This window comes from Centruroides vittatus, unplaced genomic scaffold, assembly GCF_030686945.1.
Source record: "Centruroides vittatus isolate TY-2023 unplaced genomic scaffold, ASM3068694v2 scaffold_861, whole genome shotgun sequence".
Taxonomy (NCBI): domain Eukaryota; kingdom Metazoa; phylum Arthropoda; class Arachnida; order Scorpiones; family Buthidae; genus Centruroides; species Centruroides vittatus.
Window position 1 is genome coordinate 8,329,175 of NW_027122718.1, and position 109,697 is coordinate 8,438,871.

At 33.4% G+C, this 109,697-nt stretch overlaps 2 protein-coding genes across 3 annotated transcripts; one reads left to right on the top strand and one right to left on the bottom strand.

Annotated features, from left to right (window-relative positions):
* Nucleotides 1–3,263: 3,263 nt before the first annotated feature.
* On the bottom strand, nucleotides 3,264–14,300 carry LOC136989999 (protein argonaute-2-like). The gene is given in 4 exon segments (XM_067288316.1): nucleotides 3,264–4,362; nucleotides 4,364–5,985; nucleotides 6,070–6,169; nucleotides 14,199–14,300. Coding segments are annotated over 3 exon segments (2,763 nt in total). The 5' UTR covers nucleotides 6,146–6,169; nucleotides 14,199–14,300; the 3' UTR covers nucleotides 3,264–3,297.
* A 1,917-nt stretch (nucleotides 14,301–16,217) lies between these two features.
* On the top strand, nucleotides 16,218–101,842 carry LOC136990009 (dynein axonemal intermediate chain 1). 2 transcript variants are annotated; one of them, XM_067288328.1, is made up of 19 exons: nucleotides 16,218–16,506; nucleotides 19,356–19,400; nucleotides 24,771–24,812; nucleotides 33,343–33,390; nucleotides 33,776–33,856; nucleotides 36,035–36,134; nucleotides 41,541–41,686; nucleotides 50,132–50,233; nucleotides 53,637–53,699; nucleotides 58,540–58,624; nucleotides 65,267–65,431; nucleotides 65,553–65,800; nucleotides 67,370–67,459; nucleotides 71,230–71,317; nucleotides 76,741–76,969; nucleotides 79,681–79,777; nucleotides 83,146–83,279; nucleotides 85,665–85,716; nucleotides 101,635–101,842. In XM_067288328.1, exons 1-19 carry the CDS (start codon nucleotides 16,489–16,491, stop codon nucleotides 101,707–101,709), a joined length of 1,908 nt encoding a protein of 635 aa, XP_067144429.1. In that variant the 5' UTR covers nucleotides 16,218–16,488; the 3' UTR covers nucleotides 101,710–101,842. The 2 variants fall into 2 exon arrangements, with proteins under 2 accessions (XP_067144429.1, XP_067144430.1); XM_067288329.1 differs by lacking the exons at nucleotides 16,218–16,506; nucleotides 19,356–19,400 and adding an exon at nucleotides 22,466–22,494.
* The last annotated feature ends 7,855 nt before the right edge of the window (nucleotides 101,843–109,697 follow it).

The window sequence follows — 109,697 nt, forward strand, 5'->3', positions numbered from 1 at the left end:
CCATAATGACTTGCAAAAAGGGCGGACCCTCTTAGTGCCCACAGGGCGGAAAGTTAAAAATAAAAAAAATAAAAAAAACCCAAAATCATATTAATAACGCTGTGTAAGATATATATTAAAAATTTCCTTTGAACTACTAGAAATTTTCACAAATAGAAAAAATTTATTAAAGCTTGCTGGAAACTGCATACAACAACAAAATTCTTTGAATTGAGTTTAAAAAAAATGAACTTAGATCAAACTTCTAACTTAGAAGGCAATTTTCGTTTTTTAAATAAAATACAAAATATTGTAAATTTTTATATCATTTTAAAAAGCAAAGATGGCCGATATTCCGATCACTCAATCTAATTCTTATTTTTGTCAATAGAACAATGTCTTGCTACAGAGAATTAGGGTTACCAACCGTGTCATTTTCACCTGGAGACTCCAGTTTTGTTGACATTTATCCAGTCTCCAGTTTTACTAGTAATTTCACCAGGAATATCAATGTTTTACTTATTATTCTTTAATATTAAAATTTAAAATCGGTTTGTTAATTATTCTGTAACATTCACATTATTCCTCATATTTCCAGATCGAAAACTTTTGTTGAAAATTTGCATACAAAATCATCATTACGATAAGCGCCATCTACATTTCATTACTAAACACTCATGTCATCGAGATTACTGGAAGGGTCGCCATATTTCGCTACCATAGGCAGCGTTGCCAGATTTGGCTACTTTGTGCAAAATTTGGCTATCCTTTTATCAGTTTGGCATAAAAAATATCATTTGGCACATTGGCTACTTTTTGGGCTACAGAAATTTGACTTGGCTGCGTTTTTGGCTACATATTATTTACAAGTATATTATTTGAATAAAAATGCACTTTAAAATGGTGTTTTGTCGTTTTTTATTAATTAGAGACCCAAATAAAACAAATATTTGTGTTTTTCAAATAAATTTTTGTTTGTCTCCTTTATAATAAATGAATTTATTTATTTCTAAGTAAAAATTGAAATTGTCTGTAGAAGTAATTTTTTAAAATATCCTTTTTTGTGATAAAGTTTTAATACTTATTACTATAATGAAGATATTCTATATGACAAAATAATTTTAATTCAAAATAACAATTTAGAAAAACTTTGAAATGAGGAGTTATCAACAGAAAAAATATGGGTGTCTATTTTTAAAACCCTTGATGTGACTGAAATCAAACAAATTGTTGGCAAAGTTCTAAGCGTACCTGTAAGCAATGCATTTGTGGAAAGAATTTTTTCTATAATGGCGAATCTGCTTGGAGAAATGATAGAAGTAGAATGCGAGTGGAGCTCGTTAAAGCAGAGTTAGGCATTCGAATTAATTTTGACATGAGCTGCGAAGCTTTTCATTCTTATTTATTTCAACATGACCAAAAAAAATTATTGCAAGTAGCAAAATCAGAAAAAAAATATATAATTTTAAGAAATAAGAAGCATTACAATTATACTTACTATATAAAATAATGTTGGATTGTTAACTGTGTAATACTATATATAAATATATATACTGTACTCGTATATGATAATATAATTGTTGAATAAATAAAATATTGTGACTGTTTATTTTGGGGGGGCAATCCTCCAGGCCAGTAGTTGGCAAATGTTGGCAACCCTACCGAGAATGCCTTTTCCGATTCAATTGATGTGATTGGAATCGTATTTAATGCGTTTAAGAGAAGACATATATTGTTTTTTTCACCTGTATCCTGAAAGATTTCGAGATTGTAGTACTTCTTTTGTTCTCTAGTATCCTTGATTTGTCTACCTTCGACTGCTTTAATTGAAACATTATAGCCCAATAATTCGGCAGTTCGTTTATCTTTAATAATCAGGTTATGAAGAAAAATTTCATACTTGCAGACTTTGTTCGTATCCTGGCCCAATTTGCACAACTTGGCATTAGGCAGTTATTGAAGCTACTGGGCATGGTTAAAAATTAAGACAACATAAGCACAATTATTACAGATATTACAGGTAAAGAATTTTGAGAGTCCTGCCACAAATAAGCTACGTATCGATTATTGACCATTTGTGATGTGCCATAACGAGTAAAAATTTAAAAAACTAATAAGTAGGTTTAAAATTAATAAATACAAATGTATTCTGACAGTTTATGAGTTAACCCTCTCCCCCCGCGGGGAGAATTTTGAAAAATCCCTTCTTAGTGTATGTTATACATTCTCTTGACGTACGGTACCAAGTACCAATTTCAACTTTCAACTCCTAACCGTTTGGGCTCTGCCCTTATCATCATCAACGCGATTATAAGATTTATTTAAATTTTATTGTTCTAACACCAACAGTTTTATTTTAAAAAATCATTTCCAACTTTTGCTTTCTTATATTTAACTGATAGAAATGGATATCATTTTCCTCTTTAGAGTATTTTCTCCCTTTCGATTTCTATGTCATCAATATAGATTCCGACAATGCAAACGGACTCCTGGAATTTTGGTGTTCATGAAAAACGCCAATAGGGAAAGACAGTGGTGTGATAAACTTATATTTTTAAAGCCGTGCCTAAATAATATATATACGAGGGTACTTGTAGTTGTGTAGGATGTTGTTATTATTTTATACAATCAACTTAAGTTATATTGAACATTAAAATATCTTTAAAAGAAAACTGAAATTAAAAAATAATCTACTTATCAGTTTACAATATAACTCAATACTTCCATAAACGTTTAAATGAAAATTTTCTTGTAAATTAATTGTATCGATTATTAATGAATCAACATTATTTTGTAAGAATTTAGGATATATTTTTAATGAATTTCTTGAGAAAATATATTTTGCAGAGGCTTCTGAATTTTTATTTAGAAAATCATTAACCAATATTTTTTTTAATACAAAAAAAAATTGAGTGAAATTTTTGAAGAAAATATTAGGAAAAAGCAATCTGAGTCCGAATAAAATAAAGTAATTTTAATGATTAGTGATTCACTTCGAGGCATGTATTACAATAAATCAAGATTTTAAGATTAACAAAATATTATTCAAAAAGACTAACAAAAGATTATTCAAAATTTTAAGACTAACAAAATATTCAAAATAGTTCAAAAGCTTCAAAATTCTTTTAAGAATAAATAATAATAAAGTAATGTAACTGAATTCATCTTTAAATATAAATAACAAAATATGCCAACAGCATAATGGAAACTTTAAAAAAAAAAAATGTATTCAAATTAACTGATGTACAGATATTCATTACTAAATAGCAACAGAAAGATATTTTTTGTTCATTTCTAAATAAATGAGCTGTAGTTTGTCTACACAAAATACATGGAATTTACAAAAGTTTTTACCACTTTAAGCAACTCCAAATCTATATTAGAGTCTGTTGCATCACCATAGGAACAACTGCTTGAACTGTTGATATCTATCTTGCTGATCAGGTGTTGTTTGGCACGAGCAGCTGCTAGATGTGCATACTGAACGGGGCTGGGTATGGAGATGCTGCGAGTGCATCGAACATAGATGTGGCACAGGTAGTATGACAGTTTCTGCAATTCATCTGAAGAGAAATCATTGTCATCCCAGAGTACTGTGTAGTGAGCAGGACGACTAGTGCCTTGAATGCCATAATGACTGCACAAGAAAAAGTCAAAATCAGTCGGATGGGTTATGCCGTTGTCTACGATGGTGCCGGGAGGAACATTACCCGCTTTTCCAACTCTGTCATTGTATTTCTTCGGCATCATTCTTGTGTGATGCCTTTTTCCTACCACAATGTAAGTTATTCCTGGCTGATAACCTTCTTCCAATTCCATACATGACTGTCTTATCTGTGATATTTCTTTGTTTTGGACTTTACTAAATTCACCCTCACTTACTCCATCACGATAAAAAATGATCTTGTTAGGTTTTAGTTTTGTGTTTCTGTAAAACTGTCTTAATATTTCTTTTACCATTTCTTTCAGTTGTACTATTATCTCTATGTGTCTTTTGTCTTTGGTGGGCTGCTGAATTCTCACTGCTGCAGCATAACGAGAAGGATGAGAGTCAAGACTTCCCACTACAGCCGCTATAGAGTAAGAAGTCCTATCTCCAGGTGATGGATGCGTGACATCAGCACCAAAAAAAATTACTGGCGTTTCGAATATTTTAGGTTTTTTGTATGAACAGAGTCCACAATTTATGCCACCCATTTTTGCATTTATTTTTTGTAAAATATTAGAAATTGTTGTATCTCTGCATTTTTTTACAGTAGTTTCTTTAACACACTGAGTCTTTAATCCTATTTCTGTTTCTGCAACACTTTTGATGTCAGAATATATAGCTGAGTTCTTATTAGGCAAAACAATAATTGCTAAATCTAATTTCCAGACATTTGCATACTTTTCTTAACTTATCGATGATAGTGTCAACTGACACAATATCTGTGATCTTTGGATCTTCTATTTCTATGCCCATACTTACTCCTATTTTGCACAACATTTTTTTAAAATTTTGTAAGTCTCTCTCATTACAGGAGTTGCGGTAAATGGTACTCAACAAGATCCAATTTTGTATTTTTATGCTTGTGTAAAATTGCACATTCTTCATGTCCCAAACACCATCTTTGGGAGTTTTGGTTTCATTGTTTTTGTATGTCACTTGGGGAGGATCCAAGACTCGAGCTTGTAAATCAACACATGTTGTATTCATTTGTAAACCAAATTCCTGCATAAATTTTTTGTTATATTTAATGGTATTTTCTGCTGCCTGTTCTATTTCTTTGAATCTTTGAGCTGGAGGCTGGCACGTTTGGAATATCATGTTTCTGGTCTGTTGTTCATCAAGTTGCTTTTTACATGGTTGCCCTTCCACAATTTCGCAAACTTCTAGAGGTAAATATACTGCTCTCTCTTTGGATCCCACATTAAGTGCAGGAAGATATTTATACTGTAATTCTAATCCATACTGCTTCCTAAAATAATCTACTACTTTCATGTCATAAGTTTGGTCATGTCTGTTTATTTCAAACACTAATGTTGATAACGGTTTTTTTGTCAGTCCAATCACATTATATTTTCTTGGAATATTTTGATGTGTTACTCTTACTTTCAAACCTTTCAATTCTTTTTCCACAGACTTGATAGTATACTGGTCAAATGTGTTTGTGATATTCTTCTTTAATGTTTGGCTAATAAAATCTAAAACTTTCTGTCTTTCATGAAAGACACAAACGGCTTTGTCAATGTTAACCATCATCTTCCATGCGGTAGGTCTTACACTCTGGTAGTAACCAAACCATATCTCTCTCCCTCCTCCCAATGGATGCAGGTCATCTGGACTTGGCTGGTAGAATAATGATCTTCCAACTGGCATTAATTTTAAATTTAATCCTGTTCTCATTATGATGTCTAATGCCATAATTGTTCTAAAAGAAACTTCTACAGGTTCACCTTTAAAAAATCTATGCAAAGTATCCAAATTTATGACATGTTCTTCTTTTGTTGGTGTTATAACAACTTTAAATTGTTTAGAATTATACTGGTCATCTTCATCAAGCACAACTGTAAAGTCTTTTGTGTCAGAAAATAATTGGCTCCTTGTTATGATATTTGCTTTTCCGTCATAAGCAGGAATACAAGCAGAAAAATCCTTAGAACTTTCTGATAATTTATTGATTATTTTACGACAGGTTTGTTTGTTAGGTGCTTTCTTTGTTTTTTCGTTTTTATCATTTAAAACAATAATTTTCACATCATAATGATAAACATTACCACTTGGAAGACTTAGCGGAAAGTAGTTCACTTTCACTTGTATGGGTCGACCCTCTTTACCAAAGCCTGGTCTTCTAGGAAAGATACTTTTGTTGATTCCAGTAGTTCCGATAGCTTGACAGGGAACGGCTGTGAAAGAAGTTGTTGCGCTGCAAGATTCCCGTGAAGTATTGACAGAATCTTTGCCAAAAGTCCTGGAATGTACATTTCGTGGGATGGAAGTTTGGTCTGTATTATTGTTTGAATTTTCTACAACAAAAATTTATTTTACATGTTTAGAGAAAAATCATTAAAGAAAAAATTAATATTCAAACTGGAATAAAAAACCCTTACCATTTTTTGTTCTAGAATCACCACACAATTTGTGCAATGAATTATTTTTACGAGAAACTCCAAACTTTTTTGACATTCTGTTCAATTTCACTTGAAATACCTGGAACAAAAAACATTTTAAATTAATACTAAATAATGAAATAAATTAATAATAAAATTATAAATGAAAACAGTTTCACAATTGAATTTAATTATGAAACTGTTTTCATTTTATAAACAGGTAAATTCTAACAAAAAAAAAAAGTACTCTATTACTAGAAATGTATTAATATGTAATCACAGAACCTCTTCAGCATCCAGTAAAACATGGAAGATGAAACAAATGTTCTTGGAATCCACATGATTCCAGCTTCAGATTAAAACAGTTTGTTTCTAATTGGAATGAACCAAATACAACAGTTGTGTAGTATTTGAATTTGAAAAGACCAATAAGAGACATGCACTGATCTATCCAGGCTATAATGATGTTTTGTACCATGCTCTTCATGCTTTAGATAGTTGTATCTCATCCTTAGAGTTTATGCAATTGGAGTTAAGGCTAGCTTTAAATATTTCAATGGACTCTTAAGACACATGGAACTTCCAAACACAAACTAAACACTCAATTTTCAGAGGCCTGTTTTTTGGAAATGCTTGAGAAGTGGATCTTATTATTTGGACAAGGTACTGTTTGTGTTTTGGGCTATATGATCAAGTTTCGTTTAAATCAGAGACCAAATGAAAGGGAATGTTTCCACTCACATGAAGTTTGTTTTGGTTATGATGAGAAGTGATGAACTCACATCTCCTCTCCAGTCACAATTTAATCCAAAAATTCCTGTCCTTCCCTGCAATAATGATCCAAAAATGTAAGAACTGCTTAAAAACGTTGCTCCTTGAGGTACAATAATCTTTTGGTAGTCACCATCTTATCAAGGTGAGAGAGTTTAGAAATTCAAATCAACCATAGAACATTGCAAATGAAATGCCAACCTTTCTTTACAGCCACACATGTCAATAAGATCTAGGAATAATGAAATAAAAAGTGACCCACAAGTAGCATCTGATTCAAGAGTGAAGGCTGCTAAACAGCATCTGTTCTTTGTTTCAGGGGTGGCCAATTTATAAGCACCCAACTTCAAATATATAAATTTGCCTATTTAAATCTATGGAGAAAACAAGAATGTTTATGACACATTCTCAGCATAATACTGGCTTGAACATGAATGGATTAATGTGATCTGTTCTTGGATAAGGCATATGCTAAGCCACGTTCCAAAAAATTGTCAATCTCCTTTAACAATATAGCACTAGTCCAAGTATGGCTACTGCATCAAAAACACATCCATTACTCACAATGGACAACACACAACAATGAAGCCAAAAGTGCTTTGGTGGCAATTCAGCCAGTGATCATCAAGACTGGAAAATCATTCCAATGGATGAAGTGGAAGTGAAGATCTTTACTATAATCCGTCTCGAGTTGGTTCTTACGACTTGAGAATGTTCTTACGTTGGTTCGTAGAAAGGTACACCTCCACTCTCAATCCAGTGAATATTTACAGTTTATTTACAAAACAAGATATTTCAGAATATACAAGTTTAACAACATTACACACACAGTACAACAAGGTATGGTGTCTCACGTAACAGCTTGTCCTTCAGGGACAATTGTACTCTGGTTTGTGGAGTTGGCTCAACCGTACGGCCTGTCCAGTCTCTGCACTTACCCGTCCCCGAGATCGTTGTCTGAGGAGAACACACTCTCTCTATGCTCAGTGGGCTGTCCAAGTGCCTGAGACTACTGTACTATCCATCTCTTGCCCTTCTCCCCATTCCTCTCGCCACTCTTACTATTTAGAGTTCTTCGACGACAACTTACGACCAATCAGGGTTCTTCCTTTCCTCGGAAGCTTTCAAAAACGTCTACTCTTCTCCCGACGAAACAGCTTATCGTCACATCCGTCCCTTGTTTACATTTTTCTAGCTGAAAAACACTAGCTGACAAACACATTGACGCCTACACACAAGTCCCATAAACAGAGACGCTACACCCTTTGTCTTCTCGACTGTTTATAGATACAACGCCAGGTAGGACTAATTACCAAGGTCGTGTTGCTTTTAGACCTGCTTTGCCAAAAGCAGTCCTTTACAGTGGACTGGACATGAACAAATTCACCACCTGTAGCTATTACACCATCACAAAATTTGAAACAGATGTAATTGTATACACATATAGCGTGACAAATTTCCAGAAAAATACTCACATCTCACTGTTATAAAAGCAAAGAGTTGTTAATAGAAAATACCAATTACACACAATAACCTTATTCCAAAATCAATGCTTGAACATATCAAACAAGAAGTTTTACAACAGGGCCACTAGACAGATTAAGAAGTTGGGAGATGGTGTGTGGCTGTACGCCATGTGTTTGTATATAGTGTATATTTTATTATTATTTTTAATTTCACTTTCTCACGCTTTCATCCCCTTTTCTTTTCTTTACCTATTGTTCTTCCTCTTTGGAATGTCTCTCCAAAATTCCTTTTCTTATATGGTCATAGTGTATCCCCTAAAACAAAGAAAGGGTGCGCGACCCCTGAGGGGTCGAGGACGAAACTAGAGGGCAGGAGGGTCGTAAAGGATAGAACAAAAAGGATTCGGACTCAAGAAAGTGGAAGAGAGAGGAGCTTCTGGTGCGTTCTGGCAGCGTGCAGAAGAGAAAGAGTAGCGTTTGATTGACGGACTAAAGAATTTGTTGTGATCGATCCATTTTGTTTGAGATCGATTCATGAGAATTAACTGTGAATTTTGGCAAGCAAATGAACTGAAAGGAAAAAGAGAATCCTCTCTACATATTTTGTGCAAGACCCTCGACCGATTTTTCGAAGACCTCAGAGACCAACGCTGGGTACCCCTTTCCTAACTTCTTACATTTTTCTTACCTGTCCTTTATTCTCCTCCTTTAGTTTAATATTAGTTTTAATTTTCAGTTTTTTTATTCGTGTTTATAATAGTATAACATTAGCGTAAGATTAGTTTAATTATTTTTCTTTTGTCACGAGCTATATATAAGTCGGGCAATTTTTGTATAACGTTTATTTCCATCTGTCGGGACAGAAAATATACTGGCATCTTAAAAGTACCTGTAGCTAATAACTTTTACCTAAATTAAAATTTATTTTTTTCATTTTTATTTTGGTTCCACGTGTATTTCTTTTAACAAAGAAATTAACTTATTTTCACAGGTGTTTTTTTCAATGGTATCATTTAATAAATTTGCTTGCACTTCCTGTCATTATAAAGTAACAGAAAATGACTTGTTAAAGTGTTCATTATGTGACACTGATTGCTTTAGTGTTTCTAGAAGCAGCTTTAATAAATTAAGCAAAGTTAACTGAGGCAATTGAAAATGCTTAGACTATAAATTGAACAAGTCAAAAATTGAAAATTTGGAATTTCCACTGGATGCTTTAACAGAGAAAGATTAGGGCAAGTTTAAAAAAATCTCTTATTTTAAACAAAAATAAGAATTCAGTTAGTACAGTACTAACAACACAGATCACTTATTATCCACTCCAATGGCTCTGCTCCCTATGATAACAATATTGTTAAGAAATAACATTTGAACTAAAATTAATCAGAAAAGAATACAGTGAAACTAATACAGTAAATAGAGAAAATCAGTTTCTTTCTGACTAACCTGACAGTTTTGAGGAGAGATTAACATTTATCTATATAAATAAAAATGTAAATGTTCGTTTGTTCAAAATCTTAAATCTCCATAAGTTCTTCACTGATTGCTTTGAAATTTTGACACAACATTGCATTCGGATATGCGCATGTTTTTATATACCTACAATTATATAGATGTCACATGAAATTCCCCCACAGGGGAGAGGGACAGGATTAAGGTTTACCGTGAATAACTCAGCTTCTATTATACTATTTTAGATGCGGTATTTTGCGTTTTTGATTGTGTTTTAATAGGGTACATCACAAAAAATGTACACTAAGAAGGGATTTTTCGAAATCCCCCCGCTGGGGAGAAGGAAAGATTAAGGCTTATCCTAAAGAACTCAGCTTCTACTGTACTATTTTAGATGCAATTTTTTATTTTTAACTGCATTTTAGTAGGGTACCATGTGGGGATGAAAGAAGTATATCCTTAACAATGGAAGTGTTAAGAGAAAGCGAAGTGCAAGATTTACAGGTGCAGATGTGGTTTTTTGCATTTTTGTGGGAAATGAACATATTTTTAGGCCCATCTAAAAATTCTTTAATTAGTCTGGAAACAGGGGACCTTATTCTTGCATTCTGTAAAAACAGGTAAGATTGGCTATAATATAATAATCTTAATCTTTGCTATCATTACTTTTTGCCTGAGCAACGCTGGGCTTATCTGCTAGCAAACAATAATAATGAAACTTTACATAAAATAAATTATTTAAAGAAAGAAAAAGTTGAATGTATATTATTGTGACATTGTCCCAATGCTAGGCTGCAACTTTTAATCATTTTTTAGTTTAAAAAATATCACATGACCTCTGATCTAGACTGGAAGTTTATATATAGTTAATCAGGGCTTTTGGCACAAAGCTTTCTATATTTGATATCTATTTTTCATTTCTCTAACTCTGTTCTAGAGATTAACAAAGGACAAACGAACAGATGACAGTGGGAATGTATAGGTCTGCAATCTGAAAATTGCAGCCTAACTAAAAAGGAAAACAAAACTGAAGCCAAATGCTAATAAGCTGAAAGGAATAAAAGTTGAAAAAAATAAGAAGGTAATTATCTTGCTAACAGAAAATGAAAAAACCTTTCAAGAAAGTCAGAGAGCAAACAATGGCAATTTCAGGTAAAATTACATGAAGCAAGGTTTACACAGTTTAGGCACAATTAGCTTTTCATGACAAACCAATTAGCTTTTTATTCAACACATTTTGCTTGTAATTTGTACAGGAGATCTACTGATGGAAAAATAAATTAAAATTTAAGCACATTTTCAGTATATTTTAAATATTTATGAGTAAATTTTGAGCATCATTGGATCAGATTCACAAATATTTATAGTAAAAACCAGGGCTGTGGAGTTGGAGTCATGGAGTTTTGGTGTTTTAGTCAGAGTTATCAAAAACCCACTGACTCTGACCCCTTTTTACTTTTCCAACTTGTTATATATATAGAACAGAAAAGTATTGGAATTGTGTCAAATTTGACCTTTCAGTTTTTTGCAAATCTACATGTTTGGAAACCTCTTGAACCCAAAAAATGTCAAATAAATGGGGTAAATTCGCATGCGTGTGAGTGTGTGTTGATGTTTAATTTCTTTATTTTCTGTTCCGAGATAATAGAGCAGCGACATCATATTTCCTAACACATAGTTTACCTCTTTTTGGACTCCAAAGAGTTTGTGGACCACAGTTTAATAAACATTGCATTTAATTACATTTTCTGTAATACTAACATTCTACAACAAAACCCACCCACAGTAAGATTTGACAAGGTCAATTTTTCCACATTAACACTACAAAAAACAGAACAAATAAAGGGTGTACTATAGATTACCACCTATGGAATTTCGGGACTGAGTATATATTTGAACTCAGAGGACCGAGACGAGTTCAACGGTACCCTACTTTTGGGCCGGAGGCAAAAAGTAAGAAAGTTATCATACTTTTTTCAGCGATCGCATGATGATCGGGAGTCGCATCGCTCTCTCCGCTAAGCCTATCGTGTGTTTAACAGGCAGTCCGGCAAGTCGGCCATATATATTGTGGTGATACACCAATATAATTTTGTATATTTGTAGATAGTTATAAGCCTAATATTTAATCCTTCAATTCTTTGTTCTGTCTCTCCCTTGTTTCTCGATCTTTCTATTTTCACTTTCCTTGCGGGTGGGGCAGTCCTTTCCCAGGAAGTAAGGTGGAGGACAAAAGAAGAAAAAGACCCTGAGGCAAAAGAACGGGAGTAACGGTCATTCTTGGTTTGGAGCTGGAACGGAACAGACGTGGAGAAAGAATAGGATTGGCTCTTTCAGCGAAATAGAGATCTCGAGGACACATCGTTATTCTGGGTACCCCCTATCCCTTCTTATATATAATTCTATATATCTATCTAACTCTTCTTCACCCTTTATATAGCATGTAAGTTAGTTTTAACCCTAGTTTGTAATATTCCGGTGAATATCCTATTTGTAACTCGTTATAAATTTGTTGCGCTTATTGTGTGTGAACCACGTGTTTCCCTTTGTTATTTTTGTCTACTCCTTCGCCTACACGTGTGAGGTTTCAAGTCGGAATTGTAAAAGAATCCTGCGTATCATCACGCGTGGTGGAAGAGTGTTTTGTTGATTGTTGTTTTTTTTTTCCACATTAAACTTAAAGTTTTGTTTTATTGTAAATTTGTTCTTTCGTTGGCCATACACTCGCGTGACTTAACAATATCTTCAACACAGGCAGATGTTGATCCACGAGCACACTGATCGTCTACAGTTCGAGTTAAGTCCTTTTCGCACATCCTCGCGCTCGTCGACCTCGGGGGCTACGGCTCCTCAGTCTCGCTATCGCTCGCGGTCGGCTAGAACTACGAGCCGATCGCAATCGGGAGTCGCGATGCTTGAACAAAAGAAAAAAAAGGAACTGGCGTTCAACTGTTCGTGCTCCCGATGGACTCCCCCGGGAGGGGAGCTGCCAATTGTTTAACGTCACTAGTTATTGATTCACAGTAGTTCTTGAACAGAAGGAAAAAAAAGGAAGTGGCATTCGACTATTCGTGCAATTTCTTGTCTTTCAGAGTGCTTTTTTAAAATTTGTTTGCAGACTTTATCGCGAGATGGCAGCACTAGCAACTATGATGCCGTCTGCATGAATGCATTAAAAAAGTATGATAACCTTCTTATTTTTCGTCTCCGGTCCAAAAGTATGGTATTGTTGAACTCGTCTCTATCCCCTTAGTTCAGATATACACTCAGTCCTGAAATTCCATAGGTGGTAATTTATAGTATCCCCAAATAAAATAATTATAAATTTGTTATCTAAGTTTATTAATATATAACTTATGTTTTATATAACCAATCATTTTATTTTAAAATTTGAACTAATGTTATGTAAAAATAATACATAAAGACTTTTCTATTTGGAAATAAAACATTTTATTTAAGAATTCACACTCAACAACCTTTTAAAAAACCAGTAATAGCGATTGAAAAGAAACGTTTTCGACCGTTAACTCGGTCTTCCTCAGGTTCTAAATATTGAGATTCGTTACAAGTTCAAAAGTTCAATATTGAGATTCGTTACAAGTTCAAAATGTAACGAATCTCAATATTTAGAACCTGAGGAAGACCGAGTTAACAGTCGAAAACGTTTGTTTTCAACTGCTATTACTGGTTTTTTAAAAAGGTTGTTGAGTGTGAATTCTTCGATTATACCAGTACACAAGTCAAACCTTCATTTTATTTAAAATAAAAAATTATTTATTATGACGTCGTCACAATGCCTGTCTGTAATTTTTAATCACATTCTTAATTTATTTAATTTAAAATATATGTTCATCTCAAATTAATAAAGTCTTGCCCCTGTATGTACATTATACTTTTCTTGATAACAACAGTGTCATGCTGGTCATCTATGTAACTTCATTCAAGGAAAATTTTTGAATTGAATTCACATGATTTCCTGTCTAGACCAGAAGTTTGTGTGTGTGTATATATATATATATACGGTTAATTGGACCTCCATCTGGTTTTGATTTTCATCTAACACCATTCTTCAGATTAAGGAAGGAAGGACAGAGGCAGTAGGAATTTATGGGTCTAATTTTTTCAAATTTCAGCCCAAAAATAGATGTAACATGTGTTAGAGCAGTGCTTCTCACAGTTTTGTGATAGGTAAATTAATAATATAAAACATAAAAACATACAGTATGTAAGAAATTACGGCAGCTTAAAAAAACAACACACACACAAACACACACCGACAGTACACGGCTGTTAATTGACAACCCAAAATGACTTCCATAATAGTACATAAAACATACAAAAATTTGAAATTTGATACGTCGAATAACATTCACAAAATAATAATTTAACCATTATTTGATACTATGATAGAACTTATATTTATCATTAACTAAGCCATACCTTTTCTTCTGCAGATAAAGGTCGTATTACTATTCTTCACGATATAATTACAGAAATAAACGTCACCTCCGCACTCATACAAACTTCGACGAGAAATTTGAATGAACTCAACACCCGCGCTATCAACTTTGGCGGACGAAATGACGTCAATGCTTAATCTTCCCGCCAATGGTCACGTATAGCCTGTAAGAACGTGGAATAATCCTCACGTGATAATCTCGTGTTCACGCGCGAAAATAAATAACTCCAATAATTGCCGTTTACCACAATTACGAAGCACAAGGATGCGTGTCAAGCTGTTGGTTGATATTACGTGTTTCTTAGGTTAGTACTGTATTTATTAGCTCAGATAAGCAAACAGTCCCGTGACATGTTATACGTAGTTTCGGTTTTGCTGTCATACGTAGTTCCGGTTCCGGTTTCGGTATTGCTGTCATACGTGGTTTCGGTTTCGGTATTACTACAAAACTCGTGAGTAATTCCACCGCGTAGGAATTTTTAACACGAAAAGAGATCGAAGGATTTTTATACAAAAAAGAAGGAAATGCAGAAATTTTTGGTAACATTCTAATCTGAATGAGTAGTTTGCGACTTCCTAGAAGACGAATACAGTAGAGAGTCGAAAATCGGCACCCTGGTAATCGGAATCGCCCGATAATCGGCACGATTTTCAGTCGGACTGTGTCGTGCTGAATCGAACGTTTTTGATACTAAATTTACTTCTAAAGTATAATTTTCATGTTTTTATATTCTTCAATATATTTATTTTGTTTGTACAAAATAAAGAAATAATTTTTAACGATACGATAGCCTCGATTATTATTATAAAAGTTTTCGTTAGGCTTAAAATCGACGAAAAATTCAACGCGAAGCGACACGCAACGGAGAAAAATTCAACAGGAAGCGACACGCAACGAAGAAAAATTTGAACATCGGACATGTTAATATATTTTTTCATACATAGACCGTAATCGGAACAAATCCCTAATCTGAACAACCCTAGTCCCCAATTGATGCCGATTTTCGACTCTCTACTGTAATGTCCTACAAGGAACCTTTCGCGAGATATTCGGTATTAAAGTTTGTACTGTGACGTCACTTCCGACTATAATTAGAAGTGAGAGATGCTAGTTCCGCTGCCGGAACCGGAACTATTGAAACTGATCCGAGTTCGGAACGTTTAAGCTAGGCTGTTCCTCGGAAAAATTAGGCTAGACGGATTCTTTAAATCATTATGTAACGTCGGAATTGCTTAGTCTGTTTTTTAACATTGAACCTGTAATTAAATTTCTCGGAAAAAATCACGTGATTTAAAGTTGCGTTTGTAAACAATCCACCGCCACATTACTTGCCACTTAACCTAATTCTTTTTGTCGATATATTTTTGCGAGTTAAAGAAAACAGTATTGTTGTTTCTTAAAATAGCAGCAGGTTACAACAACAGTTATTTAAATTAATAATTTTCATTTACTTAAGAAAAGCAACTAACATTAATCTTAATTTGTATTTAAAAGTGGCATGATAATTGCCTTTATAAACCTGCCCAATGTCCCGCTGTTTCTAAATTAAAATAATTTGAACTAAGTATGGACAATTATAGGTAATTTTTAAAAGAAAATTTCACTTTAAATGAAATAATCCGTGGAAAACCGTAATCGTAAAAGTACAGAATGAAGTACGTCACCGACAGATGACGTCGACGCAGTCACGAGATGTACTGTACAATACGTGTTTGTGTCCAATAGACGATTCCGCGACGAAATCAAGCTTAGCCAATGGCAACTCGAATGGTGCTGAGTCTGTAAATAGTTCTATGAGTTTTTGTTTATAGCTCTCTTTGAATGAGTCACCCCAAAAAATTCCATCTGTTTAGCAGATGTCTACTAATGATTTATCTTAAAAAAGTAAAACCAAAGAAAAACTGCACGATTTACTAAATCAGTAAGCACGAGGTGATCTGAGTGATGATCTTAATAATCACGTGATTTCATTGACACTAGTTTCGGTTTTTATAAAGATGACAGAAGTGCGTCAGACAAAATTACAAATTAATTTTAAAAATTTTCCGTTTCATTATTATTATTTTTATTTTTCAAACGAAATATTTTTAAAATTTTCTATTTTTCTTTATTCGTTTCTATGGCAACGAGTTTTTAATATGTCAATATTTATTAAAGAACGTTGTTATTGACAATTCTAATGGTCACAACATCTTACTTTTTAAAATTAGTATATTTTATTTCTTATTTTATAAGCGCTAATAGATTGATCTTTGTGTCTAAACCAGAAAATGCCATTAAAAAAACGAGTGAGTAGTCTTTTCTTTTTATAAAATAATTTGAAATTATATGACCAAGGAATTAAAAGGGCATGATTCGAGTCCGAATGAGAGGGTCGGCGATCCCCCAAATTGTAGACCCCTTGTACAAACAAAAAAGTCAAAGGAACCACACCCACATTCTGCGGAGATATTTATCATGGTAGTAGGCTAACCAGTAGCATGCGGTGGTATTTGATGATAGGGAAGCTGTGCTGGCCCTGGATAGAATCGTTGGAAGAGTTATATGATATTTTGGAGTGTAGCATCCACCAGCTAAACCATGTGAGGTTGGGTATCTGTAAAGTGCATGCACGAATGCATTTAATCTGGCTGCTTTAAACAATTCAAATATTTTCACTGTAAAATCTGACCTGTATTCAACAATGCAGCAAGTGCTTCCGTGGGAATATGCATATTCGAATATACAATAGCAATCTTATCATTGTTTTTCACGTGTATAGAAATTTGTAATAAGATACATAATGCGGTTATAATAAAATATTAATTTTAAATAATTCAAAGTATGTTAAAATATGAAAATAATCGCACAATATGTATTTATATTTTAGAAAATACAAGAGAAACAGTGCTTCTGCAGCTTCCATGGACGGCACGCCACTGGTAGTAACCAGAACTAAGTGTGATACTGGCTCGGATATCACCTGGGTTAACAAGGTCTGTGTTCATGAGTTAGGCAGAGGCTCACGTTCGAAAAATAGGCCACAGTCTCCCTTGGATACTGGTGGGTGAAAGCAGCACTGGCCCAAGCATGGTTAATGCAATGCCCTCGACAGTTGTGAGGAACCAACCTAGCCTTGGTATTTCTGTGGCAATCAGTGGCATGCCATCCATGGAAGCTGCGGAAGCACCTCTTCCCTTGTATTTTCTAAAATATAAATGTATATTGCGTGATTATTTTCATATTTTAACATAGTTTGAATTAATTAAAATTAATATTTCATTATAATCACATTATGTATCTTATTAAAATTTCTATATTACATGTGAAAAAAATGACAAGATTACTATTGTATATTCGAATATAAATCTGTATATGCATACTCCCAATGGAAGTGCTGTATTGTCAAGTACAGGACAGCTTCCATGGCAAAAATATTTGAATTGTATAAAGCAGCCAGATTATATGCATTCGTGCATTAGCTTTACAGAACACCAACCTCACATGGATGCTACACACCAAAATATTGTATAATGCTTCCAATGATTAGGTTTGTTTATAATTTTTATGGAAACACAGCTTCCCTATCATCAAATGTCACTACATGCCACTGATGGCAATGCATCCACAGACTGCAAAGGCTGGAAAACCATGCCAATGGATGAAATGGACAATGGAAATGAATAAGTTTATCATCCATACTTACACCATCACAAAACTCATAACAAACATGACAGCATACAGACAACAATTACACTATAGATTCACACTATATCTTCACCTCACTGACACCAAACAGAGTTGTTGATCAAACAACCCTTTGTTTGATCAACAATTATACACAACAACCTTATCCCACAAACAGCACATGAACTTATCAAACAACAGATTGCTGTTCAAATACATCAACAGACAGAAACATTTAACATTAATGAAGATATATTTGAAGTTTAGACTATTAGACTCAAAAATATTTTATTTTTTGTGATCTTTAAATCCTTTAATCCAACCACAGAAGTAACAGCCATAATGGTTTTGAAGAATAAACTTAAACAAAGGTAAAAATAGGTAAAAATTCACAAAGTTAAAAATGATCCTATTTTTACCTTTTTTACCTTTGTTTAAGAAGTTTATTCTTCAAAACCATTATGGATGTTACTTCTGTGGTTGGATTAAAGGATTTAAAGATAGACTCAAAAATATTTTATTTTTTTGTGAATAGTCTAAACTTCAGATATATGAAGAAAATATCCTGAGACATGAGAATTGTAATTAATGAAAATCATGTAACCTGCCAGGATAATAGCACACAAACTACTACTAATGATACTACAGACACTTCCTCATCCACTATTGATAACGTAGATATAGATTTAGGTAATATGGTCTCATTTTCATTTCAGGAAACATTCACCAAATATACAAGTACAGATCACACACAAAGACCACGAATACCAAAAATCAACATGTCAAAGGTAGTAGGAAAAACACTAAATTATGTAAACACTCACTTACTACCACACTACATCCATTTAATTTCTACACTCTCAGACATTCATACATTAGTTTATGCTGGGGCAGTCACAGTAGTGACACACCATGGACTGAAAATACAATCGCAGACAGATACACACAAAATACAGTTCTATCACAAGCCTGCCTGGCAGAGAAGAATAGAAACACAAATAAATGACATTAGACAGCAATTAGGCAGGCTGACACAATACACTAAAAATAACATAACACCCAAATTAAATAAACAACTCAAAAACATTTTCAAGAAAATCAAAACAAAAACATCACAACACACACATTACAGAATACATCGACACACTAAAACAAAAACTTGCAGCCAAACTAAAATAAACACTTTTATCTTTACCAACAATCATGCCAGTTTCTGCTTTATTGGTGTACAAAAAAAACAAAAACAAAGATTTTAATGATTCCTAGAATCTTCAAGCTCTTCACCTCATTTTCAGAGTTCATATGCTTCAATAAAGCAGAATCTGTTGTGATTGTTGCTTATCAAAGATTGGAGAACAATATTGCATTTCTATCATTTTTATAGAAGAAAATACCAGTTTTATTCATATCTTAATAAAAATTTAAATTCTTCTGGTATGAATTATTTAGATATTGTAATTTATAATTTCAGAGAGGGAAAAAATATGAAACTGATTTACCTTGGATTGCATCAAAGGTAAAATTTTCAATTTTTTTTGTATTATATAATACTTTATGTATACAGTGGAACCTCACTTAATGAGCATAATTTGTTCCAGAACCTTACTCATAATGCGAAACAATTTTTCCCTAGAGATTAATGTAAAATATGATAATGTGTTCCATGCCAAAAAAAATACTCAAATACCATATTATCTTGCATATAAGATGAGGTTGTTATTCATTTTTCACTGCTTTGAAAACCTAGGTCAAAGCAGTGAAAAATGCGCAAATGAAGGATCCTTTGTGTTTTTGCCATAATTTTTGTGAACTGTGTATAGTTAATGCTTCCATAGCAGAGTTCTATTGAGGTCAAGGTGAATGTTGCTTTTAAAGAGATGATCCGAAAATAGCTGATCTGATCATTTAGCAATGATTATAAATGTAGTTATTTCATATTTCTTAAATTGGTATTTTTAAAGAATATTTGTATATTCTGAATCATTAGAAATAAAATTTTTCCTGTCATGTGCATTATAGTCTTTTGGTTTTGCTACGTGGGCATCAGGTTCGTGGAAAAGCAATCTTCAAAATATGATAGCAGTCATTCAGGAAATACTGCATTTTAAATTCACTCGACGGATCAGAGGACAATGCTTTGTGGAGTGAGAGTGAAAAAGAGGAGAATTATAACAAAGCTTTGGAGGGCGTTCAGGTAGACAAAAGGTGATAGCATCAAGAAAACATGGTTGTTTGCCTTAATGCATGCATTTGATGATTTATTTGTGATTAAACGAAATAAAATTAGAATTGTATTAATAAATCTAATTTTCTTTATTTTGGTCTTTATAGTCACACTCGTCCTATATGCGAGATTGTCTTATACGCGAGTAAATATGGTATTTTACATATAACGTTTATTCAAAGAAAATTATACAATATATCTTGTTAAGGAGCGTGAATCATCATCATCTTTTCTTCTAGCACGGAATGAACCAACTTGGCATGCAAATTTGATTTGCAGAAAACAAAAAAATCAGAGATAATAGCATTATGGAGCATGCACACAATCCGGGACTTCCTCTTGTGGTCTTACGCCATACATTTTTTTTTGTAAATTTTATATGTGTATATATATATATATATATATATATTTCATTTTTCCTTCTTCCTTTGTCCTTTGTTCTTGGCTTTCTACTTCTGGAAACTTCTCTCTGTGGGTGACAATGACCTGATTTGTAAGACAAAGAAAAAGGGTAGCCTAGAGGGGCTAAAAGGTGATAGACTGGTCACTTTTGGCAGAGACGTTGAGCGGTACGAACGGATTTTGAGAGTCTTCAGGTCGATTTAGCACCAACTGGAAGTTTGGAAGAGGCAGTGAGCCAAAGATAGTAGAGTGAGGATAGTGAGGATATCGAACATTTTATACGACAACTTCTCTGGAAGCTTGTCGAGTAACAAGTAGACAGAAAAGAAAATCCAAATCTCTACAACACCGAGATTCGTACCACCAGAAAACAAAGGTTTGAGCTATAGCCACCAACACAAGGTCATCAACTAAAATCTGGGTACCCATTCTTGTCTCAATCTTTATACTCTTGTATTCTATCGTCTATCTTTTTTTCTCTTTCCTTATTATATAAGTAGTTTTTTAAGTAGTTAATTTTAGGTTAATCACATTTTTTGTGTCGCGCTGTGTATCCTCGGTCGACCCATTGTCGCAAGATTTATGGTTAATGATTCTGTGCGGGTGTCTTATATTTAAACTGTACCAGGAGTGTCAGAATCCAAACGAGAACCTGTATATTATATCAAACGCGAGTGAAAATTAAAGAGTTAAATTTTTTTTTGTCTATCCCATTGTTGGACTCTTTTCTTCACCATGTGCATCAACAACACCCTCTCCTTGTCACGCATTATGCGAAACTTTGCTCGTTAAGCAAGTCATTTTTTTAAAATTTGATTTGCTCATTATGCGAAACACTCATTATGTGAGGTATTCGTTAAGTGAGGTTTCACTGTATATAAATTTGCTTAAAAATATAATAAATTTTCAACTTAAACAAAGTAAAATAATACTTTACTCACAAGAAGACAGGCCATCTCTTATTGTTTAATAGATTTCATTATTTAATATTAATAAATTTTTTAATAACAATTTCTTTTTGTATCAAAATACAAAATTTTTGTAATATCAAATAACACTATTAATTTAGTATTGGGGTGGAACTAGTCATTATAGTTAATCAACTGAATTCAGCAATGCATCTTTAACAGTGGATTAAGTTGGAGAAATGCTTGTGATAACCAACAGCGAATGAGAATGTTATTTGTTTCGGTTTTTGCGAACAAAACGAGGATTAACAAACACTTTCTTGTTAATTTACAAACTATTCTTCAATTCGCTATTTTTATCAGGTTCTTTATACATTGGATCCCAACATGTAGGCAGTGAGGATATAAAAGTCAGTATACATAAAACAACTCTATTATTATTATAAGTGCCTATATCTATACTTAATCTACTTACAAACCATAAGAATGAAGAAAGAGAGAATATAAGGACAGAATAAGGGGAAGGTGGAAATACCCGGGTTTTTGCTCTAGATGCTCTGTGATAGTCCAGTAGGAAGTTCTTGGCCTCCTTTAATGGACCAGATGGCTTCTTCCCCTCGACCTTTCTCATCGAGTTTCACTTCCTAACTTCCATCGTTTCGATTCAGAGCCCGTTCTTCTTGACCTTCCTCATCGAGAGCCAAGATCCCTTTTGACTTCTCTCTCTTCTTCTTTTCCTCTCCTTTCTTTTTTTTGATTATCCTGATTTTTACAACGTTGTTTTTCTTATCGGAGGCATCACTCCTCACCAGATAGTAAAGCAATTAAGAAGGAAGTCTTTTTCTTAGTCAACAGGAAAGGGAGAGAAACAAAAGAAACCTTAAGCCTAACTTAAATTTATAGAATTATTAATTACAAAATACAGTAATATGGTTAATGGCCACATACTAACATTTTTGACACAGTTAATGGGCCATGATGGGGCTGGATAAAAATGAAACCTGTCCATGTTTTATGATGGCTCATTAACTGGGCTGAAAGCATTAACATTTCTCCAACTTCACCCACTGTTAAAAGTACATTTCTTAATTCAAATTAATATCAGTATATAAATGGAAAATGTTCTTTATATTGTTTTTAAATATAGTAGCTTATTCATTTACTTATAATTTCTTCCAGTTTTATTCCAAACAATTTAGTTCTCTAATTTTGCTTACTGCATCTGATTTCATACTTCTATACAACAGTTATTGCTGATGATTGTAAAGTCAGTTTTCTATTAAATATAATTTATTATATTTTAGTTTGTTTCACAATGATTATCATTAGCTGCTATTCCATAGAGGAAAAATTCATTTTTGTCTTAATTTTCATTGAAAAAAACAATCATAGTCATACCCATTATCTAAGAAAGCAGATTTAGAATAAGAAATCTTTTGAAACTTTTATTTCTGTTATTAAAATCTTTTAAGAATATAAATTAAGAACTAATTCCATCCATAAACTAATTATATACTCTTTGACAAAAAATTCAATACACTCCAAAAAATAATCCAATTGTAATGAAATGTCATATTCAAATACTTTTCAACTGAATATGCAAATGATATAAAAATAATAAAAAAATAAAAGAATGAATGGTTTGAGCTACAGTACATTGGAAGTGCCTGTCATTATGATGTATATAAAAAATGATTCTTTCTTTGACAGATGAACTTTCAGTGAAGTTTGACTGTGCTGATTGTTGATGATGGTGAACAATACCTCACCAGCAAATTTGTGCCCACCACAACCATATGAGTTTGAAAGAGGACTAAATTTGTCGTTGGACTAAAAGAGAGTGGATGGATGTATCACCCAACATTTGGGTTAGAGTTAGAGTGATGCAGTAATTAAATGATGCTTGCATGAATGGGTCTTGAATAGCAAAATCCAGAGAAAAACAGGCAATGGAATGCCAGAGTGATGACAGAACGGGAAGACAGCAATTGTAGCTGTAACAGTGCAAGGGTCATCGTAATCGACCATTCAAATTCAATATGCGACCAATGCCAAAATATCCATCAGGACCATTGCTATATGACTACATGAGCAGAATCTATGCTCACAATGTCCATTATGCTTGCTGCCACTGACTCATAGGTATTGTCAAGATTGATTTCAGTGGTGCTGGGCTTGATTAATGTGGAACTGCTCTGATTGGGGACAAATCATCTTCAGTGATGAGTCCTGCTTTGAACTGAGTTCTGACAACCAGTGCAGATGTGTATAGACACTCTGGCCATTGCCAGAATTTCACTGTTACTGTTGCATGACACATGGCCCAACAACAGGGAGTTATGGTTGGAGGTGCCATGTTTTTTGATAGCCAAACTTCCTTAGTAGTAGTCCATGTTTCAGTCACAGCACAGCAACATGTTGATGACATTATGAGACCTATTGTGATACATTCATTTTGCAGCACCCAGGACAATCTTTCCAACAAGACAGTCCCAGGCCACAATTGGCCTGGGACTGTCTTGTTGTCATCATGTGAATTCTCATGCGAATGTCTTTGTGGATGCGATGATCTTTCTTGGCCAGCCAGATTGCTAGAGCTCTCTTCAATTGTGCATTTGGAGACTGATGGAGCATTGCCTACAACCATCTGGGAATGTCGATGACTTAGCCATCCAATTGAACCCTGTTTGGCAAGAAATCCCTCAGGACACCATCTACTAACTTTAGGAATCAATGCCATGTCAGATAATAGCTTATATTCAGGTAAGAGGTGACCAATATCTTATTGATTTCCTCATTCTGTGTAGCTCTTCTCTGGAATAAATCATCCAACTGTTCCAAAATTGTAATAATTTGTTTTTCTGTGCATGTATAATAAACATACCAATTTTGTTTCATTTGGATAATTTTTTCTAGGTGCATCAAGCTTTTTGTCAAAGAGAGTATATGGAGGCAAAATCATTTTTGTTAATTTTTAAATTTTAGAAATAACCAAGTAGGAATGCACCACAAAGAAATCATATTTTTATTTTATATTATCTTACTTGTAATCAATCAATCTTTATTATGTATATCAATTTGTTACAAAAGAGGCTTACAGTTATTTAAAACATAATTATTTTGTTAAAGGAATGTAAAACCATGGATGAAAAGTTAGTCTAGGATAAAACATGACTTTTGTTAAGAATATTTGGTTTCTATTGAATTTTTTAAAAATATTGTTATATTTTAATAATACTATATATTATATAAATGGGACATCTTTTATTATATTTTCAAAAATATTTTAATATTTCATTTATTATTTATGTGCAAAATTATAATTTTATAAATTAAAATTTGTATTTTACAGTATAATACTAGTAATATTGAAGAGCAGGAAGATTATAGAATAGTATGTATTTTTATTTTTTTAATTTGATAAAAATTAATTTTATATATTAAATTTTTATAAAAATATCTTATGTAGCATTTTTGTTTTGATAAACAAAATTAAAAGAAATTTACTAAAAGTGTTATTTGATTTTGTGTAAATTATGAGGCGTTAGGTATTAAATTTTAAAAATGTTATCAAAGATGCTAAGAAAATGCTAATTTGATGGCTTATTGAAACCAGATTTGTAAAATTTTCTGACTGTTTTGTTGGAGTACAATAGTCGAAGTTATTCCTGAATGTAAATTTAATGACTACATGTATGATCTATTATGATAATATTGTCATAATAGTTTTGTATGTATGAAAGGTTGATATAGTGTTAGTGACAATCCCATAGGGAATCGTTAGTCATTATGACTTCTGTGGTGTTATTACTATATTTGTTTTCTCTCTCCTTTCCTACGTATACAGATACGTATATGTGTATGTATGTATGTATGCATGTAATTAACACAGTGGTGTGCCGTGACATTTTGATGATAGGGAAGCTGTGTTTCTGTAAGAAGCCGACTTACAGGGGCAATCAATTAATTGCGCATCAGGACCCATTCGTATTCATGTGTTCGATAAGCCAATAAAAACTGTATACTTCTTTAAATGTATTTTTAATAGATTATCTGACATACTTAATAAATAACAGAGGTAATTATATTGAACTTTCTTATTAGATTCAATAAATTCCCTATGCCTTCTAAATGCCAATTCTTGCTTTGAGAAAAAACATATAACATCTATTAATCGTAATTATCTTGTTATAATTTTCAATATTTATTTTATATTGTCTACCAATGTTAAATTCTATTCTGCTTTGATTTCCAAATTGCTTCAATTTTACGAAAGAATCGTCATTCGTCTAAATTTTATCGTCAAAATGTTGAAATTTTTTTGTTGACGTATTTATATTTAATTTAGGCATTGGTCTTTCTCTTTTAATAATGTTTTCTTTTTCATTATATGGTCTTGAGCCAAAACTTTTTTAAAATAAATTTTTGAATCACTAGCCACGATATAAGGGCTAAAATTAAAATTATAAAAAAAACTTACTTGGTAAAACAAAATGTGTGATGAATATACATACCTAGTACAAAAAATTCTTCGATTTGTATGAATATACTTTTAAAGAAACTTATAATTAAATATAACTTTGTGAAGAAACGTACATAAAAATAACAAAATATTCTTTACTTTTAAATCTTAAAACAATCCACTTAGTGAAATAGCTCCCTACTAGTGGCTAATGAATGGAATCAGAGACGTCCTGGTGTTAGATCGCGCGAGTGCATGGCCAACGAAAGGACAAGAAATACGACTAAAACAAAACTTTATTTTTATTTTTATAGAAGAAAAAACAATTTTAACAAAACACTTTTCTCCTTCTCGCGTTATGATATGCAGGATTCTTTTAGGACTCCAACTCGGGACCTCGCACACGTGTAGGCGAAGGAGGGGGTAGACAATGGGAAAACACGTGGTATCACACAAAAGAAACACGGCTCAATGATAATGAGTTACAATGAAATATTATCCGAAATATTATAAACTAAGACTAAAAACTAACTTACAAACTATAGAGAGGAAAAAGAAAAGATAAATAGATATATAGAAGTATAAGAAGGAAGGTATAGGGGGTACCCAGGATATGATATGTCTTTGAGATCTTCAAGTCGGGGAATTATGTTCAAGTTGCTGGCTAGTATATTTCTTCTTTTCCAGTCAATAATCTGAGGATATTCAAAGAGTTCCTTGCACTCGGTCTTGGCACATGGAGTTCTTTCTTTTCTTTCGCAGACGATCCCAGTCCTATCTCTGTTCCACTGAACGAACCGTTCGGATTCTACCTTGCAGTCTGCTCCATCTCGGCTCCTCACCAAGAATGACCATTACTCCCTTCTACGTGCCTCGGGGTCTTTTCACTCTATTCGTCTTTCCCCTTAATTCCTGGAACAGGACTGTCCCACCCGCAAGGAAAGTGAAAAATCGAAAGATCAAGAAATAGGGGAAATAAAGAACAAAGAATTCAGGAATTAATGTTAGGCTTATAACTATCGCATATATACAAAATTATGGCGTACCACCACACTGGTAGGTGTGCAGCGCATGCATGCACGCAGGCTGCCAAATTCCGAGGGTGCCGATACCGGTCAATGTCAAATGCCTCTTTTGTCGCATCACTAGTATATCTCAAAGGACGCCACAGGGCTGTTGTAAATATTAAACGTTTCTCACCATACATGTAAATATGTTAAACTTAATAGTCATTTGTTTTCTAACTACTATAATTCATTTTAGTACCAGGTGTACACGGAAATCAGTTCCCCACTGTACTGAGCTAGTAATTGGTTCGGTTAAGCTTTTGTTTAAGTAAAATTCTGGCTCTTTCAGCAGGGTTTTATTTATGTCCCCATTCCCTAATCTCTTAATTATTTAACTACTTCTTAGTAGAAATAAGTCGAAACCAGTTACTTTGTACTTGAATATCTGTAGTCTTGGGAAAACATTGGAAAGACAAATTTTTATGACAATGGATATATAAATTGTAAATTTAAGGAAAATAAATTCTAGAGCTTTTTTATGTACCATTGTATGTCTCATTCATTAAATTTGTTTGTAAATGATGCTGCCAAAGTAACAGTTAATTTTTTAACACTGTACTAGAATTGCACACGTTTTTTCTGCATCCCCTTACAGATGGGACATACTAAATCGTAATATCACTGGTTTAACATTGAAATCCGTAAGTAATATAAGATGGGAGAGCAGAATAAATGCAGAATAAATATATCAAATATTTTAATGGAGTTTTTTTTTTAACTCCTGTCAACTATACAGAACTATCATAAAAACATGCCAGTAAACTCCTATTGGTTGGGTTAAGTTATAAATCTAGTCTACAGTGGGCAGCCTTTTTTATAACATGGGCCAGAATAAATTTTACGTTTTTTCTGCGGGCCATAGTAATTGACGCCTTCTTGTGACTTGTAATTTTTTTAGTCTGCAAATATGAAATAAATAAATAAAAAGTTAATTACTACATTTATTTCTCTTATCATTTTTGAAAATTACAAAGAATTGGAAAAATAACTATTAGTTATTTATTTTTCCAATTTAATAATCTATTAAAGATCTCACGGGCCAGATAGAAACTTTTCGCAAGCCATAGCTGGTCCGCGTGCCGGGGGTTGCCCGCAGTTGATCTAGTCTGCTCATGATTCACATAATCGGGCGAGGGTGGTCGAATATCTAGCAGGCGGCTAACAGCCCAGAACCGGTCCGGGATATAAAATTGGATGCTTTACGCATGTGTCACTTCTACCAGCTAAACCGAGTGAGGTTGGTGCTCTGTAAACTGCATGTGCCAATGCCTATATAATCTGGCTGATTGGAAACTGACCTGGTTTCGACATTCCTTCTGCCACCGAATTATTTGAATATACAATAGCAATCTTATCGTTTTTTTCACATGTAGTATAGAAATTTGTAAAAGATACATAATGCAGTTATAATAAAATATTAATTTTAATTAATTAAAAGTACATTAAAATATGAAAATTTATATTTTATAAAATACAAGGGAAGGTCATTGGAAGGTGGAAGCAGCGCTTCTATCGCTTTCAATGACGGCACACCACTGGTATGTATGTATGTATATATTTTGTTTATTCCATGGTTTGTTCTATATACTAGTTTACTTCCATATTACTGAACAGTGCACCCTGCATGTGCAGTTGGTCACTATAACAATGTCATGGCAGGGGGCAAGATCTAGATTGGTCAGGTGATGTTTCTGTGGAACAAGAAGGACATGATAAGGAGAGAAATCTTATCTTTTCTGTGGAGTTTGTTCTAGTGAGGTTTGTATGTGTGTTTGTGGGAGAAGAAGACAGATGATGAGCCTAGACAGTCATGGAGATCAGCAATGAGTTAGGAGCTGGACTATATATGCAATCTACTTGCATTGGAAGTTGTCAAGTATGTGTGGTTGTTCGTTGAGAAGGGCTTGTAAACCCGTGAATGCACGTTACAAGTATGAACACAGAGACTGATACACAATTAAAAGTCTTTTTATTTCCCTTCCGGAACACGGTTCTTTCCTTTTCTAATTTACAAATGATCCCAACTGGAATAACTTCACTGAGGAAGGGGTCGCCACGTACAAAGAATCACACCCGCGCTCATAACACAAACTTTTTACACCCGACTTAAAACTAAACTTATATCTACCTTAAAACTAAAAAGGAAAGGGGAAACAGATAGATTTAGGAAAGAACGAAAGTAGATAGAATTAGATGGAAGGTACTCGGGTCTACGATGATCGGTGTTTTCGCTGGAGTGTATTTTCGCAATGGCAGTTGTTTTTCTCTCCTTTTCCTTGTTCGGCTGTCTGCCCTCAACGTCTTTTGATTCCCTCGGTTTTGTGTCTATTTTCCCTTGGCCTCGACGGTCCTGTAGCCATCTTTCGACTTTTCCCGTTCCTGGTCGATCGCTGGCTCACACTTCCGTCCTTCTCGAGGTCCAGTAGAAAAGTGTCCCTTGTTCACCACTTAGCCTTCAGGGCATCCTCGCCTTCTTTTGTTCTTACTTAGGAGGGGTAATCCTGCCCTCCAGCAATAATGGTCAGGTTGTTTAGACAAAGGAGAAAGGAACGGAAATAAGAGAATGGAATGAAGGAAGAAGGAAGATAGAAAATATATATATATATATATATATATATGTATTTACAACTTATGAATTAAACAAAAATATACAAGAAAACAATATGGCTGACGGTCACATATGAATGGAAAATATTAATTGGAACTTCGAATGTGGTGATAAAACTGAAGATTTGAAAGATTAGTTTACTGATCGAAGGTAATTATTTCAATCAACAATGATCAATTTGCATATAAATGTCATTGTATTTTGTGTGGTGCTGCATGTGTAAGACTCCTGTTACATTTATACATCTATGTGCAGTTTGTATATGTATATATGTGATAGAAATTTTGTTATATATCTAGCTACATTTAAGTACAATAGAATTGTATATCACCTGATTATTCATGTCTCCCCCATTTCATTCAATTGGGGAACTACATCTCCCTTTTACTCTGCTTTTTCTAGCATTGATGTTCTGTTAAGCAGGTTGTATGATCTTTTGTTCTTTGTTTACATAACCAGTTCTATGAGTTTAACTAGCTATATCATAATTTTCTACAAACTTAACTAGTCTAACATGTTTAATTATATTACATAAGCAGTGGTGATATTCGAAATATTTAACAAAGGGTTCGCTAGCAGAAAATTTTTCCCTGACAATCACCGACAAACAAAATGGAAGTTTTGGCTAGAAATAAATACAATACCTTTTCTTGCGATATATCTAACAATCAGTGGCGTATTTGGAACGTAAGGGGCCCTGGGCGAAGACCAAGTAACAATAGTATATTAACTCTGTCGACCATTTTTTTTAGGCAGAGAAATTTTTCACCCCGAATGGCACTGCTCATAATAGACAGATGTTATCGTCTCTTGAAATACAATATCCTTTTTATTTCGCTGTCCATAGCCCGACACGTGTTCCACAGCCATCTTGTATTATCTCGCGTGTGTGAGATTGTGGGATCTCTCTTATGACTGGATCTAGTTTTGAGAACTCTCTCGAATCAATCGCGATTAAACCTCGTTTCGGTCGAGAGAGATCGCGCCAAGACATAGTCCCCGACCTCGCTCACAATCTAGATTGAAATGCTCGGTTGCGAACGGAGTATAAGGCTCTAGTTTAGTAGTATTACAGAGTATAATACGTATATTTTAATATGTTTTTTTTAAAAAAAACAAAACCACTGAGAAATGTTCCGTGTGTTTAACAAGGTTCGGAAAAACTGAAAATTTTAACAACGGGTTCAGGCGAACCTGTGCAAACCCGCTGAATATCACCACTGTACACAAGTATAGTAAAACCTTGATTTAACAGAAAAATTTCCAGTCAGTATATCATATGTGAAAATTACCACTCTGTTAATTTCAAAATGCATTTTATGTTATTAAATTAACAGGTTATTACTTTGCCAACTGTTATATATAATAGAAGGAAAGTATCTGACTTTTAATGAAAATTTCTGAAAATTGTGTGTTTGGAGGATTGATGCTATTAAATTTTGGTGATTGAAGATCAAGGGAGTGGGGAGCTAGAGGGGATCATGTGTCATATCTTGAGTAGAGTTGGATTTAATAAAGATTTTACTTGTTATTTGCATTTACAATTTTTTATATAAATCATCTCTACCCTCAAAATTGAGCTTATTGTCATTTTATAATAATTAATAATATAAACAGTTTTTGTTTTTTTTAATAAAATATAACAGATTGCAACATCACAATTTTTTAAATATTTTACCAGGAAAGTTACACAGCTTGTTGCTGGATTTTTTTTATTTAGAATGTTTGTGACAATTAGGGTTTCTCAAATGGGATCCCAGTTGTTTTTTAACCTGGGAAATATCCTGGGAAATTCTTCTCGTCCTGGGAAATCCTGCAAATTTCTTAAGTTCACTTTTTTCTTATTTTGTGTTAAGGTCAAGGAAATTTTGCAAATAGAAAGTATAATTAACTCATAAACTGTCAAAATACATTTGTTTTTATTAATTTTAAACCTACTTATTAGTTTTTTTAATTTTTCCTCGTATGACATGTCACAAACGGACAATAATAAATACGTAGCATATTTGTGGCAGGACTCTGAAAATTCTTTACTTGTCAGAACCTGTAATATCTGGAATTGTGCTTATGCTGTCTTAATTTTTAACCATCCCCAGTAGCTTCAATAACCTCATAACACCAGGTTGTGCAAATTGGGCAAGGATACAAACGAGTATGAAGTCTGCAAGTATGAAGTTTTTCTTCATAAACCTGATTATTAAAGCCAATTGAATTGCCGAATTATCGGGCTATAAGCTTGATGTTTATATTAAAGCATTTGAGTTAGACAAATCAAGAATAGAGAGCAAAAGAAGTACTACAATCTCAAAAATGAACTAGAAATCTTCCAGGCTACAGGTGAAAAAACACATAATCTCTGTCTTCTCTTAAATGCATTAAAGACAATTCCACTCAAATCTATTGAATTGTCTTTAATACATTTAAGAGAAGACAGAGGTTATGTGTTTTTACACATGTAGCCTGGAAGATTTTTAGTTTGTTTTCGAGATTCCACTCACATCTATCGAATTGGAAAGGGCATTCTCGGTAGCAGGACTTTTCATTACTAAAATAAGAATCAGATTGAGTGATCGGAGTATTGACCATCTTTGCTTCTTAAATATTAAACAATAATATTTTGTATTATGTTTTATTTGAAAAACGAAAATTATCTTTTAAGTTAGAAGTTTGATCTAAGACAATTTTTTTAAAATTTTCAACTCAATTCAAAGCATTTATTTGTTGTTATTGTTGTTGTATGCAGTTCCTAGCAAACTTTAATAGATTTTTTTCTATTTGTAAAAATTTCTATGTAATTCAAATGTAAATTACCTTTGGAGAGTGCAGAACATATTAAATTACTTATAATTATTTTTCATTTTTTAATCATTTGATTTCAAGATATTTTGTATATCTTAAAAATAATTAATTTTATCCCTGGATTTCCCGGAATCCCAGAAAACAGTTAACTTTTATCCTGGAATCCCAGGACAAGCAAAAGACTGGGAAATGAGAAACCTAGTGTAAATAAAATAGGAATTGTATGTATTATAAATAATACTATTTTTCTTTGAAAACATTTTATTAGAAAGTTAAAATTTTATGTGTCTTTCTATTCCATTTTTAATATACATTATTATTATTTTTTTTTAAATTAAAAGTTTTAAGAAATGACACTACTTGAAATGCTGCTGAATTCTGAATTTTGTTGATGTATCTGACTTCTTAACAACATGAATTAATTTAGCAATATACCTGAAATTGTTTTTAAAAAATAAGTCTTTTAAAGTATTTCTTTATCTAATTTTTTTGTTTTAAATTTGCATTCCTAAATGATTAGTTAAAATCTTTCAGTGAAATTCCATTGTAACTATTAAATAATTATTGATATAATAATACAGTGTAAAAGAAATATAATCTGCTGATACAAGTATTTTATAAATTAGTTTAGCACTAATATTGTTAGAAATGAAAAATTAAAAAATATGTTTTTATTTGAAAACTTCATTTATTTTCTTTTTTAATTATATAAATTTGTTATATATATAAATTAATATTTGTCTGAAATATTTATTATTTTTTTAATAATATTTTAAAGAAAAATAATAATGATTTCCTTTAAATTTACATTTTACTTTTCTTATACAACAAATACTGTATAAATAGTCGGTTAATTTTAACTTATATAATTTTATAATAATATATTATAAAGAATTTGTTTTAAAAATTTTGACTTTTTCATTAATAATTTTAATTACAAATAAATGCTCTTTACAATACCTAATAATAATATATTGTTAATTTTTAGGGAAAAGAATTTTTAAAACCTCATGATCAGTTGGAATTAAATGAAAAAGTAAATATATAAAATAAATTTAAATATGTAACATTTTTAAATTGCTTTTACTGAGAACAATTTAATCAATCTTTATAAATAAATTTACATTTTATAAAATTATTATTTAAATAATCTAAATGATATTATTGAGTAATGATAAAGATAATATAACATGAAACAAAAACTGTAAAGTTTTTATATCTTAATAGTAGTTCAAAAAATAAATAAATATATTTATGAAGAATATTTGTATAAAAAATTGTCTTTATTTAAAATTTTCTTTGCTAAAAATGAATAAAACTGCTAAACTTTGAATTGTATATACCATGCATAATGTTATAATATTAAATAATGCTTCTAGCCCACAACTTCTTATTTACAAAATCATTTGATTATTATTCAGGAGCTTGAAGAGAAAATAACAAGAATTCTTAAAATAGATAATCCAAATACTGCTGTCAATACTGTTGTTTACAGCTTCAAGGTAATTTTGATCAATAAAATTAATATTCATATTAATTTTATTGATCAAATGAACATTTTTATTTTTATGAACATTTATTAGCTTTAGTCTGGGAAAAGAAAACAATAATAAAGTACTGTAAAGGCTGTTGTAGTCATATCTAACAATTTAATTACTGTTTTTCTTGCTTGACATTTAATGACACACCTTTTGATTTTTTTTAAAATTGTGTTTATGTGTATTTCTTCTCTCTCTCTGATTTGTTAAATTAGTTTAATTAGACCTCTCATATGTGTTTTATGGTCATTAAAGATCAAATAAAGATACACAGAACAGTATAAAAACAGGAAAATTTAAAAAACAAAATATATTTACAGTATATATATATATATATGTGTGTGTGTGTGTGTGTGTACAAATACTTTGTACAAAAAAGTACAGTGGATCCACGCTTAATGAGCATAATTTATTCCAGAATCTTACTCGTAATACGAAACACTCATTTAGCGAAACAATTTTTTTCATAGAAATTAATGTAAAATACGATAATGCATTCCATGTCGAAAAAATACTCAAATATTTAAACGTTTATTCAAAGAAAATTATGCAGTATACATTGTTAAGGAGCATGAATCATCCTCATCTTTTCTTCTAACATGGAATGAACCAACCTGTAATGTGAATTTATTTGCAGAAAACAAAAAAATTGAAAAATATGTCTTAAACCAAACAATATGCCAAATTTTTGGGCTATGAAAAAGGTTATAATTAAATATTACAAATTAATTAATTTGACTAGAGGTAGGCAGTTATGCTTCCATCTCGTATTAAATTTAATAATTATAAATAATTAATTTTTAATTTAGACATTTCTAAAATTTAATTGCAATTTAATTGGTCATTAAATTTAATATGAGATGGAAGCATAACTGACTACCTCTAGGCAAATTAATTAATTTGTAATATTTAACTATAGCCTTTACATAGCCCAAGAATTTGGCTTATCTTTTGACGTGTTTATTACATAATGGGTTATGGTTTTGATGTTTATAAGTAATATGTGTGAACACAAATTTGGAAAAATATCTGATCACAAGTGACAGTAAGATGCTAGCGGAACGAGTGCTAAACACTGACTGATGGAACATGCACACAATCGGGACTTTCCCTCTCCTCGTCACTTGTTAAGCAAGTCATTTTTGTTACACTTTGTTTTGCTCATTATGCGAAATACTCGTTATGTGAGGTGCTCATTAAGTGAGGTTCCACTACATTCAAAAACATTAAGAAAACTTACTTCAGAAATTTCCATTTATGGAATTTGATGTTCTTAATGACTAAAGTGTGAAATGAAGTAGTTGTAAAAATGATTTTATCTTAGATGTAAATATTGCTCATGATAACAATTCTGAATTCTTAATGTTTAGATCATAAAATCTAATGAAAATCTTCTAGAGTTTTTCATTTATATTTTTATGTTTTATTGTATATTTTCATTGTAAATTTGATTAAACAGACGTTGATCATTATTTTTTTATTTGATTTTATATTTTTTAATTATTCCAACTGCTTTTGTGGTCCTATAACCTATCTTCAGGAATATTATCCTAACAATAAATATCAAAAGATCATACAAGCATAAAAAGTCATACTTCAAAAATAAATTATGTTAAACTCAAAGATGTTTAACACACTTTTTAACATATGTTTTGCTCTCCTTCTTCTTTTTAAAGTATTCCTTCCTTCTGGCTATAAACCAAATAGTTATTTTTACATTGCCCCATCAGTCCTTATTATTAAAATGATGCTTCTAAAGATGAACTATAGTTACTTGAAACTGCTTGGAGTAATGAGAAGTGTGAGCTTAAAGTAAGCAGTAATTAATATGATTGTTACTGAAATTGGTGTTAAGTTAAATTTGATTAAACTCTGATAAAGCAATTGACATAAAAAGATAATCTAGATATTTTATAAATAATCTTTTTTCTTCATATTTTATTTTGGATTTGATCTTAGTATAATTTGTTTTCCAGAAAGATCTCAAACCAGTGTTGATGCTTTGGGTACTAATTTTAAATTTTATCACGTATTAAGTTACTCTAGTTTGAAACTAATAAGATAGCTTTTTTATATAATATATTACAGAAATATAAAGAAATTATTATTATATATTAATGGTCATTAATCTTTTTTAATTAGGAATGCTCTTTTATACCAGTTAACAATATTCCACAAACAGAAATTTTATATTCATTAAAAGGAAGCCTTAAATCTAAAATTACCGAAGAAAATATCAGAGGTAATTATTAAATATAGTTATTTTAAGTGAAATTAATATATTTTTATTCTAAGAATTTATGCAGGAGATAATTATGTTCATTGATTAGTTCGGAATAAAACTGATGGAAAATTAGTAGAACTGGAACCACTCTAGGCTGAGCAAGCAGAAAAATTAGATTTAATAAAATTAGACACATTGTAAAAATTTAATGTTATTTTTGAAATAAAGTATAGAAATTCATTAATTCAGCACCTGATAATGCATAATATCCAGTAACTTGGCACCTTCTGAAAAATAGCCAATAATCTAGAATAGTCTGATGATAATCTGGCATGCTAGTACAGTAGAACGTCAATGGATAGGTTTAACAATGATGTCAAGATTTAAGATATCCAGATGTAAGAATGAAAACAAAGTCAACTCATGAATAGAAGTATGTGTAAAGTGGTATATGCTAGTTGGGCTGCAATTTGAAAAAATTGTAGACCTATAAATTCCCACTGTTGTCCATCCATATGTTTGTCTGTTCGTCCTCTGTCTTTCCTTAATCTTGAGAATGGAGTTAGATAGATGAAATCCGAGACTAGATATAGAAACCTTAGGAGCAGGAGGCCCCTATTAACTATATAAGAACTTCTAATGCAATAATGCTCCTTCAACTGCCGTATATCATTGGGCTATAATTTAGTGATAATAATTATAAATTACTAATAAATTTGACCCTAGAGGGAGGCATTAGGTGCCATCTCATATTACATAATACAAGATGGCACCTAATGTTTCCCTCTAGAGTCAAATTTATTAATAATTTATAATTATTATTGCCAAATTATAGCCCAATGATATATAGCAGTTGAAGGAATGTTATTGCAATGTATTAGGTTTAGTGGGATGTTTATACTTCCAATGGAAACTGGAAATCACATTATTTCAATTCAAAAATTTCCCCTGAAAGGTGTTAGATAGATGATTAGCATGACTATAGTGTTAAAGGAAAAGTATGATGTACAGGGGCAAGACACTAATTTGAGGAGGAGAGCATATATTTTAAGTGAAATAAATTAAAAATATGGTTAAAAATTACATCCCGGCATTGTGACAATATCACAATAAATAATTGCTCATTGCTATTACTTTTTCATGATTTTTCATGATAAAACCAACTGTTTCTGCATATAGATTCCCACATTTCTTTGATGCTGTCCTGAATAGTCTCTGAAGAGATGGTATGAATGGATGACATATATTTGTTTGGTTTGCCAACAGTGTAAAAGATCCTGTTTCTTAAATGTTTTCATGTTTTAGTTTATATTTTTCCTTGCTCCATATTATTTTAAATAGCATTTTCTTATTGTCTTACAATCAGTTATACTCTATTTAAATACATAAATTTTTATATATATAGAAAACATTAAGGGGAAATTTAGTTTATATTTATTAAAGTAAAGCAGAATCACAGTTATGTTTCATACATAATTTTGAAACTTATTTAGATAATAATAACATTTTGAAACTTATTTAGATAATAAAATAAATGCAAGATGAATCATCTTGCATTTATTTTATTGTTTAATTTGATTTAAAGTAATCCAAAGCAAAAGGTGCCCAATTTTGCTCTTTTCATAGTTGTGTTCCTCCCTGCCATTCCAGCTACTAAACATAGCAAGATAAAAATTATTCTGAAAATAACTTCTTGAGTTGACATTCTTTCATTATTTCCCAATTATTTTTTAATTTTCGTAATTTCTGATTATTTTTTAAATTTTACATTATTAATGGTAAAACCATTGTAAATTTTGGTTGGGAGGATGACATCATTTGAAGAGCTGAATATAATAATGGCATATCTCACAAAAAGCTAGAATTTTAGAAATTAGAAATTTTTTGCATCATGGATTTAATCTGTGCAACAGTGAAATCTGAATGAACTGATGGATATTATTTACAGTTACAACTGATGACTGAACAGTGAGATAAATAGTAAAAATATTAATGTAAGGACTTTCCATTATCTGCAGTTATAAAGAAGAAAGTAAGGTTTTTTATTGCAGTTACATTTTGTATTTCAGAATGAATTCACCATTAAATTATTGAATTTTTCTTATTATTGTGATTTGTATACCATTATTTTCTTACTGCATTGCAATTAGAATTTTTTTCCAAGACTCAAGGATTAATAGAAAGTAAGAAAAGCCTAACACCATATTATAATTGATTTTTATTATATTACAAAATGATTGCATTTCCTTTTTTTCTTAAATATCTCATTTTATCTAATAATTGGGATAAGCTGTTATTGCTTTCAATCTGTCTTTCTTTTCAATTACACCTAAGCAAAAAATGCTTATGGATACATAAAGAAGAAATAAAAAACTGCATTTTATTAAATGTTATCAACTTAGGTATTAATTTCTGAATGCAAATCAACTACAAAAATATTTACTTGGTTATTCAAACCTTTTCAGAGAAATGAAGATCATGTGAGGATGGGACATATGGTCTCATGTTAATATTAATCTTTGTTAGATTTATGTTCCTTGTTAACCCTTAGCCTGCCGTTTGCCACGCCCCCTTATTTTGTAAAACAGCCAAGGTCAAAATAGGTGAATCAGGCAATATTATTTTAAAAATTCACTAAAAATTAAATTATTATTTTATTCATATGAAAAAAATCACATATATTTATCAATATAGTTAGTTTTAAATACGACATATTTCGATAAAGTTTGTTTGAAAAATTTATGAGAAAAAAAAAATATATATATGATAACTGACATTCAGACTTGAAAATTTGTTACTATTTGTCAAAATTAACATTGCCTGGTTACTTCATTCTTATTGTCACTGAGCCAATACGACGTACAATATTGTTCTGTACAATTTGATATAACATTTATGCATGTACGTTTATTCGTTGTGAAATTATCGCACATTATATCAAACATTTGTTTAAAATCTGAACTTTATTCTGCTTTCAACTAATATAATGAACTAATATACTTTATTCATTTTATATCAAACAAGATTATTTATTTTCGTAATAAACATATGATTACCAGTAGCAATAGATGTAACATTTTCGGATATTTTAGATTTAAAAATATAAATTAAAAATTAAAAAATATATAAAATATCAGAACTGAAGGTCATAACTTGAATATTTATGATGCATTAACATATTATAGCTGAATAAACTTATTATAGCATTAATGAACTTATTATAGTAATATTATTGCATAAATATGCTAAAAATAAAATAAAAAATAATCAGAAAATGAAAAATTAAGGAAAAACCATCGATAATTAAAATTTTTTAAGTCGACAAAACACCACCTGGACAAAAATATGTGAAACAGACGATAAACAAGACGATACCGTCAAGTGCTGACATCTGTTGTCGATAAATTTTATAAAAATCGATTTTTAACAGGGTAACGATGAATCGGTACCCTGGCCGTTTTGCGAAACAATTAGGGTAACGATAGATCGGTACCCTGGCTGGGAAAGGGTTAATTTTATCTATACAGAATATGCTAATGTGAAATATGTTTTCATTCGTTAAAGCATTAAATTAATGCTATATTCTGAGAAAATTTATGTAAATATATTTATTTGCTCTTATTTTTCCTGTTTATTTGTAACTTACCAACAATTTTTTACAGCAAATATTTTGCTGGGTACAACTAATATATTGTGGCTACACACCATATTTCCAATGTATATTTTGTATAAATTTATATTACTTTAAAATTGTATATTCCCTGTTTCCCTTTTATCTTCCCTATTGTCTATTCTTTCTGGAATGTTCTTGTTTAACCCTCCTTCGTTGGTATGTGGATGACTAATCCTTAAGAACAAGAGAGTGGAATGCAACCTTGCGGGCAAGAAGAGTAGCATGTGGGCCATTCTGGAGCAAGAATCCGAGGAGGTCGGACAAAGAAATTGGACTCTCCAGTGCATTTTGGCCTTGCATGGTAGAGATAAGAACTTTGAGAAAAGAGAGAATAATTCATTTTGAGAAATAAGAAAACACCTTTGGCCCTTCGAACTGATTATAAAAGTAGTGAGAGAAGTGAAATCCTTCATCATCCCAGGAAAGAATCTTGTCCCATCATACCAATGCGACTAGAATATCGCAACATATTTTGGGTACCCCCTTTCTATGTCCTATTCTCATTCTTCCTTTTTTAATTAATCATCATCTTAAACTAGTCATACATAGTCGTAAGCACCTAGCTGTAAGTTTTGTATAATTTTAGACGATTAGACTATTGATTCAGGTAAAGATCATCACACGAAGTTAATGTCGGGAATCAATCTTGTATCATCTTTTGTCTGGTTACTAGAGTGTATCATTTGTGGGAGAGGTATTAGTTGGCATTCTCAAAGAATCCTGTATTGTGTCAAGCGAATAATAAATTTCATTTTTATGTTATTCCTTTGTCTATGTAGTTTGCTCTTTCATCTCACAATATATATAACTGATGTTTTTATAAAGAGTTGTTATAAATTGAATACAGACATAGAGAGCAAAGCATTATTGTTGAATCATTGAAGACAGTCAGAAGCAAGGTTCTAATATTTGTATAATTTTATATTGTTTGAAACTGTTTCTGTATAATCCTCATGATAACTTTTTATATGGTAATATTCAAATGAATATTTTTGATAAATTGATATTTTCCATTTAAATAAAATTTATTTTCTTAAACTGCATTTAACTTGCTACTTCATCACATTTAACTTAAAAATATTTGAAATTTATTATTTTATTTTTATTGTATGTTCATGATATATCATGATTCATTCAGGACTGAATTCATTATGTGGAATATCTCCATATAAAATGAAAAGATGAGCATGAAATATGAACAGAAGAATTTTTTATTTCGTGTTGAAACAGTTGACATACATTATTTGTAAAAATATGCCACTCCACCAGCTGGGTAGTGGCACAAATATGATGCGTGATTGTCACATTTGCCAGTAATGGAGCATTGGGTGAATAAATGTCTGAATGCAAACAGGGGCACTTCCAGCATCTTCTATGAGACATTACTATTTATCATGGGCCAAGTTATGTTTTACATTACATGTTATTCAAATTGAGCAGTCATGAGTTGAGGCTTGAATCCACAACTGGCAAGCACACCACATGGCAAGCGGAGATTGCGGGTTCAAGCCCTGCCCTGGGTCAGTTCTTTTCTTCCAAATGGCTCTAAATTATTTAATAAATTATTAAAAATTATAATTATTAATTTAGTTAAGAGATGGTGTCTAACATCTACCTTTAGTAGCAAATTACTTAATATTAATTATTAAATTAGTAAAGTTATAGCCTGATTTATTTAGGCAATCATTTGGTGATATAATAATATCTATCATTGATTAATATTGATTTTTTTTTTTTTTTTTTTTTTTTAGATCAACAGTTAAGCAGAAAAAGTTTTGAAATTGATGATGATGAAGCAGATGAAGGAGATTCTTTTGATAATGTACAAACTACAAAATTAAGAAATATGTTTAATTTTCATGATAGAGCAAGTCTTACGAATATTAAACTTTGCAAAGTGAGAAAAATGACTTTGTTCTATTAAGTTAAACTAATATTACTTTTAATATAATTAATACTTTAAAAATTCTGTATTTTTTATAACATGATAGATTAATTTGATATGAAAATAAAAAATTTTAATTAATTTTTAGTGAAAGTAGCTTATGTAATAATCCCTTGATTTATATATTTCTTGAATTAGTGTAGTTTATTAATTGATAACAAGCATGGGTACCAATATGGAAACCCCCTAATAAGTCCCTTGTTAAGTAATAATTTCAAGGTTATGATTTTTTTTTCTTTTATCAGTTAAAACGCAAATAGTGTTGTAGAACGCATGTGGTGAAAAAATAGTCCGACGAGAGGATAAAGGAAATTTTAACAACTTTATTTTAATTTTCACCCGCGTTTGTTAAATTATACAGGATTCTTGATACACGTTTGTATTCCGACACTCCTTTTACAAAATCACTTAAAACTCGGCAGAGTCGTAGTCGAAAAACTCGCGACAAAAGAATTGATGTACGCGACGCGTTACAGAAGGGGTGCGAAAAAGGAACTTATAACTAATTACTTAAAACTACTTATGCTAGAGAGGGAAAGAGAAGATGTAGAAAATAGGACAGAACAAGACAAGAACGGGTACCCAAACTTAGCTAGTGAACTCGTGATGGTGGCTATAACTCAGGCCTTCTTGGACGATACGAGATTCGACGACCGTAGATGTTCGAATTTTCTACTTCGTGTTCTTCCGATAGACTTCCAGAAGAGCTTTTTTATCAGATTTCTAGAGTTCTTCTCTAGATTCCGTAACGTTCGGTCTGCTGCCTCCTTCGTGCTCCCGTCGGCGCGAAATTCCTGGAGACCTCACTAAACACGTCCTCACAGCTCGTCGTCTCGGCCCAAAATGTGGCCAGTCTATCACTCTTTTAGCCCCTGCAGGCTATCCCTTTTTCTTTGTCTTATAACCAGTTCGTTGCCACCCACTGAGAGAAGTTTCCAGAAGAAAGAGAGCAGGGAACAAAGGGTAGAGAAATAAAGGGAAAGAGGAATATATACATATATATAAAAAATATACAAAAAAAATATGGCGTAAGACCACATACGCCCCCCACACAAGGTTAATTACCGTAATGCAACTTACGGTAATCTAATCTGCGACCCCTGAGGTCGTACCGTCGTTGCGGTGAAGTATTTAGTTTTATTCCAGGATCACTGCAGGTGTTTCTTTTCTCATACCCGTCTTGGTTATCCTGCGGCTCGTCTGGAGCGTCGTTTGTTCGATGAGTCCAATTCCTGATGTATTCATCAACATCTTCATCGATTGGATCGTTACTAGGGTTTTCTTCTCCTGGTTTTGTTGGACATTTGTATGATTCACGTCTTTTTGTGTGTTTGTACATTGGAAAATGACACAGTTTTAGGTGATCGATATGTACAGTGAACTTATCATTCCTATTGTTATTGCCGATTTCCACTGTGACGGGGCCAAGCTTACGTAAGATCCGATAGGGTCCCTCATACTTAGCAGAAAATTTTCCCGAGTTCTTATTTCTACCTTTGCGAAGAAGCCATACACGCTGTCCCTCGCTCCAATCGTTTAATTCCCTGTTTTTGTTAATACGTTTTCGATTAGCGCGATTCCGCCGTCTCCTCCTATTATATGCAGTCTTTCTTATGGCGTTTAGTCGATCTCTTAATTCCATCCCGTAAGGTCTTTCAGTCTCAACGCCCTGCGCTTCCTCGGGTAATGCAACGGGTATGCGGTACTGCCGAGTGTTAATCGGGCGGGTAGATCTAATTATAGGTTTATGGGATGGCCCTTTCATTCCTGTTATTTCTTCAATTGAATCTGAGAAGCGTGGAGGGTATTTTTCGAGGATACCAAAAATTTTCTCCCTTTCAGCTGGTTCTAGGCCATCAAGCCCTTGAACTTTAATGGGGGTGTTAGCGAGGCAATTCATTAGTGAAACGACACTCCCAGATATGTTATGCGGCTTAGCATTCATCGACTTTCTTAGGTTTTCAACAATTTCCGGGATGTTCTTAATGACATCCATGCCTAAGATAGCCTCATATTCCACGTGTTCGGGGAAGGACATACACGCTATGGTCGTAGGGTGTTCCGCTTCGCTATAAACTACGGTGACTCGAATAAGTTGTTCGCACTCCGTTACTATCCCATCTATGCCCTGTATCCCCAATTTTTCCTCTCTAACGTTAGCTCCCCTGACGCAATCTGGTGGAATCCGTTTTAAAATTACTGAACTTAGCAAGGACTTTTCTGCTCCAGTATCTATGAGCGCGGTTACATCCTGATTATTCATCTTACCCTTAAGGAGCGGGAGACCTTTATCTGATTGAAAAACGTGTGTAGCCAGATTTAATTTTACACCAGGAGTGCGATACTGGCAATTATGACACTCCTTTATAAGTTTAAATTTTGATCTGTTCCGGGTTGGGCAGCCCCGGGCGAAGTGTCCGGTATTTCCGCAAATGAAACATTTCTTGTTCGAAGCTCTACATTCCCTATTCTGATTACGCACGAGTTTATTCACTGCTTCTGTTAGATTCTCGATTTGCCTCTCTAAGTAGTCGATCCTATTTCTCTCGTCAATTCTGGGGATCGGGACAGTATTATGGTCGCATTACTAAGCCTGGGATCCTCTTCTGCCGCAGTGTAAACCCCCTTTCGCTCAATCTGGTCGCTACACTCTCTTTCGATTCTTTCCTCTATTTCCGCAAACTCGAACGCCTCCTCTAAGGATTTTGGGGACCGTCTCACTACATTGGCTCTTATCTTTCCATTTAAGCCTTTTATAAACCTCTCTGTGATTACATCGTCACGCAGCGCTTCGATTTTGCTATGGTCCTTAACCGCTCTGGACAACAAAGTCCTCGTACGTATAGAAAAATCAGTTACAGATTCATTGGCCGCTTGTCTCAAGTTTAACAACTGGTCAATAATATTTTTTTCCCCGGCCTTTCTCTTATCAAAGCACTTTATCAAGTCGCGCTTTATATCATCATAGGAGGAAGGATACTGTTCTAAAAGACAAAAAAAAATATTTAGCGGCTCCCCTTTCAATCTAGCCTGGAGGACTGCAATTTTCACGACATCACTCCAACCCGCTAAGTGTGCGATATTTTCCACAGTCTGAAAGAACTGCTTTACATTTACTGAATCGCTCTGCGAATTCGAAAACATGGGTATCATCCCTAGGAACCCGGTGACTACTAACGGGGGATTACAGTTGGCCCCGTCACCATGTACAGTACTTCCTACTGGATTACTCATCGCCATAATAATATAACACTTCGCAATCAATAAATGAATATATACAAACTATAATAAACGTTCCCAATGAAATTCTGCCGAATAGTCCCGACAAGGAGTTTTTTATAGTCGGAATCCTGTCGCGGACGCCATTATTGTCAAACGCACGTGGTGAAAAATAAGTCCGACGAGAGGATAAAGGAAATTTTAACAACTTTATTTTAATTTTCACCCGCGTTTGTTAAATTATACAGGATTCTCGATACACGTTTGTATTCCGACACTCCTTTTACAAAATCACTTAAAACTCGGCAGAATCGTAGTCGAAAAACTCGCGACAAAAGAATTGATGTACGCGACGCGTTACAGAAGGGGTGCGAAAAAGAAACTTATAACTAATTACTTAAAACTACTTATGCTAGAGAGGGAAAGAGAAGATGTAGAAAATAGGACAGAACAAGACAAGAACGGGTACCCAAACTTAGCTAGTGAACTCGTGATGGTGGCTATAACTCAGGCCTTCTTGGACGATACGAGATTCGACGACCGTAGATGTTCGAATTTTCTACTTCGTGTTCTTCCGATAGACTTCCAGAAGAGCTTTTTTATCAGATTTCTAGAGTTCTTCTCTAGATTCCGTAACGTTCGGTCTGCTGCCTCCTTCGTGCTCCCGTCGGCGCGAAATTCCTGGAGACCTCACTAAACACGTCCTCACAGCTCGTCGTCTCGGCCCAAAACTGTGTGGCCAGTCTATCACTCTTTTAGCCCCTGCAGGCTATCCCTTTTTCTTTGTCTTATAACCAGTTCGTTGCCACCCACTGAGAGAAGTTTCCAGAAGAAAGAGAGCAGGGAACAAAGGGTAGAAAAATAAAGGGAAAGAGGAATATATACATATATATAAAAAATATACAAAAAAAATATGGCGTAAGACCACAATAGAAAGCAAGTTTAAAGCAAGTCCTTTGTAATAATTTCTTTTATATTTAAAAAAAATTGAATTTTACAACTTGTTAAAATTTACACAAAGGAATGGTATTTAGAACTCATGTTTTACAAATAATTTATAAAATCAAATTCATTTGAAGTTGCTGAGTCTTTCACATCATTTTGGTGCTGCCATTTTTGTCCCCAGGAATTTTGCTGCAGACTGTTTTGCCATAGGACAGTTTGTTGCCCCCAAGTGGCTACTGAAAGTCGTTGGCTTAAAGGATTAATACAGAAAAAAGTCATCTACATTATTTTTGAAAAAGTACATAACACAAATCTCAGAACACATTTGATAATTCTTGTAACTGATATCCTTATTAAGATGAAGAAGGTTAAGATTTTTTTTTTAATCAGTTAAAATGCAAATAGAAAGCAAGTTTAAATTATATTCTTATGGTTTTAGTGTTTAAATTTGGTTTGTGTTTTGGTGGGAGTCTGTAAACCTTTCACTCTGTCATTTGAGCAGCACATAATCTTGGTTTTTTCATTTCATATTAAAGTATAACTATGAATTTTTAGCTACTTTTGGGCTAGATTTTGTGATCGTCTATTTAAAAATCTTAGATATCAGGTTACACTGATGTAGGTTTAGAATGCATGAATGGGTTATATATCCATTACATGATATTGTTAGGCTTGTTAGACCATTACATGATTTCACATATATCAGAGTTGAGTGGTTAAATTGTCACCACAAAGTTAATCATAAGGTATGCAGGAACTATAAACCTCTAACAAAATTTTCTGTGTTTAAACATTTTTTTTTTTTTTTTGCTTTGTCTTATTATTCACAGATTAAGTTTTCCTTCTTCAACTTAAACAGTGATGCCACAAACTTACATTAAAAGTCAGAAAGGAGGTAACCTGCTACCATTTGAGGGTTGAGAAAAAAGATGTATTTTCTAATGACAGCTGTATAATTTGATGAACTAGTATAAGTCTCTTTAATCCAAAATAATCTTTAATGGTAGATTTATATCCCACAGCCTTTATAAAAAGGCTGTGGGATAAATCTACAATTAAAGATTATTTCGGATTAAAGAGACTTATACTAGTTCATCAAAAAAGATGTATACAAAGTTAGATGGAAGTCAATGAATATCATACTAATAGATGCCCAGTTGTGGCGATAGAATAAATAGCAAGTAAATGCATGTAATCACCTGTTTTCAATGGCTAATATCTTAGTTAAAGTACTTATTGAGCACATTAAGGTCAAGTTACAGATAGTACTGAAACTCCATGCCAGATTATAGCACAGTCTAGCCATCAGATTTCAGGTCCTGTAGCAGCTAAATCACTATTAATACAACAAATTAAGTACCAGTAACTAAAATAAATATGCTTTTAGCCTCAAATACAAATTAAAACAAATAGCATATCAAAACGTAGCTAAATTAGAAGAGCTTGTTACATTAGGATGAGATGGAAAAAAAGATTCAAATTATTCAAATATAACTTTTATTAATATGGGAATGCATTTTGGGTGCTTAGACTCCTCATCAGACTATTCAAAGAGTAAACACAATGGTAAACATGACAGTAAACACAATGAATCTTTAAATTATTGTAGCAAAACAAAGTTTACAGAATATTATATAACTCAGTGCACTGTGTATACAAATACGTAAATTACCAAATTAACACTAATTAAATTGTACTATACAATAATAAAAACTCGTCAATGGTTGTAGTTAGTTTTGAACCAACAAATTAAGCTGTTGTCTTCATAAACATTGGTTTTTACTGAATTTAATTTTTCTATTAGTAATCTTTATGTTGAAGTAAGTTAGTTTTAATTCATATTGGCCTTTTTTACATTATGTTGGTTAGACCATCACTATTTTACGAAAAAATCAAGTGTATTAACAAATTAAGTGTATGATTCAACACACTATGAACAGAAGCAATGTCCCACCTCCAAAATCATTATCCTTAGTAGATCTTGAGACACCCACTAGTTATCAAAACACTTTTAAAGGCAACATTTTTTTTGCAGTATGATAGCAATCTTAGTAATGATCGAATCTTGATATTTTTAACTTCACAGTCACTAGAATTATTGAAGAGCAGAGACCAATGGTTTTTAGATGGAACCTTCAACCTTTTCTATTACATCAATTATACACCATTCATATGATTAAGCTCAATGCTATTATCCTAATAGTTTACATGCTTCTCCCAAACAAATCCACAGAAACATGCACCAAAGCATTAAGTGAACTTAAAAATATGAAGTCAAGCTTACTACCTGCTACCATTATGATGGATTTTGAGTGAGCTCAAATCAAGACCTGTGAGTTTAACTTAGCTGAATATTGTGCACCATACACAATTTGATTTATTTTGCTTAATAATATAATTTTTTTTAATAAAAAACTCACAACAGCCAGGAAAGTTACACAACTCTTGTTGCTCAATTTTTTTTTTGTTTTTTCCTTTTTAAAATATGTCAAATGTAGATCAATTTAAGTCCTCTACTGATAAAATCAGCTTTATGAGGTTTGTTCTATAGAATAATAAATACATTAGAGCAATTAAAATGTAGAAAAATGTCAAGTTATCCAAGCATTCAGATACTAGAGTTTTACTGTATTTTGAATGGTTTTAACTAACAGTAGGATTCCTTATTTTTATATTATTTCTGAGAATATATTCAATTAATTTTCTTTATTAAAAAGCAAAAGACATGAGAAAAATCATTAATTTTACTAAAATGTGAGTAATAAATTACTTTGTTTAACTCAGTTTTACTTTCCTGGCTGTTATGTATACATAACAAGGGAAAGATTTGGAATCATGTCAAATCATGCCCTTTGACTTTTTGCAAATCTCCACATTTTGAGGTCTCCTGAATCCAAAAAAGTAAAAAAATGACAAAAAATTTGTCATTTTTCAATGTGTGTGTGTGTGTGTGTGCACATCTATTATCTATTTCACTTAATATCTCAGGATGGGGTAAAGATTATGAAAAGAAATAAATTTGGCATGGTGGCTTGTATATGAGGGGCATTGATACTGTTAAATTTTGTTGGTTAAAGGTCAAGGGAGTGAGGAGATAGAGGGGGTCGTGTAGCATATCTCATGAGGGGTAGGACTTAATGAAGATTTTATTCATTATTAATATTTATACTTTTTTTATAAAACTCATTCCTACCCTCAAAATTAAGCTTTTTGCCATTTTATAGTAATTAAAAATATAAAAAAATTTTTATAACAAAATCTCATAACAGGTGATGCCACACACAATTTAATTTATTTTATAAATAATATGAAAGTTATTTTTTAAATAAAAACTCATAACAACCAGGAAAGTTATGCAACTCATTACTGGATTTTTTTATTTGCTAAAATGTTTAACAGTTTATTTTAAACTAGCAGATAAGCCCAGCATTGCTCAGGCAAAAAGTAACGATAGCGAAGACTAAGATTATTACATTATAGCCAATCTTACCTGTTTTTACAGAATGCAAGAATTGGGTCCTCCCTGTTTTCAGACTAATTAGAGGAAATTTTTAGATGGTCTAAAAATATGTTCATTCCCCACAAAAACGCAATAAACCGCATCTGCACCTGTAAATCTTGCATGTCGCTTTCTCTTAACACTTCTATTGTTAAGGAAAACACTTCTTTCATCCCCATGTGGTACCCTACTAAAACACAGTTAAAAATAAAAAATTGCATCTAAAATAGTACAGTAGAAGCTGAGTTCTTTAGGATAAGCCTTAATCCTTTCCCTCTCCCCCGTGGGGGAGGGGAATTTTGAAAAATTCCTTCTTAGTGTACATTTTCATGACGTACCCTATTAAAACGCAATCAAAAATGCAAAAAGCCACATCTAAAATAGTATAATAGAAGCCAAGTTATTCACGGTAAGCCTTAATCCTGTCCCTCTCCCCCATGGGGGGAATTTCGTGTGACATCTATATAATTGTAGGTATATAAAAACATGCGCATATTTGAATGCAATGTTGTGTAAAAATTTCAAAGCAATCGGTAAAGAACGATCAGAGATTTAAGATTTTGAAAAAACTAACATTTACATTTTTATTTATATAGATTATTATCTCAAGTAATTTATTCTTCTAAATTAAAAATATTTGGTCAGGTTATCTCCATTTTTGTGAGAAGCTCAAGAATGAAAATAATCTATTCAAGAATTTTTAATTAAAAAGTTTAATTTTTATTCTTTTATAGAATGTTTCACTGCAGACAGAACCTCCACCTTGTTCCATTTTTGTTGGAAATGCTACTCAATGGGAAATGTTTGATACATACATAACAGATGAAAAAATAAAGGTGAGTGTATATGTGTAAGTTAAATTTGAAGAAGATATTTTATAATTAGACTACTTTGAATGTGATATAGCTATGTTTTTATGTATAAAATCATATATTTATTTTCTATAAGTAGTAGATATGTAATATCAATGGTGCGGCTTCTTTATATTGTTTAAAAATCAATTTCTTTAAAAAAAGGTTTTTTTTTTTTTTTTTTAAAAGAATAATTGATGAAACTTCATATATTTATTGTTTATACTGTATGGTTATAGGTATAAAATATATTTTATGTTTTATTATAACATTTCTAATAATTATATGATGATAATTTACATCACAGATATTTTGTAGATTGTGATTGTCCTCATAACCTAATATCTTATTCAATTATCACAGATATTTAAATAACTGCACTAAATTCAATTTTTTAAATTGGCAAAGTTTAATATAATATACAGGTATCCCTTGATTAACACAGTTAATTAATCCCTTGATGCTACTGTGTATATCAACATCACATTAATCAAATACAGTATCTGTGTTAAGTAAAAACAGCTGGTAAAGTGCATTAATCAAAACTTTTGCCACATATATAAAGGGATTGCCACAATTAATTTCGTGCATTAAGCAAAACTGTGTTAAGTAAGGGATACCTATAATATTAATATTCATACCAGGAGGCATCTTGATAATATATGTGTAGTATGAATGAAGTTATTAAATATGAAATTAAAAAACACATAAATACAATTATACTGGCAGAAGCTGTACTCTTCAGTTAAAATGTATATTATCATTTTTTCTGTGAATATTTTCAATCATTTTTACAGAAAAAAAATCAGTTTTTGAAAACCTAAATTGTTAAGAATTTATTGCATGTAAAAATAATTAATGGTTAAAAGTATTATATAGAATCAGTTAGAAACAGTTGTAGAAACAGTTGAAAACATTTATTCTCATAATAAATTGTGTTCATTTTAACTGGGTTACAGGTATTAGTTGCTGCTTTTATCTGAATTGTTTAAAGTCTAAATAAATTTTTCCCGCTAGAAATAATGAATTAATTTGTTTCCAGATGCTCAATTAACAATACTCATTTTGATAAACTTAAACACACAATTTTCAGGTAAAAGTAACACAGTTAAATGCCCTAAATAATAAAAATTTAAGTGAAAAAACTGATAGCGATTTTGGTATAGTTTTTGATGGTAAATTAACTTTTCATGAACATGTTCAAAAGTTAGTCAAATCCTTGTCAATCAGAGGTGGAATATTGTGGCATTTCTGTAAAACTATTTCATCCTAACCTATCTTAAGATCCATTTTTGACTATTTCTTGCTTGTCTAGTCAATGACAGCCCCATCACCTCTAAATAAGGCCAGTAAAGAAATTCAAAAGATATACTTTCTTTTAAATAAACTCAGCAACCTTCCATATACCAATAATCCTGAAGTTGCAAGAACATGACTTGGATTACCTGATCTTATAAAATGAATAAAATATTTTGACCACATATGTTTCAAATTTCATAATGGTATAATAAATAACTATTGGCTAAGAGTTCCCAATATAAAAAAAACCCGTAATAATTTATGTCTATATACTTCACATTACAATAAAAGTATATAATTTCTTATTACATTTTTTACTGTTTTCTTTACATGTAATTATTAAGTATAGATTTAAAATTTTTAATTTACACATGTTAAATTTTAAATGTACTGAAAGATATTGAATTAAAATAACCTGTAGGAAGTATGTTTGGCTATAGAAGACATTAAGCAAGAAATAATTACAATCAAAGCTTTCTGGAGAAAATACTAATATAGTTTTGTGTGGAAACCCATGGGTTATATGTTTTAAAAGTCAGTTTGAAATTGGTGCAGATTATTCTGTGGTATATAGTGTGGATTATCACTTTTCAGTAAATTTATCTTGCAATTACAAACTCATCAAACAGTTTTTCCTTTGTCTAAAGTAGCCAATATTATTTTTACAAAATGTGAAAAATCCTTCTTGTGCCATAGACATTCATCCACCATTGTAATTTTTTCCAAAACCATTAAAAATACTTGCGTAAATACTATGTCTGTAGTCCTCTCCAGTTCATTTTTTGTTTCACTCCACACATTAATTGATATTATTAGATACTCTTACTTGAATTTATATTATGAATGCTGATAAATTATCATTACTTACTCCTCTATATATAATGACATAATTTCAGAGAACTGTTTAGAAATCAGCTGTTAATTTTATCATATGTTAGCCTGTTTATCTAATCAAAGATAAACTTTTTATGGTAATTATGAATGAACAATTAGTAATTCTTTTTGACAGTTAAGATAAATGATGTAATAGCTGTTATTTTAATAGCCTATGAACTCGTTGCTCATTTCATTGCTATAAAGTTTACTTTGACAACTAAAAAAATACATTTGAACCTGCCTGTCTCAATCATGTTTATGTTGAAAAATCTGTTTATCTCAAAATTTATTTTTTTTCCTTGCATTTTCAGTTTAAATTCAATATATTTCCCACATTTATCTCAGATAATTTTCTCCCAAAATCTTTATATTTTAAATTTTGGACAGAAGTGTCAATTACAATTTCAAGCTTAGTAGATTACATTTTCATAGTATAAATTGTATTTGAGAAACATCTCTTGCAATACAGTACATAGTTGCAATTAATCCTGCTTTTGTCTGATTGGCTATGAGTTTAGCTTGGGTCTTATTAATTAAAGTCAGTCATAAGAAACTATTGACAAACTATTTCTGTTAAGGTATGTCAAAAATATTTTATTTATACCTAATACAGGTATGTACAGTATTTGCTATTGTATTAATAAAATGCCATATCTACAACCAATCTCCAACTATTACTGTTTACTGTATAGGAACCTCTTTATCTTGAAATCTGTCTATCTCAGATTTTTTCTCATTCCCATAAGATTCAAGACAAACAGGTTCATCTGTAATTTTTTACGTTTAAAATAATATACAATGATTTGCCTTGTTTATGATATAACAGCATTAATTTTTGTCATTTTGCTAATGGAATTTGAACTAAAGACGGTCTCATAACCACTTTGTTTTATTTATTTTATTTTTTAACTCTATAGTTGTATAATGTTGTTTTATATAACATCATATAAAATTTAAGATTCAGACAAAAGAAAAACAGATGAGCTGATAATTGCAAGTTAAAGTCAACGGATAATCTGTATTCAATCGCAAATTGATTTCAGATAACCCATGAGTTAATCAAATAAAATTATGGAAGTCATCAATTAATATTATTAATTTATATTAATTATTTAATGAAAAAACTAACAATCGTTTTTACTTTTAATTGTGATTTTAATATAAAAATATTATATATTGTATCTAAATTAAAACATTTGTTTCGATTTTCAAGGAAAAAGAAAAATTGAGGAGCAGCATTAAAATACAGAAAAAATCTGAAAATCTTCAAGACACTGTAAATATTATTGAATATAAGTTTATTTATTTATAATTGTAAATAACAAAATTTATCAGATTTTTAAAATTTTATTTTATAATTAAAATGAATAACTGAGTAAATAACACAAAAACAATTATACTACTATTAACAAACATATAGAGTCAAGAATAGCCTATATTAAATAGATAATGTTTTGCTATATAGTATGCTTCTAATTAGTATTGACAAACAGAATTCATATATTTTATTTATTGAAATTGAAAATAGCATTCAGTTTGATATAAGTAGATTTTAGAGCCAAAAGAAATTTAATAGCATATGCAAATTTCTTTTTAACAACTTCAATATTTATTAGTCTGTAAAAATCCAGCAATGAGTTGCTTAATTTTCCCAGCAACATTTAAAATTTTGGTGGCACCATCTGTTATGATATTTTATTTTAAAAATTTTTATATTTTTAATTATTATAAAATGACAAAAAAACTTAATTTTGAGGGTAGGTGTGGGTTTTATAAAAAAAATTGTAAATACTAATAACAAGTAAAATCATCATTAAGTCTGATACTACTCAAGATATGACACAACTTCCCTCTATCTTCTCATCCCTCGACCTTTGACAACCAATATTTAACAGTATCAATCCCTCAATAGACAAACTTCCCTGCAAAATTTCAGAAATTTTCAACAGAAAGCACAGGATCATTAAGCTTCAAACAGGATGAACAAAATTGTGCCCTCACGCACAATAACATCCACACACACAAAAAAACCCCAAAATTTTTTGCATTTTTGATGCTTCAAGGTCTCCTTAGTCCAAAAATGTAAAAACCTTGGAAGAACGTTTTTTTGACCTATTGCCATACGTTTTTTCTCTTATATATAACAGAGCCGAGAAAGTAAAGATTGATTAAGGAGAATTGTAAAAATGATATAAGATATATTGACAGTAGAGTTTACAATAACAATACTCAATTTATATTGATAGTATTATTTTCATTTGGATGGCTATTCTGAAAGAATTTTTAGATGAAATGAATAAAACAATACAATGACAATTTGACAAATCTACTAGTATGTTTACTACTAGTGGTAAGTCATTAATATTTTAAAGGTAAATTTTCTAATTAAGATATATATGGACAATATTACATGAATTTCTGGCATTATGCACCTATTTTATGTTTAATGATAAATTTGCATACAAATGTTTTTATTCATAATTGTAATGAATATATTCACCATTTGTTTTCCAAACAAATATCTGAATTATAAGGGATTTCATAGTGACCTCAAACTATAAGAAATCATTCCAATGTCCTTTTTATTTATAGATTTGGCTCTCCATGTTTATTTATAGATGTCTAATGCTTCCAGCTCTTTTAAGTCAAAATTGTTATACACCAGTCTTGCGATCCTGTTCTTTGAAGGTGAACTTGTGACCAGCATGACATGGCATAGGCAGTTAAGGCAGTGACAGATCAGGGCTCATGCTAGGGCCCTGGTGGCTGTTACTGGCCATGACCATGCATGCTCCTTATACATTATCCCCTCAAACCCAAACTATGTAGCGTTTTGCTGAAGTTTGCTGACTGCTGTATTATGCCAACTTTATTCGGCACTACATGCAAATAGCAGTAATACCCAGTATATTGTTTTTCATGTTTTATTGTTTTTTATGTGCTTTATTAAACTAGTAATGAATTGGTTTGTTAAGTTTGTTATTTTTGTATTATTAATATATTAGTAATAGCAATTTCATGCCAAAAATTGATTTTTAAACCTTCAGTGATGCAAAATCTTTGATAAGATGTCCATAATCCAAAGAGCAAGTGATTTCATTTTCAATTGATAATAGTGCTAGATGGTTCCATCTCTTTTGAGTCATTGACATTCTCAAGTAATTTTTAATCAATTTTAATTTTGAGAAGCTTCTTTCTCCAGAGGCCACTGTAATGGGAAACTCATAAAGCTGTTGGAAGATTTGGAACTGCAATGTTCAATTTGTTTCCATAAATGATAATGCAACAGCTTTGAACTACAGCATAGTGTGGTATTTGTACAATCTAGGGAAATTAATTATTGTTTCAAAAACTTGCCTTTTTTTCTTCAGGTATATGAAATAAAATGAGAGTAAAATACAAAAAAAATCTTTATTTCAATAATAACATAAATATGAATACAAAGTATAACTACATTATGGATATTTTTAAAAATTCATTTATTCAGAATCATATATTCATCATCTGATATATTTTAGTCATGTGAAGATTCTTCCAATAATTGCAAAATCTCTCTGGTGATCTGACCCTTTTTAATTTTTGGGACAGAACATAAAATAGCAATGAGAAGAGCCATTCTGAAAATTATTGAAAATAATAATTGTGCAAACTTGTGCAGAATCCTTTCATATAGTTTCTAAAGCATTTGAAATAAGTTTTAATTTAGACCTATTAACAGTTAAGTATAATGTAGTAATAGTTACGTATAAGACAAAAACTTATACAAGGAGTATTAATAGCAGGCAAAAATTAGATGACGACAACCCTAAAGTGAATGTACAGTATTCCAATAAGTATATAGAAGAATAAACATGCACAAAGAAATTTCAGGTTCAGTGAACTGATTAAAAAACTTATCCACTGAAGATGGCTTTATCTTTTTTTTATAAATACAGAGTGAAACTAATAAAAATTATATCTTTTTTAATTAAAACAAACTAATCTAAAAAAAATTCAAAATGTTCTTTCAATAAATTAGTGATTTAATAAACAAGTCATGTAATTCTTCTAGATTGCAAAATTATCACATTGTGGGGAAGTACTCGATCTTTAGAGTATTCCCCGTGCAGGAACAAAACAAAAAGAAACTTCAAAGAAATAAATCACACACTCTATGACTCTAATGCAAGGAACTTAAAGTTTATTTTAGTCCTTCCAATCATTACTCTGTCCCTTCACTATAACAGACACTAAAACAAAGGAAACAACACATAAAAAATGACAAACTTGCAACTCTCTCATCTACACATCTTCTCACCTCTTTCTTTCTTCTGAAAAGTCCCATCTCTTCTGTTGAGCATGCATGATCTCCCTCTCTCCCTCCTTGATCTGGGTTTTTTTGGTTGTCATCGAGAATGCCCATCCCTCCTTTACTGTGGCCCACCCAAGGGGCTGGTTATGAGTCGGTTACACAACAGAACATGTGGTCTTCAGACCACAACATAGTATAAAGATGAGAACATTTTCAACTCAGTATGTAAATCACTAGGATCAATACCAAAGCTGTGAGCATCAGTTAATAAAATATTCAAATCTGTACAACTCTTCATCAGTGATGTCAAATGAATCAAAATGGTGCTTCATTTGACTGAACCTTTCAGAAGTTGAGTCATTGTGGCTCTCGTATTCAAACTGTTTTCTAACTTTTTCTCCACAAACTTGTAGGTTCTGATAAAAATGTTACTACATCTGGACTGAACTCCAATTCTTCAACCATTTCTTTAGCTGTAATTTGTGCAGATTCAAAACCATTGTTATTGAATGTTTAGAAAAAAATCAATGGTTTTTTAAGACATTTTAATGCCTTATCAAATTGCATGTCTTTAATTTGCATTATCTTGTTAACAAGATTAATTTGCACCAAAAGACCATATTAGATCATTAAAAGTGCATAATTTTTTTAATGTTTTGCAAGTCTTGTTGCCTTGTTTTTGGCTTTTGGATCTTTTGCCTCCTCTGATACTTCAACCAGTGCATCATATACAGAAGCCAAATGGAATCTATTTGTTATGATGCTGTCAATGCAACATTCCCATTGAGTTTCCAATATCAGTTTTACAGTCAGACTTTGAACATGCTTTTTAAATATTTGTCATCTGTGATGAGGAAGAAAATAAAATGTAAATTTGATACAACATTCTAAAAAATGTCATGACAGAAGTAGATGATTTGGTCATATTAGCAATCACTAAATTATGGCAACCACATGGAACATAGAATGCTTTGAGATTCACATCAAATAAATGTTTTTGAATGCCATCCTTACAGCCTTTTATGATTGCACTGTTGTCATATCCTTTTCCTCTGCAGTTTTGAAATGATAATTGCAATTCCTCCAGTTTTTTCAAGCAGGCTTCTGCAAGACCAACACCTGTACTACTTTCAAAAGGCAAAAACAAAGTATTCATAATTTACAGTGGACATATTTCCACATTAACAGTTCAAAGAATCACAGTCGTATGTTCCTGATGTCTAGCATCTGGTGTGCAATCCAAAATGAGAGAAAAATATTTAGCTTTGTGTATTTCTGCAATAATGTTGTTCAAAACTGATTTTCTCTTAAGCTTTATTATTTCATTTTAAATGCCCTCTCCAAGGTAATGATGATGGATTTCAGCATATTTGATTCTATATATTTTCTCCTGCATTACAGATCATATTTACTTAGAAACTCAACAAGAAATTGCCATTGTTGTGCATGAACAGAGAATCAGTGGTACCATGAAAAGCCAAACCTCTTCCTGACAAAAACTGCACAATAGAAATGATCTGTCCCAACAAGCATATTTCCCTTGCAGTAATTTCTGATGTTGCTTGTTTGTTGTTTCATTTTGTTTTAGCTCTTCTTTTAATTCAAGCCATGCCCTCACAGAACACAAAAGATTTACAGAAGATTCATGCTCTGATAGAAAACTGTACTTATGTTTCAAGTTGTTATTTCAATAAACAGTCAACTTGATCTAAGAATCAGAAAATCATATGCTATTATAAATTATTATTATTTTATTGTGTTATTTTAATATTGTAACAGTAATAAATAAATATATCAATAATGTATATAAATTTCTTTTACATAGTCTGAAGATTTAAGTAAATTATTGCCAAATGCTAAAATTATGGAAAGAATGCTGAATTTAACAATATTTGATGAAATTGCACAAGGTAAAAGTAAAATTAAGCATACAAAAAAAAATTGTTGAATTTTTAGTCAATATGTAAGATCTGAATGAAATACAAGGGTTGTTCAAAAAGTTCCCGAACTTTATTTATTACAAAGAAAATACTTCACTTACAATTTATTTGTCAGGGTCCCCTTCAAAGTAGTCTCCTCTCCAATGTATGCACTTATCCCAAAGGTGTTTTCACTTTTTGAAACAGTCCTGGAATGCTTTTTCTGAAATGCTCATAAATCCTCCGTCATTTTTTTTTCTATCTGGAATGGTAGCAAATCTTTTTCTTTGAGTGAGATTTTTAGTTTGGGGAACAGGAAATAGTTGCCTGGGGCCAGGTCAGGTGAGTAGGGTGGGTGGAGAAGCACAGTGGTCTTGTTTTTGGCCAAAAACTCACGAGTTCTGAGGGATGAATGAGCCGGCACATTGTCGTGGTGAAAAAAACCACTCGCCACTCGTCCAAAGTTCAGGCCATTTTCACTCGATTCTGTTTCTTAGGCGTTTCACAACTCCCAGGTAGTACTCTGTGTTGACTGTCTGGCCTGTAGGTAGGTATTCATGATGCACAACCACCTTTGTATCGAAAAAAACAGTCAATGTTACCTTAAAATTCGATGAACTTGTCGAACTTTTTTGGGGCAGGGGATGTTTCACTCACCCTCACCATAAGCCTTGGTAATCAACTCAAAAGTTTTTGTGAAGGACTTTCCGAATTTCACACAAAATTTCACAGAACAACGCTACTCCTTCAAAGAGCTCATTTCTGCAGATCCGATTTTTTGCCGAACCCCACAAATGCCCTTTCACATAAACAGCTGTAACTAATCACCAAAACAAGATATCAACAAATGGATTGAAGGAGGTTACTTGGGAGGTTTCTGTGGACACAATGCCTCCAAGCATATTAAAAAATAACCAACTGGAGGCACGCTATTCAAAAAGTTTGGGAACTTTTTGAACAACCCACGTATTTTAATTATGCAATAGTTTAAAATTTTAGTTTTTTGGAATTAAGTTTCAATTTTATTAGAAGAGAAGTATAATTTAGTATAAAATATTTTTATAGTAAAAGATCATCTTTATTATTAATTTAAGATTAGTATTTTTAACATTCGTATTTTTCAAATATTAAGAAATTAAAAATAGTTTCTTAAAACTTTTTATTAAGGCAACTGAAACTTAAATGTTTTTATTCAGAAACATTTTCAATTCTTGAGCTTGCATCAGAGCATTACAAACTATTAGAATGTTGAATTGAACATAGAACTGGGCAGAAAGGAAAACTCTTCTCTGTAAATAATACAGAAATATTACACTTTCAAACTAGAGCTATTTAATGTATTATGTGATTGAATATTAAATATTTATAATCAACAGATTTAATACTATGATATGCTTCTTGTCTAGTCTTCTTAATAGCTTGTGAGCACTAAAATTGGAAGAAGACAACCTAGATTATGAAAAACACATCACATCAAGAGAGGAAACCCTACAAATTGAAAGGTACCGGTTGAATGTAGACATTTGGTATTTAAAAACTTATCTTAGAGAGAGTCTATCCCTACCGACTTTAAAATTAAAAGCTAGCATTGTAAAGGATATGCAAAAACATGACATAGTGATTGTAGAAAAAATAATAATGAAATCTGTTATTTGCCATAAAAAAGTACAAGGTTAAAAAACTCACTAGAGAAATCAAGAAACTAAGAAATGATTCAAACACTAACAGAAGGGAACCCCTAACAAAAATAATCAGGATTATTTTAACAAAAAGTATCAAAAACTAGTAAAAAAAAAAAATAAATTTCTCAGCTATTCAAGAAAGCGAGACCTGGCTGAATAGCACAATTGTCAACTTAATTAATGTCCAAATACTGATTGATATAAGAAAAATGCTTAGCAAAGGCTTGGGTTTTAATGATCCCAATACTGTTAATAGGAAAAATTGGGCTGTTGGTTTAGAAAACATCATTTGTTTATCCCAGACAACACAGGAAGAAAAAATTAACTTAAGGGATGAATTACAGTACAAATTGTCTAAATATAAAGTTAATAGAAATAGAAAAAATAAAATAATCCAGTATGGGCACAAAATAGAGAATCTTAAAAGATTTTTAACTGATAATAAATTAATAATAGCCAAAGCAGATAAAACAAAACAAGTAATAATTGTGGATAATGAGCAAGATGCAAGCATCTACAAACAATTGTTGGATCAAAATACATATATTGAACTGCATAATAATACGACTGACCTTCTTGACAAAAAATTAAAAAAGGCAATTATAAAACTTGAAAAGCAAAATCTTATTAACCAACATTTCATTCTAAATAGTGATAACAGAATACCAAAGTTTTCTTACAGAGTTAAAACACATAAAGTTCCAGTCTAGTAGACCCGTGTTTTGATCTCTAATATATCGGAATATATTGAGTCTGGGTGTAAATGAAATAAAGGACTGTACAATACTAATTGAAACAAGACGACGACAACTTTAATAAAATCAAGGATCAGGGACAACAACAGTATGGTTGACGGGTATACCACGTTTACAATAATAAACAATTATAACCAATACAATAACTGACAAACAATAATACTACAAACAAATAAATTATTGTAAACGAATATACCATGTTTACAATAATAATCTTACTTCGTTCCGTAAACTATATACTGACCATAGATACACACCACGAGGTCGAGGATGTCCTGTTCTTACGGATGGAAACGGATTAACTTTCCATGAAGAAAAACCAGAAAAAGTTCTTCAGCACGTGCGACGGTCCCTTTTATATTACCTGTCATGCATGAATGCTCCCTTCCTCATGTGACTTGTCTTTGGCCAATTAGGCCACTCCAACTGGTGTAGACAGGAACGGTGATACAGTATACTATTCCGCAAACAATCCTACAAAAAGTAGATCCCGACATGTAACGAACGATGTTTTATATACACAATATAATATATAACTATACAAACAAAACAATAAAGTAGCGCAGCACTACACCTGTGGTAGATATAAAAGGATATATCTTTTATAATTTAGAACTTATTTTAAAAGAAAAACTAAACACCCTTGAGAAATCTCCTTACTGCATACAAAGCACCAACTGCTTTACGAGGGGTGTTCAAAAGGTATCGGACCTTTATTTTTTCTGCATAAACCAATGACACGTGGGAGGCCTCCTTCAGTGGAGATGTGGAGGGGACAGTCATGCACAGTCCTGAATTTTTCCCTGCCTGCAGGAAGCGTCAGTTGCTGGCAATCGGCCTATGAGTGAGGACGTGTAGTGAGCGCTCGTCGGATTCCAGTAAGTTGGAAAATGACTGAACAACGTGAGCAACGATATTGCATCAAATTTTGCCAAAAGCTTGGCAATACCCAAGTGGAAACCATTCGCAAGATTCAATAGGCTTTCAGGTACAATGCCACGAGCAACATACGGATAAAGGAATGGTACAACCGCTTCAAAGATGGCCGCACATCAGTGGACAGCAAACTGCGTTCAGGCAGACCCTCAACAAGCCGAAATGAGACTGTCATTGAGCAAGTGTGGACTTTGGTCATGGTGGACCGTCGTATCACAGTCAGAGAACTTGCGAATGAGACAGGAGTAAGGGTGCGACTATGCAGACGCGAGTGAGCGAGAATATGTGGTGAGAAGAGGCAAGACGCGATAAATATCAAAACATGTCAGATATGTGCAAGAACCAGAAATTTGCTCTCGCCAGCGTTATTTTTCGCTTCTCGCTTATGCATGGTTTTCCTTTGCAAAAACTAAATCGCTCGCAACCTCTCACTCGCTCTAAATTCGCATCTGCATAGTTGCACCCTAACCCTGAACATGGTTCGCTGTTCACTGATGTGTGGCCATCTTTGTAGCGGTTGTACCATTCCTTTATCCGTGTGTTGCTCGTGGCATAGTACCCGAAAGTCTATTGAATCTTGCGAATGGTTTCCGCTTGGGTATCGCCAAGCTTTTGGCAAAATTTGATGCAATATCGTTGCTCATGTTGTTCAGTCATTTTCCAACTTACTGGAATCCGACAAGCGCTCACTACACATCCTCACTCATAGGCCAATTGCCAGTGACTGACGCTTCCTGTGGGTGGGAAAAAAATTCAGAACTGCACATGACTGTCCCCTCCACATCTCCACTGAAGGTGGTCTCCTGCACGTCATTGGTTTACGTGGGAAAAATAAAGGTCTGATACTTTATGAACACCCCTGTATACAAAAGCTAAAAACAGTACAGTTTGAGCCCACCTACAGGATTGCTTCCTTGGACTTATGCAGTATGTATCCATCCATTAAACAAAACAGGACTTTAGAAACATTGAAAACCCAAAATTGTCAGCAATGGATTATAGATATGGTATCTCTTGTATTGGAAAATAATTATTTTGTTAGCCAAAAAAGATTCTTTAGACAATGTGATGGTATCCCCATGGGCTCAATAACAGGCCCAATTCTTGCTGAATTAAGTATGGCCAATATTGATCATGACGTTGTTAATATCGGGAATAATAGAACTGTACCATGACGTTGACGATTACTTTCTTGCATATGATGACAGCATTATACAGACTGACCAAATTCTGGAACATGTAAATCAAATAGATACTGATATTAAATTTGATTTAGAACCTGAAAGCAACTGTCAGTTTCCATTCTTAGACATTCTTGTTACGAGACTCAAAGACAAAACAGTTTTTAAAAAAGATAGAAAACCCCGTACTGTTGACAGCATCATACACTTTACATCTGAAGTATCCACTTATATAAAAAAAGAATACCTTTTACATGTACAGTACCACACCCAAATCGTACATTGGTGAAACTAGCAGGAATTAAAAGGTCTGTTTTAAAGAACATATCTCTGCCATAGCATACAATAATGATAACTCGGCTGTAGCTGCCCACTGTAATGACAAAGGCTGTCAGATTGTAAAGGATACTGTTAAAATACTTAAAAAAGAAAAAAATACTTATAAAAGAAGATGGTATGAACACTTGGAAATAACTAAAACAAAGAGAAAATCATGAACAACAATTCCGGACAAAAATTATACGAATCATGCATATATGCATATTTGACCAGAGGGGGCATAGGGGAGGGGAGAAGTGTGAAAATGCATAGGGGAGAGGGTGACAGCTATTCTGGAATGTACTTCGAATCATCATGTTACTCTATTCGTGTTGCTGTGAATCTGCTTTTTATTTTGTCTTAACAATGTATATTTTTACTACTTTACTGTTTTACCAGTACCTCAGTTTATTATTGTGTTATTGTATCAGCACTACCTTTTTATGTAAAAACTTTGTTTTATCTCATGTTTAATCTTTTAATGTTTAAGGTTCAAAACATCAAATCTTTATGTTAAATGTAAGTCTACAGCCTTTTTTCATTCCTGTCAATTACGGTCCTTTTTAAAAATTGTTAACCTCCCATTAGTTAATTTTGTAGCAAAAAGCTGATGAGGGACTCCATGTTCAAAATGCATTCTGAAAATAAAATAGTTTTTCTAAGTCTAATTTGATGTTCTATGGTGGTGTAATAAGTCTAGTGGTAAAGTTAAGCCAATCTTAGTGCTCACAAGCTATCAACAGATTTAAATTATCTAATTGCTTTTTTTGATAGTCTTTTTCATATCACTTAAAAATATATGTAAAATAATATTGTGGTGGTTCCCCCAATATATATATATATTTTTTTTTTTCTTATTTAGTAAGTTATTGATTTATATATCTATCTAAATAACCCTATCGTTTCCCACTGTTTAATCTTGTCAACTGAAAAATATTTATTTTCTGGTGAGTTTTGGGCTAGAAGGGGCATTGACCTACATCACGGTGTAGGAGGACAGTTTTTGGGGTCATTCTTGGTGAAACGAGTGAAGGGAGAGGCACATGGCGAGGAAGGGGAAGGAACTCCGAGAAGAAGATCTACTCAGCGAAAACGCAGGAGAGTAGTACTCAAAATGAGGGGCATCAAGAAATAGAGAAGATTTTGTGAATGGATTTTTCATCTCATTGAAGGATATTCACGTGATAAGTTTGGATTTTCTCTGTTACCTGTGGTAGACATCTTAAGTGCTCAACTCACAGAACAAAGGAAAGGGGATCCCCTAGTAACATAATTTTTTTCTTCTCCTTCTCTAATTTAAGTAATATTAGTGTTAGTTTAACGTAAACCAGTTTTAAATAGTAATATAGGACGATTGAAATGGATTGTACATGTGCCGGCTTCGGGATCCACGATTGTCGGGGGATCGATGGACATTGTTAAGGAAAGGATAATAGACTGTTAGAATTTGTAAATTAACGTAAAAGTAAATAAATAGATTTTTGTTATCGTATACCTAAATGAGAGGTAGTTCAATATATATCATCTATAATACATGGTCTTCAATAACCCGTCACACCACAACATCGCTGTTAGTGGAAACATTAAATTTTCATGTTTTACATTAATGTGAAAAAACAGGATAATGTAATATGTCATTTCAAATGAACATTTATACACATTGATGTTCCTGCTACAAATGATATTGAGTACAGTAATATTAAATAATTATTAGATTCATTTAATTTGCAAAATGATGATTAATCATCCATGTATCTGTAGATTTTAAATATTGGGAAGATCCTTCAGATGCTTTTCGGAATAGTGGTAGTCTTTTACCACTTTGGAAATTTAATAAACCAGCTGCAATACAAATACAATATGAAGTAACTTGCTTATGTTGGAATCCATATTATTCTGATTTGTTTGCTGTTGGATTAGGATCATGTAAGTTAATAATTTAACATTTCTTTAAAAAATTTAATAATGTTTTGTGCTAAATTAATTTTTAAATATTTTAGCAATAAGTTTTAATATAAAAATAAAAATTAAAAATTGTTCTTTGTAGATGATTTTATGAAGCAGTATCAGGGTGAAATCGTTCTATATTCATTAAAATGTCCTACACATCCTGAAATTATCATAAATGTAGATACTACTGTTTGCAGTTTAGATTTTCATTATGAAAAAGGACATTTATTAGCTGTAGGACTTTATGATGGCACAGTTTCTATTTATAACTTAAAGAAAGAACACAATAAACTTTTTCTTACCAGTAAAGACCCAAATAATAAACATTTTGATCCAGTCTGGCAGGTATGTTTTCATATATGTAGGCCTAATAAAACTAATTTAAAAATTTGTAAATAATAATTATAATAATGTGCATGTTTTCTCACATGAAATGCTTAAATCCAGAAACTATTGTAGTGAGTATGGTACTGAAAAAAAAAACGGTCTCACAATTGGTGAGGGAAAGTAAGGGCCGTACAAGAAATAACACTCGAATACTAAGAAGGAAATACTAAATTTTATAAATATAAACAAAAATCATATAACAGTCAAAATCACTAATATACTAATTACATAAATAAACAAAAACCCGCTTATTCTAACAGTATATATACAATATGTAACAATGATGCATACATGCTGGACGGACTAAATACGTTTAATATCGTTCGATCAGAACAAGGACCTCACAACGGGTACGGCGTACTACACACTCTTATAGGTTGTCCTCCTTATTGTGATTGTCACAGCAACCTTGATTACACTATGGGTAGGCTCACCTTGTGGATGCACACGGATTTTCTCACGACCTCAGTCCAGCCACTATCCGTCCTTCCCCGCTTACTTCCTTTGTCCGAGCTTACTCACTCCTGTATCTGTCCGCTGGTGTGTTTTCACTCTTACCTTGGCGAAGTTCCAAGAAGCAAAAAGGTACTCCTGCATGTTCGACACACCTTTTTATAACACTTCGCCATCCGGGGCTTTTGGCCAGTCACGTGAGGTTGCCAAAAACGGAGGTACGCGACAACGGAAAGTTTTACACAAAAAAAAAAACGCGACAATGTATGGCTTCCCAAGTAGGGCCGATCTCGATACACGCAAGAAAAATAAAGGAAAAAAAAATTTACATATACAAAATAGTGACGGAGCACTACACTATAATATTAATATTAAATACATTCATATTAATATTAATATCATTTTTAAATTAAAAAATATTATTTTTAGAAATTATTAGAAAACAAAGAATCTTTGGTTTGAATTCAGCAGTATAATATGAGTTATCTTGTAACTAGACTAATATATAATTACAGAAAATAAAAAAAGAAATATTTTTTTACAAATTTAATTTTAAAAATTATATATACATTATTTTAATTTATTATTCTTTTTACAGTCATTCTATGCATGCATTAACAAAATTTCATGCATTTATTTTTAACTTTTTCTAATCAAAAATCTTAAACATAATATACAAATAAAAGATACTAAAACTAATTACTTAATCTAAAAGGCAGATAATAAATGAAAGAAAAAGAAGAGTTATAAAGAATAAAAGAATGGCTCTTACTCAGGCAAACAGGTTTTGAGTTCATTTCTTATGTGTACTCAGGACTGTTTTTCAGCTTGAACCGGCTGATATAGCATAAATTACATAAAAGTATTTTTAGCTGGTCCATGGTACTAGCAGTTGCTGAGTGAGAAAATTTCTGTACATTCCTACCATATTAAATATTTTATTACCTAAAATATTTAAGAAATAATTTTCTTAAATACCTATAATACATTTGAAATATATACAGTTTTCATTTTATTGGTTTATTTATAAATTATGTTTATAATCAGTTAACTGTAATTATATATTATTTTCAGATAAAATGGTTGAGTAATGATTTTGATGATAATTTAAATTTTATATCTCTAAGTGGAGATGGAAGAGTGATCAACTGGATTATTGTAAAGGTAATTTATATTTGATTTTATAGTTCTGTTAAGATATGTGTGAAATTTTCTAGACAAAGAAACTAAGTTAAGTAAAATTAGAATCTTTAATTCACGTAGCCGAATACAGGATCTTCTTATGTAGGATGTCAGCTTTACAATCTCTATCCCTGATACAAATACACATTAATACCGTAACCAACAATAATAGAAAGGCATAAATTGAAATATTGTGACAAATTGGATCTTAATTAATTAATATTTTTACAAAGGACAAATATGAATATATAGGTATATCTTACAACTATCTTATAACTAACTGCTATTAATTTAAGAGAATAGGTAGATTTAGAGCAAGGAAGAAAGTAGAAGACAAAAAAAAGAGGGGTACCCAAGATTATCGGCAGTGCTCTTGTTGCAATAGATCTAAAGGATGAACTTTTTCTAATTACAATGAATATTGGCTTTGTCCATCAAACCTCTTATTAAGTCAAATACACTGGGACGAAGTAGTACTCTTGAACTTTCACTATCAAGATTTCACTCTCTTCTATCTCTTTGTCTTCTCCACATGGCACCACAAAAGCTGGAAAGCTTCCTTCACTCATCTCCTCTCGTCCAGTTCCACCTTAAGAATGACCTTGTGGTCTGCCCTGAGGGTTGCATACCATCCCATTGTTCCTAAGGGACCACCTGTGGTTACACCATTAAGAACGAGTTGAAGGAAAATTCCAGTAGGAAAGATAATAGCAATAGAAAGAGGAAAGGGAAATATAATATTCTAAAATAAAATGAATTATAACTATACAATAATGGCATGCAGCCATAGTTTTAAGTATTGATAAAATAATTATAATATTAATGGTTTTAAATTCAAAAATTAAATAGAATATTTGTTTTGAATTTCAAACTATTGATTTACAGTTAATATTTTATTTTTATCTTGCTTTAAAATTATTAATGCTTTATCAATAGTAGGAAATATCAGCAGTACTGCATTCATTCATTTTATTCTAATTTATTTTAATTGGCAATATTTCCAATATATATTATTTTTAATGCTTAACTATAAATAACAATTATCATTTTAAAGTAAGATAATTGCAAATTTTAATTATCAATAAAATTTGATGATAGAAATTACATGAATTTCATTTTTGACATGTTACGTCATTTATAGAACTATACTTTATTGGTATAAATATTAGTCAATGATTTTTTCCACTTTTAGAGGAACAAACAATTGCTCTAAACATATACAGTAGAGACTCGTAAATCGGCACCCCGGTAATCAAAATCGCCAGTAATCGGCACGATTTTCAGTCGGACTGTGTCGTGCTGAATCAAACGTTTTTGATACTAAATTTACTTCTAAGGTATAATTTTCATGTTTTTATATTCTTCAATATATTTATTTTGTTTGTACAAAATGCAGAAATAATTTTTAACGATACGATAGCCTCGATTATTATTATAAAAATTTTCGTTAGGCTTAAAATCAACGAAAATTCAACAGGAAGCGACACGCAACGGAGAAAAATTTGAACATCGGACAGGTTAATATATTTTTTTGTACATAAACCGTAATCGGAACAAATCCCTAATCTGAACAACCCCAGTCCCCAATTGATTCCGATTTTCGGTTCACTACTGTATTTGAGTCTGATTAAAGTTTTCTTTGATTTCAATAATTATCTGTGGTCATCTGTATAAATTTTCTTTGAATAGTTGAATCTGTATAAAAATTGGAGGAATTGGCCAATGATAATGAATAAGAAAAATTTCTCATTGTTGGGTTTTGATTGGATATACGATGTAAGATATATTTGTTGTGTATGGTAGTTTTTCTGCTTTTTAATTTTTGTTGTATGATATAAAATAAAAATACATTGGGAGAGGGACAATTTTCTAGTACAAAAAGTCGGGGAATATGCCCCTCTGTCCCATATGATCAACTCCTACATTTATGTAGGATTTGATCATATGGGTACATCCGTCGTACATGTAGAATTACGCATGCTAAAATTCAGTGCATTGATGACAGGTCACAACTTGGCTGGGGGTGGTGTGCTGCAGCCTGCAAATTAGGCATTGGAATTAAGTGTTTAGTATGATTGCAAATGATCAATTAGTTGATTGTTCAAATACAATCAGCCAAACTGTGTTGATTATTTTTATTGTATTCAACAGAATTTAGTCAGTTTTGATAACTTCTACAGAAATTTTATTTTTGTAACTTTATTTTACTCCTAGGAGTCTACTAATTGAGTGATCATCAAAAGTTTGGGGAAGATTCTTGAAAATTTACTGCAAAGTTTATTCTGATGTAAAGTGTAAATTTATATTATAACTATTTTTTGCTTTTATAAAAAATGTTTTAGACAGTTTTAAAATAAAATAAGACAAGTGAAAACAAAATACAACTTTTTGGTTTTGTTGTTGATGGTCATAAAACTGCAAGTACACTTTCTGGAATGCATACTTCCCTGACATGATGTATATGCTGGACAGTCTACTACCTGATGCATAGGACATTGTCTCAGTTTCACTGTATGATTTTTATTAATTTCATTTTTATTGATAGCAACAAAAAAAAAACAATGAGTTATGATTTGTCACTTATAAGTATCTGATGCATGTATTTCTGTCTAAAAAACAAACTCTTTGAGTGCAAGTTCTGCTCAATTAGATATGATTTAAATTTGATTTGTAAAAATTACTAAGAAAACAAAAGAAAAGAAATTCATTTATGCTGGTTGGTTCCCAGATATTTGTAAATACAAATTTTAAAAATTTATTTCTAATTAATTTTGAAAAGAAAGAAATGTAATTGAATGCAACTAAATTTCATAATCAATTGCATAGATAAAAAGTAATAAAAATTCACATATTCATGTAAATAGTTATAACAACAGTCTAATTATGAGAGATTGTTGGTGAAGATACAATTATAAAGGGCTTTAAAAAATGTGTTATCAACAACTTGGACAGAATGGACAGAACAGAGGATGATATGTTGTTCAAAGTGGCTGAAGACCATGATGGCAATGAAATAGGAAACAGGAATGATGACAATGGCAGTTTCGATGAAGATGAGTGATGAAGTATTGTTTCAATAACTTTTCAAGTTTTATTCGTTTCTAAGAGTGCAGTATTTTCAAGTTTTTTAATGCAAATTGCTAATTATTTTTGTATGCCAATAAAATGAATAATAAAGGCCAACTTATAAATTAATTCACTCTAATTATTAAATTAGCCTTATTACAGTCCACAATATGGAAGATCATTTGGTCAACTTATATTCAAGTCCTAATTTTTCGAAAAAGTAAGGATTTCAAAATTGAAAGTTGGCTTATATTTGGAGTCAATTTATATTGGACCAGTACAGTAATAATTTTCTATGAATAAATAATCTTATTTATAAAATTAGAATACAAGATCACAAAAAAGAAAACTAAAAAAAATTGTTATCTGATAAAAATGAACACTACAAACACTTAAGATACCAGCGACAAAAATGAACATGAAGTGTGAATGTTTTCGCCCATGTTAAATGGATATTGTACTGCCTGACCATGTCCGTTCACACTTTGTGTCCATTTTTCTCGCTGGTATCTTAGATGTTTATAGTGTTTGTTTTTATCTAATAATAACCAGTGTTAGGTAGGAGTTTTCAGAATTGTTATCTGGTTTTACATATATTCTTCTAATGTGTGTTATATATATATATATAAGAAAATTATTTTATTTCAATTAATATTTTTATTAAATTTTATTTTATTAATGTGTAGAATGAATTAAAATGTTCAGAAATTGTTGTTTTGAAGAAAGAAGATTGTCATTTAGAAGGACCAGAAGGAATTCAATTAGAAACAATTAGTAATATTCAATTTTTATCTTTTTTTAAAAAAGTTTTAGCTTTAAGATATTGCTCTACATATATACAAAATGAAATTCTTAATAAGTTAAGAAATCTTTATTATAGAAGTTAGGAGATTTTACATTATTTGTTAAGTGTATTTTTATTTTTCAAAACTAATTCTGAAGATAAATATATTTAAAATTTAAATAAAAGTATCTTTATTAAAGCTTTAGTAAAAAAAAACTAAAAAGAGAATATCTGTTTTTAATTGAAATATTTTTTATTTCAAAATTATTTTTTTTCATTTTTATACAAAATGGTTTTATATTTATAATAATGAGAAAATTCTAACATGTAAATAATAATTAGGAGTAGTGTGGATGTATCTTTTTTGATTTTTATTCATTTTTCATTAGAAATGTGAATTTATAATTTTAGTATCTTGTAAACTTTAACTGAAAATTTTATTTAATGATGGGTATATAGCAAACTTACAATATTATGATATGTAAATAAAAAAGACATTGTTAATATAAAATTGATGTTCATAAAAAATATATTAAAATTTTATTATTATTATTATTTTGGTGAAATGAATCCTTTTTGGTTAATACTGATACCCAGTCTTATGCCAGACAAAATGCCAAGGCACAACTACAGAAAAACTTACTGTAGTTATATGATATTCATGCATGTCTGTGTTTAAGAATTTTTTAATTATATGTCTAAATTTAGTATGACTGTTTTTTGCAATGTGATAAATATGATGTGAAGTTGTAATGTTTCTAAACTTTTGCATAGTGTATATGGTATGATATTTTTGCAGGAAAGAATTATTGGCACAATAAGTATCTTATTCATTCTCCATACATGCTTTATTTCATAGACAAATTCCAGATACATATTTTTATATTATTTACTAAATTTTTTTAGTGTATTTGTTTTGTATATTATGTATGTTTGAAACAGCTATGTCTACTTTGTTTTGTTTGCCAGTGAATGTGATATTTGGTCCATTGTGATAGATTGTTTTGTCTGTGAGTATGTAAAGTATAGCTTGGTCACAGTATACTTTGTGTGTTGTTTTCTATGACTGTCTGTGTTGTATCCGTAAAATAAACGATTACTTGTTAACATATATAATTAACTTTATTATAATAGAAACGTAACTGTGTGATAATACAACATAACATTGTGCCTTCAGGTCTAAGTGTTACTTCAAGTAACGCATGACTGACCAAAGACAAAAAAACACGACAAAGGTCAGAGGTGCGGGGTCGCCTAACTAGGTCAAGGGGCAATTTGGTGTGGGTTATCCCTGGAAGTTTATATACATAACAATTCTCCCACACTTAATAAAATGTTTAAAATTTGTTCGTTTAAAGATTTAGGCGTTGTACCGGCCTTTGTATTTGAGTTGATCGTCAAGACTCTGATTCATTTGAGTTTGTCATCATTCAGCTTGATTCTCCCTCCTCCTTCTCTGGGGCTGTTCGGAAGTTGTTTTCATCATTGTCTCTTTTTTGTTGGGTAAAGTCGTTAGTTCCTTCATCATAACTAATTGTGCTTGGGTATGGACTAGCACTAGCTGGGGATGAGTCTCTATTGTTTAGTATGTCTTTACACCTGTCAATTTTCTTTTTGTTGAAGTCGAATCCGATCTGAATAGGATTTGTCTGTTTGTTAATTTCACACAGGCATAGTTGATTGTAATGCCTTTTTATTACGTATCCATCGTCGACCTAGTCATTCAGCAACAATACCATCTTTCCAAGGACCGGAAGTTGTGTAATTTCGGGATTGTGCATGATCTCCCACACGATAAAATTTGTAGAATTTCAGTTGTTTGGTTATGTTCCTTTGGGAAGCTTGTGCCTGAGGTTTGAGCAGATCTAATTTTGTTCTTATTGTATGTCCTAATAAGTGTGAAATTACAAGTTTTACAAATAACCAAGATATTTATATATACACAAAGTAAAACTTTAATCTTTCTACCCAAAATAAAGTACAGGTTGTTTTATAGGATGCCAGATAGTCTCGATTCCAATATGTGATATGCATCACCCAAATTATTACACTAGACATATAACTTGACCGATTTACAATGTGTGACAATAACTATAAAGCTTCTTATAATTTTAACATTGGTCTCGTAGCATATTACAAATGATATAAAAATAATCTATAACTAAAATACACATCTATACTCATATAACTAAGAGAAAGAATAGGGGATAGAGCAGAAGTAAGAGATAGGAAAGGGGGTACCCAAATCTTAGTTCCAGGATCTTTATGAATGGTCACTTATGCTTGGACTTTCTTCCTCAAGTCATATATCAGAACGTCCTGTTCTCTATTCGTCGAATTAGTCACTATGCTGTAACAAGCATGGTATATTCTTAAGTCCTTCAATAACTTATCAGTAATCTTCTATTCGACATCTCATGTCCCTCGTTTCCTCCATACAAAACTAAAATGTACTGGAAGGGTTGTCATACACGTCATTCATGCCACGGTCCGAACCCCAACTCTGCTCTTACTCTCTCTTTTGCCCTCAGGGCTGCATGCCCTCCTATTGTTCTGAAGATTTTCTATGACCATATATGGAAAGGAAGATCGAATAGGAAAATTCCAGATAGAATAGACAAAAGAACAAATGGGAAAACTAAGAAAGAGGAATGGAAACAAGAATAAAATTATAAAATACAAATATATGATTACTATTTACATATGGCGTACAGCAACATAAGTTTTCTGCTGGACTTTTTCCGTTAGATAAGGGAGTCGCTCTATACCGGAATAGTAATTCGTGGAGTTTCTGATGTAGAGTATCACTTTCATACTTCATACATTTGAGATGTGTTTTTAAGGTGTGACAGTATCTTTCAGCCTGGCCATTTGTGGCTGAGTGTCCCAGTGCTATTAAATTTTGACAGATTCCATTTCTCAAACAAAACTCTTGAAATTCTTGTGACTTAAAAATACTTGCATTATCAGGTAGACCAAAGACCAAAGAGTTCACATAGAAAATGAATTGTGATGGATGTGTCTGGTGTTTTCTTTGTATAGAATATTTCTGACCACTTTGATTTGGCATCAACAACAATAAAGAAATAATGATTCATAAATGGTCCTGCATAATTGATGTGTATACATTGCCAGTTTTTTGTAGGTGTTTCCCATCTGTATATTGGGGCTTTTGTTGGGTTTTTCTTCATGTCACAGCACTCTTTGCAACTTTTAACCGTATTCTCGATATCAGAGTCAATATTATGCCAGTAACAGTAATTTTGGGCTAGGGCCTTCATTCGAACGATTCCTGTGTGTGTAGTGTGTAGCTCTTGCAGGACTGCTGGCTGTAAACTTCTTGGGATGATTATGCTGTGTCCTCTAAACAGAATTCCGTGGTGTGTGGATATTTTTGGGTCGTACATATGGCCATTGACAATGTCGTTTTTGATCTGTGATAGTTCCTTATCAATTTATGATTCTCTTCAAATTTCGTTGGTGGTGATAGTTCCAGTTGAGATACGTTTAACAACAGTGTCATGATAAGTATCATCGTGGTCTTCTGTCAGGGCTTCTTTCCTTATTAAGGGTATAGAGTTCCATGACAGGTAATTGGCATTTGTATGTTCAATCGACTTCCTATGTTTGATGGTATAATTGAAGTTGGAAAGGAAGTGTGTGTATCTTAGCATTCTTGTAGCTGTCAAAACAGGTAGCTTCTTGTCAAAATGTAGTATCGTCATCATGGGTTTATTGTCGACTATAAGAGTAAATTCCTTCCATAGATATAATCAAAAAATTTCTTACATGCCCAGTACACAGCAGTAGCCTCTTTATCCAGCTAGCTATAATTCTTTTCAACTCTAAACTACCAATAACATTAGCAACAGAGGACACCGCGTCATTTTATTTGAGTATTTTTGATAATTTTATGAACAAGGTGGTTACTTTTATATACTTCATCATTTTCAATTTTGGAAGCTTCTATGGCTAATGCAATTTCTACCATCTGTTCGAAGGTTAAGTTAGTTTGTTGTAGAATTTTCTCACGGATGTTGGAATCTCATAACCCACGTATGAATTGTACTCTTAACATTAGACCTATGATGGATTTTATACAGTCCGCATTGTTACAACTAGACTTGAAATCTGTGCTTTTCGAGAGTTGTTTTAACAAAGTCACATAATTTGAAATGGACTCACCATTATGTACTCTGGACAAAAATTTATGCTGTTCTGTTAGGATATTTTGTTTGGGAATTAGGTGATTTTGTAGCAACTTCATTAATTCAGCAAAGGTTTGCCTAGAGAATATTTCTGGTGCCATTAGGTTGGTCAGTAGCTGATAATGTTTTGGTCCAAGACAATTGATTAATATCATTACCTTAGCTTCTTCAGTAATGGCGTCTGTTCCAGTTAGTCCTTTGATTTTGAGAAAGTCATACAGTTGTTGGGAATAGTTTTCAAAAGTCTTGGATGTTTTGTCGTAAGTTTCAAAGGTTAAGGCTTGCGTTTGGAGAACTCGTTGAATTGATAGTTCTGGTTTCATCTCCGCTGACTGATTCTGTAGTTTCTTGATAAACACATCTAGAGTTGAAATTAATTCCGTAAGTTCACTCATTTTTATATCTTTTTTGTCCTTGTTGCCAATTTTATCCTTATCACCAATTTGTTGCCAATTTTATCCTCGTCGCCATTGTTGTGTCCGTAAAATAAATGATTACTTGTTAACGTATATAATTAACTTTATTATAATAGAAATATAACTGTGTGATAATACAATGTAACGTTGTGCCTCCAGGTCTAAGTGTTACTACATCTAACACACGACTGACCGAAGACAAAGGAACATGACAAAGGTCAGAGGTGCGAGGTCAAAGCCTAACTAGGTCAAGGGGCAATTCAGTGTGGGTTATCTCCTGGAGGTTTACATACATAACAGTCTGAAGTGTGTATTTGTAGTATGGTTTATGGATATGTAGTAGTTTGTGTTTGTAAGCTAGCTTTTGATATATTAATTACATTTGCTATTTGGTTATGTTGATGTAAGCATTCTCCGTCTCCAAACAACAGCTATCTTCAAACAATATCCATTTTTTGTTCCTATCAATGGCCATTATTCAGATTCTTCAATGTACAGTACATGAATTGTTTATAACTTAGCTGTAGGAATAAGTAAGTTTCTAATAGCAGTTTTTGCTATTAGAAAATTTTATTCTTAAAAAGATCTATAGATCTCTCTTAAACCATTTTCATATTTTTTTAAAAATTTAAGCTTAAATGTTTTTATAACAGTTTTAATATTTCCAATGATAGTCATTTATGCAGATTTGCATGTTAACAATTGAAGATTTTATTCTATTTAATTGGTTATTAAAACAACTTTTATTAATTATTAAGCAATAATGAGTAACTGAAATATTATTTTCAGGTTGTGGGACTGCTCTTTCATTCAATAAATATGACAAGGCATTATTTATAGTAGGTACAGAAGATGGATTAATACACAAATGTTCTTTATCATATTCAGGACGGTTTTTAGAAACTTATAAGTATCACTCATTACGGATATCTAAATTACAATGGAATCCTTATCATTCGAGAATTTTTATATCATGTAGTGCTGATTGGCTTGTCTGTATTTGGGATTATGATGTAAAGTAAGATTTAAAAATTTATATATATTTATATTATATATTTGACTAATTATTTTATAAATTTAAATTTTACAAGATAATTCAAAAATGGTTGTTGAAGCAAAACAGGATTTGGTGTCAAAAAAATGAATGTGAAGTATAACAAATTTTTTGCTTTTTTGTTAGCTTTCAAAATATGAGTATTACAAGTTTTATAATACTGTATATGGTAAATTGCCATTCAAAACATAGTGTGAAGTCACATGACATCACCATCAGCTATTGAAGCAAAGATGTAAAATTTTGACTTTGAGATCAAAAGAGGCTATGACTGGGTGGTGTGAATGAAAAGGAGTTGGGAAGAAGTTCTTATTCTTACATTGTAAAAGCCATTTATTGAGAGAGGAGAGAAGAGAGATGTCTTTACAATTACTTTGGTTTTAACAATTTTCCATACATAAGTCCATAAGTTAAGTGACTCTTATGTAGACTAGTGAAGCTGTGGTTGTTCAGAAGGAGATATTTGTGGGTCCGCGAGTAACGGTTACAAATAACAATGCAGAGATAAAAATTCACACGATGAATATTCCTTTTTATTTCCTCCAAACACGGTTCTTTTAATACACGGATCCCAACTCGACAGAATTTCACTTCTATATCTTTACAGGGGAGTGAGTCGCCTCCTATTATTTTTACAGGTGGATTCCACACGCGTGTGTAACAAAGGACAAACGAATAACCTTAATGATTAACTTAAAACTAAACTTACATCTAGCTTAAAATAATAAGGAAAAGAAAAGGATAGACTTAGGAAAGCAATGGAACGATAGGAAAGAAAGTAGTAAGTACCTGGATCCAAGTTGTCTGATCGATGTCCTTAACGATTTTTGTCCTCACAATCACGATCCTTTCTCTTTCTCTAATAAACAAGCGGTTCTATGTCTAGATTCTCTCTTTCTGAATGTCCTATGGATCCTTGTATCTCTTTCTCTCCCTGGTCTTCTCAGGTTCTCTGTCTCTTGACTGCAGTCTCCTCTCTTTCACCCTCTTTCGAGTCTGGAGCACTGCGTCCGACGTCTGTCTTCCTCAAGGTCCAACCTAAAAAGTGACTACTCTCCACTCTTACGCTGCTCTGGGCTCATACTTCCTTTGTCTATTTCCCCAAATTCAGGGAAGTCTTAATCTTTTCCCTCTGTTTAACTCACGATTCTTGGAAAGGGTAATCCTTTCCCTCAAGCGGTGACAGTTTACATATGAATTGCTTTGAGACAAAGGAAAGGAATAAGAAAGTAGAAACGAAGGAAGAAGAATATATATAGAACTTACAAACTATTAAAAAAAAAAAAAAACCACAATATGGCTGACAGCCACAAAGCATTCACATATCTACATGAGAAAATTCAAAACTTTTCTTGAGAAGGACTATAGAGTCTGGGATCCATAAAGTGGAATAGAATGGTCAAATCCAGTTGAAGAGAAGTACACACAGAAAGCATGGTGAAGGAAAAAGGAGTCAATGACAATGAAGAATACAGGCAAAATGGAAATAATTCAAAAGAACACAGTGGGTGAACTGAAAACTGAACAAAAGCACCTTATGTCCTTGGGATATGAGTTTATATAGATTGGGTTCCTCAATATAACATTTCAATTGGTTTCAAATCTTTGTCCTCATAACTTGATTGGTTCCCTACTTGTTTTCAGGTGAAATTAGAAATTTTTCAGGCTGTAGAAAGAGATTGGCATCAACAATTAATTCAACACCAAATTTGATCACAACCAGAGATGTTTATCAAACTTAGGACCCTCGTTGTTTTAAATCAGGCTGTGTATACCTGTTTTCCTTGACAATTATGTTGGAATTAACAATTGAAGTTATTATTAAATATTGTATAACATTGATATGTACTTTACATTGTGTTGCAGTGATGTTTGTAAATGTTTTTCTGTTGTGTTATAAAAGATTAGTGGTGCTGTTTATCCCTCAGGGAACCATTGGTGACAGTGACCTTGTTTTACTCTCCCTTTTTTTTGTGCTGATCTTTCATGAGTCAAGTCAGTGTTGTTTTTTGTGTAATCTTTGTTCCTTTATCACGTAACCAGTTTTTCTAATCTCCAAAAAGCAACATCTAGTCTAACAAGGTATTCAATGTACAGTTTGAAGTCGTCCATAAATTGGATGGGAAGTAAACAGTTCAATAAAATTTTACCTTTTTTTTTTTTCTAAAGTTATAGAGAAGAGATGTGAATGTTTAAGCATTTGCAGGACCTCACACACAGCAAATATTACTTCATATCATGAAATGACACTTAATGAAAGATCCATTAGACTTATTATTTTACAAAATGAAATTTTACACTGTATAATGATTTTTTGCTTGTGTTGTTTAATTAATATATGATTTTACCAAACTCAATACTTTTTACCCTAATCTTACTAAGGAAATTCAAATGAAATAATGTCTATTCATATTTCATTATTTAATGCTGAATCAGTGTTTCAGACTTTGTGACCTATCTATAAATACTATGAATTATTATATTTTTTCATACTTGGAGAAAACATAGAGTATAAAATTTAAAAAACTTTTAAAAAAGAAAATTATTTGTTTTAAAAAAGTAATCTAAAACTGTTGATTTAATTAAAAACTAAAGATTATATAAATTATGCAATCTTTTTGGATACTTTGAATGCATTAAATTATATATTTTATTAAACATTCTTATTATTTTAGAGAACCATTGTTTGAATTTCATATGAAACATAAAGTAGACGATGTTTCATGGGCTCCATATTCATCAACAATTTTTGCAGCTATTACAGATAGAAAGGTATTCTATTATTACTTCCAAATTTATATATATTTTATATACATTTGTATATTAATATATATCAAATTACAAAAAGACTTCAACATATATGGTTAATTTGTTCTTAAGGTTTTGCATAAGTCAAATGATGCTTAAATGTGATGTATTTTTAACATATATTGCTGATTATAATAATCATCCAACCATCAGCCAAATTAATCGGGCAGAATTAATATTTGTAGCATAATTCTGCCCGATTAATTTGGCTGATGGTTGGACGATGATTAAACATAAGGTTCTTGGGATGGTAATTATAATTAAAGTACTCATATTCAATGTTGTTTAGAGAGATATTTAGCAATCCAAATGCAACCAAATTTGATATGGTGGCATTTCAGGATATGTAGAAGACATTTCTGAGAAAAAATCTACCAAAGCTCGTTAATTTGACAATTTTGGTGCTGAAAGCAGCAAAAAAGCAGTTTAATTTGTAGGAACACTTAAAAAGTATGGTTCATCAAATCTTGAAAGGCTATAAAAAATTGCATATGAGAAGCATTACAAAAGATTAATATGACTGACCATTGAACACATTGTTTATTGCCTTCAGACTTTATGCTTTCAGAATGAGCACAATATTGAAAAGTATCCCCTGCATCATTGAGGTGTAGCAAGAGTGTCTTGTACAAATAAGATATTTGTTTTTAATTAAAAAGGCAGACGGTATAGTTCACAATATAAAAATATAGAAGAAACAAAATTATCTTCATTCTTCTGTCATGTTCAATCACCAGGAACAAAACAGTTTTCCTTCACAGAGACAACCTTTTATTAGAGCCTATGCCTCTGCAAAATTATGTAAAACATTTAAAAAGTTCACTGATGATAAGCCAAAAACTTTTAAAAATCTGTTTTTGTTCCCTGTGATTGGACATGACAAGAATGAAAATGACTTAGTTTCTTCTATATTTTTTTATTCTGAAGATGTTTGTTGTTTGCAGTGCCGAAAGTATCATATTGGTGTGTTTTGGTACTAATTTTTTCTACAGAAATGTCTTCCATATGTCTGGAAATGTCACCATATCAGATTTTGTTGCTTTTGGGCTGATAGATATCTCTCAAGACAGTATTGAATAAGAGTACTTTAATTACAATCAATTATCTGTTTTATTAATTTTAAAATAAAAAAAATTTTTTCATAAATACAAATTATATAGCTTTGATTATCTTTTACCATTTATTATGTATGTTCAAAGTGATGGTTAACAGATGGCATTGTTAGTTATAAACCTAAGTATTGCAACAGTGTGTCTGAATTTACACAAGTCAAATATTTTATAAATATATTAGGAACTTACTGTATTTATAATTATAGTAGAGTCTTGCAAACTCAACTTAATATGAACTGAGAAGGTGACAAGTTACCAAAAATGACAAGTTTTATAGCATAGCAATGATGCTAGTCTAAATAGTGAAATTTTTGTAAAGGTATTATTTGTGCAAATTCACATACATATTAATTACATACCAATAGTGTGTGGTGTTCTATAAAAGTGAGGCAGTACGGCCCGCGAATAAAACGTACAGAAAAGGACACTGCAATGACTACAATAATAGACAATGTTCCTTTATTCCATTTAGAACAAATAAGGTTTTTGTTGTTAAGGAATCCCAACTGACTTACAATTCAAGGTGTTTCACACAGGGGACTCTCTGTCCCTAAACAAAGCACAATGGTGTGTTAATTTTCAAGTGCGTAACAATCAGTCCCTCGTAATCGCGTGACTAACCTAACTTAAATCTAGCTTAAATCTAACTTAATATTAAGGAAAAATAAGAAAGATAGGATAGCGGAAAGGTAGAAGAAATGAAGGGATGATTCACCCGGGGTTTTCTCTTTTTCGGCAGATACGTACTTTGTGTAGGACCTGGGTTCGACGATAGTGGCTTTCTTCACTATCCTTTCGTCTCTCAATTATTGGGGTTCTTCAATATGCTGGTCTCTATATTTCGGTTCTTCACTAGACTATCGCAAACTTCTTTCCTCTCTCGGAAATCACGATTGAGCCTCGCTCTTTTTGTCCGACTCTCTTCGTATCTAGTCGAAAAGTGACCCCTCTCTTAGCCACTTTTTCCCCAGGCCACACTACCTGCTATTGTCCCTACCTATTCTCAGAACGGCTAATCCAGCCCCACGGCGATAATGGTCATGGAAAGTTTAAGAAAGAATAGACAAAGGAAAAAGGAGGAAATTGCAAAAATAAGATAGGATTACAACTATATACAATAAAATATATATATACAATATGGCTGACGGTCACAAGTGACTATTTCTATATGTTGCTAAATTTTAATTAAAAAGTAAAGTTGGTTATTCAGTGGCTACTTTTAACATTGTGACATTTGTGTCATGGTGTTTTGCAGTGGCACCTTAAAAAAAGGATTATATTCCTTGTTAACATGTGGAATTGATGCTATTATCAAGTGTTGCCAATGAAGAACAATGTATCTGACCCTAGTATTAAGTTATAGAGGTAAAAATTAAATTACATGTACTGTGTTTTTTTTAATCCAAGAAAATTAAATTTGGTTATCTTGGTGTAGTTCCTACCCATTGTTTAATCCAACAATTTAAATGACAATTCCTTGAATGAGTTGTAATCAAAGGAAGATGTATCATAGTTGAAGGGAAGTTAGAAGTTGATAACATCTTGTTAACTTTCTTGTTGGCATTTGTTCTTTTTTGCTGTTTTAAACAAGCAAAAAGTTGCTCTTTTGGCTTGTTTAACTTTTTATAAATATTTACAAATACAAATATTGTTTATTTATATATATATATATTTATTTATTTATTTATGTACAGAAAATACAACAATGTCACAAAGACAATAGTAGCTGACCCCCCTAATAAAATATATTAGGGGGGTCAGCTTATATTAAAAAAATAGTCCTTGGATTCTCATATTTTAGTTGGAAAACATTGAGTTTGCAGTTTATGTTTAACATAACTCAATACCAAAACTCAAAGTAATTGAGACTAAAGGGAAAAAATTATATAATTAACTAAATATAACTGTAAATAAAAATTTTCTTTTGTTACCTTGTAAATTGACATTTGTAATGTTTAATATCATGCTAAAAACATGAATTTTGATAAGTAAAACAGTTTTTTTTTTTTTAAGTGTATTATTTAGGGAAATTGGTTGAGGTTTTGGAACTTAATAGAGTTACATAATGAGATAAGGCTGTATTTTATGAACTTTTTTTCTCTATGTCCTCTTATCAGAAGTTTTTCCATCATTTTGTTTCTCAGTTTATTTTTTTCTTATTGCATTATTTTTTCAATATAATAATAACACTAACATTTTAAATTTTTAAATATATTTTAGATTTATGTGTATGATCTTACTGTAAATAAAGAAAGCTACATTTGTCAACAAGTTGTGACATCTGGAAAGAAAACAAATGCAAATCACATTGCATTTAATAGTATGCATCCAATAATAATTGTTGGAGATAACAGGTACTTCTTTATATTATATTTAAATCTTTAAAAAATATTTTCTTTTAGTATTATTTGTTTGTGTTTTAATATTTCTCAAAAAATTTATAATTCAAGAAATTGTTTATCATCATCACAATTGATAAAATTGCTTTTGGAGAAAATAATCCCTTCCAGATAAAGTTATGAATGATAAGAGTAAATACCATCAAATTTATATTATATGAATCATGTGAAGAGAAAGATAAAAATTTTTTACTTTGCATACCATGTAGCCACAAGGAAGAGTGAAATAAAGGCACTCTTTTTGTAACTATTAGAATGGAATATAGTGATAAATCAAACATCATGGTCATTATTCTCTTGATCATACCAGAAACTCGTTAGAATAATAAATTTAATAATCCATATCTATGCAAAGTAATGCCAAAACATATTATGTGAAAAGTGTTGAAATACGATGAGTGAGATTATTTATAAATACAGTGTTTATATGTTTAATATATTGTGATCATATTATATCATAATGATTTTGTAACAGATGTTTTTCATTTAAATGAAAATAGGCTGGTGGCACTGGTAACAATCTCTTAGGGAATCATCAGTCTTGTGACTTTTTCTAGTGTTGACTTTTCATTAATTAAGTTTTGTAATGTTTTGTTCGTTGTTCACATAACTGGTTCTATGAATTTAACTAATAATAACAATAATAATAATTTCAAACAAGCTTAACAAGTCTAACAAAAAAACATAAATTCATAATATCTTGCATTATGGACATATACAATATTATCTGAGCTACCTCAGTACCACTTAAAAAAGCATTACTTATCAAAATTATTTTGTATTCATTCTCAAAATTTTAATAAATATTTTAATTAGATAGTAAATATTTTTTCTTGATAACAATTAAAATTACTTCAGATTTAAAAATAATAAAGGTTTAGAATAATCAAACAGATTTTTCAAATTTTTTTTGAAACAATCAAATTTTAATATTTTAAGTTTGAAGAAGCTAGAATTGTTCTCAAATAATAACCTGTGGGGAAGTACTCAATCTTTAGAGTATTCCCCATGCAAGAAAAAAACAAAAAAGAAACTTTAAAAAATAAATCACACTCTCTATGACTCCAATGCAAGGAATTTAAAGTTTATTTTAGTCCTTCTGATCACTTCTCTGTCTTTTCGCTATAACAAATACTAAAACAAAGGAAACAATAAACAAAAAAAAAAGACAAACTTGCGACTCTCTCGTCTACACATCATCTCTCCTCTTTCTTTCTTCCTAAAAAGTCCCACTTCTTCCGTTGAGCATGCGCAATTTCCCTCTCTTCCTCTTTGATCTGGGTTTTACGGTTGTCATCAAGAATGCCCATCCCTTCTTTACTCTGTGGCCCACCCAAGGAGCTGGTTACGTGACAGAACACATGGTCTTCAGAACACAAACCCTTATTATTTTATTACAAAGTATTTATCATAATTTCAGCAACATCAATAGTAACATTTTTATAAATGCATATGATTTCTTTATTCTTAACATGAAATTGTATTTGTGATGAAAATGAACTTAAACTGGATTCAGGTATAGAATTATTTTTACATTGAAGTGAAATATTTAATTAAAAACTTATGCATTAAACATTTCCTTGAATTTTTTTTATTTTTGGAAAAAAATGATTTAAAAATATACTGCAGGAAAAATTTGCAACACAAAAAGACATCATCCAACCATTAGCCAAATTAACTAGGCAACATTACACTTCAATTTCTAATCACATAATTTCCCCAATTAATTTGGCTGATAATTGGATGATTAATAATACTTTGAGTTATTGAGATGTTTATATACAAAAAGGTCATGCAAATGCTATGAAAGTTTGCTATGTTGTAAAATGTGTATGTCCTAGTGTAAAAATGTAGATTAAACAGTGAGGAGAAAGTGACAAGCAGAAATAACATAAACGTGATCTTTTTGATACATATGTTAGAAAAATTTAATACAAATGTTTATTTGTTATTGTTATAGTTTTTTTACAATTCTTCCAAGCATACTATCAGTTGAAGCAACAAATCCATGATGTATATCACAGTATCTCTCAGGAAGCTTTGCAGAGCTATACAATTGCCTATCCTACCATATTCAAATAAATATTGCTGAACAAGAGAGTCAACACCTTATTCACTTCTTCCCTTAACTTCCTCCATCAGAACATTGTTAATTTTTCAATATGCACAAATGATTATGCTTTCATTTGTAATCTTGATATATGCTTAATGTTCCAATTTTTTTTCTTGCAGTATGTATTTATATTTTATAAAAATGAATTAATCTATTACTTACAGGAATATAAGAATAAGAATAAATATAAAAATTTTAGAATAATGAAAAAATATTTTGTTTACTAGGGGTAATGTTTTAAGTTTTAAATTATCTCCAAACTTAAGAAAAAATTTGAATGTAAGTAATAGTTTTAAAATTTTTTATTTGGTTATATTTTAGAGAATATTAAAATAAATTATAAAATTTAAATATTTAAATAGAACATAATAAAAAATATAATATAATTCCATAACTAACAAAAATTTGATAATAAAAATTATGATACAATTGTGAACAAACTGAAAATTGTAACAACTTTATATTAAATAATTATTGTAAATATTTGTTAATTTAAAATTTTAAAATTAAGTCAAATCAATCTTATTTGGTGCATTAGGAGATTTTTCCTGTTGCAGTAGGTTTGCATAGTATCTTTACAATATTTCATAAATTGATCTAACAAAAATTGAGTTATTTGTTTATGTTGTTTTTATTATTGCACTTCTGTTAATTCTTTCATTGAATTAACAAAAAATGATATAATTTAATTATTAACAAAACTGTAATGTTTTTAAAATCATTATAGACTTCTCTCAGGGAGGAATAATTACTCAAAACCATTAATTTATTGTCAGAAAAACTTCTGTATGAATAGCAAACTCTTGGCAAAAGATTAGTTTTTCAGTTCTTTTGAACATATATATATACTGTAAACCAAGTTTTCCAAATATTTCCGTAAAAAATGACTTTGAGCCGAAAGATCATAAAACATAGGTTGTAAATTTGGTATTTTATATCAGGTATATCAAATTTATAGCCCATGCTTTATATTCATTTTGCTATCCTTAACTGTAGTAACTAAAAATAATTAGTCAATATATTCATTACAATAAATTTATGCTGTAGAAAATATTTGGATTAACTAACTAGTCTATTATTTCAAGTTTTTACTAATCCTGCATTTTCAACAAATATTTTTGATTACTATTTTGTAACAATTCATAAATGAAAGAAACTATTCATTATCTATCCACTGCTTTCTCAGCAAATAATTCACTTCAGTTTCACCAACAGCTAAATTTTGCTGAGCTTAAAATTCTTTCATTTTTACAAACACTTTCAACCTATTTAATATAGGCTATCATCAGGTTTAACATTATAAATGTTCCAAAATGGAACATATCATTTTCAAATATTTTACATTTTTAAAATTCAAAAAATACTTTAATTTTAAAATAAATTGAAAGAAGTGTGTATATTAAATAAATAAAATAAACAAATTAAACATAGTAAACAAAGCTAACTAGAAAGAAACTTGATTTAAGAGTTTTTAAGTCGTATTTTTCTATTATGTATTTCCATGCTGTTGGAAGTGCATTTAGCATCCCTAGCGTTTAGGCAATGATTTTTCATTTTACTTTTATAAATTTCCACCTTTTCCATCTCCAATGCCATGGATGGAGAGTCACTGTTTTAATGACTTTTGCCTCTTCCCATTTTACAATTGTTCCTTCAGTCTGCACCATAATTGCTAATATTGTGTTGTTGTGTCCTTTGTCAACATTGTATCTATGTTCTTGCAGACGTACTGCCAGGTTTCTTCTAATTACACCCACATAATCTTTTTCAATTTCTAACTTGATTTTCAAATGGTATTTTATATACTCCAGCTTTCTCTTCTTTTTTACAGTCTTTATCGTTCCATAGTAAGCTATAGATATTGGGTGCTCTTTTATAGGCCATTCTTATATTTTGTAGAAAAATCTTAAGGCTATTAACAGAAGGTGTCATTTAGATGCAATTAAGAGAATTTTACAATAATACAAATACAAGAAATTACTATTACAATAATAAGAATATAAACAACTAGATATATATTTAAAAAATTTAATGAATGAAATAGGATTCTGTAGTAGCTTAAAGCTTGGATGGTGTGAGAAAGAAAAATATTTAAAAGGTAAAAAATACAATACAAAAAAAAACAAACAGTAGTAAAATAAAATAAGTGAAATGTAAAATAATATATAAAATAGTTACCTGGAAATACTTAAAACTAACAATTAATTTTATGATGAAAACTTTCACACCATCCAAGTTGCTTTTTAAAATTTGAACGAATTTGATAAAAGTCTAATTATTATTGCCTTGTTGTCTTTATTTCGATTCTTAATATATTTGTCAACTTAACACCAGTTTAACAGTCCTATTAATAATTAATGTTTAAGTGTTTATGCAAAATTGAGTAAAAGTTCTTATAGAAAACAGACTTTCTTTATTGAGCCTCCTGTACACATACTTTCATTTACAACAGTGTTTCAGGCTATCACGCCCCTCTTCAGCAGGGTTACAATGGCTATAAGTTTTAAGAAAAACAAGTATCCAGCTTCCGACAGTAATGGACTTTTTGATGGTTTTTTTTTATAAAAAGGTTCATTATCCTTTACAATGTTCTGCTAGCTCTCTTTAAATATGGTTGGACGAAACAACTTCAAACTACAGGATGATTGGACGAGTCTATTGAAAGATGATAGGTAAGCTATGCATATTGATGAACTGCAGTTGAAATTTAAATTTCTGTAGTGGTGGATTGATGTGAAGCATCGCGATGACAAGTTGGTGTTGCGCCACCACCATCTCGTATGGTATGGCCTTTACATTGATGATGGTGTGGAGGTCGTGTCATTGAACTAAGACATAGTTGATCTGTGACATTGTGTCTCCACTGTGGAAAGTGGGCTATTGCAACAATTGTTTCTTGAACCAGGTGTTGGTGAGGACAAGATCATGGGAGTCAGCAAAGTCAATCATGCATTCACCATCGTCACTGCAACAACCAAAGCCTTTGCTGCTGTGACATCAACTTGCATCAACAGTCTCACCAGTGTGGCCATTGAAGTCACCACCAACAATGACATAATCTTCAGCTAGCACATTTTGCACCTGGTTGTCAAGCAACTGCCAGAATGCATCCTTCTCAGTTTCCGGTTGCCCAGTCTGTGGGGCATAGGCAGTAAAGATGTGAAGATCCTAAAATGGCGCCGAGAATTCGGTTGTTTACAAGATCGCTACCTCGGGAAATTTCGGAAAGTCAATCGGAGCAAGAACGCGCATCGGGCTATAAACCGGACATCTGTAAAGCATTTCTTCTAAAACAAACACAACGCGGTAATAAACGACGAAGGGAATGTCGCGGTGCTCGTATACAAGAGTCGAGATGTAAACAATTAACAAAAAAGGGGAGAAAGAAGAGAGACAGATGGTCAAGGTCACCTGTAGACCATATGAGCCCGGGATCGTCGCGAAGGGGGGGGCAGCCACAGAACGTTTGGCGGATCGGTTCAGCCCGATGTCCGCGAGAGGGGGCAAACTGTGTAAATTATGTGAGTAGCTGTCAACGCCCGGGAGCCGTCCCCGGCCGAATTTGGTTTTCGTCTTGCTTAGAAACAGTAGACTGACCAATCGAAAAAAGGAAAAAGGGACTTAAGACCAATCAAGAGGGAAGATTCGGGGGAAAATCGTATAAAAACCCCCGTATCAAGGTCAGAAGGGGAGACGACGGAGCTTTCTACCCGGAAGTGGACGACGGTACTCCAACCAGCCACCTACTCCTTCGCCGACGTCCGTCACCGACCCCATCGGACTCTCCTACCCGACTGCCCCGGGGCTTTACCGACGACTCCGACAGCCTTCTCCGATCGCCGTCATCCGGAGCGCCTTCTGCCGCAGACGATCTAGATCGCATCTTGTACTGTAGGCCTACCTTGTAAGTTTGTTTTGAGGTTAAAATAAACGGTTATTGTAAGACACTTGTCATCTTTGCCTCTGCCGCCACCACCCACATACGATCGGTCCCTAGGTTTTTCCTGACGTGCAATTAACTAATTGCCCCCATATGTCGGCAGCTTACATTGGTGTCAGAAGCTCGGGATTTAATAGCCCCACAAAACTTTAGTAGGTTACGCCGACAAAGAGTTTTTCTAACAAGTGGGTCGAACGATGGAGGCAGATGCGAGTGTCCCGACGCGACCTCGTGACGGTGGCAGTGGCGGTTCTCTTCCCTCCTTTTCCGCGTTTGGAGGATTGATCCCGACGTTTTCGGGTGAATCAGGGCGCGTCACCGATTTCTTCGATACGTTAGGAGAGATTGCTAGTCTGGCAGGATGGACCCCTCGGCAGTGCTTGAGCATAGCCAAGTGCAAACTCGCGGGTGTAGCCCGAGATTTTGCATGGCGAGACCTCAGCATGAAGAGCGTAACGGACTTTGAAACTTTTCGGAAGCTGATGATCCAGCGTTTTGACCAAGAACCATACAGCATACGTGTCCAGAAATTCCATACATGCTCTCAAAAGAGAGACGAGATGGTCCAAGAATTCGCGGTCCGCTTGCAGTCCCTTGCTAGCGCGACAAGCATAGATCAGACGGGTGCGAACGAAGAGGAAAACGCAATTATCAAACGCTGCCAACAGCGTGAACTGGACGAGAAATTGCGCGTTCAGTTCCTGCATGGCTTAACCGACAAGCTAAAAAGAAGAGTCATGACTCATGACCCAGAAACTTTCGCTGATGCATTAAAAATAGCTATTCGCGAAGAAACGATAGATCAATTGGCGGGAAAGACGCGAAATTCAATTGCCGGCATCACTGATGCAGTGGAAAGCCACGACACGCTGGCGGAAGAATCAAACTCACGAAGAGAATCGGCTCTCGACGCAAAAATCGCGCAGCTTTCGAAGCAATTAGCGACAATAGGGAAAAGACTCGATCAATCGCCCGCGCCTAAGCCCATAAACAATTTCCAAACAGATGAGCCCTCGCGAACAAACCGGACACAAGGAACTGATAGAGCGAATGATGGGATGCGAAATCCACGGCATTCCCCGAATGCGCAGCGACGCCCGCCGCAACAATTTCCCTCGCGATCTCAGCCCGCCAATCTGCAAAGACAACCCCGTGCGCGATATCCTTGCTACGGTCCCTATTCGGAACAAGGTCCAATGCCCCCTTGGAGAGGGAGTGGGGATGGATCACCAAAATTTCGCGCGATGAATCCTAATTGGGCAGAATACGGAGGTTATATGCCGTCGCCACTCGACTGGTACGGGGGAAACGCTTTTCCTCAGTATCCCGGGAGGTGGGGAGCGAATCAAGAAGCCCCCGAATGGCAAACCCCCATTAGAAATCTGCCAAACGCCTTTAGAGCTAGTCGGTCAGGACAAATACCCTTTTCCCCTGCGCGATTTAGACAATTCGAATACGAAACCAACCGACAAGGTGCCCCGTTGCCCTTTTATCCCCCGCGTTACGGTCCAGGTTGGCCTGGAAGTAGCTTCGAAATGGAGCGCACACCGAACAACGTAGCCGCTCCTCGATTTTTAGCGTTGCCTGCCCCTGAAAATAGACCGGTAGACAATAAACAAACGCGAGACCCCGACAGAGTCACATCAGTTGCATTTAGAGACCGAAACAGCGAAATAAATCGACCGTCAGTAGGTCCCGACGTACCACAATTAGCGGGAATCAATAAATCAAGAAGTAGAGAATTACCTCCTTGTACCATGATTTGTGAGATAGAAAATAGGAAAGTTCAGCTGACGATAGACACGGGCGCAGCTGTTACCTTGATTTCTAGGGATCTATTTCCCGACACAGCGCAATTGCAGCAAGCGGAGACTAGAATGGTAGAGTTAATAAGTGTTACCGGACACGTTATCGAGACATTCGGAAAGTTTAAGTTAAAATTCCAAATCGGACGTTTGACCTTTTTCCATGACTGTTATTTAGTGTCTCCCGAAATTACTATGCCTAACGATGGACTCTTAGGTAGGGACTTTATCCAAAAATATGACGTTACAATCTCGGTTAAAAACGCGACGCTCAGTTTCCCCTCAGGAGACACGGTGACGTTTTGGGGATTAGCCGATATGAAAAAACCCGACAATGGTTCGGAATTAAAGGAAATCACCGAGGACAATCGCACGCAACCAAGCGCCGAGCTAAGCGTACCGCCGAAAGACGATTTAAGTTTACCCTTAAATAGCGACAGCGAAAATAGAGTTTTGGAAAGCAAGGGGATAAAGAGGAAAAATAAACATACACAAAAATATAAGCGAAAGACTAAACGGGGGAAGTTAAAACAAATAACGGTTGACAGCCTAGAACGGGGAGAGGACGATTCTCCTAAGGAAGTAACGTTAGTCAACGACTACGTTATTCCCCCAAGATCAGAAGTCATTGTAGAAGGGAAGGTCCGCAACCAGCTGACAAGTCAATTAGGAGTTGTTGAACCAACACCTCAGGAGCGAGAGGGAGTGTTTATTGCTAGCACGTTAGTTAAAACACGGCAATTTGGTAAAGTACCCGTTAGAATAATGAATGTAAAAACACAACCGGTTAAATTAAACAGAGGGAGTAAGTTGGGAAATTTCCTCTTAGCGGAAGAGGAAACAAAAGAAAGCGCAGAACAAAATAAGATGACGCGATCAAATGCAGACGATTTGACTAGAGTGCAATTTGCGAATTTATTCGATTTTAGCGAAGTAGGAAAGGACAAATTAACCCCTTTGGTAGATTTATTATACAAATACAGACAAGTATTCGCGAAAGACGATTACGATCTAGGCTATTGTGATTTAGTAGAGCACAAAATAGACACTGGAAACAGTCCCCCTATTTGTCGTGCCCCGTACCGAATTCCATACGCGCAACGGGAAATAATGGATGAGATAGTGGAAAATATGATCAAAAACGGCGTAGTTGAACCGTCCAGTTCCCCCTGGTCGGCACCTGCGTTATTAGTCGCAAAAAAGCCCCAAGGCTACAGATTAGTTGTGGATTATAGACAATTAAATAAAGTTACCAAGGTAGACCCGTACCCGTTGCCCCATATCCAGGAGTCATTGAGTTTGCTGGGAAAATCGCGATACTTTTCCTCCATGGATACTTTAAGCGGATTTTGGCAGTTGCCTTTGAGCCCCGAATCGAAAGAAAAGACGGGGTTTAGTACTCCCTCGGGGCACTACCAATACAATCGGATGCCAATGGGCGTTACCTGTGCCCCAGCGACATTCCAAAGATGTGCGGATTTAATATTAAGCGGTCTGAAGAACAAAATTTGCCTCGTCTACATGGACGACATCTTGGTATTTAGCCCAGACTTCGAAACTCACTTAGAACGGATGGAAATTGTCCTTCAGCGCCTGGCGACAGCGGGTCTGAAGTTGAAGCCCCGAAAATGCCAGCTGCTGAGGCAGCGAATAAAGTTTTTAGGGCACGAAGTGTCGGAAGATGGTATCCGGCCCGACCCGTCTAAGATCGAGTGCGTTAGAAATTTTCCCCAACCTCAGAATGAGCGAGATGTTAGAGCATTTCTGGGACTGACCGGGTACTATAGACGTCACATTTCGCAATATGCAAAAATTTCAAAGCCCCTTTCGGACTTACTTAAGAACGATGTAAAGTTCCACTGGGCCGAGGAACACAAAACCGCGTTCGAAAAATTAAAGGAAATTTTGATAACTGCACCCCTATTAAGATCCCCAGATTTTGGCCGTCCTTTTGTGTTAGCAACAGATGCCTCAAACACCGCGATAGGCGCTGTGTTATCACAGGAAGATGAACGGGGAGAACTCCCAGTGGCATATGCGAGTAGGCTGTTAAAACCAGCCGAAAGGAATTACAGCACCACAGAAAAGGAATGTTTGGCCGTGATATGGTCAATCAAACACTTTAGACCCTATCTTTACGGGAGAAAATTCACAATAATAACGGATCATAGACCCCTTAGGTGGCTTATTAATGTTAAAGACGAAAGTTCGAGACTTAGTCGATGGAATTTGGCGTTACAAGAATATCAATTCGAAATAATCCATAAGCCAGGCAAGGCCCACACGAACGCAGACGCGCTAAGTCGAATGCCCGTGGCAAAGATCAGCGAAATGCAACCTATATACAGTAAGGTGCAGATAAAAGAGCAACAATTAAAAGATCCCTTTTGTAAGCGAATCAGACAACAATTACTGAGAGACTCGTCCTCCCAGGAGACAAACCGAGAAATCGCAGATTACTACTTAGACGCCGACGAAACACTCTATCACCGGAAAGAAAATCCCGAGAGAAACGAGAAATGGGATAGAATAGTCGTACCCCAGGTTATGATAGACTACGTTTTAAGACTGTTTCACGATATCCCTAGTTCGGGACATGTAGGTAAGAAAAAGATGCGAAAGAAATTACAGACACAGTTCTTTTGGCCAGAGATGAATAAGAACATCACCCATTATTGTGATAGTTGTCAAGAGTGTGCGGTGAGGAAAAGGCCCCAACACGGACATCAAGCCCCATTGCAGACGTTCCCTCGAGTGTCGAGGCTCTTCGAACGCACGGCACTGGATATCCAGGGTCCCCTTCCTATCACTAGTAGCGGCAACAAATATCTATTGGTCTTTATCGATCACTTTTCTAGATGGGCAGAAGCGATTCCGTTGCCCGATATTACCGCGAAAACAGTGGCGAAAGCGTTCGTCACGCAAATTATTCTTAGACATTCGGTCCCAAAACAATTACTCACTGACAGAGGATCCAATTTTGTCTCCAAAGTCATGAAGGAGGTCTGCGAGCTATTGAAAGTGGAAAGACTCCTTACCACAGCTTATCATCCCCAGTGCAACGGAATGGTTGAGCGATTAAATAAAACACTAATTGACATTTTAACGCACTACGTCGACGCGGATCAGAGAAACTGGGACGAGATGATCCCGTATGCGCTCTTTGCGTACAACACTACAGTACACTCAAGTACCAACGAGACACCTTTCTTCCTCCTGTACGGACGTGATCCGACCTACCCCTTTGATATCGTCATTGAACCGAATCGACCCCGATATGACATAAACGAAAATTACGCGAGCGAATTGAGAGTGAGGATGACCTCAGCTCATAAATTAGCTCAGGAACACGCGGAAAAGGCCGCGAACGATAGAAATACCTATCATCAACGTAAGCACAAGCCATACAAATTTTCAATCGGAGACAGAGTCTTCGTTAATGAGGTAGCTACACCCGCGGGAGTGAAACGAAAATTGGCGCCTCGATGGCACGGTCCCTATAGGATAATAGCGGAAACGAGCCCCGTAGACTTCATAGTCCAACACATCCAATCCGGGAAGAAATTGCATACTCATGCTAATAGATTGAAGCCTGCAATCGCTAGGATGGAGTTCGTACCCTCCGATGCAGGAGAAAAACTCCCCGACGCGCAAAACGCAAAATCATCAATACCAACCGAAGCGCAACCGCAGACGGAACCGGTTGACCCTTGGGATGAAATTATTTTAGAGTCGCTGCATCAAAGCCGGTTAGATACCACGAACGTTGCCGAAAGCACAGGAGTTGATCAACCCGCAACTCCGTCCCAACCTACACACAACTATGCTCTCCGAAGCCAAGGACCAGTAAGCGAATATCCCTGGGTCCTTCCCAGATCGTCGGGAATTATACCGCCGGAAGTGGGGGCGTTGCGGGAAGCGGAGACTGCCGAAATGACTCAGCAAAGCGAGGGCCACCCGCGGCTGCCACCTCCCACTCCGACTGGATTATTTGGTAATTGTAAATGGTAGCTCCTCTTTATTGCGAAAGAGAGGCTATCATCTCCTAAGCGGAGAGAGGTCCATTGTAAATACGCGTGTTCATTTAAACAAATTGTCGCGAACCGGGACTAGTAGTAATGTAAGACTCCCTTTTTGATAGATGACGATGGAAAAATCCGTAACAATATATTTGTTCGTGCTGATAAGTTACATTGTGTATGAAGTGTCAACAATTGTGCCCGCCTTGACCAAAGGTGTCGTATTTCTTCACCAAGGAAACTTCCTCATGACCACGAGCCAGTGGACCATGGTTATCGAAATATCGTTCGAAGAATATGACAATTACCTTCGTGGATTACATCGTCACCTGTCCTCTTTAACTCCGGTCGTCAGAAGAGGGAAACAGAAGCAAGATGATCCCATGAAGCCCTTATGGACTCTAGCCGACGCGGAGTTGACAAACTTACAACAATCCCTCGCCGACTTCGAGGCGGAATACAACGAATTAAAATCCACCGTAACCCTAGGAAATCCCTCTCGAGCAAAACGAGGATTAATCGACGTCGGAGGGAAAATCTTAAAATTCCTTTTCGGAACCGCTACCTCGGAGGAGGTGGAAACAATGAATAGCAGGATAGACAAACTATCCCGCAACCAACAAAAGTTTGTACACATATTAGACGCCCAGACAACCGTCATGAACCAAACCCTTCAAGCGGTCAAGGACAACCGGAAATACATCGATATGATGATCCGACGACAGGACTATTTAGATAAGGAACTTCAGGTATTCAGTTACACATTCGTCGTGAGTACTGCACTTCGATACGCCGAAAATGCCGTCATGGAATTCCGAATCGGCATCACGAACCTAAGACAAGCGATAGAGATGCTAGAAAACGACCGACTTAGTTCCTATTTCCTGCCAAGGTCACAATTGGTAGAGGCGTTAACGGAAGTAAACAAACACTTGCCCAGCGGGATTTCGCTGATCGAGACTTTAAATGAAGACAATGTCTTTAAATACTATCAATGGATAACCACTACCGCTGTAGCACTTCCGTCAACACTAAGAATTTTCGCAAAATTCCCACTAATTACTCCGGAAGGATACTTTGATCTATACGAGGTAGTGAAATTCCCCGCTTATTTCCCTATTTCGAAGACATTTGCTCATTATCAAACCGAATATCCGTACATCGCCTTGTCCAGGAATCGGCAGCTTTACATGCTATTGGAGGCCCACAACTTGCAAAAATGCACAAACGGCTTAACCACTATCTGCGCACCGGAAGTTGCAGTCTGGAAGCTTCCGTATCAATCGTGTGAATACGCCTTATTCATGGCAGACGAGCCAACTGTAAACCGACTGTGTAAAAGAAAGGTGTCAGTTTATCCAAAACCAGTGTTCCGCCGTATCGACGAGGAAGGAACTTGGATATACTCCACCCCGTCACCTTTAAATTTAGTCATCGAATGTAGTCAACTGAGAAACCCACGACGTTCACCAGTTACGATGATTAAGCTAAATAACACAGGAATCTTTAAGTTGCCCATGACTTGTTCCGGCCACGTACCCGGCGTGCGACTCACGTCACACTTCCAATCACGGACTTCCTTTAAAGTTACACTCCGAAACCACTATGTGATACCAGCAATACCGGACGTTCTCAATCTTACGGAAGCGAAGATACTACGGGACTATATCCAAGAAAACGTCACCTTAAACGTCCTTCGAACCAACGAACACGATTGGTCATTGGAATTTCCGGGATGGAAATTACGAGATATAAGCCGAGAAATAAAATCAGTTAACACGGATATTCTCTCGACGACACCGAGTGTGTTAAACTATCCCGTCTCAGCATGGAACACGATCCTCATAGCCTCTTGCGTTACTGTTCTGGCGACACTTTTAATCGCTTGGGGATGCCGCAAACTATTACGCTGCATGGGAACCCGAAGATCTGCGAGTCCTTACCCCTCTTTCCGACGGGAAGAGCGAATAGAACCGGACGCCGTGGAAATGATCGAACTGATACCCGTAACTGCGGAAGCCGGACCATCGTCGGGTATCCCGGAAGCAAGAAAAGACGAAAGGGAGAAGTTAACCGTAGCCAAACGGGAAGAGGTAGTGACGCCTCCCGTCAGAATTGAGACCATTCCTACCCAAATGAGACGATTATAGAACGGCGCGAGAGAATTAAATCATCTTAAATAATAGTATTTTATGTTGTCCGTGGCTTAGAAAATTTCTATTCAACCCAACTTTCTTTTCCTTTTGTGTAGAGACGAAAATATGGAGGAAGATCAAGTTGTGACGCCCCCCATGGAAACATCAAACCCGGAACAAGATCCGATCCAGGAGTCACCTCCAGATCCTGCCCTGGTCTCCCTATTTGAATGCCCCGTCTGTTACGACTACATGGAACCCCCTACCTTCCAATGCCCGGCCGGACACACGATATGTTCCCGATGTTCGCTGTACGTCCGTCAATGCCCGCTTTGCCGGGGAGAACTCAGGAATTACCGTAACTTGACGCTGGAGAGACTAGCCGAAATGGTGGCCTTGCCGTGTGTCTACAGAGGTAACGGCTGTCCGAAAACAGGACTTGTTCCAGAGAGAAAGGCCCACGAACAGGATTGCCCGTATCGAACGTGCTTATGTCCATCAATGGACGAAGTCTGCACATGGGAGGGCGTGTATCAACAGGTGATCCCCCACCTGACGGAACGACACCCTCACATAGGTCACATAAATCACGACGCTGTCAAGTTAGTCCTCATCGGGTTGGAAGCAACTCAACCCCTCGTATGGATAACACATCTCCACTGTCATCAGCGAGACTTTATTGTCCAGGTTTTTAAAACGGAAACCAGCGATGAAAACTCTCCCGTTTATATCATTGTACAGAATGTGGGAAGCCGACAAGAGTCGGGCCGCTTCCTGGGAAGAATCGAGATTCGCGGGCGCGGTAAGACGATGCTTTGGGAGTCCACTCCTCAGAGCGTAACCGACGATCTAAAGGCCACCCTGCGAATGAAGGACTGCTTAACCCTCAACATAAAAATGTTGGAGAGAATGCTCGAGGATCACATTTTGACGGTGATGGCGACCATTTACCCAGTGGGAACATATAGGGGCGGCGAAAGGCCCGAAACAAACAAAGCGGCATAAAGGACCCTAACGCCAGGGAATACGGACCTCCTCTTTATGAGAAGGCAACCCCAATCGCGAATAGAAACCGACCTCCAAAAAGAGACGGGGGAAGAGAGGAGAGAACCCGCCAATAAAGGACGCCTACGTCATTAACCAATAAAACCTTTTTCTTTATATTTGGCAGACAACGAAACAAAAGCACGAGTAGACAACATGGCAGAAGCAGCCGAAACCTGGGATTTGGAAGAGTTGGATTTAGATACAGTGGCCGAACTTTTCGGGTGGAGTGACGAAGAAGAAGAAGAAGAGGAGGAGAAGTTCCACGTATGTCCGACGGCGGTGCGGCACGCTATCGCTCGCGTTAGAAGTGCCCCCGACGAGGCTATTCCGGAGATGGTGGTCCTACCCCTGCAGGGAGAGGTGGACCCTGAAGTAAGGCGGGAAGTGGAGGAAGCGGCGAGGTACGCGGCGCAAAGGGCGAAGCATTTTCAAGAGAGGAAACTCCGGGCCCAGAGCGACCAACGTCGTGAGGAGGAAAGAGGACAGGAGCCTCTGAGAACGGAGGAAAGGGGGGCTTTTTCCCTTTGGGCTCCGCGAGGCATGGGAAGAGGCCTCGGAATGATGCGGGAGCTCCCCCAGCGGTACCCACAAGAGCGGGACCAGAGGTGCCCAGCGGCGGGGAGAGCCAGGGGCTGGTCTCCGAACCCGCGATGAAATGCTTGCCGGGCGGGGACCCCTCGGAGACCGGAGAAAGAAACCCGGAGGCCCCGACTTCTGGATGTGCCGTATGTGTTTTCTTCTTTTGTCCTTGTTCGTCTATCATATTGTATTCTTTGTAGTGTAGTTTGAAATTCTGTTTGTCTATATATATATATGTTTTATATTAAATCCTTTTTTTTGCTATATGGTCCGTCTAACAATTAACACAAAAATTGATCTGTCGCGAACAAGAACGGAGACGGTGGTCGGCAAGAGTAAATGGAACTCATCGGGGAGAAGTAAAATAGGATCACTACTTCCGGCAAAGTGGAGATCGAACTGGCAGCCGAGCTGCCAGGTAAAATGTTGCCAAAATGTAAGCAACATTTTTAAAAGGGCGGGAGCCCTGTGAAGATCCTAAAATGGCGCCGAGAATTCGGTTGTTTACAAGATCGCTACCTCGGGAAATTTCGGAAAGTCAATCGGAGCAAGAACGCGCATCGGGCTATAAACCGGACATCTGTAAAGCATTTCTTCTAAAACAAACACAACGCGGTAATAAACGACGAAGGGAATGTCGCGGTGCTCGTATACAAGAGTCGAGATGTAAACAATTAACAAAAAAGGGGAGAAAGAAGAGAGACAGATGGTCAAGGTCACCTGTAGACCATATGAGCCCGGGATCGTCGCGAAGGGGGGGGCAGCCACAGAACGTTTGGCGGATCGGTTCAGCCCGATGTCCGCGAGAGGGGGCAAACTGTGTAAATTATGTGAGTAGCTGTCAACGCCCGGGAGCCGTCCCCGGCCGAATTTGGTTTTCGTCTTGCTTAGAAACAGTAGACTGACCAATCGAAAAAAGGAAAAAGGGACTTAAGACCAATCAAGAGGGAAGATTCGGGGGAAAATCGTATAAAAACCCCCGTATCAAGGTCAGAACGGGAGACGACGGAGCTTTCTACCCGGAAGTGGACGACGGTACTCCAACCAGCCACCTACTCCTTCGCCGACGTCCGTCACCGACCCCATCGGACTCTCCTACCCGACTGCCCCGGGGCTTTACCGACGACTCCGACAGCCTTCTCCGATCGCCGTCATCCGGAGCGCCTTCTGCCGCAGACGATCTAGATCGCATCTTGTACTGTAGGCCTACCTTGTAAGTTTGTTTTGAGGTTAAAATAAACGGTTATTGTAAGACACTTGTCATCTTTGCCTCTGCCGCCACCACCCACATACGATCGGTCCCTAGGTTTTTCCTGACGTGCAATTAACTAATTGCCCCCATATGTCGGCAGCTTACAAAGACATTGAGAATCTAGTGTGGTGTCGTGACAACAAACTTCATAAGATGGTCATTGTATTGGCAAACTGACTGGATGGCATTGCGAATTTGTTCTGAGATGGTGATGCCAACGCTGCTGTGGGAACAAGGGCTGCCAAAGTAGATCAACTTGTAGCCATGTTCCCTCTGCTCTTTCTCCATGTTGCAGGCCTTCTTGTTCCATCTGGTCTCCTGTAGTGTGCAGATGTCAATGCATCACCTTCACAGGGTCACCACAACGAACTTACATCTTGCACTCATCGTACCAATATTGAGCATCACCATTCTCATTTGTTCGATATTTTTTCTACCTTGTATTTTACGTTGTTGTTTTTGGATTTTCTGGACTCTCTTGCTTGCATCCTGATGCTGTCCCTGTGTCTGCAGCACTTGCAGATTTTTTGGCTGGGATGGGCCATACCCAGCCATGTCAACTCCCAGTGTACACTCTAGCATTTTCTATATCCTGTTGATTCAGATTCAGATCCATGGGGGTTAACAATGGGTTATTTAATACACCTTCCAGCCAATCTGTCGTAAGACCTGTCATCTGGGAAGCAGTGTGTTCAGCTCACCCTGCTAGTGCAGGGAAGTCTCCAGGGGCACCACGAGGAGGAATGGACACTACCCCAAAACATTTGTAAATATAAAAGAATTTTAAGCTCAGCAAAATTGGGTGTTGGTGAAACTATTCATTAAACTAGCCACTGTAATTAATTTAATGAAATAAGCAACAAATAAGGAATGCCAGATAGTTCTAAACAAATGGGTGGAGTTTGTTTTTTACTCTTTGTGCTTTGTGGGCACTAAGAGGGCCATTTTTCAAGTGGGACTTGTAAAACCAACAATAGTGTGGCCAGATAGTGAAGGATGGGGGCTTGACATCCAGGACAGATCACAATCTGAAAAATTTCTGGGATTTTTTGATCTGTCATGATTTGATCTCAAGTCTTCCAGAGCAGTAGGTTGACACTTTAACTGCTTTGGCTGCAGAGATGGACTATTATAAAATGCTGACAGAAATTTTGTTAAGTGCTGGACCACAGAAAATGTGAGACAGATGTGGTCTAACTTTTTCTGTGATATAGCATTATTAGTCAACTTTTCAGTAAAAAGTTCCAATTTATATAATAATTAAAAATGATAATTTGTTACATTTTGTTTGTATTTTGTAACTTATCAAATTTATTTTAAATTGAAAATAAAATGTTTTATATTTGTAAAAAAAATTTTATATATTAAAAACATAATATTAACTATCAATATTTTAATAAAAACGTATTTATTGTTTTAGGTTGCAAATAGAGATAAAGAAGAATTTATAAAAAGTGAAGCAGAAAAATTTGAAGAATTAGTAACAATGTTTTGAATGTTAATATCTTTCACAATATTAATTTTATGTTATAATAATTGGTAAAATTATTACAAGTTCAATTTATTCTAAATTTTGTCACAATTTAAAGACTTAAAACTCTAAAAATAAAAATATAATTTTATTTATGGAAATTTGGATTAAATATTTCTGTGACATATTTAAAAGCTTGCATTGAAAGATTGACATGTTTAAAATCAACGTACAAAGTGCATACCAGAATTACATACCGTTTAGCTATAATTTCTAAACCAGTCAGTCCTGAAGAATATTTTAGATGTCATTTTTCAACATAACCTGAATTTCTGTCAAGATACACTTGGCATCTCTTTAACCATTGTCAAAGCACTATGCAAATTTGTTTTGTGGAGTCCTTCAGAACTACTGGTAAACTGCACTCCCAAAAACAGTTCTTGATGAATAATACAAACCGTGGAGTGAATCCTTCAAATTTGCAAACAGCCAGAAGTCATTCAGAGCCAGATCTGGTGAGTATGGAGGATGCAGCAAGACTTTGATAGGCTCTTCTATCAGGAAAGCTCGGACAATCTGAGCTCTGTGCAGCAGAGATTGTCACACTACAACACACAATTTGTGTTGGCAAAATTGATATGCTATTCACTAATATCAGGTAGCAAACGTTTGTCCAGCATGTCTTTTGCATATCGACTAGTAATCATGTCACAGTTTTCAGAAGTTGTAACAGCAAGATTACCAGAGTGTGTGTCATCTTTGCAGTTTCTTTCACTTGCAAATTCCCAAACCCACTTGCAAACTGTGCAGTCAGAAAGAGCAAACTTCCTGCAGAATCCATTAACTGCTTGTGAATATCAGTTGCTTTTTCACCATGAGTGAACAAAAATTTGATGACGCACGTTGCTCCTGAATTGAAAACTCCATGCTTTCCGGCACACTTGGAAACAAGTTTGCAGAAAATGTTTTATTTATTAGTATTTAAAAATTATTTAGCACCTGCTGTTGGCACATTAATGGAATTTTGCAAGTCAACTGGCAAAGACTTGTTCAAACTTGTCCCAAGAGGCATGCTTACATAGTTTTCTGTGTGCCCTCTAGAGCAGTGATCTCCAAACTTTTTTGATCACATACCCCTAAGTTGAAAATAATTATAAGTTGTACCCCATATAATACAATACTGGTATGATATAATTCCTGCTAAATTTTCCGTCACCCGCAATTCGAATTTTTTCCATGTATGATTGCAAGTGATCGCGAGCCTGCTTCTTCAGGAGGATGACTAAGATTAGACAGACTGCAGACAGGACATACATACAATATTTTGAAAGGATACTTAGCATACCCCGTATCACTTTGCATACCCGTGGGGTCAGGGCCGGATTATCGAATAGGCAAAGTAGGCAAATGTCTAGGGCCCGTAATTCGGAGGGGCCTGGCTTCATTAGCCATTGCCTAAAGAAAAAAAAAAAAAGGTCAACAGCCATCCGTGCGTCAGAAGTACTCTCTCCCACGAGATCTCTCGCACCATCTAGAAATATTCCTAGGACCGCCTCTCATAGTAATACTGATGTATGGTTATGATTCATTTTCTAAATTTAAACTTATACGTCACGACATCGCATTTTCGATGTAGCATTCAACTTGCTCGAGTGCGAAGTTATTACAATTCAATAGTGTATTTTATAAAACAGTTAAAAAGGGTGACACTACGGTGTGACTTGGGGTGACACCACGATATCTGCACTGGGTGTCATCCATGCTAGCTACGCTAATGTCACATTATATAAGATTTGTTTAGAAGCAACTTATTTAAATAGGGCCCCAATTTAAATTTTGTCTAGGGCCCGCTAGAGGCTTAATCCGGCGCTGCGTGGAGTACTCTAACCCCACTTTGGAGACCACTGCTCTAGAGGGTACATAATTCTGATATGTGCCTTGTAGATATAAGCTTAAAAGCAATATAGATAATGTATATGAGGATTATATCCATATCTTGTACCACTGTTATGAGAGAAAGTCAAAACAAATGAAGACTGATTTTTTCCTTGCATGATAATTTGAGTTACCATTTTTTTTACATCTGACCTAGAGGTTATAGTGAAGCCAAACCTCTTGTCATTACAAAAAACAAAAAATATTTTGCAATTGTTTTTTTATTTTATACAACAATATCATGATATAACATGTATAATAGTATCCAAACAAAAACATTTGAATGTAAAAAAATTGCACTAAGTAAAAATTTATCACAATTTAGATGACAGTCAAATTTTTTTCATAGGAATTTTTCTTTGGTAAAGATAAGTTAAGCACTTTAAAGCAGTACCCACAAGACTTTATTATTGTTTTCTGTATTTCACTTCAAAGTGCATAGCTTATCTTTACCAAAGAAAAACTCCTAAGAAAAATATTTGACTGTCATCTAAATTGTGATAAATTTTTACTTGGTGCAATTTTTTTACAGTTTTTTAAGGTTACAGTTACAATTTTTTAAGGTTTTTGTTTGGATAACAAATGTTTTTGATTAATGAATTTAAGTTTGTCATGACCATAAATGCATCATTTATGTTTCTGAATTAATGTAGTTCATATTGTATTATTATATCAAGACCTAAAATGATGATGTACAGTTTGGTTGGCACTTGGTGATAGCCAGTGACCGAATGCTGTCAATAATGCCAATAGTAAAATCATAAAAAATTTTAATTTACATAAATTTAAGCTTTTGTTATTCTGGATAATATATTGAATAAAAATCATTCTTTTCAATGCAATTTTATCTTTATAAGCAGAAAATTAAGCAATAAAAGTAAAATAATTCTATGGGAAACATCTAGCAACTTTGACTTATTAGCCTGGAAATTCCATGTTCACTTCACTGATAACAAGAAAGACAAGTTTAAAATATGAGCTTTCTAGATCCAATAGTATTTTCTCTTAAAGCATATGCAGTGCCCAACGAAGAAAAAGAAGAAAATACAGCTTATTGGCAAATTTTTTGTTAGACTAGATGTTGCTTTTTGGAGATTAGTAAAAACTAGTTAGACTTATGTAACTGGTTATATAACAAAGAAACAAAGAATACACAAAGATTACACTGTCTTGACTCACAGAAGTTCAGCACTGAAAAAGAGGAGTGTGAAACGAGGTCACCATTCCTGAGGGGTCAACAGCGCCACCAACCTTTTATTATGTAACAGAAGAACGTTTACAAAAACATCGTGACACAGTTCATTGTACGTAATGATGTCGTATAACATTTGACAATAATTTCAATTGTTGACTCCAACATTTTGTACTTTTCAATTGCTTATATTTTGGCAATCCCTTTACAGAGAAATCTGAAATTTTGTACCTAAGAAAACAAATATCTTTCAAATAAGATTTTCAGAATTACTTCAGGCATTTGGGGTGGAGAGATCAACCCCTAAAAATCAACAACTCTGATTCCTGTATATATAGTCAGTCAGTGACTACTTGGTCTGGAGTCACTGCCATGACTTTCAATAATAATATAAAAATAATTTTTTGTTTTTGTTATTAATTACAGATAAACTTAGGCAGTTAGAAAATGAAGTTGTCTACCTGAAAAATATAGTTAAAAAGTTTAAATTTCTTATTTTGCTGTTTTCTTTATTTCTTTTAACTTTAAAAAATTTCATAAAATTATTAGTAGTACAGTAATATCTGTGGGTAGTTAAGGCTGCGTTTCTTTATGCAGCGCTCGAGAAGCGCTTTACAGCAAACACACTGAAACTGGTTTCTAATTGGCCAACACTGCTCGTGACGTCATTTCACTACACTCTCGCTGCATAAAGAAACGCGGCCTAAGAATAGGTTTATGTTAATTATATCTAATATATTCAAAAATAGATATACAGATAGATATTGTATCTTTTCTTTTTTGTTGTTTGTAATTACATTAAATCAAAAGTTCTGCTTTGATTTTGATGAAATATTAAAAAATTGTAAAAAAGGAACTACCGTAATTACATCACTTCTGTGTAAAAGGGTGTTTATTGTATATAATGTAAACAATGATATAATACATGAATACTTACTTTATAATTTTTCCTTTTCGAAAAAAAAAGTGAAATTGAAAACATCAACTACACCAAATGCAAGCAATTAAAAATTGTTTTTATTAGTTTGCACAGTTGGCAGTTTGCAAGAGATTAACTGTATTTATTTGATTGGATCGTAGGTACTGTATATAAATGCACAAAGAATTTTAAATATTATTTATCACTTAAGATATTTTCTCACAGTTAAAAAGGAAACTTTATTTGTCAGTTATTAAGTAGTAAAAACTTTTACTATGTTTACAGCAAATTGTCTTGATGAAGATGGTATCTGTGCCTGAGGTTTGCAGAATATATATCTTTTTCAAGCTGCTAACTTTTGGAGGCCTCAAGCATGTGCTTCTTGCACCTGTGCCACCACTAAAATAATTTAAAAATTTATCAAAAATTTAAATAATTTTTAAATTATGTAATACAATTTTAACACCAGAGAAATCATGTTTAAATATGGAGTGCAAAACCAAACATTTGAAAGCTGGAGAGATTATAGCTTTATTTGTGGATGATGATGCAACCATTATTAAAAGTTGTAGTTGATCAATAACTATAGACATTAGTTTTTGAGATTGAGAACTTGAGTTATGTATTTGATGGATTTTTTAAAACCCTTTTTTATGGACAAGTGTATGATTGTTAGAGGAAGAAGGAAACAGGAGTCTAACCTTCAGATTTCTCTTCCAAGACAAGATTTTTATTTATGCCAAAGAATTATATTAATATATATGTATATATATTTTTTATACTGAATGGTCTGCCCTATGTATTGTAGCTGTATGCTATATATTTTTGTTGTAAATATAAATTTAAGTTTAGTTTAGTATCCTTTTTTTTCTATTCTTTGTCTCATCTCCTTCTAGAACTTTCTTGCTTTGTCTTTCTGGTTCATTATCCCTTGGGTGGGATTACCAATTCCAAGAAAGGTGTACGTAAACAAAAGGTGAGGCAAGGCCCTGGGGCCGATGAACAAAGGGAAGAGACAGTTTTGGTCGAAACTCTCAACGAGGACGGACGGAGAGAAGGAAGGCACCAGATAGCTAGTACGACAATCAGAGACCACTAGGTTTCGAAAAAGAGACTTGGACTTGAATTCCAAAGAATAAGGGCAGAATTAGGGTAGCCACCCGATCGAATTTTAGACGATTGAAGGCTACGTTCACCCCAAGGAAGCTAGTGAAAGAAATTGAAAGGAGTGCTGACAGATAACACGAGGAGCAATGTCCCAAGAAAAGCATCAAACTAGTATCTCACCCAAGTCTTTGAAAAAACAGGAAAGTCCCGGGTATTTCTATCTTTTTTCTTCTTCTATTATCCATCTTCTTTTCTTTCCTTAGTTATAATTAGCATAAGAATTAGTTTGTAAGTTTCGGCCGACGTATAGTTGTTGCGCTCGTTGATCTTTTGTTTGTTAGGATAGATTGTAACGTGTGTGTGTATAGAAATCACTTGTAGTTGTTGGGATCCAAAGAACCTGTTTAGAGCGAAAATAAATTACTTTGTTACGAGAATAAAATCTAGTTATTTATTTGTACTATCCTGCTTGCTGGACCTTGTACTTGTCGCCCTAAACTTCACAGTATAATATCTATATAAGTGCATGAAACATGTATTTTCTCCAGAGAGAGAGAGAGAGAATGCCTGTGAGTTCTAAGATGGGTAAGAGGTTGATAAATATTTGCATTATGGGTGAACTGTTTTGGGTTGGGGCTGGAAGAACTTATAACAGAGTAGAATGATGTGATAGAGAATACGGACACACAGATAACAACACAATGACTCTGCTCTTTTCCTCGTAGAAGTGTTTTCCTCTCTTAGCTCCAAAGTGTTAGGCTGATGCTTTAACTGCCTTGGCCATCTGATGTCTGCATCATCATCATGAAAGGAAGGGAAAAATGCACCAAATTTTGTTTGTAGGTTTTCTTTTAATTATCACTTTTTCAAGTTAGTGTATTTTTTCACTCTGTTTGGAATTTGTTACTCCAAAAGTTGGTGACCTTAATTGAAAAACAAATAGTTTGAGTTACACAACAGGGGTGCAAACAATTCAATCAAGAATGCATTGTTTACAGAATTATTAAGGGAGAGGTGTAAGGTGAGTGAGTGGACAATTTCACATGCAATTTCGCAATTCCAATCTAACACCTAACAATTAAATTGACGAATTTATGGCATCATGATGCACAATAAAAATTTTTTCCTTCTGTCTAAACCCCAGAGTCCTAATTATTTCTCACTTCAGAAACAGATTACAGATCTTCGACACCTGCAAATTTCTCTATGTTGTGGATCCAACATCACACTTTTAAGGACGGAATATAGAATTTCATGTTTACAGAACTTTATGAAACTCCTTGTTTATACAATTCCATATTTAATGTTTTTAAAATAGTGAAACATTTATTTTAAGATTAGATGCATTTACAGAAATTATGTATATAATATTTTCAGCCTGTACTGGAGATAAAATTGTTTTGAGCCATGTCTTTTGTCACAGTTTAGTTAGTACTTTAAAAGAAACAATTTGAGTATAAAAGAATTCAGTGTAGTGCTCTGCAATGCACACTTCAGATAGATGTCATTTTTGTTGTTGGCATCAGATAGCAATTACTTCAGTCTATTTTCCTATTAATGACAAATAACGTGGAGCGCATTGCCTGGTAACGCGATTTTAATAAAGCTGGATAAGCAAGCCAATGACATTTTCTATTTCAAATAAAACGAGCGACGCCATTGGTTTGCTTAATCAGTTGTATCAAGAATTCGTGGATTTTTGAAAAATTTGGATACGCCATGAAATGCGTACTCAATTAAATTATCTCTTCACGTTCTAGTTAATATGCTGATTTTTAAATAATAAAAATCGGAATCTTAACTAGAACGTAAATATTTAATTAAAATATTAAAGTTATTTGTTATACTTTCTGGTACAAAAAAAAATCTTGTTAAGAATGATTTTAATGTTTTTTTTATACACGTATTATATATGAAACCGCTTTCAATCTCAATTTTCAATATTTGACAAGTTTATTTTCAAAACTTTTCTTGTCAAAAAATTTTTAACATTGAGATAGCGATTCCTGCAAACCATTGATCATTGATGATTTTTCATTTTATTTCTGCTTTCACTATGTTTCAAAACGTCATAGAAAGCGTGAAAAATTTTCTTTCAAATATAAAACTTGGAATAAAAATTATTCGTTAATTCAAATGCATTTCTGTCCTTATTTTGTACTATTTTTTTCTACTAAAAATTATTCATATTTACAACAAGATGGCGGCTATCCTACAGTGAAACTTTTTCAGGTCAATATGTTCATCGTTCGCTTCAAATCGTTCTTTGTCCAAAGTAATTTTTAAATTATTCTGTATGCTACATAAGGTAATAAAGGTAGGATTACCATAATAGTTAAAGGCAAAATACGGACAGATTACAATTAAAAGTACTCAGCGAGACAAAATAAAAGGCAAAATATTATTTTATAGTCTATAACAATAAAAATACAAACTGGAATATGGAACAAAAACAATATTGTTTATAAGTTAGAATGCAGTTGCACAGTGCTACACATTTATATAGGTGGAACCAAGAAGAAACTCCAAACAAGATTCATGGAGTACATCCATGCAATAAAATATAATGACGCTAAATCCGCAGTTGCTAAATACTGCAACCAAAATGGATGCAAAATAATAAAAGTTAATACTAAAATCTAGAAACACGAAGAAAATATGTTTAAAAGAAAACAATTCGAACACTTAGAAATTATAAAAATAACAAACGAATAAACGAAAACACGGGCCTACAGTTACATGAATCTTGGGAGAGTTTCCTAACAGATGGGAAGGAGGGAAAAATAAATACACCATGCATACTTGTAAGCCGGAAGAAAACACACCCGAAAGCAGATGTGAAAAAGTGACGTACTGAAC

Excerpts from the sequence above, each read along its gene's own strand:
- LOC136990009 (XM_067288328.1), top strand. Across the intron at positions 33,391-33,775 it reads AGTTGGAATTAAATGAAAAA|GAGCTTGAAGAGAAAATAAC; the intron begins GTAAATATATAA and ends ATTATTATTCAG. Across the intron at positions 85,717-101,634 it reads ACTTAAGAAAAAATTTGAAT|GTTGCAAATAGAGATAAAGA; the intron begins GTAAGTAATAGT and ends TTATTGTTTTAG.